Source organism: Loxodonta africana, chromosome Y (assembly GCF_030014295.1).
Source record: "Loxodonta africana isolate mLoxAfr1 chromosome Y, mLoxAfr1.hap2, whole genome shotgun sequence".
NCBI lineage: Eukaryota > Metazoa > Chordata > Mammalia > Proboscidea > Elephantidae > Loxodonta > Loxodonta africana.
Genome location: NC_087370.1, coordinates 25228105 through 25372283, shown reverse-complemented (window position 1 = coordinate 25372283; position 144179 = coordinate 25228105). Strand labels below are relative to the sequence as shown.

General features: G+C 47.5%; 1 protein-coding gene across 3 annotated transcripts; it reads right to left on the bottom strand.

The window, feature by feature from the left end:
* Positions 1–33070: 33070 nt before the first annotated feature.
* LOC135229054 (dehydrogenase/reductase SDR family member on chromosome X-like) lies at positions 33071–103603 on the bottom strand. 3 transcript variants are annotated; one of them, XR_010319863.1, is made up of 5 exons: positions 103029–103603; positions 96279–96486; positions 86844–87051; positions 57046–57331; positions 33071–40043 (listed from the first exon to the last, which is right to left on the bottom strand). XR_010319863.1 is itself a non-coding variant. In XM_064278822.1 (4 exons), the coding sequence occupies exons 1-4, from the start codon at positions 103099–103101 to the stop codon at positions 57248–57250; spliced, it is 573 nt and encodes a 190-aa protein (XP_064134892.1). In that variant the 5' UTR covers positions 103102–103603; the 3' UTR covers positions 56998–57247. The 3 variants fall into 3 exon arrangements, 2 of the variants coding, with proteins under 2 accessions (XP_064134892.1, XP_064134891.1); XM_064278822.1 differs by lacking the exon at positions 33071–40043 and having other exon boundaries at positions 56998–57331; XM_064278821.1 differs by lacking the exons at positions 33071–40043; positions 57046–57331 and adding an exon at positions 72160–79581 and having other exon boundaries at positions 103029–103574.
* Between the last annotated feature and the right edge of the window lie 40576 nt (positions 103604–144179).

Here is a 144179-nt window from a genome sequence, read left to right as displayed (position 1 = left end):
TCATAGCCAAGAAAACCTTACGGGGTACCCAGTTCTCCTCCGTCACAGACGGGGTTGCCACGTGTAGATGGTAAGGGGTTTTGTTTTGTTTTTTTATTGAGATCATATTTCTCTCCTCCTTTAAGCTGTTAATATAGCGGGCTGTATTAATTGATTAAAAAAAAAAATCTTTAGGCCACTTTGCATTCCTGAGATAAACCCAATTTATTCCTGATGTTTAACTTTTTTATATAGAGCTAAAATTTTTGCACACTTTATACACAGCGATTGATAAATGTGGGGGAGATACTTAGAGGCTATGCAAATACCTTGCTTTTCCTTAAAGTTTCGCTGGTTAATTTTAGCACGCAGTTAAGGGACCTCGTTGACAAATGTTTTTACTCTGGTGTTCTAATACTGGTGTCCTATTTTCCTCATTTCTTTTACTGTATTACTTGGCATCGTCCTGTGAGAAAAGTTTGCCTCTTCCCTGCAATTTATTTATTCCATCATTTATTTATATCAGTATGGACTCCTAAGTATTTATTTTATTCTTTTTGGGGGGAGGTTATAATCCAATACGTGACCAGCTGCCGCGGAGTCGACCCAACCGGTATTAACCCCACGTGTGTCAGAGTCGAGCTGTGCTTCGTAGGATTTTCAGGGGCTGATTTTTCAGAAGCAGGTTGCCAGGCCTTTCTTCTGAGGCATCTCTGGACAAATGCACACCTCCAACCTTTTAGTTAGCAGCTGGGCGTGTTCACCATTTGCACCCACCTAAGACAAAAACCAAACCCGCTGCCGTCGACAGAGTGGATCCGCCCCGCAGGGTTTCCAAGAAGCTGCTGGTGGGTTCGAACTGCCGATCTTTTGGTTAGCAGCCGAGCACTTAACCACTGTGCCACCAACACTCCATTTTGCCCACCAGGGATTCCAAATTCAATACGATCGTTATTTATTCTGTGGCTCAAATCGTCGCAGTTTTGCGTGTTGGGAACAACTTCAGGGAACGTGCTCCCATTTTTAATTTTATCTTCTTTTTAAAGACTTTTCCACTTTCTGGCCCTACAAGAAGCTCCAGGCTTATCCTGAATATTCCCTACCATAATCCTACTGTCAGCCTTTTTTCTAAGCAGCCCTGGTTTCTTTTATGGAGGACATTCGTTGAGATTTCCTGGAAATTATTAAATCTTCTTCTACCCATTTTGTAACTTTCAATTTTGAAAATAATCCTAGATTCCCAGTAAGTTGAAGCTATCACAGAGAGATACTATAGACATTCTTCACCTAGTTTTCCCCAAAGGGTAAATATTACCTACGACTAATCTTTTTTTTTTTTTCCTATCGATTTTAATTTTTTACATTGCTGCTTCTTGCTTTAGTTTCTTATCCCCCAGTGTTTTATATTAAACTTAAGCGTTATTTCTTTCTACATGAAACCTATTCATTTTATGGCCTGGGTCTGGAATTCCAGTACATGAAGCTGTGGTGGGTTTTGTTATATTGCCTTGTTTCTTATTCTTTTTCATTTTTTTTTTTTTTTTGCTTCTTTTCTGTCATAGTAATTTGCTTCCCGTATTTTTTTTTTTTTTAATGAGCTGCTTAATTTCTTTCTGGTTTGAGTTTTGGGAAATGTTGGATGTTTGGGATAAAGGCAGGCATCTCTGAAAGTCTGGGGGCCCTTTAAATTCAATGTTAGGCTTGAAAATCTCCAGACCACGCGAGAGTAGGAATCAGACCACCAACTGTTGTGGAGGCTGGTTTGTGGCTCCTCGGGCTAAGCCATGATCTCGCGTGGCTTTCTTTGTTGGCAGACGTGCCTGGGTGTCACAAACGAACTGCTCACGGTGACAAACCTGAAGACTGGTGGTTCGAACCCACCCAGTGGCACCCCGAGAGAAAGACCTGGTGATCTGCTACCATAAAGACCACAGCCAAGAAAACCCTGTGGAGCAGTTTTACACCGTAACACACGGCGTGGCCGTTTCTCAAAGGCCTGGTTGACACATCAGCTAACATAGTCAGCTAATAACTGAAACGTTGGAGGTTCCAGTCCACCCAGAGGCACGCTGGAAGAAAGGCCTGGCAATCTATTTCTGAAAGTCATACAGTGAAAACACTGTGGAGCACAGGTCTACTCTGATACACGTGAGCCCACCGTGAGTTCGAGTCTACTCAGTGGCAATTAAGTCTTAATCAATGTACTCTCTTAGTCCTCGTGGCTCCCCCTTTCAGGATCTTCCTTGATTTTCTGCTAGATGGTTTTATACTGACCCAGGCTTTGTAGTTGTTTCAGCAGGAGGTCGAATCCAGGCAGAACCATCCAAGGATCCTTCTACAGATAAACCCTTGCACCAAGTTGTTCTCGGGGTTTCTCGTCTTTCTCCCACATGGAACACAGAACACACACCCTTGACCCTTTTGCCCCTAAATAAGTTCACTGTCCTCATGAGGCCTCCTAAGACTGTTTGGAGTTGCTTTATTTCCAGTAAAGAAGGAAGGCAGGGCTGGGGAAAAAGACTGTGGTTCTTATCCATCTCTCTCTCCGCATTCAGTCACACCCTGTAGAAAAGTTTCGGCTCCACACAGGGCTAAAAGCAAAGATGTCACTTCCAGGACAAAGATGTCACTTCCAGGACAAAGATGTCATTTCCAGGACAAAGATGTCACTTCCAGGGCTAAGCTGCCTCATATGCACGTGAAAGCTGGACGATGAATAAGGAAGACCAAAGAAGAATTGACGCCTTTGAGTTACGGTGTTGCTAAGAACATTGACTATACCATGGACGGTCTGAAAAACAAACAAATCGGTCTTGGAATAAGTACAGCCAGAGTGCCCCTTAGAAGCGAGAATGGTGAGACTCTGCCTCACATAGTTTGGACATGTCATCCCATAAATATTACAGCCTAGGAGCCCTGGTGGTACAGTGGTTTAGAATTTGGCTGCTAATCAAAAGGTCAGGAGTTCGAATCCACTAGCCTGTTTCGAAACCCTACAGGGCACTTCTGCTCTGTCCAATAGGGTCTCTATCAGTTGGAATCGACTTGATGGCGACAGGTTTTTTTTTTTTCTTTTAGGAGACCCTATGGGGCAGTTCCATTCTCGTCGCATGTGGTCGGTATGAGTTGGAATAGACCCGACAGCACACAACGACAATATGTGTGAAGGTCCCTGGTGCGAAATTGGTTTGCACTCAGCTGGTAACTGAAGGGTTGGCGGTTTGACCCGTCACCGAGCAGCTCCGTGGAAGAAAGGACCTGGCAATCTGCTCCCGTGAAGATTACAGCCTAGAAAACCCTACGGGGCAGTTCTACTCTGTCACATGGGGTCTCTATGAGTCAGAACCGACTCTATGCCAACAAACCACAACAAATATGTGTGTGTGTGTGTGTATAATGAAGCCCTAGTGGCACAGTGATTAAGCGCTCAGCTGCTAACCAAAAGGTCTGTGGTTCAAACCCACCAATGGCTCTAAGGGAGAAAGATGTGGCAGTCTGCTTCCCTAAAGATCACAGCGTTGGAAACCCTACGAGGCAGTTCTACTCTGTCCTACAGGGTCACTATAAATCAGAATTGATTCTACAGCAATGGGCTTTGTATTGATGTCTGCATGTTTATGTATATGCACACGTACATGCATGCGTCTAAGTATACGTACGTGCGTGTGTACATGTGTATCACCGGGTCTGAATGGTTTATGCTTGATTTTTAGCCTAAAAGTCGTCGGTTTGCTCTGACAGGGATCACAACAGAGGGTCCCGGACAAAGCTGGAGAAAAATGTAGAACAAAATTCTAAATCACAAAAAAAGACCAGACTGGCTGGCCTGACAGAGACTGGAGAAACCCTGAGAGTATGGCCCCTGGACATCCTTATAGCTCAGTAATGAAGTCACTCCTGGGGTTCACCCTTCAGCCAAAGAGTAGACAGGCCCATAAAACAAAAGGAGACTAAAGGGACACACCAGCCCGGGGGCAGGGACGAGAAGGCAGGAGGGAACAGGAAAGCTGGTAATGGGGAACCCAGAGTTGAGAAGGGAGTGTTGACATGTCGTGGGGTTGGCAACCAATGTCATACAACAATGTGCGTACTGTTTAATGAGAATCTGGCTTGTCCTGTAAAACCTTCATCTAAAGTTCAATAAAAATAAATAAATAAAAGCTGTCAGTTCAAAGCCACCTAGTGGTGCCATGGAAGAAAGGCCTGGCAGTCTGCTTCTGCAAAGACGCAGCCCAGAACGCCCTGCAGAGCAGTTGTACTCTGTAATGCACAGGGCCTCCATGAGTCAGAACAGACTCGATGGCAATGGGTTGGCTTTGGTTTGGTTTTTATCACTGGTTCTGTTTCTCCAGAGAACCCCAACTAAGACACAGTTAAAGTAGTGGACAAGGGGACAACTTCTCCCGGCCTCCTAGGAGAGCAGAAGACAGAGGTTCAGAAAGTAGGACGGATGCAAATTATACAGGAAAGACACACGGCCGCCACCTCCCCCTAGACAACCTCCACGCGAGTCCAACGATCTGAAGTCACCTGGATTTTGACTCTGCAACTTTGCCACATTTTGTCTGTTAGCAAATGCCAATTACATCTTGTGCAGCAGAAAAACGAGACGGAAAAGCAGTGAGCGGGTGTTTAAAGTAAGGACATGTGTGCGCCAAGGACACCAGAGGACATTTCCTCCCGTCACTGGGCAATTGCCGTGGAGCAGGATGAGAACCGTGGGAGCGGGCACGAAGGACCAGGGGAAGCTCAGGCAGCAGGGAGCGGGAAGGGATCCCCCAGTGGTGCCATCACGGCCCTGGCTTGCCAGCGCAGTGGTCGTCTTCCTGGGCTTGGCTGCCATTTTTGCTAGTATCAATCATTTTGAATAATTTCTGAGCTTGTGTGGAGGAATAATTATAAATCGGCAGCAGTTTCTGCCCTCAATAAATGTTAGGTTTTGAAGGCCAGTAGGGGAGGGAAGATGAAGAAAACTCACACGTTATTAAGAATGAGACAGGAAAATTGCAAGGCAGAGAGACCTATCCTCACTTCAGCTCCTTTTTATAAAAGTTAATTTTGCCTTATCTTACTCAGGAGTCCCCGGGCAGTGCAAATGGTGAACACACTCGGCCGCTAACTGAAACGTCAGACTGAAATAGGCTAGGAAGAAAGGCCTGGCCATCTACTTCTGAAAGTCAGCCACTGAAAACCCTATGGATCCCAATGGTCTGATCCGAAACTGACCACAGAGATGGTGCAGGACCAGGCAGCGTTTTGTCCCTGTGTGCCTGGGGTGGCCGTGACTCGGGGGCCAACTCGAGAACAGACAGCTCTCTTCTAGATTGCCACACTGTCGGGGCTTGCGTGTGGCTGGGATGCTGGACGCTAGGCCACGAGTATTTCAAACACCAGCAGGGTCACCCCTGGTGGATAGGTTTCAGGTAAGTTTCCAGACTGAGACAGACTAGGAAGAAAGGCCTGGCAATCTACTTCTAATAATCAGCCAATGAAAACCCTACAGATCACAACAGAACATTGTCCGATATAGTACCAGAAGATGAGTCCCCAGGAGGGAAGGCACTCGAAACACACAGCGGCTGCGACAATGGACTCGAGCGTACCAACGACCCCGAAGATGGCGCAGGGCCAGGCGCTGTTTCACTCCTTTGTGCGTGGGGTCACCGTGAGCCAGGGCCAAATGGGGGGCAGCTAACAACAACAACCCTTCCCAAACTGCAGGCAGCATGAACCAGAGTGCTCCCCAGGAATGGTGACAACCGGGGCAAACACTGTCAACAGATAAACGAGTTCCAGGCCCTCAGGTGGCTACTGGCTCCCTGGTACATGGATCCCCTCCAGCAGCCTCAATGCCTCGCATCTTTCTCTCTATCCCACTGCTCATGCGGATTTATTACGGTTTCCAGCCGATCTGCTTGGCTGCTTCGGACCATCTGGAAGCAGTCAGAACACAAGGATGGAATCGTTAGTAAAGCCAGCGGGGCCATTACTCATGACTGGGGCTTTGAAGCTCCACATGGTTTATGCGTACGAGGCCGTAAATGCTATAGGCGAGCAGACCCAGGGTTTGCTAAGGGAGGCACGGGTGGGGGGCAGAGATGATGACAATGGTGGTGATCTCACCCAGCCTGGGCAGAGCTGCAAAGGGTGCGGCATTCATCCTTGTGCCTCAAGACTTCGACCACATAACCCCTTGTTCCTGGTGCCTTCTCGGCCCCCAGGATCCTCAGGAGGTGGTTGTTGCTGCTAGCTGTCACCGAGTCAACTCTGACTCATGACAAATCCATGTGTGTCCGAGTAGAACCGAGCTCCGTAGGGTTTTCAAGGCTGTGATTGTTACAGAAGAAGATTGCCAGGGCTTTCTTGCAAGGCTCCTCTGGGTGGGTTCCAACCACCAACCTTTCGGATTGAATTGTGTCCCTTCAAAATGTGTGTCAACTTGGCTAGGCCATGAGTGCCAGTAGTGTGTGGTGGTCCACCATTTTGTCATCTGGTGTGATTATCCTACGTGTTGTGAATCCTAAGGTCTATGATGTTAATGAGGCAGGATTAGAGGCACTTAGGTTAATGAGGCAGAACTCAATTTACAGGCTTAGGTTGTATCTTGAGTCAATCTCTTTTGAGATATAAAAGAGAGAAGGGAGCAGAGAGGAGAGGGGACCTCATACCACCAAAAAAACAGAGCTGAGGGTGGAGTGTGTCCTTTGGACCCAGGGTTCCTGTGCTGAGAAGCTCCTAGGCCAGGGGGAGACTGTTGACAAGGACCTTCCTCCAGAGCTGAAAGCCATTGCCATCAAGTTGATTCCCACTCATGGCGACGCCATATGACAGAGTAGAACAGACCCATATGGTTTCCTTTTTTAATCTTTATGCTTAATCTTTGTGTAATCTTTATTGCAGCACCAGGGCTCTCCTGGAAGAAAAAAACCCACGTGCTCACATGTACACACACACACATACATGTGTCTGTATGGTAGCCTTCCCTTATCCCAGGGTATACATCCCAAGGACCCCTGTGGATGCCTGAAACCACGAATCATACCAAACCCTGTATATACTATGATTTGTTCTGTACACATGTACCTATGATAAGGTTTAATTTCTAAATTAGGCACAGTAAGAGATTACCAACAATAACTAATTTTTAAGAGATGACCAACAATAACTAATAATAAAATAGAACTGTTATAACAACACATTGTAATAAAAATTACGTAAACGACGGAGCTGCGGGCGGGATCATTCTGTGTACTTATTTAACACTTTCAAACCGTGGTTGACCGCGAGTAACTGAAACTCTGGAAAGCGAAACCACAGATAAGGGGCGGGAGGGGGGGCTACTGTAAACATATCCAAGCAATCAACCACCGGCCATCTAATCTATTCCAACTCATGGTGACCATAGGATTTCCAAGTCTGCAAACTTCATGCAAAGAGATCTCCAGGCCTTTCTTCTGAGGCACATGTATGTGGACTTGAACCCCCAGCCTTTTGGTTAGCAGCTCCATTTGTGCCACCAAGAGGCTCCATATATATATATATACACACACACACAGAGTCTCTGTATTTTTGTTGTATGTTTGCATTGAAATTATTCATTCGTTAAATGTACCCCTAACATGTGGCCGTTTGAGAACTTCCCTGGGAAGTCGGTGATGGGTAACGAGCATCTCCAATGTGGCAAGACTCAAACTCCACGAGTTTTCTTCCATCTGCCGTTGTTTATGTCTTTGTGTTTTTCTAATTAATAGTGTGAGTTCTCAAAACATGCTATTTTCTCCACAAAAGTTAGTAGGTTTATTTTCACTTTTATAACAAGCCTGTAAGAAATAAATTTTATTTTTGTTGTTGTTGTTTTTGTCTGATTCATGGCGGCTTCACACACGACACAATGAAACCTTGCCCGGTCCTGCGCTGTCGTCACGATCGTTGGTCTGCTCGAGTCCATGGTTGTGGCCGCTGTGTGTTTTGAGCGTCTTCCAACCTAGGGGCTCATCTTTCAGCTCTATATCAGACACTGCTCTTTTTTCTTTTTTCAGTTGTACTTTAGATGAAGGTTTGCAGAACAAACTAGCTTCTCATTAAACAGTTAGTACACATATTGTTTTATGACATTAGTTAACATCCCCCTGACATGTCAACACTCTCTCTTCTCCACCTTGGGTTCCCCATTACCAGCTTTCCTGTCCCCTCCAGCCTTCTCATCCTCGCCCCCGGGCTGGTGTGCCCCTTTAGTCTCGTTTTGTTCCATGGGCCTGTCTAACCTTTGACTGAAGAGTGAACCTCAGGAGTGACTTCATTACTGAGCTAAAAGGGTGTCCAGGGGCCATACTCTCAGGGTTTCTCCAGTCTCTGTCAGGCCAGTAAGTCTGGTCTCTTTTTGTGAGTTAGAATTTTGTCTATACTGGACAATGTTCTGTTGTGATCTATAGAGTTTTCATTGGCTGATTTTCAGTAGCTCACCAGGCCTTTCTTCCTAGTCTGTCTTAGTCTGGAAGCTCTGCTGAAACCTGTCCACCATGGGTGACCCTGCTAGTGTTGGAAATACCAGTGGCCTAGCTTCCAGCATCACAGCAACACGCAAGCCACCACAGTACAACAGACTGACAGATGGGTGGTGGGGGTCTCCATTTGCTTTATCCATAGAACAAAGAAGTTGGACTAGCTTGGTTCTGTCCAGATCAGACATTCTAGCTTCCTTCTCTCCCCGCCCCCACCTATATTTTCTCCTTTATTCCTAAATAACAGCACTATGTTCCTGTTACGTACTTGATATCTGGGCTTCCCAAGTGTGATGGTGTAAAGATTGTGTGTTAGCTTGGCTGAGCCCTGATTCTCAGTGGTTTGGCAGTTCTGTAATGACGTAGTTGGACAGTGATGTAATGAAGTAGTTTGGCAGTTATATACTGATGTAATTGGGCGGTTCTGTAGGGATGTAGTCATCCTCCATGATGTGATTTGATGTGATCTGCCAATCAATTATAAGGGGAGTTTCCTCGAGGGTGTGGACTGCATCCAACACATATATGGACATTCTGGCAAAGTTCATTTGCTTCTTCTGGATCCTGCATCCAGCTCATCGTCATCTGACCTCCGGTTCTTGGGACTTGAGCCAGTGGCCTGCCATATTGCCTGACCATCTTGGATTCGTTGGCCTCCACAGCCTGTGAGCCAGGAGCCTGCCATCTGAAAAGCCGATCTTGGGGTTGTCAGCCCCTGCAGCTAAGTGAGTCAGGTGAAGCCTCCAGCCTGATGCCTGACCCGCGGATTCGGGACTTGCCAGCCTTCGCAACTGCCTGAGCCATTTCCTTGCAGTAAATCTGTCTCTCTCTGTGTCCATCTGTCTGTCTCTCTCTTTCTATTTATATGTATACCCTTCATTGGTTTTGGAAACCCTGGTGGCGTAGTGGTTAAGAGCTATGGCTGCTAACCAAAAAGGATGGCAGTTCAAATCCACCAGGCTCTCCTTGGAAACCCTATGGGGCAGTTCTACTCTGTCCTATAGGGTTGCTATGGTTGGAATCCACTTGACAGCAATGGATTTTCATTGGTTTTGCTTCTCTAGGGAATGCAGCCTAAGACACCAAGTTTGAAAGTACATATGAATCAGCTAGAAATATTCTGAGAACGTGAACTCTGATTAAATCAGGGTTTGTTTTTGCTGGTGGCCGTCAAATTGGCTCCAACTCCATGTACAATGGAACACAATGCTGCCCGGTCCCGCGCCATCTTCTCGGTCGTAGGCGTGTGTGAGTCCATTGTTGTGGTCGTAGCATCAGTCCAACTCATGGAGGGTCTCCGTGGTTTTCTCTGCCTTCTCAAAACTTCTGAAATGATGAGGATATGGTTAACCTGAGGCTCCCGTTTTGAGGAGCAAGGTGACAGGTACAAGGCTAGATTCGTGCATGTGCGTGAGTGTGGGTATGAAGAAAAATAAATTCTGAATGCTGAAATACACTTACGTGGTATTCACATGGTACAGAACTCCAACTACCAAAACCAGGCGATAATATTATGATCATGTATAGAAGGGAAAGATGAGTGCAAAGGACTAAGGGACCACATCTACCACGGCTTCCACTGGACTGAGTCCAGTACAAGTAGGTGGTGCCCAGATACCACCACCGACTGCTCTGACAGGGATCACAACAGAGGGTCCCGGACAGAGCTGGAGAAAAATGTAGAACAAAATTCTAACAAAAAAAAAGACCAGACTCGCTGGCCTGACAGAGACTGGAGAAATCCTGAGAGTATGGCCCCGGCACTCCCTTTTAGCTCAGTACTGAAGTCACTCCCGAGGTTCACCCTTCAGGCAAAGATTAGACAGGCCCATAAAACAAAACGAGACTAAAGGGGCACAACAGCCCAGGGGCAAGAATGAGAAGGCGGGAGGGGACAGGAACGCTGGTGATAGGGAGCTCAAGGTTGAGAAGGGAGGGTGTCAACATGTCGTGGGGTTGTTAACCAATGTCATAAAACAATATGCATACTGTTTAATGAAAAATGAGCTTGTTCTGTAAATCTTCGTCTAAAGTACAATAAAACAAAATAAAGATTAACTACTGACAGAAAAAAATTGTGATCACGTCAAGGGAGATGCTGTAAAAGTCACAGATGGGCTTTCACTTGACAAATCCTGGATTGTGTAAATATTCCTGAGCATGGATAAAATGTAGGTCACGCCTCATCTCAGCGAACTCCCAAGCGTGAGTCAGCTTCTTTGCTGCTTGTGAACTGACGGAAATATGTAAGGCTCAGAATTCTTGGCGGTAAGTGTTTTTACGCACGGTCCTTGATCTCCACTAGAAGTGTCTTGACTGTTATGAAGTGTCTTTTTCTTTTTCCCCTCTAAGTTCATGATACGCAACTTTGACTCCACCTGGAAATCTCCTGGGGGAGCTTAACAAGATATTGCTGACTGGACTTCACTGACACAGGTTGTCGTTTAACTGGTTAGTGGTCGGGACCTGGGCATCCGAATTTATGAAAGCATTCTAGGTAATTCTAATCTGCAGCTTGTCTGAGGATGGATGCTGGATAAGGGCGAAATGAAAAACTAAAAGTCTCTCCTTGGTGACCACTGGGTAGAAACCACAGCCTAGAATTTTCTTTAAAAAAGTTTTTTTTTTTTTTTAATTCTATTTTTGTTTTTGTTGAAACTAGACACAGCAGAACATACACTGATTCAACAATTTCTACGTGTACAATTTAGGGACACTGATTACACTCTTCGAGCTATGCAATCATTGCCACCCTCCTTTTCCAAATTTTTCCACCCTCGTTAAAATAAATTCACTGCCCCCTGAGGATCCTATCTAACCTTTCGAGCTCCTGTTGTTGATTTGATCCCATATAAATAGTTCTTTAAAACAGCACAATGCTCAAGGCAGACATTTTTTACTACTTAAACTATTACGTGGTTTTAAGGCTTCGGGGGATATTTTTGGCTTAAAGATTATCTCAGGGCAAGAGTTTTAGGGGTTCATTCAGCCTCCATGGCTTCAGAAAATCTGGATTCTGTGAGAATTTACAGTTCTGTGTTGCATTTTCCCCCTTTTGATTAGGACTCTGCTATAGGCTCTTTGATGAATATATTCAGTCATGGCCACTGGGCACCATCTAGTTCTTCTGGTCTCATGGCAAAGGAGGCAACTAACCTTGTCTTCCATTTCTACGTCCTATTCCTGACTGTCGTTCTTCCTCTATTGCTCCAGGTGAATACAGTTCAATAGTTGTACCTTAGGTGGTCACTTGTAAGCTTTTAAGACCCTTGGTACTACACAACAAACTAGGAGGTAGAACAGAAGAACTAAAAGCAATATTAAGGCAATTGACTGGGATGTCCCATGAAACCAGGACCCTGAACCTCCAAACCAAGGAACCAAATCCCATGAGGTACTTGGTTGTGCACAAGCAGCCTTCGCAACTCCAGTGCTCAGAATTTTCTTTTTGAAAGAGAGAGAACAGGTAGTCCCTGACTTAGGGCATACTCGAGTTACAACGCACAGCACTTATGACCATCCATGTTTTGTTTTTTTTTTTTTGTACATCTTATCGTTAGTCGTAGGTATTATATACGGTGTTGCAGTATGTAATTTGCTGATGATATCATAAAAAAAAATCATTCTTAGATGTTCACTCACAGACGTTCAATTTTATGATTTACTGTTTAAAACACTGCCCTATAGACTTAGTTTTCTAAGCTAAATCGGGGGCTTCAGCTGTGTAAAACATGGACCCAAACGCTGATCGCTTGGCTAAAGCCGATAGGCAGATTCGGGAAGCAGTGAGACGTTACTGCGAAATAGATGGGAAAAAAGGACCATTTGGACAACTGTCACTAATTTTCTGACTGGAAACGCCATCTCCATTTCTGGGAACAACCCAGATGACCCAGAGCCATCCATAAGTGGGGTTATTATCCCAACTGACAAAATACCAATGTCGTCCAACTCTTCTTCATCGTCAGAGTCAATTGGGATGATTTCTGTATTTTTTAATGGATGTATGTATGCATTAAATTATATCTGTAACTTTACACGTAATGTTTCCAACCCCCAAAGACAAATAAAAATCACATTTATGAAGATACTGGGAATAAGAGGCAATAATAGGGAAAGCTAAAAAAAAAAAAAACGAGGTGTTCAGCTTATGTCAGAGTTGATTTATGAAGGAGTCAGAATGGAACCCCGCCATAAATCATGGACTACCTATATTCCTCTATTCGGAAGCAAGAATGAGCATAATCAGCCAATCTTGTCTGCACTGGAGTCCCCGGGTGACGAAAACAGCTCACTCAGCTGCTTACCGAAAGGTTGGAGGTTCGAGTCTACCCAGAGGCACCTCGGAAGAAAAGCCTGGCGATCTACTTTCGAAAAATCATCCATTGAAAACTCTATGGGACGCGGTTCTACTCTGACCTATATGGGGTCGCTGTGAGTGGAAGTCGACTTGGCAGCAACTAACGTTATCAGAACATCCCCTCAGCTTCACTCAGGATGTCAGATTTATTACGTCAGCAAACGTACCAGCCATCAGCTACTGTGTTTCACCTGGCCCCCTAGAAGTTTTGCGAAAACGCTTGAGCAAGATCCCATCATTTATTGTCTGCCAGTCTTACTTTTTGATACCAAAACCAAACCCGTTGCCGTCCAGTCAATTCCAGCTTGTAGCAACCCTATAAAACAGAGTAGAACTGCCCCAGAGGGTTTCCAAGGAGGGGCTGGTAGATTCGAACAGCTTAAGTTTTGGTTAGCAGCCAAGTTCTTAACCACCGCATCACCAGCTGTTGCCCTTTCCTTTCGCCTGCCCAGTTTTATTACGAGCCTGTGGTCAGGGACTCGTGGTTCGGTGTCATTTTATACCAGAATCCTCTGCCTTCCTCACTGTGTTCCTTTGTCATCCTCTCCTGGGGTAGCAGGAATGTTTTCTAAACAGTCCGAACGAGGTCTGTTTGGTAGGAGGCTCTCTGTTAGTCACTTCCAAACCATGGGCTTCTGGGGTCCCAAATGCTGGTGATGGCCAAGCAGGTCAGACTCACCCTCCATTGTCATGACATCCCGTTGGGTGTGGAGCTGACAGGAGCTCTAGGTCTGGTTCTGTTCTGGTCAGTGTGTCCTGAGAAAGCATGTCCTCTGTAAGCTGCTCTTGTTGATGTTAGCTGCCATCAAGTCGGCTCTGACTCATGGTGACCTCACGTATAACAGAAGGAAACATTGCCCGGTCCTGTGCCATCTTCACGATTGTTGGTGTGTTTGAGTCCCTTGTTGTGGTCACTGGGTATTTTGACTGTTTTCCAACCTTGGGGGCTCATCTTTCAGCACTACATCAGGCAGTGTTCTGTTGTGATCTACAGGGTTTTCACTGGCTGATTTCCAGACATAGGTCACCAGGCCTTTCTTCCTGGTCTGTCTAAGTCTGCAAGCTCTGCTGAACCCTGCCCACCATGGGTGACCCTGCTGGTATTTAAAATGCCAATGGCATTTTGGTATATTACACAGATGATGTTGTTGTTATTGTCCTCAAGCTGACTTCGACTCAGGGGGACCCTGTGTACAAGAGAACACTGCCCAGTCCTGTGCAGTCTTCATGATTCGTGGTGTGTGTGAGTCCACTGTTGTGACCCATGTGTGGTGAAATCAGTCACTTTTCTTGCAATTCAGGTGGGTTTACAATTTTTCTACCGCTGAGTACGTTAAACCTTCCAGACTACTGCTGAAGCCACTCCTGAGGCTCACCCTTCAGCCAAAGACTGAACAGGCCCGTAAAACAAAATGAGACTACAGGGGCACACCAGCCCTGGGACAAGGACAAAAAGGCAGGAGGGGAGCAGAAAGCTGGCAATGCGGAAACCAAGGTCCAGAAGGGAGGGTGTTGCCACGTTGTGGGGTTGGCAACCAATGTCACAAAACAATATGTGTATTAACTGTTTAATGAGAAACTAGCTTGTTCTGTAAACCTTTATCTAAAGCACAATTTAAAAAAAAAAAAAGCCAAAAACCTCCCACACTATTCCCAGAATTGGGCGTCCACCCTGACTACTTTGACAAGGATCACAATAGAGGGTCCTGGACAGAGCTGGAGAAAAATGTAGAACAAAATTCTAACTCACAATAAAAAGACCAGCCTTGCTGGCCTGACAGAGACTGGAGAAACCCTGGGAATATGGCCCCCAGACACCGTTCTAGCTCACGTGGGTTGGCTGTGAGCTGTAATCCGCTCAAGGGAATCTGATTTGGTTTAGTTTTTTAGGGGTGTAAATGGTTAAGCACCCCACTACAAGCCACAATGTTGAGAATTAGAACCCACCCAGAAGTGCCTCGGAAGAAAGGCCTGGCAATCTAATTCTCAATAATTAGCCATTGAAAACTCCGTGGAGTGCAGTTCTACCCCGACACACAATGGGGAGCCATGAGTCCTGTGGATACCTTCTGTATGTCGCTTTCTTAACATTTTTCTCCAGGCTGTGTCTTTTTTCCTCGGGAGGGAATTCAGAAGCAGAAGGTTTATGCTGACATCACCAAAGGTCTTCTCTCTTTCTTTGGCAGTTCTAGTCATTTCTCAAAAAGTTAAACACAGACTAAACAGTAGTTTAGCTTCGCTAGTAAAGAATGTCTGCCTTGAGCATTGTGCTCTTTTAAGATCTATCTATCTTTTTAGATTTTTTATCTATATGGGATCAAATTGATGACGGCAACTCGAAAGACTAGATGGGCGCACTGAGTTTATGTTAACGGAGGAGGAACAATTTGGAAAAGGAAGGTGAGAATGGTTGCACAACTTGAACAATGTTATCCATGTCACTGAATTGTACACACAGAAACCATTGAATTCATGTATGTTTTGCTGTGTATATTCTTATCGACAATAAAAATAAAATGAATTATATATAAACAAAAGTGAGTGTGATTTTAAAATTAAAAAGAGAAACAAGTTACCCAACACCGCCACCCACCTGTCAGTCTGTTGTACTGTGGTGGCTTGCGGGTTCCTGCGATGCTGGGAGCTAGGCCACCAGTATTTTAAATACGAGCAGGGTCACCCGTGGTGGACAGGTTTCAATGCAACGTCCAGACTAAGAGAGACTAGGCAAAAAGGCCTGGAGATCTGCTTCCAGTGGGTGATTAAAAAAAAAGAAAAAAAAAATTTTTATAGGCAGAAAAGCCTGGTGACCTGCTTCCAGTGGGTGATAAACCTGTTGTTAATTTTCTGTGGTCATTGACACACCCAAATCCCGTGTTAGAGTGGTGGGATGTAATCAATGTCCCTGAACTATACATGGAGAAATGGTTGAATGGGTGCATATTCTGGTGCGTATATTCTCAACCTCAACAAAATAAAATGGATTATTAAAAAAAAGAAAACAAACAACAAACAAGTACCGAAACAAGTAATATCAAGAAGGAGTCATTTTCTATCTCCTTGGAATCAAATTATGGAGAAAATATGGAATCAAATTGACAGCAGCAACTCGCAAGGTAGATAGGAGACTTAGGGGGCAGTGAGTTTACGTTCCTGGCGGGGGGACAACTCAGAAAAGGAGGGTGAGAATGGCTGCACAGCTCGAAGCGTGTAATCAGCGTCACTAAACGATACGTGTAGAAAACTGTTGAATTGGTCCATGTTCTGCTGTGTATATTAACCACAAAATACATAAAATAAAAAAAAGGTTAAAGATAGAATTACCGTAGGATGCAGCAATTCTACGCCTAGGTATATACCCAAAAGAATTGAAAACAGGTACTGAAATGGTTGCATATTTGAAGAACGTAACCAATGTCACTGAATTGTACAAGTAGAAATTGTGGACTTGGGGTATGTTCTGTTGTTTATATTCTCAACAACAGCCAAATAAAATAGATGGTTAAAAAAAAACAAAAACAAGGACGTACATGCACGTACATTGCACGACTGTTTGGCTATTCACAATGGCCAAGAGGTGGAAACAGCCCGGATGTCCATCAGCAAATGAACGGATAAACACGATGTGGTCCGTGCATACAACCGAAAACTATTCGGCCATAAAGAGAAATGAGTCCTGATACATGCTATGACATGGATGTATTTCTAAAATGTGATGCTAAGGGAAAGAAGGCAGACACGAATTTGATTCCATTTATATGAAGTGTCCAGGCTAGACAAATCCAGAGAGCCAGAGGGTAGACTGGTGGCTGCCATGGAGCTGGGGGGAGGGAGATGGGGGTGAATGCTAATGGGACCGAGTTTCCTTTTGGGGTGCAAAAATGTTCTAGAACTCAATAGAAGGGGCAGTTGACAACGTTGTGAATTGTTCATTTTACAATAGTTAATTTAATGTGTAGATTTCACCTCAATAAATCTTTTTTTTTAAGTTGTATTTTTTTCCCCGCCCATTTTCAGAGGGTCTTTATTTCCAGCAAAAAGAATTGGTGTGGAAAATGTCTTCCCTTCTGCACGCTTCACCGGAGACATGTCAAAGCCTGCACTGACATTTCTGTCTCTAGCCAAGTTTCCAAGGAAAGGGGTAATGGATCGTTCTTTTCAAGGACAGGAAGCCATAAACCACAAAACTGGCAGCCTCAGTGAGACAAAGGAAATGAGTGTTTCCCTGTATCAGACAGACAGATAGAGAGAGAGAGAGAGAGAGAAATGGATGGATGGATGGATGGATGGATGGATGGATGGATGGATGGATGGATGGATGGATGGATGGATGGATGGATGGATGGATGGATGGATGGACGGATGGACGGATGGATGGATGGGTAGGTGGGTGGGTGGATGGGTGGGTGGGTGGGTGGGTGGATGGGTGGGTGGGTGGGTAGGTGGATGGATGTATGGATAGGTAGATAGGTATATGTATAGATAGGTAGGTAGGTATAAAGGTAGATAGACAGGTAGCTGATGGATATGGACGGATGGACAGGTGGACGGACGGATGGATGGACGGAAGGATGGGTGGGTGGGTGGGTGGACGGATGGATGGATGGACGGATGGATGGATGGAGGTAGATAGATGTTGAGACAGAAATGATAGGGATAGATAGACAGATAGATGCTGTCAAGTCAACTCTGACTCATGACAACCCCATATACAACAGAACGAAACGCTACCTTGTCCTGAGCCATCCTCCCAGTCATTGGCATGTTTGACTCCATCGTTGTGGCCATTGTGCCAAACCATCGCACCGAGGGTCTCCCCCTCCCTCGCTGGCCTTCTATTTCACCAAACACGATGTCCTGGGTTAGAACTTTCTCTTTTCTGAAATCATAGATACAGGAAAACCCACTTGTTCCAATCGCGTCATACATAAAGTCACAGACCAGTGACAAGAGAAAATAAAGGAAGTAGCGGTTGGATGCTGTGTTCCCAGGACAGCTTGCTGTCCGTGTCTGGATGGAAGACGGTCTGACAATTGGGCAGAGACAACCATTTCTTGTTTGTTTGTTTGTTTTTCTCTTTTTCCTGTCTACCGGCAGTGGAAGGATCGTGCCCTATTCTTGTTTAAATTCGCATTCCCTTGATGACCAGTGAGGCAGAGAGCATCTTCATGGTTATTGATCACTTCTGCTTCCATGTCTTTTTCGCATTGCTTCATATCCTTTGTCCCTTTTCCTACTGAATTGTTACTCTTTCCTTAATTGATTTATAGCAGGGTTTCTTAACAGTGGGTTTGGTTTTGGTTTGGGTCTTTGCAGGTATTATCAGTTAATATGAGATCATACTGGAGTAAACCAAAAGAACCTAACCTGTTGCCATTGAATCAATTCCAACTCATAGTCACTATAGGGCAGAACAGAACTGCCCCATAGGGTTTCCAAGGAGCAGCTGCTGGATTCAAACTGCCGACCTTTTTGGTTAGCAGCCTTAGCTCTTAACCCCTGTGCCACCAGGGCTCCACCACAGGTATAAGGGTTAGAATTTACAGCATGTATTTTTGGGGGACACAGTGCAGTCTGTAGCAATGGCAGAATGCTCAAACAAGGCCATATTCCACCAAAAGACAAGACCATCCAGGGACTGGAAAGATTCCATTAGATTAGTGGCTTCAAGGTTATTTGCAACTTGTTCTAGAATGGTTTCTGCTGAAGAGTGAAGGGACGGGGAGATTTTGAAGGGTCATCTATCAGTGGAGGAGGCCTTGGGTGGTGCGAAGAGTTACGCACTCAGCTGCTAACCGAGTGCTTAACCATTGAACCACAGGGGCTCCTGCTTTAGGTTTAGGTTAGTAGCCAAGAGCAAACCATCCGACCTTTTGGTTAGCAGCCGAGCTCTTTATCACTGCGCCACCAGGGCTCCACTGGAGTAGGGTGGGTCCTAATTCCATCTGAGTGGCGTCCTTGTAAATGAGAAGAGACACAGAGGGAAGACCGTCCTGTGAAGACAGAGCAGAGACGGAGCCCAGGAACGCCTGGAGACACCAGAAGCTGGGAGAGACAAGGAAGGATCTTCCCCCAGGGCCCCTGCCCACGCCTTGGTCTCAGCCTTCTGGCCTCCAGAACCTTGAGACCGTAAATCTCCATGGTCTTAAACCACCGGTTTTATGGTAATTTGATTTGGCAGACTGGAAAACTCATACAAGGTCAAGCATCTCCTTCCTGCAAGCCATTTATGGGTGATGAAAAATATTCTTGGTGCATAATCAGAGCAGTTCCAACAGGGCCAAGCTCCCAGCCAGGGCTCAAACGAGACTTCCATGGGGCTTGGTAAATCCGGGGGACGCCTCTCTGGACCACATCCAAGAGCTGGCTCCGTGTCACTCTCTGATGACGCTTGAGTCACACGTTGGCTGCGTCTCCTCCCCTGTTAAGTGCTCATCGCGCTGTAAGCTCCCTGGGAGGCTGGGGCCACAGCTGAGTTGCAAGCTGCGTGTGGTGAGAACAGAGCGATTGCCCAGATCTGCAGCTACCGTGGTGTTGGGTCCGGAACTGGAGCTCTGTGCTCAAAGCCTTCAGAGGGTATCCGTCTTCTTTACAGACCTGGAAAGAATGTGCTCAGATAGGTGCAGAGGAGTTCTCTGACTTCCTCAGACTCAGGCTTGGGGATTGGGCAGAGGGGCAAGGGGGCCGGGGGGCAGGTCTATGTTGGAGGAGCCATTGTGTCAGGTTCCTACAGACTTCCCTGTGAGATGACCCACCCACACCTTGAATACGGGGTTATTGGTGTTGTTGTTAGGTGCTGTCCATTTGGCTCCAACTCACAGCAACCTTACGTATAACACAAGGAAACACTGCCAGGTCCTGCACCATCTTCGTGATCGTTGGTGTGTTTGAGTCCACTGTTGTGGCTATCATGTGAATCCATCTCGTGGAGGGTTTCCCTGGTTTTCACTGACCCTCTACCTTACAAAACATGATGTCCTTTTCTATCAATTAGTCCCCCCGATGACATGTCCAAAGTAAGGAGAAGGTACGGGGAAGAAGCTAGGTCCCAGGGGAAAAGCCACTAAAAAAATTAAGGCCAGGGAATATTTTTGGTTTAAGGTTTGAAGATTATCCCAGGGCAATCGTTTCAGAGATCCATCCAGCCTCAGTAGCTCCAGCAAGTCTAGATTCTAGGAGAATTTGAAATTCTGTTCTGCGTTTCCCCCCTCTTGTTCAGAATTCCGCTATAGATATTTGATCAAAGTGCTCAGCAATGGCAGCCGGGCGCCATCCCATCTTCTGGTCTCATGACCAAGGAGGCAGCTGTTCGTGGAGGCAGTTAGCCACACCTTCCATAGCCTCCTCCTATTCCTGACTCTCCTTCGTCCTCTATTGCTCCAGGTGAATAGAGACCAATTGTTTAGTTAGCAAAGAATGTCTGCCTTGAGCATTGTGCTCTTTTAAAGAACTATCTATATGGGATCGGACTGACAACAACAACTTGAAAGCTTAGATAGGAACCTTAGGGGGCAGTGAGTTGATGTTGATGGGGGAGAAACAACTCAGAAAAGGAGGGTGAGAATGGCTGCACAACTTAAAGAATGTAATCAATGTCACTGGACTGTACCTGGGGAAACTGATGAAGTGGTGTATATTCTGCTGTGTGTATTTTCAACAACAACAAAAATAGATAAAATAAGTTATTTTTAAAAAATTAAGGTCAGGCCCTTAATGTCCACGATATGTTTTGTGAAAGAAGACATCACGTGATTTGGGCATTGTGAGAACACCATATTATATACCGCTGCTGCCTACGAGTCGAAGCAAGCACTGTTATACGTTCAAATTTTTATTTGTAAGTAGGGAAAGTTCCCATTAAAATAATAATGGTAGGAAGTGAAGTACACACATAAGACAGTAACGCAGGCGTTTATCATGACTATCAAAGCATACGTGTTATAGGTTCTGTGTGTGTTATACCAGTACACACCCCGCAGCACAGTCGTTTTGTATACAGGAGACATGAGATAAACGTGTTGTCGTGTGCGAGAAGCCGTTGCGTTCACTGGGTCTGGTTACGGCTGCTACGTCCCATTCTTCAGTCAGGATTTCTGACCTCTGTCATAACCTTATGGGACCACGGACATCTATACGGTCCGGCGCTGCCTGAGCAGACGTTTTGTGGTCCATGACTATGGTGTGCAGACAATTTTATAACCTTTTTCTTGAGTCTGTGACTAGTCACAGGAAGTAGAGAAACCGGAAGACGGAGGAACCCATTGGTCCGTGTATGTGTGAAACTGAGAGAAGGAAAAGGAGAGAGGCAGAGAAGGAGAAGGTGGTGGAGGAGGGAACGGGGGGAGCTGAAGGAAATTTCTCAAGCAGTTGCAACGCTTCTCCCCACCCCTAGCCCCTCGCATCCGGTCTTGCCATTAGAGAATTAATAAAACCAGCAAAGCCAGGCCTTCTCTGAAAAGTCACCAAAGTTTAAGATCTCTGGTGGTGCAAACGGTGAACACTGTCAGCTGCTAACTGAAAGGTCGGAGGTCAAGTCCACCCAGAGGTGCCTTGGAAGAAAGGCCTGGCAATCTCCTTCTGAAAAATCAGCCGCTGAAAACCCTGTGGAGCACCATCCTGCCCCGACATGCATGAGGGCACCGTAGGTTGGAGTCAACTTGATGGCAGCTTGTTTTTCAATTATTATTTAATTTTTTTTTCTGACTAAAAGAGAGGTAGCAGACCCCAAGGATCCCCGGGTGGTGAAAACGGTTAACGTGTTCTGCTGCTTACAGAGAGGCTGGAGGTTGGAGTCCGCCCCGCGGTGCCTCAGAAGAAAGGCCTGGTGACCTGCTTCTGTAAAGATCGTCGTTGTTGTTGGTTTTAGTAGCTACGGAGTTGGTTCCGACTCACAGCAATCCCACGCGTGTCAGAGGAGAACTGTGCTCCACAGGGTTTTCAAGGCCGTGATCTTTTAGTAGATCACGAGGCCTTTCTTCCAAGGTGCCTTGGGTGTGTTTGAACCGCCAACCTTTCGGCTAGTAGTCAAGAGTTTAATCGTACCTATGACAAAGAAAACCCAGTGGACCGCCATTCTGCCCCGTAGCACATGGGGTTGCCATGCGTTCGAATCGGGCTTGGGTTGTTTGGGTTCAAGTGATATCAACAAAAATCAAGTGAAGGGATATATTTAAGAGATGAAACTAGTAAACCACGTCTTATATGACCAGAGTGGTAAGAGAAAAAGGAGACTGCAGAGAAAAAACCCAAAAACCAAACCCAGTGCCCTCGAGTTGATTCCGACTCATAGCGACCCTATAGGACAGAGTAGAACTGTCCCCACAGAGTTTCCAAGGAGCGCCGGGCGGATTCAAACTGCTGACCCTTTGGTTAGCAGCCATAGCACTTAACCACTACGCCACCAGGGTTTCCAAGCTTACACAGAGGTGCGATTTCTGTAACAAGTCGTGCATTGAACAGCGGGCGTCTGGGATAGGTTTTTATCAGGACCCCTGTTTGCACGCACTTCCTTGGGATAAAGGCAGTGCTCAGCACCAGGCACCTTCAGTCTCTAAGCTCCTGTAAATGAGGAGAGTAATCTTGGAAACGGCTCTCGCTGCCAGGAGGGCTGGGATGACAGCTGAAATGACTGGTTTTAGCAACCTCCGTGTTGCGCCTTATTTTTGCTTCTCGGAAACAAGAAATAGGCGTGCATAAATTAATCCCAAGACGTACTGCAGACAGTAATTAGTTACTCTTGCAGGGAAAAACGTGGGGTTGGTGACTCCTGTCACGGCATATGCAATTTCCTCCGGAAAATGCACCTAGCATTCAGACTGACCCAACAGCGTCGTGCGGATCATAACGACAGCCCAAATCTGCAAACAACAAAAGCAGGAGTTGCATCTGATTAGAAACCAAGACGAGACCACGTTTTCGAATCAACACCCTGCCCTGACTTCCTGGGAAAGCTGGTGATGCGGAATCGATGTTGTTGCTGTTAGTTGCCGTTGGGTTGGTCCCCGACTCACGGCGGCCCCACACACAACGCAGTGCAAGAAACGTTGCCTGGTCCTGCACCATCCCCCTGATGGGTTGTGGATCGGACAGTTGCGATTTATAGGGTTTGCACTGGCTGATTTTTGGAAGCAGGCCACCAGGCCTTCCTTCCTAGTCTTAGTCTGAAGGTCTGTTGAAACCTGTTCAGCATCACAGCAACACGCAAGCCTCCACGGACAGATGGGGGTGGCTGCGTGTGAGATGCATTGGCCAGGAATTGAACCCGGGTCTCGTACACAGAAGGTGGGAATTCTACCACTGAGCAGCCAGCGTGCAGTTCGAGCTGGTTATTCCCAATTGTCTCTGATATGACGGGTGATCTGAAGTAACGGCAAACGTTTATCTCACCTGTGTCGGAGCCAGACGGTTCTCAGAAACACTTTAAACCTGTCGTCCTAAATATAGATTTCACTTAAAATCAATAATATGTCAGAAACAAAAATTAAAAGTTCACAAAGCTGAAGGATATGAGTTTTATACTTTCTTCATATGTTCCTTCCCTCCTTTCCTTCCCTCCTTCCTTCCTTCCTTCCTTCCTTCCTTCCTTCCTTCCTTCCTTCCTTCCTTCCTTCCTTCCTTCCTTCCTTCCTTCCTTCCTTCCTTCCTTCCTTCCTTCCTTCCTCCCGCCCTCCCGCCCTCCCTCCCTCCATCTCCCTTTTTTCTTCCTTTCCCTCCTTCCTTTTTCCTCTACCCTCCCTCCCTCATGCCTTCCTTCCTTCTTTCCTCCCTTCTCTCTCTTCATTCCTTCTTTCCATCTGTCCTCCCTTCTTTCCATCCATCCTCCCTTCCTTCCGTCCATCCTCCCTTCCTTCCTCTCTCTCTCCCTTTTTGGAAGAGCTGATGTATTAGTTTCTGAGGTCTACCATAACAAAGCACCACAAGTGGGATGGCTTTGAACATCGGGGTTTGTTGTCTGGTAGGTCTTTCGGCCAGAAGTGCAGAATCAACATGTTACCAGGGCCGTGTTCCCCAAAGTCTAGGGGAAGGCCCCGTCGCTCCGGCTTCTGGAAGCCCCAGGCGGCCCTTGACTGGTAGCCGCAGCCTCACGAGGCGTCTTGCCTCTGCCTGTGTTTCTCCTTTTTCACAAGGACACCATCATATTGGATTGCACCCACCCTGCTCCAGTAGGGCCTTATGTTAACTGATAACATCTCCAAAGACCCTATGTCCAAACGAGGTCAGGCTTAGGACTTTCACTTGAACTTTGGGGGACACAACTCAACCCATAACAGGGGCTATCAGGATCTCACACACACACACACACGCGTGCACCACACATACGTATACCATACCATACACACCATACACATATACATCACACATCTCAAATTGAGTACAAGAGGGAATAGGACAAACGGTTCAAGGCGGGGACCCCATCTACCCTATCTTTGGTAGTGCAGTGGGTAAACCTCTGCCGCTAACCAAAAGGTCGGCAGTGTGAACCCTCCAGTTGCTCCTTGGAAACCCGCGGGGTCCCCTCACCCAGCCCTCCTTACTCTGCAGATGTGGTTCTCAGATACGGAGAAGCGAACCTCCCCTGAGGTCACATCAGAGCCAGCTCCAGGGAGGACTCGGTTCCCGGGAGGTGCTGACTGTTAAAATACCACACCCGCCCCCATTGTTCAAAGCTGATTCACATTTTCCTGGAAGAGTACCATTTCCACTTAAATCCTCAAGCCCATTCGCATACGCTTTACAATTTTAACTGGTTTACGGAGATGAGACGCTCCAGTTTCATGTTCAAGTTCGTGAGTACTTTGTAACTTCAATTGGATTCAATAATTGTAAATAGAATGCACACTTATAGTAAAAAAGAAAAAGAAACCAAACAACAGGAAATACACAAAGTACGGGGCAAAGTAGCTCTTTCTTTGTGCCAACACTTCTCAAAAGCAGCCATCTCTTTGACGATCACTGTCATTATAGAGCGGAGCCCTGGTGGCGTAGTGGTTAAGTGCTACCTAGGGCTGCTAACCACAAGGTTGGCAGTTTGAATCTCCCAAGTGCTCCTTGGAAACTTGGAAACCCCATGGGGCAGTTCTGCTCTGTCCTACAGGGTCTCTAGGAGTCAGAATTGACTCGATGGCAACTAGTTTGTGTTTTTTTTTTTTTAAATCATAGCAGAGCCCTGGTAGTGCAGTGGTTAAAAGCTTGGCTGCTAGCCAAAAGCCAACAGTTCAAATCCTCAAACCGCTCCTTGGAAACCCGATAGGCAGTTCTGCTCTGTTCTATGCGGTCGCTATGAGTTGGAATCGACTCGTTGGCAGCTGTTTTTTCTTTTTTTTAATTGTTACAGAAGGAGCCCCCCGTGGCACAAGCAGTTAAGCAACCGACTACTAGCTGAAAGGCTGGAGGTTTGATTCCACCCACAGGTGCCTCAGAAGAAAGGTTTGGAGATTTACTGCCAAAGAGTCAGTCAGTGAACAGCCCAGTGGAGCCCAGTTCTATCCTGACACGCATCAGGGCGCCACGAGCTGGAGTCGACTGAACAACAACATCACTACAGAGGGAGCCCTGGGTGGTATAGACAGGTAAATGGTCTATGACGACACTAACTGAAAGGTTGGAAGTTCGAGCCCACCCAGGGGTACCTCAGAAGAAAGGCCTGGCAATCTACTTTTGAAAAATCAACCATTGAAAATCCCATGGAGCACAGTTCTACTCTGACCCACCTGGGGTCACCATGAGTCGGAATCAACTCCATGGCAACTGATTGGTTTATCTTCTAGATAGCTATTAATCGTTCCTTTATATTTTGGCCTAGTAATGTGGTGAATTATCTTAGCCATATTTTAATTCTCTCATGCGGAAATTCCTAAAATTGACCTCATTTTTTCGTGTGTATTATTCCTTTGATATAATGAATGATGGTGTTTGCTTAATCAATTTTTATTTTATTTACAATGATATTCATATCTGTTCAGAGTCATCAATTTTTGTGCTTTTTAAAATCAAATTCTAGAGTGGTTTTTTATAAACCCTTAACAAACCCATTGCCGTGGAGTTGATTCCGGCTCATAGCGACCCTATAGGACAGAAAAGAACTGCCCCATAGGATTTTCAAGGCTGTAAACCTTCACAGGAGCAGACTGCCTCATCTCTGTCCCATGGAGCGGACGGCGGGTTCAAACTACTGACCTTTTCGTTAGCAGTGAGCACTTAAGCTGTACCACCAGGGTTCCTTGATTTTTATAAAAACCAAAAAAACCCAAACCCATTGCCATAGTCGATTCTGACTCAGAGCGGCCTATAGGACAGAGCAGGACTGCCCCATACAGTTTCCAAAGAGCGGCTAGTGGATTCGAACTGCCAACCTTTCGGTAGCTGCCATAACTTTTGAACACTGCACCACCAGGGCTCAAGTATTCCTTCTTATTCTAAACTCTAAATAACATAAATACCATGAGAATACCTTAGAGGTCTCAGAGAACTTTAACGGATTCTGTGAGTGTGCACATTTTTCGGAAAGAAGACCCAATTCTTCGTGGAAACCCATGTACTGACATTTTCTCGGTTTTCCTAGAATCACCTCTCTTACTCTGCTTTTCAAATATATTTGCGTAAATCATTGCAAATTTTGTGGTTAGCGTACTACGTTCACGTCAAATTTTGTGTATTTGCACTTAATTTCTTTTTTTTATTTCACTTTCCAGCGGTTCGTGTGATTTTTTTTTTCCCCAAAGAGCTCGTTCTCTGGTCTATTTTACTCTCTTATTAAACATATTTACTGAGCGACTGTTTTGTACTGTGCCCTCTTGAAGAAATTAAGCGTCTTAGTTCTCTAATGCTGCTGTAACAGAAATACCACAAGGCGGTGGCTTTGAAGAACAGAAATTTATTCCCTCACAGTTCAGAAGGCTAGAAGTCCAAACTCAGGGTGCTGGCTCTAAGGGAAGGCTCTCTCTGTCGGCTCTCAGGGAAGGTCTTTGTCTCTTTTCAGCTTCTGTTCCTGGGTTCCTTGGAGATCTCCACGTGCCATCTACCTTCCCCCAATTTGTGCTTGCTTGTCTCTGGGTCTAATCTGCTCTCTTTACCCCACCCAGTGCCATCGAGTCGATTCCGACTCATAGCGACCCTACAGGACAGAGTAGAACTACCCCATAGAGTTTCCAAGGAGCGCCTGGCGGATTCCAACTGCCGACCCTTTGGTTAGCAGCCGTAGCACTTAACCACTACGCCACCAGGGTTTCCAATATATATATATATATATATATATATATATATATATGGAATGCTTCATGAATTTGCATGTCATCGGTTGTTGCCAGGTGCCGTCTAGTCAACCCTGACTCACAGAGACCCCCATAGAGTTTCCTAGGCTGTCATCTTTATGGGGGTGGGAGTTCTGGGGGTGCAGCGGTTAAGTGCTCAGCTGCTGACCAAAAGGTCGGGGGTTCGAATCCACCAGCTGCTCTGCAGGAGAAAGATGTGGCAGTCGGCTTCCACAGAGATCACAGCCTTGGGAGCCCTATGGGGCAGCCCTACTCTGTCCTGTAGGGTCCTAGGAGTCAGGTTCAGCTCAAATGCAGTGAGTTTGGTTTTGAAATGTTTATGAGTACAGATCGCCAGGTCTCTCTCCCGTGGAACCAATGGTGGGTGGGGTCAAATTACCGGCCTTTCTGTTAGCAGCTGAGCACTTTAACCACTGCGCCACCAGGGGTCCTTTCCACAGGTCTATAGCCCAAATGGCGCAGTGGTTAAGAGCTACAGTGAGCTACAGGGCCTAACCAAAAGGTCGGCAGTTCAAATCCACCAAGCGCCCCTTGGAAACCCTGTGGGGCAGTTCTACTCTGTCCTATAGGGTCGGTATGAGTCGGGATCAACTCAACGGCAACGGGTTTGGGTTTTTCTTATTTTAAGGGTGAGGACTCCAACAAGTGTTTTGAGGGGACACAAGTCAATCCCTAACAGGAGGCATAAACCAGTGAACACAATAGGTAAACCCCTTCTTCATGGAGCCTGTGCAGTGAATGTGTGGGCGCGCCTGTGGACGTGTTGGTGACCTTGAGAGAGTGTGTGTGTGTGTGTGTGTGCACGCCTATGGACGTGTTGGTGACCTTGAGAGTGGGTGTGTGTGTGTGCACGCCTGTGGACGTGTTGGTGACCTTGAGAGTGGGTGTGTGTGTGTGTGCGCACGCCTGTGGACGTGTTGGTGACCTTGAGAGTGGGTGTGTGTGTGTGTGCGTGCCTGTGGACGTGTTGGTGACCTTGAGAATGGGTGTGCGTGCATGTGTGTGTATGTGTGCGTGCGCACCTGTGGACGTGTTGGTGACCTTGAGAATGGGGGTGCGTGTGCGTGTGTGTGTGTGTATGTGTGCGTGAAAAGGCAGTGACGAAAACCAGAGAGAAGATGCTTTGGATGACAAGGAGGACAGGAAGGTAAGACAGCAGAGCCAAGGGCAACAGCTAGGGGAACGTCACACCATGTATGCACACACACACACACCAGACACACACACACCAGACACACACACAACCCACACATACACACCACGCGTACACACACACACACCCTCCTCCTGCTGACTTGTTAAACCCAGTGTACTTCCCGTCCTTTGAGACTGTGGATCATCGCCAAGATGACCAGGCTGCTGTATATGACAAAGTGGGACGGTGCTTGCCGAAGATCAAACACGGAAAATGATCGAGCGGATCCCACCTGTCAGATCAGACAATTTTACACAACAAGTTGTCTCTTTTTTCTTTCCTTTATTTTGCTTTAGGTGAAAGTTTACAGAGCAAATTAGTTTCTCATTCAGAAATGTATACACAAATTGTTTTGTGACATTGGTTGCAATCCTGCAATGTGTCAGCACTCTTCCCCTTTCCCTTTACACCCTGGGTTCCCCGTGTCCATCAGTCCGGTTCTCCTGTCCCTTCCTGCCTTCTCCTCTTTGCTTTGGGGCAGATGTTGCCCATTTGGTCTCGTAGACTTGACTGAACTACGAAGCCCGTTCCTCACGTGTGTATTGTTTGTTTTCTAGGCCTGTCTGATCTTTGTCTAAAAGGTGGACTTCGGGGTGGCTTCAGTCCTGACTTAGGGTGTCTGGGGAGGTTCTCATCCCATGAATCTTACTTTGTGTGACTAAAACGTTCCATTCCAAGTACTGGCTCTATTAGCTCCCTCTCTGTTTGCTTATTTAAAGGATTAAGACAAAGTTGTTGATAGCACCGTTCCTTTCATTGACGCCAGGCCCATGGCTCAATTATTTAAGTCTACAATGCTTTCTTTTGTTTTGTTTTGTTTTTTTAACTTGGGTAAGACAGCACGAAGGTCCAACCTCCCTCCACGACGTCGGCTTGGCACGACTCGCTTTGCTGCAGGCACACGGAGGGAACACATCACCCCGTTTCACAACAACAGGGACGCTCGGACACGTTTAAACCCAGCCCCCATTCTCAATGCACCTGAAGGAGACTCAGGAAAGCAGTTTTGTACATTCCTTGAGCCATGGCTAATCACCCAGGACAACTGTTTCTGGGGAGAAGAAAAACCTTCCATGTCCTCCTTCAAGAAGGTAATTTTAAGGGGCATTCGAGGTTTCCTTGAAGAAGTCGTTTCTCCACAGAGATCTGTACCCCAGTGGGGAGGAAGCTCTGTTCCCCGGAGTGGTCTTTCACAGAGATTTACGTGATCCCGTTTAGCTCAGCCTGGTATCTTCCTGGACAAATCTTTGGGAAAATAATATGAACTGATGGGAAGATACGTAAAATGTGGATTCAACCTGAGTTAATTAATTCCCTCCCTCCTCTTGGAAAAAATAATAGAAACATTATCACCGTTTTATTGATTCAACAAATATTTGTTGGATGCTTGCACTATGTCCATCAAGAAGGTATCACTTGAGCAGAATGGAAAGGTAAGTAATTCCTAGACCCTTTTCTGAAGGAGGAATCCCTGGGTGGCAGAAATGACCAAGTCCTCAACTACTAACTGAATGGTTGGTGACTGGAACCCACCCATAGGTGCCTTGGAAGAAGGACCTGGTGACCCACTTGTGAAAAGTCAGCATTGAAAACCCTGTGAAGCACAGATCTATGCTGACACCCATGAGGCACCTCTGGGTGGGCTCAGACCTCCAAACTTTGGGTTAGTAGCTAAAGAACTAACTGTGCCCCTCAGGGAGACCCTAAGAGAGTATAACCCATGGACGTCGAGTCCATTCTGACTCATAACGACCCTGTAGGACAGAGGAGAACTGCCCTGTAGGGTTTCCAAGTCTGTAAATCTTTTTTTTTTTTTTTAATAAATTTTATTGTGCTTTAAATGAAAGTTTACAAATCAAGTCAGTCTCTCACACAAAAACCCATATACACCTTGCTACACACTCCCAATTACTCTCCCCCTAATGAGACAGCCCGCTCCCTCCTTCCACTCTCTCTTTTCGTGTCCATTTCCCCAGCTTCTAACCCCCTCCGCCCTCTAATCTCCCCTCCAGGCAGGAGATGCCAACATGTCTCAAGTGCTCACCTGATCCAAGACGCTCACTCCTCACCAGCATCCCTCTCCAACCCATTGTCCAGTCCAATCCATGTCTGAAGAGTTGGCTTCAGAAATGGTTCCTGTCCTGGGGCAACAGAAGGCCTAGGGGCCATGACCACTGGGGTCCTTCTAGTCTGAGTCAGACCATTAAGTCTGGTCTTTTTATGAGAATTTGGGGTCTGAATCCCACTGTTCTCCTGCTCCCTCAGGGGTTCTCTGTTGTGTTCCCTGTCAGGGCAGTCATCCAGTTCTTCTGGTCTCAGGATGATGTAGTCTCTGGTTCATGTGGCCCTTTCTGTCTCTTGGACTCATAATCACCTTTTGCCCTTGGTGTTCTTCATTCTCCTTTGATCCAGGTGGGTTGAGACCAATTGATGCCTCTTAGATGGCTGCTTGCTAGTGTTTAAGACCCCAGACGCCACTCTTCAAAGTGGGATGCAGAATGTTTTGTTAATAGATTTTATTATGCCAGTTGACTTAGATGTCCCCTGAAACCATGGTCCCCAGACCCCTGCCGCTGCTACGCTGGCCTTCGAAGCATTCAGTTTATTCAGGAAACTTCTTTGCTTTTGGTTTAGTCCAATTGTGCTGACCTCCCCTGTACTGTGTGCTGTCTTTCCCTTCACCTAAAGTAGTTCGTATTTACTATCTAATTAGTGAATGCCCCTCTCCCACCTCCCCTCCCTCCCTGCTCTTGTAGCCACAAAAGAATGTTTTCTTCTCAGTTTAAACTATTTTTTAGTTATCTAGTTTTTCTTCTGCGTTCTTTATAATGTTTTGTATACTGTTTATGCCATGTATTAGGGATCCTAACGTTGTCCCTATTTTTTCTTCCATGATCTTTATCTTTTGAGATTTTATATTTAGGTCTTTGATCCATTTTGAGCTTGTTTCTGTGCGTGGAGTGAGGTATGGGTCTTGTTTCATTTTTTGCAGATGGTTATCCAGTTATGCCAGCACCATTTGTTAAAAAGACTGTCTTTTCCCCATTTAACTGTTTTGGCGCCTTTGTCAAACATCGACTGCTTGGATGTGGAAGGATTTATGTCTGGATTCTCAATTTCTGTAAATCTATGGAAGCAGACTGCCACATCTTCCTCCTGTGGCGTGGCTGGTGGGTTTGAACTGCTGACATTTCAGTTAGCAGCCGAGCGCTTTAGCCACTGCACCGCCAGGGCTCCTTCCGATAGAGGCTAGAGCACTCTTGAACCCTTGGTTTAAGTATCTCTGAGTCAAACCATGCTTAAATATTAATTTGTGTGCCTGTGTGTATGGTGTGTGCATGTATGTGGGGTGTGTGTGTGGTGTGTGTGTGGTATGAGTGTGAGTGGTGTGCATGTGTGTGTGTGGTGAGTAGTGTATGGGCGTGGTGTGTACATGTAAGGGTGTGTGTGTGTGACATGTGATATGTGTATGTGTGGTGGGTGTAGTGTGTGTTTGTGGTGTGTGAGTGTGTGTGGTGTGATGTGATGTGTAAGACAGTCACCTGGCTGATACTTTCTTTGGGGTTCTGGTCCAGAAAGACTAAAATGACGCTCCAGGCTCGTGGAGAAGCAGCATCTAAGTGGTTTTGTGATAAATCGGCCTGGCTCGAGCCTCCTAAGTGACTTCTACAGCAGAGTCGTTTCTTCTGTATTACGTTTTGTCTGTCAATCTTTGGTTTCCTGGGATCAAATTAAGGAAAACTGAACTGGATATATTGTGTTTTCCTTGCCTTTCTCTTCCTCTCAACAAGTATTGGTTCCTCTCTGGGAAAACTCGTCATCCTGAACAAGCGTTGACATAGAAATGTTCGTTTCTGTTCCTTCGCCCTCAGGGAGAAACAACAGAAGTAATGAAAAGCCATCTCTAGCCATGCGGATTCTAAAATCCTCGCTTGGCTCCCTCCACTAATCCTGAAATAGTGCCTTAGATGTGTGGTGTGTCTCTGAAATGGAACTCAAAGGTGAGTTAGGGAAGACAGCTAATAAAGCCGTACAGATACACCAGGAAATAAAGCTAGATGAGAACATTAAAAACAACGGCATTTATTTAGATTAGACACGGTGATATCCGACTGGATCAAAGACACAAGTCTGGTATGGACCACAGCTGATGCCACGCCTGGGTCCCACGGAGAAGCAACACAACACCAGAGGTGCCAGGTTTGTCAACCCAGTTCTGAGCCACCGTGGTTGATGGATGCATTTTACCCCTCGGGAAGCCCAAGCAGTGAGCCCTCAGCAAAGTTAGAACTTGGGGCACAAAACTTAGTAAGTCTAGGAAGAGGTACAAGCTGACAGCTGTGATTCAACCAGACAAGCCAGGGCTGCCACAGGCTCAAATACTTATTCAAGCAGATCAATGCCACCAGGATACCAAAGTGAGGTGGCAAGGTGTCTGTCCAGATGGATGGAGCCTGGTGAGGGAAAGCTATGCAGGAAGACCTTGGAAACCCAGGCAAGGAGGCTTCTGCTTTGTGAGTAAGATAGCCACCCATCTACCCACCAACCCTTCTATCCATCCATCCATCCATCTATCCCCATATACATACATAAATACATCCATCCATCCATCCACATATCCATCCACCCATTCACCCACCCACCCACCCACCCATCCATCCATCCATCCACCCATCCCCCCGTCCGTCAGTCCGTCCATCTGTCCATCCATCCACCCACCCGTCTGTCCGTCCATCCATCCATCCACCCACCCACCCATCCATACGTCCATCCATCCATCCAGTCAATACGCATACATGATGTGTCAGGAAATGCCTTGACCTTGGGATCCCAAGAACATAACATTGCCCATCCAACAGAACCCCAGGCTCCAAGTCAGCGCCAGGGCTCCAAGAGAAAATAACTTGAGCACACAAGGAGCAGGTAGGAGCCTGGACTCAGTAACTCAGATGTAAGAATCCACCACTTAGGAAGACAAAAGGCAGGGTGGACTCAGATGTAGGGCTCAACTCAGCACTCAGTTATCAGCACCAAGGCACCTTCTCAGAGAGCCTAGTTGGAGCAGGGGCATAATTCTGCGCTTTCCAGGAAGGGACTGGTACACAGAGGGCTTGCTCTGTGGTCAGCTTAAATGTACCCTTGTCCAAGTGTGGATCAATGTAGTTCAATCTAACTGGCATGGAAATGTGCCTCTTAGTGGAGATGCAGGGAATGAGCAGTGAAGAGACAAAGGAAATAAAACCCGAAGGAGAAAGTTACAGATAAGATGCAGAGGTGAGGTGGAACGTGAGTGGAAGCTGGAATGAGTGTAGTATACCATGTCACAGGTGGAGGTCAGGAGGAAGCTTATCCAAGGCAGAGGAGACATGTGAGCCAAAGGCATGAGTTAGTCCTGAGGGTCTTGTTCAAGAGACAATATGGGCTCCAGGGCAGCTGCAGGACACATGGCAGGACATGGTGGACAGGTGATCTGGGGGGACCTGAGGATTTGGAGCCTCAGTTTCTATTGGCTGGAACATATCTTTATGTCCATGTGTCTCCAAGGGCAGGGCAGAGTCTGACACACCATGTATGCACAATGAATGCATGGATGGATGGTTGGAGGGATGGATGGATGGATGAGTGGATGGATGAATGAATGGATGGATGGTTGGATGGATGGACGGATGCACGGGTGGACGGACGGACGGATGGATGGGTGGATGGATGGATGAGTGGATAGATGGATGAGTGGATGGTGGATGGCTGGATGGATGGCTGGATGAATGGATGGGTAGATGATGGATGGAAGGATGGCTCACTCAGATGTCTGCCATGGGCTTGGGCTTGTAGGTGAAGAGAGACCAACGAGGCATGGGGAGAAGTGTATCACTTCGTTAGGTCACCTGGATTCCAGCAGGGAGAGGCTGGAAGCTGAGAAGCCAGTTGGGAGACTGTTGCTGTAACTGAACTTTGGAAAGAACTCCACGTAGTAGAAGGGTGATGAGGAGTCACAGAGGTGCAAGAGGGGTTTTGGAAGAGCGTGAGCTAGGAAAGGGAATGTTCACAAAAGGTTCAAAGTCATTCCCTCTTATGGTGAGAAGTGCACCATTATCATTTTTTTCCCTCTGAAGAAATTTCTGTGTTCATAAGATAGTAGAAACTGATAGAAAATGGAGGCAGCAGAGGGAGGGCTCAGCATCATAATGAAAGATTATGAGAAGAATAAGAGATTACGAGGAGAGAGGATTTACTGGGAAAAGGAGACACATCCATGAAGATGTGTTTGAGGGAAATTCAGACTTTTAAAGGAAAGTGAGCTCCACAAATCGGCTCCACGGACCATGACAAAACCTGCATTTGGGCTACCAAAAGCAGTCCGCCATTTTGTTTTCCTGTCATTTTTTTTTTTTTTTCAGATATAAGCACATATTACTATTTGCCCAAAATGTAATCTTATCTTATATCCTTTTTTTAACAACCTAACAGGGGGCGCAACGGTTAAGCACTTGGCTGCTAATGGAAAGGTTGGTGGTTGAAACTCACCAGGGGCTCTGCAGGAGAAAAGACCTGAAGATCTGATCCTGTGAAGACTTCACCCTTGGAAACTCTATGGGGTGGTTCTACTCTGTCCTATAGGGTCGCTGTGAGTTGAATTGACTCGATGGTACACAATAAACCACCCCTCCTTTTTTTTCTTATTGGATTTTGGACTTTTTTTTTCCATATTAATACCTTATTTGTTGTCATTAGGTGCTGTTGAGTGGACTCCAACTCATGGTGACCTTATGCAGAACAGAAGGAAACACTGCCTAGTCCTGCACCATCCTCACAATCATTGCTATGCTTGAGCCCATTGTTGCAGCCACTGTGTCAGTCCATTTAGTTGAGGGTCTTCCTCTTTTTTGCTGACCCTCTACTTTACCAAGCATGATGTCCTTCTCCAGGGACTGATCCCTCCTGATGACCAAAGTGTGCAAAATAAGCAAGACAGTCTCACCATTCTCACTTCTAAGGAGCATACCTTATTTAGGTCTGCCTTATTTTTTTTAATAATAAAAAAATATGCCGTTTTAAGTGTACGATTCAGTGCGATTAGTTACATTCACCTCTGTGCAACCATCACCACTATTTCTCAGAGTTTTAATCACTCCAAATAGAATCTGAGAACCACGTAAGCAACAGCGCTCCGTTCCCTCCTCCCTACAGCCCCTGATAACCACCGATCTACTTTTCTGTCTCTCTATATTTGCCAATATTGAATATTTCATATAAGTGGAGTCATACAATATTTGTCCTCTTGTGTCTGACTTATTTCGCTCAGTATCATGTGTTCAAGGTTCGCCCACGCTGTGGCACACATCAGGACTTCATTTCTCTTTATGGCTGAATAATGTCCCATTGGACGGAAGGACCACACTTTGTTTGTCCACCATCTATTGATGGGCACTTGGGCTGTTCCTACCTTTTGTCTACTGTGAGCACTGCTGCTGTGAACATCGGTGTGCACGTGTCTACCTGAGTCCCTGCTCTCAGTTCACTTGGGTATGCACCCAGCAGCGGAATTGCCAAGTCATTCCATCATGTTTGAAGCCTAGTTTCAATATACTTCTGGGGCAAAAAAGGGAAGTGACTCTCCAGTACAACGTCTTCAAGTGTGAGGCAGACTCAACCAGCAGAGGAAGCTGTGGGCTACTGTGCAGACTGTGGGGAACATTTATAGAGTTAGCGTGCGATGACTTGTTTCCAAACAGAGTTTCTGACTTGTCTTGAGGGACCAGCCACCTGACATTAGGAAGCTGAGCTGGTAGAAGGCAATCTCCAAAATTTAACACGCCCTGGATTAGCAGAGTAAAAAACGACTCTCAAACTTGAGTTACCCATGGTGGTACCTTAGCTTCCAGGTTAAGACAGACAGGAAGAAAGGCCTGGAGAGCTGTTGTGTTGTTATTAGGTGCCATTGAGTCGGTTCCGACTCATAGCGACCCTATGCACAACAGAACAAAACATTGCCCAGTCCTGAGCCATCCTCACAATCATTGTTATGCTTGACCTCACTGTTGCAGCCACTGTGTCAATCCACCTCGTTGAGGGTCTTCCTCTTTTCCACTGACCCTGTACTCTGCCAAGCATGATGTCCTTCTCCAGGGATTGATCCCTCCTGACAACATGTCCAAAGTGTGTAAGACCCAGTCTCGCCATCCTTGCCTTTAACTAAGGAGCATTTTGGTTGTACTTCTTCTAAGACAGATTTGTTCGTTCTTTTGGCAGTCCATGGTATATTCAATATTCTTGGCCAACACCACAATTCGAAGGTGTCAATTCTTTGGTCTTCCTTATTCACTGTCCAGCTTTCACATGTATATGATGTGATTGAAAATACCATGGCTTGGGTCAGGCGCACCTTAGTCTTCAAGGTGACATCTTTGCTCTTCAACACCCTGAAGAGGTCCTTTGCAGCAGATTTGCCCAATGCAATGTGTCTTTTGATTTCTTGACTGCTGCTTCCATGGCTGTTGATTGTGGATCCCAGTAAAATGAAAGCCTTGACAACTTCAATCTTTTCTCCATTTATCATGGTGTTGATCATTGGTCCAGTTGTGAGGATTTTTGTTTTCTTTATGTTGAGGTGCAATCCATACTGAAGGCTGTGGTCTATGATCTTCATTAGTAAGTGCTTTGTCCTCTTCACTTTCAGCAAGCAAGGTTGTGTCATCTGCATAACGCAGGTTGTTAATGAGTCTTCCTCCAATCCTGATGCCTTGTTCTTCTTCATATAGTCCAGTTGCTCGTATTATTTGTTCGGCATACAGATTGAATAGGTATGGTGAAAGAATACAAGCCTGAAGCACACCTTTCGTGACTTTAAACCAATCAGTATCCCCTCTTTCTGTCCGAACAACTGCCTCTTGATCTATGTAAAGGTTCCTCATGAGCACAATTAAGTGTTCTGGAATTCCCATTCTTCGCAGTGTTGTCCATAATTTGTTATGATCCACACAGTCAAATGCCTTTGCATAGTCAATAAAACTCAGGTAAACATCCTTCTGGTATTCTCTGCTTTCAGCCAGGATCCATCTGACATCAGCTAATACTTCTCAGAAGTAGACTACCGGGTCCTTCTTCCTAGTCTGTCTTAGTCTGGAAGCTCAGCTGAAACCTGTCCTCTATGGGAGACCCTGCTGGTATCTGAGTAACGGTGGCATAGCTTCCAGCATCACAGCAACACGCAAGCCCCCACAGTATGACAAATTGACAGACACATGGGGGCCTGGAGAGCTACTTCCAAAAATTAGTCCTTGCAAACCCTGTGGATTGCACAGAACATTGTCCAATATAGTAACGGAATATGAGCCCCTAGGTTGGAAGGCACTCAGAATACACAGCGGCCTCAACAGTGGACTCAAGCACAACAATGATTGAGAAGATTCATAATTCCAACTGTTGGAGATGGAAGCTAGAGCCATGGTGCTTGGCTTTCTTTGCCCGTAAATGGTTAAGTAAACAAGGAAGGTGAGCTGGTTCTTCCAGAATAGTGGGAATGTGGGAAGATGTTTTTGAGTCTCAGAAGAGATGATAGAAAAATAGCTTCTACCATCTGCTCAAGATTACGGTTCGGATGGAGACATCTGTGCAGCGTTTTCCTGTGAGAACTTGATGGTACAAGAAATAAGCCCGCCCTGGGTGTTAAACGAGGCAATCCCACACTTACATCTTATTGAATGGAAGCAACGAGCCATCTGTTGAACACAAACCAAGAGACTGTCCATAACTGTTTAAGGAAGGATTGGGGAACACCTAACACTCCAGTTAAGGTGACCTGACTCTGATCTCCTGTGGGCAGGTGGGAGTGTGCTCGTGATCTAAAAAGTGGGAATTCAGGTAATTGCATCATTCCGAGTGTGGGGATAGGCTGAGAATCGGTCATCCTAAATCATCTTCCATAATGTTCAATGGAACAAAGAAACATTCACACAGCAGGATATTAATAAGTTGTACTTTATGTTAATTATATTAATTAATTGTATTAATAAGTTGTGTAATAGCTGAACATGCTACAGTGATTATATATGTGTGTGTGTATACATAGTATATATATACCTGATGTCGTCTAGTCAATTCCAACTCATAGACCGAGTAGAACTGCCCCACAGCATTTCCCAGGAGCGGCTGGTGAATTTGAACTGCTGGCCTTTTGATTAGCAGCCGAGCTCTTAACCACTGCGCCTCCAGGGCTTATCATATACTATTGTTGTTGTTACTTGTCATCAAGTTGGCTCCAACTCATGGAGACCCCATGCACGAAAGAACGAAATGCTACCTGGTTTTGGGTCACCTTCATGATTGTTGGTTATGTTTGAGTCCATAGTTGTGGCCACTGTACATCTTCAGTGTCTTCCAACCTAGGGGGCTCACCTTCCAGCACTATATCAGACAATGTTCTGTTGTGATCCATAGGGTTCTCACTGGTTGATTTTCAGAATTAGGTCACCAGTCCTTTCTTCCTAGTCTGTCTTAGTCTGGAAGCTCCACTGAAACCTGTCCACCATGGGTGACCCTGCTGGTGTTTGAAATACTGGTGACATAGCTTTCAGGATCACAGCAACACACAAGTCACCACAGTGCAACAGACTGTGGATAACGGGTATTAGAGAGAGAGAGAGAGAGAGCGCCCTGGCTGTGCAATGGCTAAGCACCCAACTGCTAACCCAACAGTTGACCGTTCGAACCCACTCCTCACCTCCATGGGAGAAAAGACCTGGTGATCTGCTCCCATAAAGATTATAATTATGTATATCATTGTTGAGGAGCCCTGGTGGAACAGTGGTTAAAGCGCTTTGCTGCTAACTGAAAGGTCAGCGGTTCAAACCCACCAGAGGGTCCTCGGGGGAAAGACATGACCGTCTGCTGTAGTAAAGATTACAGCCTTGGAAACCCTGTGGGGCAGTTCATATCATCCTTTTCTTCCAGAGATTAATTCTTCTTAAGTTATGTGCTCTTAATTCTGACTTCTAGACACATATGTGAGTACTGTTATGGAATGAAATGAGTCCTCCAAAAATGTATGTTCAAGTCCTGACCCCTGGTACCTGGGAACATGACCTTGTTCGGAAATTGGGTCTTTGTAGTTGTAATTAATCAAGGTAACATGAAGGTCATACTGGAGTGTCCTTGTTAGGTGCTGTTGAGTCAGTTCCAACTCACAGCAACCCCGTGTACAACAGAACGAAACACTGCCTGGTCTGATGCCATCCTTACAATCGTTATGCTTGAGCCCACGGTTGCAGCCACTGTGTCAATCCATCTCTTTGAGGGTCTTCCTCTTTTTCGTTGACCCTCTACTTTACCAAGCATGATGTCCTTCTCCAGGGACTGGTCCCTCCTGATGACAAGTCCAAAGTGTGTGAGACAAAGTCTCACCATCCTTGCTTCCAAGGAGCACTCTGGATGTACTTCCTCCAAACAGATTTGTTCGTTCTTCTGGCAGTCCATGGTATATTCAGTATTCTTCGCCAACACCACAATTCAAAGGCGTCAGCTCTTCTTCACCCTTCTTTATTCATCGGCCAGCTTTCACATGCGTGTGAGTATTCATCCTGGTGTAGAGTGGTCTTAATCCAACATGAGTGGCGTCCTCATAAGAAGAGACGCAGACACACAGAGGGGAGACGGCCATGTGAAGACGGACCAGAGATTGGAGTGATGCGGCCCCAAGCCCAGGAACACCTGGAGCCACCAGAAGCTAATTCGCGAGGAACCTAAAAAACAACATTGTGAACAAATTTCATCATTCTCAAGCCCCCACCAGAAACAATTAAGGCTACATAAAGCAATTTGTCCCTGGGAACAATTCTCTTTGGTTTCCCTTAAGAAAAAGTAATGATGTTGCATGCTTATATTAAAGAACGGGTTTTTCCAGTCTTCTCTGTCTCACTCCTGTAGTGTGTGTGTATATAAACACACACACACAGAAACAGAGACAGAGGGACAGACAGACAGCGAGAAAGAGAGAGAGGGGAACAGAGAAAGGTACAGAGAGAGACAGGTACAGAGAGAGGGAGACAGAGAGAGGGAGACAGATTGAGAGAGAGACAGATACAGAGATACATAGAGAGACAGAGATATATATAGACAGAGAGAGACACCAGAGAGGGACAGAGACAGGGAGAGAAAGAGAGAGAGAGAAATGGGGGAAAGAGAAAGATGGGGAGAGACACAGCGAGAGACAGGTAATTGGGAAGCTGTGTAGATACCTTCACAAACATCTGCTCGGGAGTCTGGTGGAGCAGTGGTCAAATCCAGGCTCACAAAACATAAATATTTTAAATGTTTACTTGTGGTACTTGCTCTACATGGTGAACGTATTAATGCCACTGAATGGTACACGTACAAAATGGTTCAAATAGGACCCTGCCAAGTGCTACCCCTGGACCACCTTCCAGGCCACCCCTGCCCTGGCCTGTCTCTGGCCACCATCTGTCTCTCTCACTGTCTCCCTCTCCTCTATATCTCTGACTCTCTGTCTTTCTGTCTTTTTCTCCTCTATGTCTCTGACTCTGTCATTCTTTCTCTCTCTCCTCTATATCTCTGACTCTCTGTCTCTCTGGCTCTCTCTCATCTATATATCTGACTCTCTGTCTCTTTGTCTCTCCTCTATATCTCTGACCCTCTGTCTTTCTGTATCTCTCCTCTATATTTCTGACTGTCTCTCTCTCTCCTCTATATCTGTCTCTCCTCTATATCTCTGACTCTGTCTCTTTGTCTTTCCTCTATATCTGACTCTCTGTATCTCTCTCCTCTATATATCTGACTCTGTCTCACTCTCCTCTATGTCTCTGACTCTCTGTCTCTCTCTCCTCTATATCTCTGTCTGTCTGTCTCTCTCATCAAGTCAGTCTGCAATAAGCCTCCCTCACCTGGTGACAACCTGTTTTAATAAAAGACTCTCGTTATGCATGAATGCTACGGATCTGGGCTTAAAATCCTGTTCTACGCTTTGTGGAGAGGATAAGATAAACCTATTTATTTTCAACCAAATAGCCAGAAAGGAATGAGCCTCTCGGGAATTTCAATAAGCAGAAGCTGACTAGGTAGCTGTTTTCCTTTCAGTGAGGGCCATAATGGTTATGGTTATGTTTCCAAAGATAGAAGCAAGTGCTTATCTTAAGAAAACAGTGTTTCCAAGGAGCGGCTGGTGAATTTGAACCGCCAGCCTTCTGATTAGCAGCCAAGCTCTTAACCACTGCGCCTCCAGGGCTTATCATATACTATTGTTGTTGTTAGCTGCCATCAAGTTGGCTCCAACTCATGGAGACCCCATGCACGAAAGAACGAAATGCTACCTGGTTTTGGGTCACCTTCATGATCGTTGGTATGTTTGAGTCCATAGTTGTGGCCACTGTACGTCTTCAGTGTCTTCCAACCTAGGGGGCTCACCTTCCAGCACTATATCAGACAATGTTCTGTGGCTGGTCTTTGGAATTAGATCACCAGTCCTTTCTTCCTAGTCTGTCTTAGTCTGGAAGCTCTGCTGAAACCTGTCGGCCATGCATGACTCTCCTGGTGTTTGAAATACCGGTGGCATAGCTTTCAGGATCACAGCAACACACAAGACACCACAGTGCAACAGACTGTGGATAACGGGTATCGTATATATATATAGAGAGAGAGCCCTGGTTGTGCAATGGCTAAGCACTCAACTGCTAACCAAGGGTGACCATTCGAACTCACTCATCACCTCCATGGGAGAAAAGACCTGGTGATCTGCTCCCATAAAGATTACAATTATGTATATCACTGTTGAGGAGCCCTGGTGGAGCAGTGGTTAAAGCGCTTGGCTGCTAACTGAACGGTTGGCAGTTGAAACCCACCAGAGGGTCCTCGGGAGAAAGACATGACCGTCAGCTGTAGTAAAGATTACAGCCTTGGAAACCCTGTGGGGCAATTCTACTCTCTGATCTATACGGTTGCTATGGGTCGATATCAACTTCACAGCAATGGGTTTGGTTTGTTACGTAATTGTTATATGCATATGTTGAGGTGTCATGCCCATCTCATGATGTGTTTTATACATGTATGTTTGTGTGTATATATGTGGTTCTGGAGCTGAGTCAGTTTAGTCAACACTCAAGGTTCAAGGGTATATGTCATAGTTCTAGCGCCCTCATGGGCACCATGAACCCCCAGGTAAGAACAGATCTAGTAGGAAATGTTTCTCCGACATTTGAACGTGAGTCCTTTTGTATTTGCTGGACATCTGTCTGAGCTAATGTTTTGTGGAGCACGTCCTGGGAATATCTGATCTAGAACACAGTCAGCAGACATTGAAGGAACCATCCTTGGTGGTGCCACCCATTCCTGACCTGGGACAAAGGATGACCAGCCCTTGGCAAAGACAGTCCCATCCTCCCCTCCCCTTATAGATAGTGGGAGCCTAGGTAGACACAGCGCTGTCTAAAATACAGCTCACTGACTATCCACTCTTGAAACGGTGCGACTGGAAGTCAGTTCTGATCCATGCTATTAGGTTGTAGGTGCCGTTGAGTCAGTTTCAACTCATAGTGAGACCCTATGTAAAACAGAACAAAACACTGCCCAGTCCTGCGCCATCCTCACAATCGTTGTTACGCTCGAGCCCATTGCTGCAGCCACTGTGTCAATCCACCTCGTTGAGGGTCTTCCTCTTTTCCGCTGACCCTCTACATTACCAAGCATGATGTCCTTCTCCAGAGACTGATCCCTCCTGATAACATGTCCAAAGTATATGAGACAAAGTCTTCTCATCCTCGTTTCCAAGAAGCATTCTGGCCATACTTCTTCCAAGACAGATTTGTTCATTCTTCTGGCAGTTCACGGTATATTCATTATTCTTCGTCAATACCATGCGTTGGTGCTTTTCTATAAATGCCAACTGGGTTTGATAGTGTCGCCTCAAATTCAACAGGTGCTAGTCTATGTTTACTTATTTGTTTTCTTTTTTGGCTTGTCTTCCAGGTTTCCAGATATGGTCAGGAATACCACTGTTCTTATTCATAAGTTCATCTGACTCAAACCTCATGGACATGAAATAGAAAATCTGTAAGCTCAAAAGCACTCACACAGAACTCATCAAATACGTTCTATAAAATCTCCCGTGCTCTCCAGCCAAGAAGCCTGTACAAAGTAACATTTACCTGGGTAAACTCATCAGAGATCAGGGTCTGGTCCTCAGTTTGGGGCCAGTTTACCACAATAAAAAATTAAAAAAAAATAAGTCTACATTAATGTTCTGACTGAGACTGGAAGAATCCCGGCGGTCATAGTCCCCAAACCTTCTGTTGGCCTAGGACAGGAACCATTCCCGAAGACAACTCATCAGACATGGAAGGGACTGGACAATGGGTTGGAGAGAGATGCTGACAAAGAGTGAGCTACTTGTATCAGGTGGACACTTGAGACTGTGTTGGCATCTCCTGTCTGGAGGGGGGATGGGAGGGTAGAGAGGGTTAGAAACTGGCAAAACAGTCACGAAAGGAGAGACTGGAAGGAGGGAGCCGGCTGACTCATTAGGGGGAGAGTAAATGGGAGTATGTAGTAAGGTGTATATAAGTTTATATGTGACAGACTGACTTGATTTGTAAACTTTCACTTAAAGCACAATAAAAATTATTGAAAAAAAAAAATAAGTCTACATTATTCTCCTGGCCAGGAGGGAGAGAATGACCAAGGTCTGGAGGAATCTTGACCTTCAAATGAAGGAAAGAAAAAGAGTAGGAAAGTAGACATCAATGGATCAGAAGCCCAAGAAGAAGAATCCATGAGCCCGAAAAGAAGAGATCATGAGCCTAAGAAGAAGAGACCATGAGCCTGAGTGGAAGAGACCGTGAGTCCAAGAAGAAGAATCCATGAGCCCGAGAAGAAAAGACCATGAGTTCAAGAAGAAACCATGAGCCTGAGAAGAAGAGATGGTGAATCAAAGAAGAGACTGTGATCCCAACAAGAAGAGACTGTGATCCCAACAAGAAGAGACTGTGATCCCAACAAGAAGAGACTGTGATCCAAACAAGGAGAGACTGTGATCCCAAGAAGAAGAGACTGTGTTCCCAAAAAGAAGAGACTGTGAGCCCAAGAAGAAGTAACCATGAGCCCAAGAAGAGACTGTGACCTCGAGAAGAAGAAACCATGAGCCTGAGAAGAAGAAGAGAACATGAGTCCAAGAAGAAGAAACCTGAGTCCAAGAAGAAACCATAAGCTCGAGAAGAAGAGACTGTAATCCCAACAAGAAGAGACTGTGATCCCAAGAAAAAGAGAGCAGGAGCTAGAGAAGGAGGAGGCGCATTGGGCAAAGTCATGGAAGCCCAGGTGAGGAGCCTGGAGAGGAGGGAAAGCCAATGGATAGGATGCCAAAAGCAGCTGGAGTGATGCCCTGGCGTTGGCAGCAAGCATGTCACACACCACTGGGACATTTGTGTTCACAAGTAGAGTTTGCCAAAGGCAAGTGGCAATGGACTGAGCAAGGGTTGGAAATGGAAATGTAGCCAATGGGCTTTGCACAGTAAAGAGTGCTCTTTGCTTTGGGTGCAAAGCTGCAATTGTAGATTCAATTTCAGTTTAGAGATTAAGAAGGAATTCTGGCTCATTAGAATTATTATCGGGGCATAGTATGTACTCCCGTGATTTGAAGCACTTACTGATGAAGGTCAAAGACGCCAGCTTTCAGTATGGATTACGTCTGAACGTGAAGAAAATGAAAACCTTCACGACTGGTCTGAAAAGCAACATCATGACTAACAAGAAAAGACCGAAGTTGTCATGGATATCATTCTGCTTGGATCGACAATCAGCACCCATGGAAGCAGCAGTCAAGAAGTCAAACAGCACATTGCATTGGTCGTGTTTGCTGCAAAAGGTTTCTTGGATGTGTTCAAAAGCAGAGATGTCACTTTGAGGACTAAGGTGCACGTGGCCCAAGCCATGGTGTTTTCATCACCTCATATGCATGCGAAAGCCGGACAATGAATAAGGAAGACTGAAGAAGAATCGATGGCTTTGAATTACGGTGTTGGTGAAGAATATTGAATATACCATGGACTGCCCAAAGAATAAACAAATCGGTCTTAGAAGAAATACAGCCAGAATGCTCCTTAAAAGTGAGGATGGCGAGACTTTGTCTCACATACTTTGGACATGTCCTCAGGAAAGACCAAGCTATAGAAAAGGACATTATGTTTTATGGTTGGTAAGATAGAGGGTCAGTGAAAACGAAGGAAACCCACAATGAGGTGGACTGACACGGTGGCTGGAACAACGGGCTCAAGCATAACAATGCTTATGAGGATGACGCAGGGCCTGGCAGTGTTTCATCTTGTTGTACAAAGGGTGGCTATGAGTCGGAACCAACTGGACAGCACCTAACAACAACAAGGTATTTTTAACGATAATCGGAACCCACTCGAGGGCAACTAACAACAGCGTGAACTTCCAACAGAGGCCTCGGGTTTCTTCCTCTGGAAGCCTTGTTGTTTTTAAACAGTTAAATATTTTCTTCCAGCTGTATCCGATGCCACGCTGAGATGCAGCCGCGGGGGGCCCACGCACAGCAGCTATATTTTAGCTTCTTACAGAAATGAGTGGCAGAAGGTGAAGTTCCTCTGAGCTGCCAAGGATCTGACAAACGGCTCACTGTCAATCGTTCCTTGCGAGTTTCTGGTTGCTTTGCGAAGACTTATTTTAGCTCTCAGGAGAAAATCTACTTATCCTAAAATAAACCAGGGCAGCAGGCTGCCGTAAGGGGAATCGTAGGCTCAGGGACCAACGGAGGGGTGTGTGTGAGTCTGGGGCTCAGCAGGCTGCGTGTGAGCAGGTTTCCCAAATCACTTTACAAAATACCGAAGGGATCACAATAGAGGGTCCCAGACAGAGCGGGAGAAAAATGTAGAACAAAATTCTAACTCACAAAAAATGACCAGACTTACTGCTCTGACAGAGGCTGGAGGAACCTCTGAGACTATGGCCTCCGGACACCCTGCTAACTCAGAACTGAAGCCAATCCCAAAGCCCACTTTTCAGACAAACGTTAGGCTGGTAAAACAAACAGTTACAAATGTGAGGAACGCGGTCCTTAGTTCAATCAAGTATGTGAGACGAAATGGGCAACATTGCCCAAAAGCAAAGATGAGAAGGCAGGAAGGGACAGAAAAACTGGACAGATGGACATAGGGAACCCAGGGTGGAAACGGGGGGGAGTGCTGACATTTTATGGGTATTGCAAACAATGTCACAAAACAATTTGTGCATAAGTTTTCAAACGAGAAACTAATTTGCACTGTAAACTTTCACCTAAAGCACAACAAAATAAAAAAAAAAAGAAACAAAGGTGCTAAACTAGGATGGCCTTTAACATACACACACCACACACACACATATCACACACACACACACGTATGCATGCTGCTGAAGAGAAAAATTAATCACAGACATCTTACTTTGAATTTAAGGTTCTTCTTATCCACAAAACCACATTAACCTACAAAGCCTGACCCAAACTATAAAGGCACTAATTCGACTTCCACTGGAAGCCACTCTACAGCAATGTAAATTTGTCTTTTCTTGCTACAAAAACGAGCCCTGGTGGCACAGTGGTTAAGCGCTCGGCTGCTAGCCTAAATAACATATTGGTGCACAAAATATCGGTTATATCCTTTACATATCCTTGTGTGTCAGTCTGTTATCTCACTAAAAGGTGACTCAGGGGCTACTTTTGGTTCACGGTTTAAAGAGTATCTCAGGGCGACAGTCTTGGGGAGTCCCCTAGTGTCAACCGGTCTGGTGTCTGGAGTTTTTAAGAATTTGAGTTCTGGTCCACATTTTTCTCCCATTCTATCAAGGTACATCTACTGTGGCCTGATTAGAATGGTCGGCAGTTGTAGCTGGGCACCATCTAGTTTCTTCTGGTCTCAGGGTAGATGGGGTTGTGGCTCACATAGACCATTAGTCCTGTAGACTAGTTTCTTCTCTGAGACTTTGGTTTCCTTCTTTTTCTTTTGCTCCAGATGAGTACAAGCCAGTATTTTTTTTTTCTTCTGCTGTCAGGGTTTAAAATAATCTTGAAAACATAGTTTAAACCCTATTATCTGGTTTCCAAACTAGAGACACTTCGAGATCCACCCACACGTCAGCTTCTCCCTTTGTTTAGCTTCTTCGTTCTTGCCTGTCTACCACCTCACTTCCATCAAGTCTTCTGGTAAGTTGAACCAATGGCGATAGAGCCAAGATTGACGATACCTATATTCTGCAAGGCCTGAAGACTGGCGTGATGTTATCTGAGGGAAGTGAATGGCTCCAGGGGTTCTGAAGTACCTGGGCAAAAATATTTTATGGGAAGACCAGGATTAGAGGTAGAAAGTGGCAGAGGAGAAGTGGAGACACCTGCAAAGGAACCCATTTCAACACCTAAGAAGGACAAATGTCCAGATGGAAGTCCACCTGCATGTGCCCTGCCTTTAAGGGATTCGGCCTGAACATAGACGAGGTCTGGAGGGAGGAGAAGAGAGGAGATGGGAGGAGAAAAATAGTCAGCTGAGCAGAGAAATAAATGCTAACACGCAGAGAACCAGCAAGTGACGACAACCCCGTTCCCTCTCCAAACACGGAGGAAGCCAAAGACAGAAGGGAGACCTGCCCCCGATGCGAAGGACTCAGAGATTTTTATGAAGAAAGGAAGCTAAACAGACATACACGCATGCACACACACACAGGCACACAACACCAAAGAAAAAAAAACAAGTCTTCCCAGTTAAGGAACGAAGGAGTCTTGGTGGCACAGTGGTTAAAGCGCTCGACTGCTAATCGAAAGGCCGGCGGTTCGAAACCACCAGCGACTCTGAGGGAGGAAGACATGGCAGGCTGCTTCCGTAGAGATGTACAGCCTTGGAAACCCTATGGGGCTGCTATGGGTCGGAATCGACTCGATGGCGGTGGCTTAGTTAAAGGATGAGGGAAGATAACTCAAGAAACCACAGCATCAAAGGGCTTGTGATAAGCATTTTATTAAAAAAAAAAAAAAAAACTATGTCCATCAAGTGGATTTCAACTCCCGTCGACTCCGTGTGACAGAGTAGAACCGTATTCCATAGGGTTTTCTTGGCTGTAATCTTTACGGGAGCAGATCGGCAGAGCTCCCTTCTGCAGAGCGGCTGGGTGGACTGGGACTCCCGGCTTCTCCTTTAGCAGCTGGACACGGTAACCATCCGTATCATTCAGGGACTCCATGGACTCCCGGCTTCTCCTTTAGCAGCTGGACACGGTAACCATCCGTATCATTCAGGGACTCCATGGACTCCCGGCTTCTCCTTTAGCAGCTGGACACAGTAACCATCCGTATCATTCAGGGACTCCATGGACTCCCGGCTTCTCATTTAGCAGCTGGACACGGTAACCATCCGTATCATTCAGGGACTCCATGGACTCCCGGCTTCTCCTTTAGCAGCTGGACACGGTAACCATCCGTATCATTCAGGGACTCCATGGACTCCCGGCTTCTCCTTTAGCAGCTGGACACGGTAACCATCCGTATCATTCAGGGACTCCATGGACTCCCGGCTTCTCCTTTAGCAGCTGGACACGGTAACCATCCGTATCATTCAGGGACTCCATGGACTCCCGGCTTCTCCTTTAGCAGCTGGACACGGTAACCATCCGTATCATTCAGGGACTCCGTAGATGCATAGATATATAAGCTGTAGATATTCAGAGAAACAAAAACCACCTGCCATCAGTCAACTTTGACTCACGGCAACGCCACGTGTGTCAGAGTAGAGCTGCGCTCCGTTGAGTCTCTTTGTTTTTCTTTTTTTCTTCCAATAATATTTTATTGTGTTTTCACAGTCAATGGTAACCCAGCAGTTTAGGTTCCCATTCGACAATTTCTACAGAAGTTATTCAGTGACACCGATGACATTCTTCACAGCACATGAACATTCTAGATATTTCCATTCTGGTTGTTTCGTTTCCCAGTGGCTGATTTTTCAGAAGTCGGTCGCCACGCTTTTCTTCCGAGGCACCGCTGGGTGGACTCGAACCTCCAGTCTTTCGGTGAGCAGCCATGCATGCTCACTGTTTGCACCAGCCAGGGGACTTCTGTGATAAACATTACCAAAAACTAAACCATACTCATAGCGACCCCATAGGGTTTCCAAGGCTGTAAATCTCTGTGGCAGCGGACTGCCAGATCTTTCTCCCACAGGGCCGCTGGTGGTTTTAAACCACTGACCTTTGGGTTAGCAGTCAAGCACTTGAACCCCTGCACCACCAGGGCTTCTGGTGATAAACATTTGTTGTTAGTAGGTACCACTGAGTCAGTTCTGACTCATACCCACTCCATGTACAAACACCAGCAGGGTCATCCACGGTGGATAGCTTTTAGCGGAGATTCCAGACTAAGACAGACTAGGAAAAGAAGCCTGGTGATCTAGTTCCTAAAATCAGCAAGTGAAAACCCTGTGTGTGGACCACCACAGAACACGGTCCAACTCACTTGCTTTGGACACGTCATCAGGAGGGACCCATTGCTGCAGGAAGACATCGTGTTAGGTGAAGCAGAGGGCCAGCGAGGGAGGCCCTCAGTGAGACAGATTGGCACGGTGGCCGCAACAATGGACTCAAACATACCAGCAATCATGAAGATGGTGCAGGACTAGGCAACATTTTGTTCTGTTATCCTTAAGGTCGCCATGAGTTGGAGCGGGTTTGACGACACCTAACAATGACAACAACACTAGAGAAGAAATTCCATGTGTACCTCAGACTTCTGGTCAACCCATCTGGTAACCGTCAGAGAGCTGAGGTTTCCTGTTCTTGGGGGAATTTACACAGAGAAAACCATGGTGTGCAAAAACCGCCCCTCAGAGACTCCCTTCCAGAAGCCAGACCGAGCCAACAGCCTGTGTGCACCTTCTTTCTTCTGTTCTTCATGAAAATATTTGCTCCTCTCCCACGTTATGGGACCATCTGCGGGCTCTGGTTTCTGAAGGAACACAGATGGCATCGCTGGGATCCTATTTTCCATCCCCACACGTTCCCTGGGGAGATGAGCTAGCTGCACAAACAGGGGACTTGGAATTTCTCACAGCTCGTCTTGCCAGCTCCCGCCATTAACAGACCAAGGCCCTAGAGCTGCAGTGGTGGTTCAGTGGTAGGATGCTCGCCTTCCACACGGGAGACCCAGGTTCGATTCCCGGCCAGTGCACCTCAAGCGCAGGCACCACCCGTCTGTCAGTGGAGGCTCGTGTGTTACTGTGACGCTGAACAGGTTTCGGCAGAGCTTCCAGAGTAAGAATAGGAAGAAAGGCCTGGCAATCTGCTTCTGAAAATCAGCCAATGATAACCTTATGGGTTACAGGGTCTGATACATAACCGATCACGGGGACGGTGCAGGACCGGGCAGTGTTTTGTTCCGTTGTGCACAGGGTCACCACGAGTCAGGGGCCGACTCAAGGGCAGCTAACAAGGCATGAAAGCTCCCCTCCAACAGTTAGCCCCAGCTCAGCCTGTGAGACTGCAAGGAGAGTGGACAACCAGCAGGAGGAGATGCTCGTTCTTTCTGCCCCGAGCGTGGCAGTCCTTCACCCAGGTCTGAAATGACTTCGGGGCTCTGAGACCAAACAAAACACCAAACCTGTTGCTGTCGAGTCGATTCCAAATGACCCTATAGGACAGAGCAGAACTGCACCATCGGGTTTCCTAGGTTGTAATGCTTATGAGAAGGAACCCCGGTGGGGCAGTGATTGAGAGCTAGGGCTGCTAACCAATAGGCCGGCAGTTGGAATCCACCAACTGCTCCTTGGAAACCCTATGGGGCAGTACTACTGTCATATAGGGTTGCTATGGGTCAGAATCAACTCAATGGCAACAGGTTTGGGTGTTTTTTTTTGGCTTATATATATATAAACCAAACCAAACCACATAGGGTTTCCAAGGAGAGGCTGATAGGCCCTAACTGGTTAGCAGCCAAGCTCTCAACCACTGGGCCACCAGGGCTCCATGTATACGTGTGTGAGTCTTAGCTATCCATGATGTAACTTCTTTTCAAAATCAGTAACTTCTTTTTAAACTCAACTATAACCTTAAAAAAAAAATTTTTTTTTTTTTATAATCTTAGCAATTAAACGCAAAAGTGGAATGTGGCATTTTAGTGGAATGAGATGAACTGGATTATAAAATTTTTAGCATATGCCACATTTTCTAAAAAAAGGGTATTTCACTGTGGTGCTCACTTTTCCTCGTGTCCTGTCCACTTGGCATCTATGGGTCTTTGTTCGGACAGCTGGTGCCCTTTGATGATGCCCTAAGCACGTGCTTACCCTGCTTCTTGGGTCATCCGGCCCTGCCTAAATCAACACCACCTGGGATGAAGCCCGAAACTGGTACAGTTTTCAGACGGGGGTTTCTCTCCTTCCATCATCCTTCAAACCGTCATCCCCTACGGATCTGCCGATGAAGACCTAGGGGTATTCCAATGGCAAGCCCTCCAAAGACCTGTCCAAACTCTCTTTCTGCTCCTTATAAGTAAGGAGGCCTGGTGGCACAACAGTTAAGCACTGGAAGGGTTGGTCATTTGAACCCACCCAGTGACTCCACAGGAGAAAGACCTGGCCACCTGCTCCTGTAAAGATGGACAGAGTGGGAGAAAAATGTAGAACAAAATTTAAATTCACACACACACACAAAGATTTACTGGTCTGACAGAGACTAGAGGAACTCCTGAGACTATGGCCTCTGGACACCCTGCTAACTCAGAACCAAATTCACTCCCGAGGTCCAACTCTCAGCCCAAGGTTCCTGGCCTATGAAACAAACAATGACACACGTGAGGAACGTGCTTCTTAGTTCAGTCATGTATAAGAGACCAAATGGGCAACTCCTGCCCAAAAGCAAAGACGAGAAGGCAGGAAAGGACAGGAAAAGTGGGCAAAGGGACACAGGGAACCCGGGGTGGAAAGGGGGAGAGTGTTGACACATTGCAGGGATTGCAACCAATATCACAAAACGATTTGTGTATAAATTGTTGAATGAGCAACCAATTTGCTCTATAAATGTTCACCTAAAGCACACACACAAACACACACACACACAAAATGATTGCAGCTTAGGAAACCCTATGGGGGCAGTTCTACTCTGTCACATGGGGTCGCTGTGAGCCGGGATCAAATCCATAATAATAAGTAATTCTCCGTATTGGAGCAGATACACACGTGGACCTGCCGGACGTCTCTCACATCTGTCTGACTTCTGCTTTCGGGTCTCTCTCCTCTCCATTTGTGTGTCAAGAAGCAAAGTCTCGGAGCTGCTGACCTGAGGCTTCCATGGCAACCACAAACGGCTGGATTCACTCGGCAACCTGGAGGGCAGCGTTTTTACCTCTTCATCATCCTCAGGACTTCGCCTCAGCCCCAAGCCACAAGCCCATTCTTCGCTTGATTTCCCTGTTGCTGGAGGCGATGGTTAAAACCTGGTTGGTGCTGTCACTGCGTCTGGGATCACGATTTCCCCAATCTCTCTTCTTCTTACGGGACCCTGGCTGTCGCTTGTCTGTCTGCCTTCTCCTGGGATTCGTCCTGTACTTTTTTTTTTTTTTAACTTATTTTATTTGTTGCTGAGAATGTACACAGCAGAACGGGCACCAATTCATGTTTCTACGTGTACAACTCAGAGATATCGAGTCCATTCTTCGGGTTGTACAAACATCCTCACCCTCTTTTTCCGAACCGTTCCTCCCCCATTCACGTAAGCTCTCATCACGGGCTTTTATACTTAGCTCATTACAGAGCAGCCTGAGCCCTGATGGGTATTTTAAAAAATATTTATCTCCACCTTTGTCCGCATTTGAGAGTCAGAATGACATAGCTGTCCCTTTTCAGAGTACTCTGCCCTGCAAACATAACAAAACAAAAGCAAGCTGCCGTGGCGAGGACTCCGATTCATGGCACCCCCATGTGTGTCAGAGTAGAGCTGGGCTCCACAGGATTTTCAATGGCTGGTTTTTCAGCAGTAGATCTCCAGGCCTTTCTCCCAAGGCACCTCTGGGTAGATCTGGACCACCAACCTCTCAGTTAGCAGCCGAGTGCTTAACCCTTTGCACAGCCCAGGGACTCCACACAGGGACTCCTCTTGGGAATATACCTAGTTTTTTCTTGAGAATTTAATAACATAATTGCTTTTCCCATCTCAGTATGTCTAGCCTTCTGTGTCAGGTTATCATACACTTTGAATCTCACGGACACATTTTCTCCAGGTATACACTAAAAAAAAAACCCGACTCATAGCGACTCTACAGGACAGAGTAGAATTGCCCTGAAGGGTTTCCAAGGAGTGGCTGGTGGATTTGAACTGCCGACCGTTTGGTTAGCAGCCGTAGCTCTTAACCACTGCACCACCAGGGCTCCAGCTGCATACCACCACTCTTAACTCCATGAGATGGACCGACACAGTGACGGAAACAATGGACTTCAACGTACCAACAGTCACGAAGATGGTGTAGGACCAGGCAAAGTTTCATTCCGTTATATCTGGGGTCACCATGAGTCGGAGCTGACTCCCTCCATAGCAGCTAACAATCACAACACGTTACTGAGGTCCTAAGCCACTGGGGCCAGGATAACCCCATGACATAAGGAAACGGGCATTGAGTGCCAGCCTGGTCTCTCTCTTCATCGATCATGGCGGCCAGACCGGGACGATTCCTGGGAAGTCTGTGAGGCGGGTGAGTATGGCTAAGCCTGCCATGAGGCAAACTCACTCTGGCGGCTTTCACATTCTATCAGCCAGCATCCTGACACCAAGGGAACCACAGAAAGTTTCCGAGGACATAGAGCTCCCTCCTTTTTTCCAAGACCACGGTATTTTTCAAGAAAGGCAGAGAATGTAGAGTGTTATTCCAGCTTTCAAATGAGCATCTCAAACTCAACCATGTGGGGCAGTATTTATAGTTAGTGTTGCTGTTGTTAGGTGTCATTGAGTCGGTTCCAACTCATAGTGACACTGTGTGACAGAGTAGAAATGCCCCATAGGTTTTGTTGTTGAGAATATACACAGCAAAACATATACCAATTCGACTGGTTTCTATATGTACAATTCAGTGACATCCTTCAAGCTATACAGCCATTCTCACCCTCCTTTCCTAAGTTGTTCCTCCCTCATTAACATAAACTCACTGCCCCTAAGGTTCTCATCTAACCTTTCGAGTTGCTATTGTCAATCTGATCCCATATAGATAGTTCTTAAAACAGCACAGGGCTCAAGGCAGACATTCTTTACTAGTTAAGCTAACCTACTGTTTGGCTTTAAGATTTCAGGGGATAAATTTGGTTAAAGATTTAAAGATAATCTCAGGGCAATAGTTTCAAGGGTTCATCTAATCTTCATGGCTCCAGAGAGTCTGGAAAATTTGAAATTCTGTTCTGCATTTCCCCCCTCTTGATCAGGATTCTTCTATACAATCTTTGACCAAAACGTTCAGTCATGGTACTGGGTGGACACCATCTAGTTCTGGTCTCACCGCAAAGGAGGCAGTTGTTCATGGAGGCAATTAGCCACGTTCCATATCCTCCTCCCATTCCTGACTCTCCTTCTTCCTCTGTTGCTCCAGGTGAAGAAAGACCAATTGTTGTGTCTCCCCAGAGGGTTTTCTCGACTGTGATCTTTATGGCAGCAGATTGCCAGGTCTTTCTACTGCAGAACTGCTGGGTGGGTTCGAACTGCTGACCTTTCAGTTAGCAGCAAAGTGCTTAAGAGTTGTGCCACCAATGCTAGCTGTCTGAATATAAGTGGGGAACTTCTGTTACCTTCTCCCTTATTCTTTTTGACTTGCGCATTTATGCATCTCTCTTCCCCCATCCACGTATTGTAGAGGCAAAGTGTCTGAGCTGGTAAAGTGCAGGTCGCCCGTGGCAATCACAAAGTGTTGGGTCACTTAGCATGATCCTATAATCCCAGGCGAGGGTGATCAATATCCATCGGTCGCACAGCTCAGCTGCTGAGGGTGGTTAATGGACTGGAGGTGCCAGGGCCCACGTAGCCACGTCCCAGCAGGAGCCAGAGAGCAGAATCCACAGGCAAATGTCAAAGCCGGCAGCACACAGCCGAGGACGCTAACATTAACCTTGGGCCATTCAGAGAGAGAACTAATTGTTTGTGACTGCTAGGTTCCTGCCAATATAAGAGATTCATTCTGCTCAGAACAAACCATGCTCTGAACATCTGCCAAGTCATTCCCCCAAAAGGGCATTTATTTAGTGGTTTCTACGTATGTGAGGCACCAGGGGCCCTGGTGGTGCAGTGGGTAAGCACTCAGCTGCTAACCAAAAGGTCAGGAGTTTGAACCCACCAGCTGCTCCGCAGGAGAAGGGTGTGGCAGTCTGCTTCTATAAGGTTTGTTGTTGTTGTTGTTAGGTGCCGTTGACTTGGTTGCAACTCACAGTGACCCCTGTGTGCAATAGGACAAAACACTGCCCTGTCCTGAGCCATCCTCACAATCATTGCTATGTTTGAGCCCATTGTTGCAGCCACTGTGTCAACCCATCTCATTGAGGGTCTTCCTCTTTTTCGCTGACCCTGTACTTTACCAAGCATGATGTCCTTCTCCAGGGACTGGTCCCTCCTGATAACATGGCCAAAGTATGTGAGATGAAGTCTCACCATCCTTGCTTCCAAGGAGCATTCTGGCTGTACTTCTTCCAAGACAGATTTGTTTGTTCTTCTGGCAGTCTGTGCTATATTCAATATTCTTCACCAGCACCATAATTCAAAACTGTCAGTTCTTCTTCTTTCTTACTTATTCACTGTCAAGTTTTTGCATGCATATGAGGGGACTGAAAATACCACGGCTTGGGTCAGGCGCACCTTAGTCTTCAATTCTGTAAGTGAGTTGATTGCTACCTTGTAGAAAAGTCCCCATATGTTAACCATGTGTACCATAACCATGGTACACATGGGTAACACGTTCAGCTGCTAACTGGAACGCTGGACGTTGGAGTCCACCCAGAGGCACCTCAGAAAAAAGGCCTAGTGATCTACCTCTGAAAAGTCAGCCACTGAAAACCCTGTGGAGCGCAGTTCTACTCTGACACACATGGGGGCGCCAGGAGTGGAAGTCAGCTCGACGGCAACTGGTTTACTCCAGCCCAGATGGACTCTGCTCCCGACAGGGTTCCTGCCTGTGTTGTTTTCGTTTCCGCGTCTCTGTAACGGGCAGCAGGCACGCAGGTGACTGACTGGAGCCTTTGATGGGACCAAATTGAGACTCATCAGAAGGTCTCAACCCTACACGAGAATTTCCCCAGGAACCCTACTCAGAAAGGAAGCTGAACAAGGGGAACGAATGAGCATCTCACGATGCCGTTGTCGGCCTGCTGATTTCATTTCTGAAATGTAAGCCGAGGAGTGATGATTTGCGTTCCGTTACATATCAAATTCCAGTTTTCATACCAGAATATCAAATGTTATTGATCCAAGAAAACCAAAGGTGAAGATAAAGTATTTCAGTTACTTTACCCAAAAAAACCCAAACCCGTTGCTGTCGAGTCGATTCCAACTCCTAGCGACCCTATAGGACAGAGCAGAACTGCCCCATAGGGTTTCCAAGGAGTAGCTAGTGGATTTGAACCACCGACTTTTGGTTAGCAGCCAAATTTTTGACCACTGGGTGACAAGGGCTCCTCAGTAACTTCAGGACACTATGAATTGACTGAGTGGGGGGCAGAGGTGGCTCGCTGGTAGAATTCTCACCTTCCATGCTGGAGACCTGGGTTCCATTCCCGGCAGGTGGACTTCATGCACAGCCCCCGCCCGTCTGCCAGCGGAGGCTTGTGTGTTGCTGTGATGCTGGACAGGCTTCAGGAGATCTTCCAGATGAAGGCAGAGTAGGAACAAAGGCCTGGTGATCTATTTCCAAAGATCAGTCCATGAAAACCTCACGATCACAGTGGTCTCATCCAAAACCCATCATGGGGAAGGTGCAGGACCGTGCCATTGTGCATGGGGGTGTTGTGAGTCGGGGCTGGCTCGGTGGCACCTAACAACAACAGAACAGTTACAAAGGAATAAAATTACAGTTTTCCCACGAGAATATAAAACGTTATTTGTCTAAGAAAACCAAGGTTGAAGATAAGTTCAGTCATTTTAAGGCCCTAGGAACTGAGTAAAGAGCCCTGGTGGTGCAACTGTTGAGCGCTGGGCTGCGAGCCAGAAGGTCAGCAGTTCAAAGGTCAGTGAAAGGTCGCTGGTTCGAACTCATCAGCCGCTCCGAGGGAGGAAGATGTGGCAGTCCGCTTCCATAAAGCTTATCTTGGAAACCCTGTGGGGCCGTTCGACTCTGTCCCATGGGGTCGCCACGAGTCAGAGTTAACTCAATGTCAACGGGTATGAACTGAGTGAAGAAAAAACACGTCTGTTCAGAGAATTCTGTTTACTTCGTTTCGTCATAGAAACGAAGGCCTCTCCTTGGAAACAGTGACCGGCAGCAGACTCCACTGTAGGGTCCACAGCTGCCAGCGTATTGATTGGATTTCTGTGGCTGCCGAAATAGCAGCACCTCACCCGATGTATTTTCAAAAGCTTCTAAGGCTCTCTTGGCACAACTGGATGCATCTATTTTCTTTCAATAGGATTTTATATGATTTTCTGGGAAATGTGTAATGTAAGGCAACAGTGAAAATGTTTAAAAGTTTTTTTGTTGTTGTTTTGTTTTGCTTTTAATTTGAAAATAAAAACAAGGAAAGGGCAAGCCTTCACTCAGAGTCACAACCAGCTTCAGAGAGTCACTTTTTAAATCTCTTCTCAAGTAACTACAGCGAACAGAGAGGAATTTATTTTTAAAAATCAAACAAAACACCCAAGGTACCAACCCTAACCTCCTGGGATACGAGCTGAGTTTGGTGGCCGCCTGGAGCCTATCCCTCAGTCCTGGGAGCGAAGAGGACAAAATGTTAAAATGTTAAAGAAGCAATGCTCTGTGCTCTGTGTGAAAGTCAACTGCCATTTAGAAAAATAATGGGAGCTGTCTTAGCCTCCTAGCACTGCTGTAACAGAAATACCACACGTGGGTGGCTTTTAAGAACAGAAATTTATTTTGCTCACAGTTCAGGAGGCTAGAAGTCCGAATTCAGGATGCTGGCTCTAGAGGAGGGCTGTCTGTCTTTGTCTCTGTCTGGTCTGGAGGAAGGTCCTTGTCTCACCTCAGCTTCTGTTTCTTGGTTCCTTGGAGATCTTCCTGTCGCATCTATCGTCCCCTATCTGGGTTTGCATGCCTCTGTGCCTAATCTGCTCTTTATATCTCAAAGGTGATTAGGTTTAAGACACACCTTCCACTGATATGGCCTCAGTAACACAACAAGGAAAATCCTATTCCCAAATGGGATCCATTCATAGGTATGCTGTTGTGTGCCCTTGAGTTGATCCCATGGCACAGAGTAGACTGCCCCCTAAGGTTTCCTAGGCTGTAATCTTTATGGAAGCTGACTGCTAGGTCCTTCTCCTTCACAGCCACTGGACAGCACAAGATGGAGGATGGAAGGTGGAGACAAGATGGAGGGTGGAGAGAGTTGGAGGGTGAGTATAGAGTGGAGGGTGTACGCCCATTCCTCACTTATCCACATGGTCAGGTTCCAAAGACCAGCCCACTGTGTGAAAATTGGCATTATGTGAAAACGGAGGATGCCCACATCGGATCATAAGATGGAGGATGACTATATCATTACATAACTGCCAAATTACATTGTCACATAACTGTCAAACCACTGAGCATCATAGCCCAGCCAAGTTGACACACAACCTTAACCAACACAGCCAGTGTTACTCTTGCCTCCCACCTCTGTGTTCATTACTGCCAGACATACACTGTTAATGTACAAAATAGTCAGATGGTAGATTTTTTACTACTGGTACAAATGTGAAATATCAGATAATGAGATAGTCGGTAAGTGAGGAGTAAGCATATACAAAATGGAGGATGGGGAGGATACAAGATGGAGGATGGAGGGTGGAGACAAGGCAGAGGATAAGGGGTAGAGACAAGATGGAGGGTGGATACAAGATGGAGGATGGATATAAAATGGAGGACGAGGAGACAGAAGATGGAGGACAGGAAGTGGATACAAGATGGAGGACAGAGATGGCAACAAGATGGAGGGTGGATACAAGACGGAGGACTGGGGTGGATACAAGGTGGGGGATGGGGATGGCTACAAAATGGAGGACTGGGGTGGAGACAAGATGGAGGATGGGGTGGAGACAAGATGGAGGATGGGGTGAAGACAAGATGGAGGACAGGGAGTTATCATGAGGAAGAGTCTTACAGACTACTTTACACTATCTCTGTCTTTCCACAATGTCTTTATTAAATAGTTTACTTTAAGATCTTACATTAATTTCATCAATTCCTTAAGGACAAACACACATTACCAGGTTCTTGGCTTTTCCGGATGCCAGAGATCTCAGATCACCAAAGCAGGGAGAAATGAAGGAGACAGGGCAAGCTTATGGCAAGCGAGGACAGCAATTCAATGGTGCAGTTCAATGATGCCATTCGATGGTTGGTGATGATCTTCAGTCTCAGCGGTTAGCGATGGTCTCTAAATCATGCATCATTCCTGGTGGGCTCGTGAGCCTGGTAGCAGGAAGGTCTACGAGTAAACCCAGGACGAGCTGCTGCTGCCCGCTGCTTCGTGACCGTTCCCTTCAACATCTCTTAAACTTAAGAGAAAGCCCAGGCTAGCTGCTGCTGCCCACTGCTTCTTAAGTTCTCAATGTATGACCAAGTGGCTCTGGGAAGGCTCTGAGCCCCATTGTTTCCTTCTCCTGCTTCTTTTATACTCCTTGGAGCTCTTTCAGCTCATCTGGTTGATGTTGATAAAGTCAGATGATGTTATGTTGGTTTCTTCTAGATAAAGTCTGTCAGTCTCTCTGGTTGTCCTGATATAACTATCTTCCTCAGTCCAGCCCACTATGTCTTTTTATCTCTTGGGCCTGCTCCCCACACATTATAAACTGAAGATGATAGCCACATTTGTCTCTACATGTCCCAACATGTCTCTTGACCTGCTCTCCACAGGAGTGGAGACAAGATGGAGTGTGGAGACAAGATAGAAGGTGGAGAGTGGATACAAGATGGAGGATGGGGGGTGGGGACAAGATGGAGGGTGGAGACAAGATGGAGGATGGAGAGTGAAGACAAGATGGAGGATGGGGGTGGAGACAAGATGGAGGCCAGAGAGTGGAGAAAAGATGGAGGATGGGGGTGGATACAAGGAGGATGGGGTAGATACAAGATGAAGGATGGGGCAGAGACAAGATGTAGGATGGGAGGTAGATACAAGATGGAGGATAAAGATTGGAGACAAGATGGAAGATGGAGGGTGGATACGAGATGCAGAATGGAGGGTAGAGACGAGACGGAGGATAAGAAGTGGGTACAGGATAGAGGATGGGGGTGAATACAAGATGGAGGATGGGGGCAGAAACAAGATGGAGGATGGAGGGGGGTACAAGATGGGGGTGGAGACAAGGTAGAGGGTGGAGAGTGTATCAAGATGGAGAATGGTGGCTCTGGGGTGGACTGGAACCTCCAACCTTTCAGTTAGCAGCTAAGTGTGTTGACCGTTTGGACCACCCAATGCCCCCTGTCTGAGAAGAGTCAAAAGCCCTTGTCATTCGTTACAGTGTAGGGCTTCCTGGGGCCGGTGGTCTTAGCTGCAGGGCTCCGTGCACTTAGACCAGGGCAGATGCAAGCTGGACATGGTAGACTTGGCAGGTGGGGCTTTGGGAGGGCCACATCTGAGTTAACAGGTGGGCTTGGGGACTGCGGGAATTGCCCATCTGAGCCATGGGGATGTGACTGACCATCCCAGGGTGGGTAGGGCCACCGTGACGCGCCACCCAGATCCCCCAGTCAGTGGGGGGGGGGGGTGAGGGGTGGGGCCTGCTCTCTGGACAACTGTCAGACCCCTGGGTGGGCAACTTGTCTCCCTGGAAGAACCCCCCTCATCAAAATAAGGCCTCTTCCAACATGCATGGGGTGGGGACAGAGTGACTGGTCCCCTGGCTCCAACTCGGGGCCACTCTGCAGGGTCCTGCCACTCACAACTTGGCCCCTGCTCAGCTTCACTTCCCTCCGTCCACTGCCTTGGGGAGTATAAACCCGGTTAACCTGGAGCCCTCTTCTGTCATCTCGGGATCTGTTTCCACGATCTGCAACAGGGCTACCAGCTCTGAGGGCCGGTGAAGATGAGGGGCAGTGAAGGAGACTCAAAAATAATAATGTGGGAGGTGGTGGATAAATGGGCCCCCTTGGTATTCATGTTTGCTGCGGTTACTTCTTATTTTCAGTAGTGCCATGTCAGCAAATGAAGGTCCCGAAAGCTTGACTCCATCCACGTCATGAAGGTCAACTCTACTTTGAGGAGGCAGCTCTTCCCCAGTCATATTTTGACTGCCTTCCAACCTGGGGGGCTCATCTTCCAGCAGTATCTAGAACAATGTTCTGCTGTGGTCCATAGGGTTTTCATTGGCTGACTTTCAGAAATAGATTGCCAGGCCTTTCTTCCTAGTCTGTCTTAGTCTGGAAGCTCTGATGAAACCTGTCCATCATGGACATGTAAATTTAAATGATTACATCTTAGCAGACCCCTTTTCCAAACAAGGTCATGTCCACATGTGTCAGGATTACAGCTCCAAACATATCTGTTTGGGGGGACACAGTCAATCCATAAAACTCCCTATTTCCTTAGACCATTCTGTGTTGCTCTTTTCCGGAACCTTCCACTCACCACAAGAAGCCGTGGCTAAACAGCCCTTTATTGCCTACTTTCTCTGGTAAGCACACTCCACATGCTCTCACCCTGGGCATGGATGGAACTGTGTTCTACTCTGAGACCACGGGGCACCGAGAGCTCTGGGGTGAGCCGACTCCAGACCCAGGAGGAGAAAAAAAAAAAAAAAAAGCAGCACTCAAATTTATCCATGATTCCAATATCGCCCTGCCTCTGATCGACCCTGTGGGGTGAGACAACCACAAAACTTTGCCTGTGGTTGCAGCCCTGACTGGCATCGCTGTGCACAGCTAATCCATCTGGGGGCGCAGCCTCCGCTCTCAGTGGAGGGGACTTGGACACCCCCAAATCTCAATGATCGTTTCCTGTAAGCACGGGTACCTGGGTGCCTGATTCCCATGAGGCTGCCCGATGCTGGTGGTTTGTTCCCTCCATAGTGAACTGCAGGCTCAGAATCAAGCCCCTTTGGGCAGTCAGTCCTCTGTGGCAGGGCAGGAAGGGCGCACAGTGCCTGCTGGGACATGACAGGGATGGGCAAGGAACACTGATCTGAACAAGGCACAGAGATGGGGTCAGCTCCGTAAACAGGGGTGTGTGTGTGTGTGTGTGTGTGTGTGTAAAGGTGGAGGGTATGTGTATGGTATGTGTTTGGTGTGGTGTGTGTCTGTCTTATCTATCAATCTTACCTATCTCTCTATCATCTGTCTCTGTTATCTATCTACCTATCTATTTATCGTCTGTCTCCATCTATCCACCCACCCACCCACCCACCCATCCACCCATCCATCATCTCTCTCTCAATCATCTATCTATCTACGGCAGTGGTTCTCAACCAGGGGTGATTTTGCCCCCAGGGGACACTTGGCCATGTCTGGGGACATTTTTCGTTTTCACAACTGGGGAGGGGGGAGCTAGTGGCATCCAGTTGGTGGAGACTAGGGGTGCTGCTCAACACCCTACAGCGCACAGGACGGCCCCCACCACAGAGGGTGGTCCAGATCTAAGTGTCAATAGCACTGAAGCTGAGAAACCTGGTCTAAAAGATTGGATTTTTAACATTAAAAACGGCAGACTTGGCAACATTCCCCTGACGGTTCAGGCTGGAGCCCCACATAGTCCCTGAGTCAGCCTCTGAGTCTCCGAAGCTGAAGGTGGACTCACATGCCCTTGGGCCCCCACCCCCCAGTCTGTTTCAGGGCAATGTGGCCCCACCAGGATTTCCCATGCTGTAGCCCTGGTGACACAGTGGTTAACTGCTCAGCTCAGCAGTGGGAACCCACCAGCGGCTCCACGGGAAGAAAGACCTGGCAATCTGCTTCCGTGAAGGTTACTGCCTAGGAAACCTTATGGGCCGGTTCTACTCTGTCCTATAGGGTCCCTATGGGTCAAAATTGACTTGACGGCACCCAGCCCCCAGTAGTTCTTACAGAGCCTCAACTTTTTACAAAACAGAGCTCCAGAAGGCATCAGAACACACAAGGCCTCCGCTCTGCCAGCTTTAGGAAAGGAAGGGCAGCCGGGGATACCTGAGACCCCACCCCACCCAGGTCCCCTTGTAAATGAGACCCCGTGCGTAGAATCCAGCTCATGAGGGCACGGGGGCTGGTTCAGGGGCTGTTACCCTCACAGGCGCGCCCTGCTCCACTTGGATTTTATTTTTCAGGCTTGTTGGTGTCAGCCAGTTTGGATGATTTTATTTCGGGTCAGCCCGCTCACCTGCCTCCACCCCCCTTCTTCCCCGTCCCCCCATCTCCTTCCACCTCACTGGCACGCACAAACATCTCTGCTTTCACGCATATTTTAATCTGCCTGACTTACTGTTACGGACTGACCTGTGTCCTGCAAAAAGGTGTTGGAATCCTAACCACTATACCTGAGGATGTGACCCCATTTGGGATTGGGGCTTTGTTACGTTAATGAGGTCATATCGGTGTAGAACCAAAAACCCGTTGCCTTAAAGTGGATTCCAACTCAGCAACCCTATAGGACAGAGTAGAACTGCTCCATAGGGTTTCCAAGGAGCAGCTGATAGATTCGAACTCCTGACCTTTGGGTTGGCAGCCAAGCTGTTAACCACTGCTCCAAAAACAATCATTTTTAAGATACAAAAAGAGCAGATTCGGCACAGAAGAAGCAAGCAAGCAGAGAGATGGGGGAAGACAGATGCCACGTGGAGATCTCCAAGGAGCAGAAGCTGAAAAGAGACAAGGACCTTCCCCCAGAGCCGACAGAGAGAGAGCCTTCCCCCAGAGCCAGCGCCCGGAGTTTAGACTTCTAGCCTCCTGGACTGTGAGGAAATAAATTTCTGTTCGTTAAAGCCACCCCCTTGTGGTATTTGTTACAGCGGCGCTAGGAGACGCAGACACTTATTTAGATTTTCAACTTAAATAAGTTTAAATTTTTACATCTCCTGTTCATTTTGCTCCCCACATAATCAAAATAGATTTTTTAAAATGCCTTGTTTTACCTTTCTGTCTGCCTTTGATTTTCTCTGTAAACTCTGGGTTTGGGGAAGCATTTCCTAGTTTTACTAAAACCGTGATGCCTGGTTCTCCAATCTTTCCAAAAGCCAAATAAACCCTGTGGATTTAATTTTCACTCATTCAGCACTGTCTTTTAACAACTCCTTCACGGAGACCCGTCTCGAACGAAATCACACCGTTTTATTGGGCCTTCAAGGAAGGTGGTTTATTCGGTTCTTTTTTTCTGCTCTACTTTATCATTCGTCCTGACAGACACCAGGCCGACAGTGACTTGCAGAATTTCCAAAGGACGGAGGCGAAGGAGGCGTCTGAGGCATCAATTACTAACGTGTCTTCAACCTCTGGGGCCCTGGCTGTGGCTGGCTCAGCTGCAGTGTCCTTGGCTGGAGGCGAAAGCCCAGCACCGGCTCTTTGAAGTCAGGAATACTATCTCCGTGTGGAAGCAGCTAAATTAATTTCCAAGGGATGGCCAGGAATCTCGGGGCAGCCGATATTAAACTGGTGGGACTTTGGCAGAGAAGGAAGAGGAGAAGCGAAGGCCGAGAGGAGAAGCGGTGAGCCAATCACCCAGAACAGAAGGAGGGGAAGGGGTGGCCAGGGGCTGGTACCAACATCCCCTGTAGGGCGCTTTGCTGGTTCTGATCACAGGAGAACGCGCTTACGTTTTGTGTCCTGATCGACTCCAGTACTGTAATATGTTAAGAAGAAGCACTGATGATACTGTGATTAAGAGCTTGGCTGCTAACAAAAGTTTGGCAGTTTGAACCCACCCAGTGGCTCCGCAGACGAAAGACTTGGCCATCAGCTCCTGTAAAGATTACAGCCAAGAACACCCTATGGGCAGTTCTATACTGTCATATGGGGTTGCTATGAGTCCGAATTGACTCAACACCTAATAACAACATGTATCTATGGAGCCCTGGTGGCACAGTAGTTAAGAGATTGGCTGCTAACCAAAAGGTGGGCAATTTGAATCCACCCGCAGCTCCTTGGAAACCCTATGGGGCAGTTCTACTCTGTCCTATAGTGTTGCTATGAGTCAGAATTGACTCCATGGCAACGGGTTTGGCTTCTTTTCCTTTGTATCACTTTGGTTAAAGTGATTGACTGTTAACCAAAAGGTTGGCAGTTCAAAACCACCAGCGGCCCTGAGTGAGAAAGATGGGGCAGTCAGCTTCTGTAGAGATTTACAGCCTTGGAAACCCTGTGGGGTAGCTGTGAGTCAGAACTGACTCAACAGCAGTGGGTTTTCTTTAAATAGTCTACATACCTATGGAGCCCCTGGGTGGTGCAAGCAGGTAATGCGCTCAGCTGCTAATCAAAAGGTTGGAGGTTTGAGTCCACCCAGAGGCACCTGGGAAGAAAGGCCGGGCAATCGACTTTGCAATATCAGCCAATGAAAACCCCATGGAGCACAGTTCTATTCTGACACCTATGAGTCAGAATCAACTTGATGGCAAAATTTTTTTTCCTTTTTTAAATCTTCTATACTCTATATGGGAAACCCTGGTGGCGTAGTGATTAAGTGCTCTAGCTGTTAACCAAAGGGTTGGCGGTTTGAATCCGCAGGCGCTCCTTGGAAACTCTATGGGGCAGTTCTACTCCGTCCTATAGGGTCGCTATGAGTCGGAATCGACGCGATGGCACTGGGTTTGGTTTTTTGGTTTATACTCTATATATCTACATTATCTGTGGGGTCCCTGGCTGAAAGGTTGGAGATTGGAGTCCACCCAGAAGTACCTTGGAAGAAAGGCCTGGCAAGCTACTTCTGACCAGTCAGCCACTGAAAACCCCGTGGGGCACAGGGCTTCTCTAACACGCTTGAGGTCATTGTGAGTCGTTGTCCACTCGACAGAAGCTAGGTAGCTGGGCTCGCAGGGGTGTGTACAAAACTGACAGCCAGCAGGTGCAGAAAAACAGGCCAGTGTCTCTCCCTCCCTCCCTCCTCCCACTGAGCCGAGACTGGGACCGAGAAATCAGGACCGGAGCAAGGCTGAGCGTGTAATTGTCCCCAGGTTGTGACAAAGGCCTCACACGGACCCCTTAAATCCCTCAATCAGCTTCCTAAGGTAGGGGTGGTATCAGCTCCACACAGACAAGAGACCGCGCTTTCTGGTGGGGAAGTGCAGGGTCCCAGTTAGCCTGAGCTCAGGTGCAGGGGCACGCCAGCAGCCCAGGCTCAGCGGGGATGAGCTGGATCCGGGGCCTCAGACCCTGAGGAGGGTTTGCAAACAGAGGACGCAGGCAGGGAAGCTCTCTGCAGGAAATGACACTGCAGTGGACGTCAGGGGCTTTGTTTTTGATTCGGAGCTGATGATAACCCACACGGAATTTTAACGTTCTCTCCAGCACTGCAATTACAAAAGCTAGCGCGTATAGTTATAGCGATTTCGAACAATGCAGTACTGGGAGCAGCCCAGTGGTTGATGGATGATGGATGATGGATGATGGATGATGCTTGTCCCCTCCCCAGGGGACACTTGGCACTGTCTGTGGTCATTTTTGATTGTCACAACTAGGGAGGATGTTACTGGGATCTGGCGGCTGGAGACCAGGGATGCTGCTCAGCACCATACAGTGCACAGGACGGCCCCACCACAGAGAATGACTAGGAGGTGGAGACCAGGGATGCTGCTCAACACCCTACAGTGCATAGGACGGCCCCACCACAGAGAATGACTAGGGGGTGGAGACCAGGGATGCTGCCCAACACACTACAGTGCACAGGACAGCCCCCACCACAGAGGATGACTAGGGGGTGGAGACCAGGGATGCTGCTCAACACCCTACAGTGCACAGGACGGCCCCACCACAGAGGATGACTAGGGGGTGGAGACCAGGGATGCTGCTAACACCCTACAGTGCACAGAACGGCCCCACCACAGGGAATGACTAGGGGATGGAGACCAGGGGTGCTGCTCAACACCCTACAGTGTACAGGATGGCCTCCACCACAGAGGATGACTAGGGGGTGGAGAACAGGGATGCTGCTCAACACCCTACAGGTCATAGGATGGCCCCACCACAGAGGATGACTAGGGGGTGGAGAACAGGGATGCTGCTCAACACCCTACAGGTCATAGGATGGCCCCACCACAGAGGATGACTAGGGGGTGGAGACCAGGGATGCTGCTCAACACCCTACAGGGCACAGGACGGCCCCAAGCACAGAGAATGACTAGGGGGTGGAGACCAGGGATGCTGCTCAACACCCTACAGTGCACAGGACGGCCCCACCACAGAGAATGACTAGTGGGTGGAGACCAGGGATGCTGCTCAACACCCTACAGTGCACAGGACGGCCCCACCACAGAGAATGACTAGGGGGTGGAGACCAGGGATCCTGCTCAACACCCTACAGGGCACAGGACGGCCCCACCACAGAGGATGACTAGGGGGTGGAGACCAGGGATGCTGCTCAACAGCCTACAGGGCACAGGATGGCCCCACCAGAGAGAATGACTAGGGGGTGGAGACCAGGGATGCTGCTCAACACCCTACAGTGCACAGGACGGCCCCACCACAGACAATGATGGAGCCCCAAATGTCCACAATGCTGAGGCTGAGAAACTCAAGAGTATTCAGTAACATTATCCCAGAAAAGTCCCACACTTTTACACACTCATGAGAAGTGGGATCCAGGTATGGGCCTCTGGTGCCTTGCTCCTATGTTGTCTTCTGTTGTGACCATGTGTTGGTTATTATGGACAGCTGGGCTCGGCCACTCCATCCTTTGGCTCATCGGTGCTTCACAGGCTGTTTTTTAAGCGTATTACAACCGCCCGGCAGTACGTTCGGTCCTTTTTCCAGGGAAGTGATTGCACATATATAATTGAACCACGAGCCACATTTCCTAACACCCAGGCACATCCTGAAAGCATCTGGGTGCCCCTGGCAGCCACACGAGCCCCTAAGTCACAGGGACAGGTTTATAACTGACTCCAGTCACAGACCTGGTACACCACAGTCTATGCCGCCACCCTGAAGCTCTTATCACGGACAGAATTGTGTCCCCCAAAAACCCTGGTGGCGTGGTGGTTTAGCACTCGGCTGCTAACTGAAAGGTCGGTGGTTAGAACCCACTAGCCGCTCTGAGGGAGAGAGATGTGGCAGTCTGCTTCCGTAAAGATCACGGCCTTGGAAACCCTACGGGGCAGTTCTACTCTCTCCTGTAGGGTTGCTATGAATCGGAATCGACTTGATGGCAACGGGTTTGATTTTTGGTTAATTATCATGGAAGCAGAAACCCTGGTGGTGTAGTGGTTAAGTGCTACGGCTGATAACCAAAGGGTTGGCACTTTGAATCCGCCAGGTGCTCCTTGGAAACTCTGTGGGGCAGTTCTGCTGTGTCCTATAGGGTCGCTATCAGTCAGAATCGACTCAACGTCCCTGGGTTTGGTTTGGGTTTGGTATTACGGAAGCAGGCTGCCATATTTTTTTCCTGCAGGATGGCTGGTAGATTCGAACCACAGACCTTTGGGTTAGCAGCCAAGCATGTAACAATTACACCACCAGGGCTCCTTTGAATATGTTAGTGTAAGAAGAAATACGATTTAAAAACAAGAGGTTTTAATTCTCTTTGTTGAAAATAAGGGCATGATAACAACGAAACTGTCTATGGTCTTAAAAGCCTGTGAGTGGCCATCTAGGATACACCACTGGTCTCACCTCTTTGGGAGCAAGGAAGAAAGAAGAAAACTAAAGACACAAGGGAATGATTAGTCCAGTGGACCACAACTACCACGGCCTCCACCAGACCGAGTCCAGCACAACTAGATGGTGCCCGGCTACCACCACTGACGGCTCTGACAGGGATCACAATAGAGGGTCCCGGACAGAGCTGGAGAAAATGTAAAACAAAATTCTAACTCACAAAAAAAGACCAGACTTGCTGGCCTGACAGAGACTGGAGAAACCCTGAGAGTATGGCCCCTGGACACTCAGCTCAGTAATGAGGTCACTGCTGGGGTTCACCCTTCAGCCAAAGGTTGAACAGGCGGGGCTCACCCGCCCTGGGGCAGGCACTGGAAGGCAGGAGGGGACAGGAAAGCTGGTAATAGGGAACCCAGGGTTGAGAAGGGAGAGTGTTGACATGTCGTGGGGTTGGCAACCAATGGCATACAACAATGTGTGTACGATGTTTGACGAGAAACTAGTTTTTTCTGTAAACCTTCATCTAAAGTACAATAAAAGAGAAAAAAAGAAAAAGGGCATGACAACAATGAGGAAATTGATAAAATTATTTAAATAATCAGACGTCACTTTAGATAACTTGTCATTCCAAGTTCCTTCCCTGTTCCTTTGAAAAGTATACACATCTAGGTGGCCTCCCCCCAAAGATGTGGCGGCTCCACCTTTGAAATGTGACTTCAGGTGAGCCTCCCCACCTTCCTGTGTCCTGGAAGATTGACAGTGACCTCAAATACCCTGCCATAAAGATACCGGGAAATTAGCAATTTTCTCTTCAACATGACTGTAATGAGGCGTGCCCACTCAGTTATATAAAGGATAAGACTCCTTTCTGTCCCGGCCAATCTCTTTAGTGGATCGCCCGCGTTGAACAGGAAAACGAATAGCAGTCATCTTTCTTTGATTTGAAGGTTTTCCTTTTTTTTAATCCACAAAACCAAATATTAACCATAAAAAGCCCGACCCAAATTGCAAAAGCCAGCTAGAAGCTGCTCTATAGCAATGTCAGTTTGTCTTGTCTGGCTACAAAAGGGAAGTTGTCAAACCATTACCTTCTAATTTAAATTTCAAAAAGCCTCCTGGCTGCAGAGGGGTGAAGGGCCAAATTATTGGCAGCCAGAAGTAACCTGATAGCGATGGATCTCAGTGAAGGGGGAGGCTGAGCTCAATCAGCCATGTTAACATTACCCAGCGGTTGTTTGTCTATATTTCTCATGCTTGGAAGACAGGCAGAGAAAAAGAGGAAGACCCTCGATGAGATGGATTGACACAGTGGCTGCAACCATGGGGTCAAGCGTAACAGTGATCATGAGGATGGTGTAGGACCGGGCAGTGTTTTGTTCTGTTGTACATGGGGTCGCTATGTACAACTGGACAGCACCTAACAACTTCGCTTTATACGCCAAGCACTTAACCACGGCATCACCAGGGCTCCTTGAGAGTCCCTATAGGGTGGCTATGAGTCAGAATCGAGTTGATGGCAATGGGTTTTGGGATCACCTATAGACAAATTTGATAATATCCACATAACATCTATCAATGTAATTTATCATCGTAAAATAATATGCATTTCCACACACCAGTGCTAGAACCCCTGACCCCAGGAGATGATGACACAGTCAGACGGCTGCCTATGTACCCTGAGTCCTGAGAAGGTGTCGGCTACAAATGGAGGCTGTTACAAGTGTGTGGTCACAGGTCTGTGTGCCGACTGCAGTGGGATTTCCCCAAAGAGTGAACAACCAAGTCCAACCTGCTCTCTACTGAGGCGGTGTTGTTGTCTGGAAAACCCAAACCTTTGAGCTTATATGTAAACAGAGTTAAGGTCTAGGCTCTGTGGAATTGTAAACAGGTTCCTCACCTGCTTGGAGACCTGGCCAGACATGCAAACACAGCCATGTGGGAGGTGAGAACATTGGAGACTGGGTAGACTTGTCTTGTGTTTTGCAACATGTCTAACACCCAGGGTTCCCCCTACTAAATTAAATGCCAGCGGGGGCCTTCATCGATGTGACAACCAACACCCCATCCTGGGCTCCCCATGCAGTCCACAGAGAGCACCCCAGTATCACCACTGAAACCTATGGGGCTGTTGGGAAGTGTTACGGTTTGAATCATGTCCCCCCAAAATATATGCTGTAAATCCTAACCCCTATAAAAAAAAACAAAAAACAAAAACAAAACCCTATACCTGTGGTTATAATCTCATTTGGGAATGGGTGGTCTTTGTTAGGTGAATGAGGCAGAATTGGTGTAGGGTGTTATCTTGAGTCAATCTCTTCTGAGATACAAAAGAGATGAAACAAGCAAGCCAGAGAAGCAGAGATGGGGGAAGAGAGATACCAAGCCACAGGAAGGTCGCCCAGGAGCAGAAGCTCAGAAGAGACAAGGACCTTCCCCCAGAGCCTACATAGACAGAAAGCCTTCTCCTAGAGCTGGCACCCTGAATTCGGACTTCTAGCCTCCTCAGCTGTGAGAATAAATTTCTGTTGGTTAAAGCCACCCACTTGTGGTATTTCTGTTATAGCAACGCCAGGTATCTAAGACAGGGAGAAAGCCACAAGATCAGGCTTCCTCATTTGAACCAAACACCAACCACAGCAGACTCACAAAGAAAGGTTCTTGGAAGCTTTTAAAAACCTTCAGCCCCACCCACTCATTTGAGCACAGTCACCATGGAAAGCCCCATAGGACAGGTAAGCAGGCCTGGGCTCCTGGAGGTTAACCCCTTACCCACCCCTTGTCCTCCTCTTTGTACTTTTTAAATTTGTTTTAATTGTCATTAAGCTGAGTATCTCCCCTTCCTTGTGGAGCTCAGAAACACCTTGTCAAATTGATCGTATTAGGATTTTGGTAGGCAGTGCATCACATCAAGTTTTCAGATTAATTGGCAACAGATTAAATTTTTTTTTTTTTTTTTTTAGACCAGATTTACTAGTCTGACAGAGACTGGAGAAACCCCAAAAGTATGGCCCCCAGACACCCTTTTAGCTGAGTAATGAAGTCACTCCTGAGGTTCACCCTTCAGCTAGAGATTAGACAGGCCCATAAAACGAGACTAAAGGGGCACACCAGGCCTGGGGTAAGGACTAGAAGACAGGAGGGGACAGAAAGCTGGTAATGAGGAACCCAAGGTCGAGAAGGGAGAGTGTTGACATGTCGTGGGGTTGGCAACCAGTGTCATAAAACAATATGTGTACTAACTGTTTAGTGAGAAGCTAGTTTGCTCTGTAAACCTTCGTCTAAAGTACAATAAAAATTTTTTAATCTTTTTATTTTATTTTTAAATCTTTATAATCTCCAGTTGTCTTAGTTATCTAGCACTGCTGTATCAGAAATACCACAAGTGTGTAGCTTTAACAAACAGAAAACTATTTTCTTATATTTTAGGAGGCTGGAAATTTGAATTCAGGGCGCCAGCTCTAGCAGAAGGCTTTCTCTCTCTGCCTGCTCTGGGGGAAGGTCCTTCTCTCTTCTGACCTTCTGCTCCTGGGTGATCTTCAAGTGGCTTGGTATCTCTCTTCCCCCATCTCTGCTTCTGTGGCTTCCTTGTTTAATCTCTTTTATATCTCAAAAGAGATTGATTCGAAACACACCCTATACTAATCCTGCCTCATTCACATAACAAAGACAACCCGTTCCCAAATGGGACTATAACCACAGGTATAAACCCAGCCCCGTTGCCATCAAGTCATTCCAACTCTGCAACGCTATGGGACAGAGTAGAACTGCCCCGTAGAGTTTCCAAGGAGCACCTGGTGAATTCAAACTGCTGACCTTTTGGTTAGCAGCTATAGCACTTAACCACTACGCCACCAGAGTTTACCACAGGTATAGAGGTAAGGATTTACAACACATTTTTGGGGCACATAATTCAAAACACTTTCCAACAGCCCAGTGGGTTTCTGTGGTGTTGCTGGGACGCTCTGTGTGGACTGCATGAGGAGCCCAGGATAGGGTGCTGGTTGTCAAATCGAACGAGGCCCCCACTGGTATTTAATTTAGTAGGGGGGAACCCCGGGTGTTAGACATGTTGCAAAACACAAGACAAGTCTACCCAGTCTCCAACGTTCTCACCTCCCACATGGCTGTTTTTGCATGTCTGGCCAGGCCTCCAAGCAGGTGAGGAACCTGTTTACAATTCCACAGAGCCTAGACCTTAACTCTGTTTACATATAAGCTCAAAGATTTGGGTTTTCCAGGCAACAATGCCGCCTCAATAGAGAGCAGGTTGGACTTGGCTTGGTTGTTCATTCTTTGGGGAAATCCCACTGCAGTCGGCACACAGACCTGTGACCACACACTTGTAACAGCCTCCATTTGTAGCTGCCACCTTCTCGGGACTCAGCGTATAGAGACAGCCATCTGATCGCGTCATCATCTCCTGGGGTCAGGGGTTCGAGCACTGGAGTATTAGAAATGCATATTATTTTACGATGATAAATTACATTGTGTGGATGTTTTTAACTTTGTAGGTGATAGTATCTGATTTCATTTTAGGACGGTAAAACCCATTGCTCTTTGGTTCTTATCCATGAATAAACTATGTCTCCATTTATGTGCTATGTTTTATATCTTAATGAAACAGGTTTCCCATGGTTTTTATTGAGCCTGTTCATAGCCATTTTTTTTTAGCTCTTGTGGATTTTGCACAAAGTTTCTTCTTTTCCTACTATATTCGTGATTGATTAGACCTCCTTGTGTACATGCACGCAAAAGCTGGACAACAAATAAGAAAGATAAAAGAAGAACTGATGCCTCTGAATGGTGGTGTTGGCGAAGAATACTGAATAGACCATAGACTGACAGAAGAACGAACAAATCTGTCTTGGAAGAAGTACAGCCAGAATGCTCCTTAGGAGCAAGGATGGCAAGACTTTGTCTCAAGTACTTTGGACATGTTATCAGGAGGGATCAGTCCCTGGAGAAGGACATCATGCTTGGTAAAGTAGAAGGTCAGCGAGAAAGAGGAAGACCCTCAATGAGATGGATTGACACAGCAGCTCCAACAATGGACTCATGCATAACAACGATTGTGAGGATGGCGCAGGACCAGGCAACGTTTTGTTCTGTCGTACATGGGGTCGCCACGAGTCTGAACCAACTCAATGGCAACTAAGACAATTCACTAAAAGAAGGATACTAAATATACCACAGACTGCCAAAAGAACAAACAAATCAGTCTTAGAAGAAACACAACCAGAAAACTCCTTAGAAGTGACGATGGAGAGACTTCAGCTTGCTTGCTTTGGGTACACCGCAAGAGAGCGGGTGATGTTTCATTCTGTGGTACATGTGGCCACCATGAGTCAGAGTCAACAGCAACTGACAACAACATAATTCGAGTCAGCTTTGGTGTGCATGGCCCTGGTTGTTCATAATTATTTAGTTTGGGATGTGTCTCAACCTTGGTCCCATGTAGGAAGAGAACTTCAGATTCACGTTCATCTGGGCTCCAGGGCTCAGCAGGAACGTCTGAGCCGTGGTAACGTTTGGAGCAACTGTGGATAGATAGAGGTGTTGGGATGAGGGCTGGAGGCTTCAGCTGGTCCATCTCCCTTCTCACTGCCCCAGTGGGTGACTTGGGGAGCTTAAAGTCAACACCGATGAACAGATGGAGGAACCTGGGAACCCTGGAGGGAAGCCCAGCCTCGGTCATCTTCAGAGGCTCCCCCACCAAGCAGACAAGAACCATGAGCCCTACTGGACCCTTGGGGAAATCCTGATGCCAGTGACAGCCCAGCCACAGTGATGGTTTCCCAGGTTGGTGAGTGGGGTGCCCCCAAGGTGGCTGACTTGCTCCCTGTTATGGACTGAATTGTGTCTCTCCAAAATACGTGTCGGAATCCTAACCACTCTACCTGTGGATGTGATCCCATTTGGAAATAGGGTTCTCTTTATTATGCTAACAAGGTTGTATCAGTGTAGGGTATGTCTTAAGCCAATCACTTAAAAAAAATTTTTTTAATTGTATTTTACAATGGAGAAAGCCTTTTCCTGGAGCCGATACCCCGAATTTGGACTTTTAGCCTCCTAGACTGAGAGAGAATAAATTTGTTTGTTAAAGCCCCAAAAAAAAAAAATTTTTTTTTTTTTTTTACTGTGCTTTACGTGAACGATCACAGCAAAAATTAGTTTCTCATTCAAAAATTTATACAGAAATTGTTTTGTGACGTTGGTTGCAATCCTGCAATGTGTCAGCACTCTCCCCCTTTCCCTTTCCACTCTGGGTTCCCCGTGTCTACTTATCCAGTTTTCCTGTCCCTTCCTGCCTTCTTGTCTAGCTTTTGGTCAGGGGTTGCCCATTTGGTCTCAGATACTAGACTGAACTAAGAAGCACGTTCCTCACACGTGTGTTATTGTTTTATAGGCCTGTCTGATGTTTGAAAGGTGGACTTCGGTTCTGAGTTAGCAGGGTGTCTGGGGCCATAGTCTCAGGTGTTCCTTCAGTCTCTGTCAGACCAGTATGTCTATCAAGCCCATCAATACTGACATATAAAAGGGGCAGATGAGAAAAAGAAGCAAGGGAAGACAGATGTCATGTAGAGATGGCCAAGGAACTGAGGAACAGAAGCCGAAAAGAGACAAGGACCTCCCCCCAGAGCTGACAGAGAGAGAAAGCTTCCCCTAGAGCCAGTGCCCTGAATTCGGGCTTCTAGCCTCCTGAACTGTGAGAAAATAAATGTCTGTTCATGTAAGCCCCCCCTTTATGGTATTTATGTTACAGCAGCACTAGATAACTGAGACAGCCAGTGCGCAGACAAGAACCACGAGACCAACTGACCTCTTGCGGAAATTCTGACCGCCAACAACAGGCACAACCCCAGCGATGGTTTCACAGGAGGTGTGCTGGTGACTACGGCTCCTCCAAGGCACTGACTTCCTCCCCTTTTTGTGGAGGGAGGGGCGTGACCAAGACTGGCTACAGATTTTGTGGGGTCCACTGCAAAATGAAAAAGTGGGCGCTGATGAAGCTTCGTGAAGAATTCTAAGATGGCGGCTGCACAGTCAAGTGGAGAACCTTCTGTGGCTCGTCAGGTCACCAAAAGTGGCTTGGATGTTTCCTTTGGCCCCGTGAAATCGGGCTCATTTGGCATGGATAGCATTCCTCCCACCCCCAAGAGATCTGTCCACATCCTAATCCCCAGTACCTGTGAAATAGGGTCTTTGCAGATGGAATTAAGTGAAGAATCTTGAGATGGGGTTATCCTGAGTATAAAAACAAAAACCCGTTGCCGTCGAGTCAATTCTGACTCATAGTGACCCTACAGGAGAGAGCAGAACTGCCCCATAGAGTTTCCAAGGAGCGGCTGATGGACCCCAACTGCTGACCTTTTGGTTAGCAGCCATATCGCTTAACCACTATGCCACCGGGGCTCCATTTTGGATATGGAGGGGGGGCAAATTCAATTGACAGGGGCCCTTGTAAGAGAGAGGCAGAGGGAATTTTGAAGGATGCAGAGAGAAGACGGAGCAGAGCTTGGAATGATGTGGCCACAAGCCAAGGAACGCCTGGGGCCGCCATAAGCTGGAAGAGACGAGGAAGGGTCTTCCCCTACGGCCTCCAGAGGGAGCACCGCCCTGCCCAGACCTTGATCTCAGACTTGTGGTCTCTAGAACTGAGAGAGAGTCACTTCTTGTTTGAAGCTGCCCAGTGTGTGGTACTTTGTTATGGTGGCCCTAGGGAACTGATACAGCCTTACTAAATCACTAAAGGCGGCTCCATTCCAGGCAATGGCTGATTACACAATTGTTCAACAGAGCCACTTCACCCCTTGTTCTGGATTGAATCGTGTCCCCCCAAAATGTGTGTCTACTTGGCTAGGCTATGATGCTCAGTATTGTGTGGTTGTCCACCATTTTGTCATCTGATATGATTTTCTTACGTGTTGTAAATCCTAACCTCTGTGATGTTAATGAGGCAGGACTCAATTTACAAGATTGAGTTGTATCTTGACTCAATCTCTTTTGAGATATAAAAGAGAGACGTGAGGAGAGAGGAGGGGGACCTCATGCCACCAAGCAAGAAGCGCCAGGAGTGGAGCCCATCCTTTGGACCTGGGGTTCCTGCATTGAGAAGCTCCTAGACCAGGAGAAGATTGATGACAAGGACCTTCCTCCAGAGCTGACAGAGAGAGAATGCCTTCCCCTGCAGCTGATGCCCTGAATTTGGCCTTTTCGCCTACTTTACTGTGAGGAAATAAACTTTTCTTAATTAAGGCCATCCACTTGTGGTATTTCTGTTATAGCAGCAGCACTAGATGACTAAGACACCATCTTAGAACCACCAAGCAGTAGATAAAATTGCTCACACCTCATGTTCTGATTTGAACCCCACCTGGACGCATTGCTGACTGTGATTACAAGGCAGGTATGTGCCAGCAGGGATCCACACCCTCGGAGTGTTCTGTCCACCAAGAAGATGGACCGTGAGCTGACCCAGGGTCACCAGTCTCCCAGCTCAGTGTGCGCGCAGCAGATCCCGTAAGGCCCTTCTGAGAGCATCTCAGGTGGTTCGTCTCTCTCTCTGTGGGACTTTGGAAACCCAGGGAAGCTTCTGAGACAGGATGGAGCCATCCTTGCCTGAATGGTGGGTGAGGGAGGTTGGGTCCCAATGCCAAGCAACTAGGCCAGCTGCCCTTGAGTCTGAGCAGACTCACGGCGCCCCCATGTGCATCAGAGTAGAACTGTGCTCCACTGGGTTTTCACTGGCTGATTTTCTCAAGGTAGATCACCAGGCCTTTCTTCCGAGGCACACCTGGGTGGACTCGAACGTCCGACCTTTCTGTTAGCAGCCGAGCGTGTTGACTCTTTGCACCACCCAGGAACTCCTTTACATGCCGTCGCCGTTATTGTTAGTTGCTCTGAAGTCAGCCCTGGCTATGGTGCCCCTACGTGTGTCAGAGTAAAACTGTACTCCATAGGGTTTTCAATGGTTCCTTTTTCAGAAGTACATATAGCCAGGCCTGTCTTCTGAGGTGCCTCTGGAGGACTCAAACCTCCAGCCTTTCCGTCAGTGGGTAGGTATGGTAACCATTTATACCTTTGTGCCACCGAGGACTCCTTTTGGCCCCCGTTGTTAGGTGCTGTTGAGGCGACTTTAACTCATGGCGACCCCATTTGACAGAGGAAAACTGCCCCATAGGGTTTCCTAGGCTGTAACCTTTACAGAAGGAGCCCCGGTGGTGCAGTGGTTAAGTGCTCAGCTGCTAACCGACAGGTTGATGGTTTGCATTCACCCAACGGCACAGCAGAAAAAACACCTGGCCATCTGAGTGGGCCAGAACCTCCAATCTTTTGGTTTGTGGTTGAGCGTTTAACTCTTTGCACCACCAGGGATCCCTTTTTTTTTTAATAAAAGTTTGTTAATCAAATTAAAATATATGTATAGTCTCATTATCACTGCCAATTCTGTGGTTCCCGTTTTATTCACAAGCAACTAACTCCAGGGGACCTGGCTTAGCGCTTCCACCTGTGACCTCATTGATATCTAAGATCAACCATGCTCGTTGGGCCTCGCCCCCTTTGTCGCAAAGCACAAAGGTCCTTTGTACCCCAACCCTCCACTCACTCACTGTGGCGTAAAGATTACAGCCTTGGAAACCCTGTGGGGCAGTTCTCCTCTGTCCTTTAGGGCCACTATGGGTCGGAATGGATTCGGTGACAAGGGTAATCTTTAAGGAAGCAGACTGCCAAATCTTTTTCTGGAGGCTTTAACTACAGCGCCACCAGGACTCCTTGAGCAGAATGAGGTCCCCCAAGAAGCACGCTCATCTTAGCTTGCACGTTTTGACCCACATCTCCTGGTCCCCCTGTGCCGTGCAAAGAAGACTCCACGCTCGGGTGCAACGGTTTAATGGTGTGTGGCACCTGAGACCACACAGGAGGAATTTGGCACGCTGCGGTCCCAAGGTTTATCCCTCGGTCCACATTCTCCTGGTTCTGCCCAACATTCCTTTTGCTGGTTTTTTAAAAAATTGTCTAAGATGTCCTGAGCAGCACGGGGCCACCAACGCTGGATATTCAGACACAGCTCCGGAGGCCACCGGGCATGAGACATGGAAGTCCCAGGGGCTTTGAGAGCAGCCTGCTGGATACAAAGGCTTCCCCTGCTGCAGCAGCTAACCCGCGAGGCCGTCCTGGGTGACATCCAGGACCCCGGTCATCTCACAGCTCCGGGCCCACAGCTGCCGCTGCAGCTTTTTGTCGTACGTGATCTGGAGGGACTGGGTTGCTTCCTCGTTGTAAAGGTAGCGCCCGCCAACTCCTTCCAGCTCCGGGGCCACGGCCGCATAGATGGAGGTCCGAGCCCCTTCGTCGGGAGTCTGAGGGGATGAGAAGAGAAGGCCAGGGTGGGTCAGCGTTCAGTGGGGGCACTGTCAGGGAATGAACTGTGTGCCCCTAAATATGTGTTGGAATCCTAACCCCATAAAATCAAAACCAACCAGCTGACGTAGAGCTGACTCCGACTCACGGCAACCCTGTGTGTGTCAGAGTGGAACTGCGCACCATGGGGTTTTCAGTGGCTGTTTCTTCAGAAGGAGATTGCCAGGCCTTTCTTCTTAGGCACCTCTGGGTGGACTCAAACCCCTCGACCTTTTGGTTAGCAGCTGAGTGCCTAACTGTTTGCACCACCCAGGGATTCTGCCTAGCCCTATACCTGTGGATGTCATCTGGTTTGGAAAAAAGGTTTCTTTGTCATGTTACTGCGATCATATCAGTGTAGGGTGGGTCCCAAAACTAATCACTTCTGAGTTATAAAAAAGAGCAAAATAGATACACACAGACGGACACACATACATACACAGACACAGGCACACACCAGAGCAGACAGATGCCAAATAAGGATGGCTTAAAAGCAAAGGAACCAAGTCACGCCCAGGATTGCTGACCAGGAAGAAATCAACAGAACCGACACCCTGCCTCCCAAATTGTGGGAAAACAAATCTCTGTTCTTAGAGTCACCCACTTGTGGTATTTGTGTTACGGTGGCGACAGGGAACTTGGACAAGCACGTGTAATTCTCGGCGCTCCCACAGATGCCGTTGGGTAAGAGGTAACACGTGCATCTCCAGGGTTTACAAACACATGCAGAAGGCAGCCGCAGACGAAGCCTTCCAGCCAGAACCCCACTGCTGTGCGTTTTCTTCAACAGGCACCGAGAGGAACACACGTCCAAGTGGTTTGGTTCTTAACGGTCGGCTAATGCATTTCAAGAAATGAATGGGTTTTCAAATCCAAGATGTAACATATATATTTGCCACAATTAAAAAAAAAAAAAAAAGCATGGTGCTGTTATAGATTGAATTGTGTCACCCAAAAAAGGGTGTCAACTTGGCAAGGCCATGATTCCCAGTACTGTGTGGTTGTCCTCTAGTTTGTGATCTGATGTGATTATCTTTGGTGCTGTAAATCCTAAACTCTGTGAAGCAGGATTAGAGGCACTTATGTTCATGAGGCAGGACTCAATCTACAGGATTAGGTTGTACCTTGAGTCAATCTCTTCTGAGATATAAAAGAGAGAAGTGAGCAGAGAGGAGAGGGACCTCATACCACCAAGAAACAAGAGCCAGGAGAATAGCATGCCCTTTGGACCCAGGGCCTCTGTGCTGAGAAGCTCCTAGATTAGGGGAATATTGCTGACAAGGACCTTCCCCAAGAGCTGACAGAGAAAGAAAGCCTTCCCCTGGAGCTGGTACCCTAAATTCGGACTTCTAACCTCCTAGACTGTGAGAGAATAAACTTCTATTTATTGAAGACGTCCACTTGTGGTATTTCTGTTATAGCAGCACTAGATGACTAAGACACTTGCCAAACCCAAGAATTGAGTGTGTCAGTTTTCCATCTACGAAGGCCCCGCTGCCTGCTGGGGGACCAGAGCAGAGAGCGTGGTGTTTTCACAGCTAACATTTTCCCCTGCATGAAGCCTCTCTGCCTGTAGAGATTTTCAGAGCTGAAAGCGAAGGAGGCCGGCCATTCCAGTTTAATTCAGCACAACGATTTAGTAAACAAAGCAATTTACTAAACTGCTCACTTGTGTGTGTGTCATTGGCTCTTGGGGTAAAGGGGGACCATTTTTAAGTACCCTATTCCCTCCTGGGGCTGATAGAAGACAGCGGCGGTGGGTGGGTGGTTCATCACAAGTGCACAAAGGAAAAAAAAATGAAATGAAAAAACGAAGTGAATAGAAAAGAGGCTAGCATCACAGCGAGCTGATGGGGCCGCATACAGCATACAGCTGGAAGCAGGCATGAATGCTGCATAATTACAAAATTATAGGGGGTTTTACAGTTTGGGAAATGCTTCGACAGATATTATGTCAGTAATTTGGACAACAAGCCCATGAGACTGTTATTATTATGCAGAATTAACGAAATAGAAAAGTGAAGGGGATTGAGGGGAGGAGACAGAGGCAGAGCGCCTGGGATGGGTGGACTTCGGCTTGTAGGGGCCCCAACCCCACCATCTTCCTCCTCCCTCCGTCCCGTACTATGGGGCCACAGCACACGTGCCCACGGCTCATGTGGCCACCTTCCGTGCCTTCACCTTTGAAACGAGAATCTTCTGCCCTGGTCTCCTCTAAGCTACAGACACGCGTGGCAAGTGGGCCCCTTGTACCTCCAGGGAAGGTCTCTACACAGGTACACACGCCAAGTTTGTTGTTAGTTACCATTCAGGTAGCTCCGACTCGTGGCGGCGATCCCATGCGCAAAAGAACGAAACAGTGCCCAGTCCTGTGCCACCTTCAGCCTCACCGGTATGTTCATCGTTGTGGCTGTGGGGCCAATCCGTCTCACCAAGGGTCTCCTTCACGCTCTGCTGGCCCTCTGCTTCACCAAACACAACGTCTTCCTCCAGTGGCGGGTCCCTCCTGATGACATGTCCAAAGCAAGCGAGTCAGACAGTGTTCTGTTGGGGTCCATAGGGTTTTCACTGGACGATTTTCAGAAGTAGGTTGCCAGGTCTTTCTTCCTAGTCTGTCTTAGTCTGGAAGCTCTGCTGAAACCTGTCCACCATGGGTGACCCTGCTGGTATCTGAAATGCTGGTGGCATAGCTTCCAGCATCCCAGCAACACACAAGCCACCACAGTACGACAGACAGACAGGAGGTGGATACACAAGTATGTAGCAGAGAACACTGCCTGGCCCTGTACCATCTTCACAACCGTTGGTCTGCTCGAGTCTGTTGTTGCAGCCCCTGTGTACGCTGAGTGCCTTCCAACCTAGGGGGCTTATCTGCCAGGACTACATTGGACAATATTCTGTTGTGATCCATAGGGTTTTCACTGGCTGATTTCTGGAAGTGGATTGCCAGGCCTTTCTTCCTAGTCTGTCTTAGTCTGGAAGCTCCCCTGAAACCTGTCTACCATGGGTCACCCTGCTGGTATTTGAAACACCAGTGGTGTAGCTTCCAGTATCATGTAAGCCATCGCAGTAAGACAGATGGACAGACAGGGGTGGACGTCAAGGTTCAGTTCCCCAGTTCCCCAGCTGGGCGTTTTCTCATGTCCTTTTCATCACCTGCACAGGTGCCACCATGCCCCCAGGTGCCTGAATCTGAAACTCCGGCACTATTCTTGAGTTCTTCTTCTTTCACTTGCCCTAGCTAACCCGCCAACCAGTAAATGCTGGCACAGAGAGTTCGCCAAGGAGAAACCGCTGTTGGTAGGTGGTATTTGGGCGCAGACCTGAATGAAGGAAGAGGGGAAAATGGAGGTTTCTGAGGGAAGTGAAGCCAGCCAGTGCACGGGGGAACACACAGAGAACCTCTGCCACTGGATGTGAGGACGTGGATGGCATCGGTGGGCCTGCCAAGGGCATTTTCAGGGGAGAGCTGGGGACAGACGGGGCAGCAGTGGTTCAGCAGTAGAATCCTCGCCTTTCAAGCGGGAGACCCAGGTTCGGTTCCCGGTCAACGCACTTTGTGAGCAGCCCCCACCCGTCTGTCAGTGGAGGCTTGCGTGTTGCTGTGATGCTGAACGGGTTTCCGTGGAGCTCCCAAGCCAAGACGGACTAGGAAGAAAGGCCTGGAGATCCACTTCTGAAAATCAGCCAGTGAAAGCCGTATGGAGCACGACGGTCTGATCTCATTGTGCACGGGGCTGCCACGAATCGAGGGCTGGCTTGACGGCAGCAGCTAAGAGCAACATATGATTTAGGGTTCCCATAATTTTCTCCCTTACATATAAAACTGTCACAGCTCAGACAATGTCCTGGGTTATTTTTAATCCAAACGTGGAGACGTTGGTCAAAGGATTAAAAAATAATTTCTGCTGTTGAACTTCTACCTTAACCCTTGAATACCGTTGTTGTCAGGTGCTGCCGAGTGAGTTCCGACTCGTAGCGACCCTATATGCACAACAGGACGAAACGGTGCCTGGTCCCGTGCCATCCTCACAGTCGCTGTTATATTTGAGCCCATTGTTGCAGCCACGGTGTCAATCCACCTTATTGAAGGTCTTCCTCTTTTTCGCTGACACTCTGCCTTACCAAGCATGATGTCCTTCTCCAGGGACTGGTCTCTCCCGATCATATGTCCAAAGTATGTGAGACGAGGTCCCGCCATCCTTGCTTCTAAGGAGCACTCTGGTTGTACTTCTTCCAAGACAGGTTTGTTCATTCTTCTGGCCGTCCATGGTCTATTCAATGTTCTCCGCCAACACCACAATTCAAAGGCGTCAATTCTTCTTTGGTCTTCCTTATTCATCTGAATACTGAAGGGAAAAAATCCCTGTAAATGCTGTTTTGGTATGATGAAGCCGTGGATAGGCACTCGTGAGAGATACTGATGGAACAGATACACGTGTTGGTATTTCTCTGGTCAAAGAACTTAAAATTTGAAAGGAAAAAAAAGATTTTGAAATTCCTCCGCTTAAGGAATTGGAGAATACAAGATGACCAGACTTAAAAGTAAGGGTCTAATTACATTCTGAAAAGGGTCCCGGGGGGAAGAGCGGATTTCTGTGCAGACTTTCAGATGTGAGTGTAAAGCGAGCGGTAACCATCCTAATTAATTCCAAAAACCTGATGAAGCAGACAATTACCTAAGGGGGAAACTGTCAAAACTGACTCAAGAAGAGGGAGAAAGCTCAAAAACGCAACAAACCTGAAAGGGAATCTGAAGGCTCACTCAGAATTCTTCTTCCGAAAATTACCAAACCCAGAGGGTTTTCAAAGGCAAGTCGTTCCAATTTAAAAAACAAACAAACAAACAAAAAACAGATAGTTTTCACGATACTGGCACTATTGTGGAACATGAAGCAGGAAAACAGAGAAAGAAAAGCTTCCCAATTCTTTTTTTTTTTTAAGCAAATGATGAAAATGTTAGCACTTAAACTTGACAAAGATGGCACAGAAAGGAAAGCCACAGCTCCCTGGTAAATATTAACACAAAGTCCTCGATAAAATGGCTGGTAAATACCCTCCTGTGAATTAAAGAGTAAAGCACCACGACGGCCTTCTGAGCCTCCGTTGACGTAATAAATCGATCCGTCTTTATGGTCCAGAAAAGGTCCCTGGGTGGCGAAAATGACGACTGACCTAAAGGCTGGGGATCTGAACCAGTGGTGCCTCGAGAGAAAAGCCTGGCAATCTGGTTCCTTAAAGACCGTTGTTGTTATTGTTGCTAGGTGCCGTAGAGTCGGTTCCAACTCATAGCAACCCTGTGCACAACAGAAGGAAACACTGCCCAGCCCTGCATCAGCCTCATCTCATTGTTATATTTGAGCCCACTGTTGCAGCCACTGTGTCAATCCACCTCGTTGAGGGTCTTCCTCTATTTTGCTGACCCTCTACTTTACCAAGCATGATGTCCTTCTCCAGGGACTGATCCCTCCTGATAACATGTCCAAAGTACATGAAATGGAGTCTCGCCATCCTTGCTGCTAAGGAGCATTCTGGCTGCACTTCTTCCAAGACAGATGTGTTGGTTCTTCTGACAGTCCATGGTATATTCAATATTCTTCGCCAGCACCACAATTCAAGGGCGTCAACTCTTCTTCGGTCTTCCTTATTCATTGTCCAGCTTTCAAATGCATATGATGTGATTGAAAATACCATGGCTTGGGTCAGGCGCACCTTAGTCTTCAGGGTAACATCTTTGCTCTTCAACACTTTAAAGAGGTCCTTTGCAGCAGATTTACCCAATGCAATGTGTCGTCTGATTTCTTGACTGCTGCTTCCATGGGTGTTGATTTTGGATCCAAGTAAAATGAAATCCTTGACAACTTCCATCTTTTCTCTGTTTACCATGATGCAATCACGATTACAGCCAAGATAAAAACCCTATGGAGCAGTTGTACTCTGTCACATGGGGTTGTCATGAGTTGGAACTAACTCAGTGGCAACAGGTTTGTTCAGGTTTGCTTTATGGTCCTGAAATGGTACCCCGTTTGGTTTCTAAATGGCTAGTAGAAGTCCATCAGAGGGGTCAGCTGTCCTCCCACAGGGCAGGAGCCAAGGCAGCTGCAGACCACAGCGTCACCCAGGCTTCTGTAGCTCTCAGGAGGTTTCATCTTTGGCTCGCTCATAAATCCACGCAGACTCACCCATCAGGTCAGGACATTTGTTGCGTAAGGGCGAGGACGCTGAGTCACACATCTAAGTTGTTACAACAAGCACTGTGGAGGTGGCCCGGATGTAGCTGCAGGTGTGGGCAGTGGATCCGAGAAGCGGAAATCCTAAACGATCAAGCCATCTGGCACCCACCTGGAACAACAGGCGTCCCTGGGTGGTACAAACAATTAAAGTGCTCGGCTGCTAACCAAAAGGCTGGAGTTTCAAATCCAACCAGAGGCACCTTGGAAGAAAGGGCTAGTGATCTACTTCTGAAAAATTAGCTAAGAAAACCCTACAGAGCACAGTTTTACTCTGACACACATGGGGTCGCCATGAGTTGGGGTCAACTCAATGGCAACTGGTTTGCTTTTGGAGTCCCTGGGTGGTGCAAACAGTGAACACGCCCAGCTGCCAACCAAGAGGTTGGAGTTTTGAGTCTCTCCAAAGACTCCTCAGAAGGAAGGCCTGGCAATCTGCTTATGAAAAATCAGCTAAGAAAACCCCCTGGAGCCCAGTTCTACCGTGACACACGTGGGTGCCCCAGAGTTAGAGTCTTTCCCACAGCAACTGGCCTTTTTGTTTTGGTTTGTTTTGCTTTTTAGCAGCCTCAGTGTGCAGTTAACGTGCCCAGTTGCTAGCCGAAAGGTTGGGGGCTTGAGTCCACCCAGAGGTGCCTCAGAAGACAGGCTTGGTCATCTAATTTCGAAAAATCACCCATTAAAAACCCAACAGAGCACAGCTCTACTCTGACACATGCTGGGTCACCGTGATTGGGGTTAAGTCAACGACAACTGGTTGGATTTTGGAATCCCTCGGTGGAACAAATGGTTAAGCACTGGGCTGTTCACTGAAAGGCTGGAGGTTGGAGTCCACCCAGAGGTAGCTCGGAAGAAAGGCTTGGTGATCTGCTTCTGAAAAAGGAGCCACGGAAAGCCTTTTAGAGCACAGTTCTGCTGTGACACACACGGGGTCGCCACGAGTCGGGGTCAAATGGACGGCAAGTTGGTTTTTAATGTTTTTTCTTTTTTACCTTGAACAGCAGCCAGCCGAGGAGCCTCTTGACAAGCCGCGTGCCCCAGAAGACGTGCCGATAGAGGTCCGTGTTGACCACCCCAGGGTCCACCGCGTTGGCAGTCACGTGGCTCCCCGAAGAGGCCAGGAGGCTCTGGAGGTGGTAGGTGAACAGGACCAGGGCAAGCTTGCTCTGGGCGTAGGCTCCAGGCGGCGAGTAGCCACAGCTGCCGAGGGAAAGATGGGGACGGTGAGAGAGGGCAGAATCCAGACCCCGATTCCTCCTCGCCCCGCCCCCGTCGGTGACCCTCGCCACACTCCTTTGTAGGATCCGCCCGTCCAAACGCTGCCCCAGCCGAGTGGTGGATGCTGGCTAACGTGAAACTCGACCGGTGCTAGGGTGAAGGGGTTTGTTTTGAGTCTTGAGCCTGGGTCAGTCTGGGCCAGCCTCAGTCAGTTAGCTACCCCCAGTGTTCTGGGTTGAACTGTGTCCCTCAAAAGGTTATGCTGATGGTGTTGGGGACAGCCGGGTCAACTGGCATGGCATAGTTTGTAAAGAAAATGTTCTACACCCTACTTTGGGTAGTAGCGTCTGGGGTCTGAAAAGCTTTCCAGTGGCCATCTAAGATACATCTACTGGTCCCATCCCATCTGGAGCAAAGGAGAATGAAGAAAGCAAAAGACACGAGGCAAATATGAGTGCAGAGGACTAAAGGACCACATGTACCACAGCCTCTGCCAGCCTGGGCCCAGGACAACCTCCAACCTTTCGGCTAGCAACTGGGCACGTTAACTGCACACTGAGGGTGCTAAAAAGCAAAACAAACCAAAACAAAAAAGCCAGCTGCTGTGGAAAAGACTCTCACTCTGGGGAACCCACGTGTGTCACGGTAGAACTGGGCTCCGGGGGGTTTTCTTAGCTGATTTTTCATAAGTAGATTGCCAGGCCTTCCTTCTGAGGAGTCTTTGGAGAGACTCAAAACTCCAACCTTTTGGTTAGCAGCTGGGCGTGTTCACTGTTTGCACCACCCAGGGACTCCAAAAGCAAACCAGTTGCCATTGAGTTGACCCCAACTCATGGCGACCCCATGTGTGTCAGAGTAAAACTGTGCTCTGTAGGGTTTTCTTGGCTAATTTTTCAGAAGTAGATCACTAGGCCTTTCTTCCAAGGTGCCTCTTTCTCCCTCTTTTGGCTCTGGGGGAAGGTCCTTGTCATCAATCTTCTCCTGGTCTAGGAGCTTTTCCACGCAGGAACCCCGGGTCCAAAGAACATGCTCTGCCCCGGTGTTTCTTTTTTGGTGGTATGAGGTCCCCACTCTCTGCTTGCTTCCAGTTTCCTTTCAACTCTTGTAAGATAAAAGGTGGTGCAGGCGACACCCCAGGGAAACTCCCTTTACATTGGATCAGGAATGTGACTTAGTAAGGGTGTGACAATCCCACCCTGATCCTCCTTAACATAAAATTACAACCACAAAATGGAGGACAACCACACAATACTGGGAATCATGGCCTAACGAAGCTGACACATATTTTTTGGGGGCATAGTTCAGTGATAGGGCCACAGAAGGAATCAACGTGGCCGATACCCTGATTTGGACTTTTAGCCCCCAGAACTTTGAGAGAATAAATTCCTGTTCTTTAAAGCCATCCACTTGTGGTATTTTTTTTTGTCCCAGTGGCCACAGGGAACTAAGACATTTGCCAAGACCTAAGGGTCACCCGGCTCAGCTCAGCACGGCCCCAGATGTGTGGGCTGAAGTACACACTTATGCTAGACGCCACTGTTGTTGTTGTTGTCTGCCCTTAAGAAGACCCCTGACTCACGGCGACCCCGCATACAACAGACCAAAACACTGCCCAGTCCTGTGCCGCCCCCATGACGGGTTGCAGATCGGACCCTTGTGATCCATACGGTTTTCATGGCTGGTTTTTGGATGGAGACAGCCAGGCCTTTCTTCCTAGTCTGTCTTAGTCTGGAACCTGTTCGGCATCACAGTAACTCCCAAGTCTTTACCGAGAGACGGGTGGTGGCTGCACATGACGTGCACTGGCCGGGAATCGAACCCAGGTCTCCCGCGTAGAAGACAAAGATTCTACCAGAGCTACTCCTGCCTCCAGGCATAATATAGAAAATGGAGGAATTAAAGAAAATAGATACCACAGTTAGGAGCTCCAATTCCCTCCCCTGATCCAAGACATGACTGAACTCCTCAATCACCGCCGAGATACCTTCTTATGGCAAATTGATCCTGTCTTCACCCTCAGGAGGTTCCTGGGTTGTATGAGTGGTTTGTGATAGGCTGCTAACCTAAAGGTTGGTGGTTCGAATCCACCCAGAGGCTCCACAGAAGGAATTCCTGGCAATCTGCTTCCGTGAAGATTCCACCCAAGAAAACCCTATGGGGCAGATCTTCTCTGTCACACGTGGGGTCGCCTTGAGTTGGAATCGGCTCGAGGCGACGTGTGTTCTTCTCCCTCAGGGTGAGCAAGAAGCTCCTGGAAAAAGGGAGCTACTAAGCGGAGGCAGGTAGCAGGGGAGAAAGGACTGAACTTTCATCTTGGCATTGGGGTCGTTTAAAAATGACGTACGGCCCTTGGTTCTGAGTTATCAGGGCTGACTGGGGAAGCTGTGATCTATTACTTTAAAAAGAAGATTGTGTCTGTTAGCTGCCTTCGAGTCGGGCCCAGACTCATGGCGTTCCAATGTGTGTCAGAACAGAACTGTGCTCTGTTGGGTTTTCTTGGCTGGGTTTTCAGAAATAGGTTGCCAAGCCTTACTTCTGAGGTACCTCTGGGTGGACTCCAACCTCCGACCTTTCAGTTAGCAGCTGATGGCAAACTGCTTACACCACCCAGGGTCCTTTAAAAAGAACAGGGCAAATGGACCACATCTACCACGGCCTCCACTGGACTGAGTCTAGCACCCGGCTACCACTGACTGCTCTGACAGGGATCACAATAAAGGGTCCCGGACAGAGCTGGCGAAAAATGTACAACAAAATTCTAACTCAAAAAGACAGACCAGACTGGCTGGCCTGACAGAGACTGGGGAAACCCTGAGAGCATGGCCCCCGGACGTACTTTCAGCTCAGTAATGAGGCCACTCCTGAGGTTCACCCTGCAGCCAAAGAGTAGACAGGCCCATAAAACAAAACGAGACTAAAGGGGCACACCAGCCCAGGGGCAAGGACTGGAAGGCAGGAGGGGACAGGAAAGCTGGTGATAGGGAACCCAACATTGAGAAGGGAGAGTGTTGACGTGTTGTGGGGTTGTTAACCAATGTCATAAAATAATACGTGTACTAACTGTTTAATGAGAAACTAGTTTGTTCTGTAAACTTTCATCTAAAGTTCAATAAAAAAACAAACAAAATGAATAGAACAAACCATAAACATGCAGATTTCTCAAGAGTAAATGGATCAATGTTATATTATGATTTTATATGGTACCATGAAGGAGCCCTTGTGGCATGGTGGTTCAAGCACTTGGCTACTAATCGAAAGGTCCGTGGTTCGAACCCACCAGCTGCTCCACGGGAGAGAGACGTGGTGGTCTGCTCCTGTAGAGATTACAGGCTTGGAAACGCTATGGGGCAGTTCTACCCTGTCCTATAGGGTTGCTAGGAGTCAGAATTGGCTCAGTGGTAACAGGTTTGGGTTTTTCTGTGGGTTCTGGTACCATGGAGAAAAGAGAACAAAAATTCTTTAAAACTGCTAGGTAGGGAAAAAGTCAATCTATTTCTCTATGGGAGGAAAAAATAAGTCCAAGAGTACAAGTAATTTCAGGCAGGGATCTCCCATGGATTTACAGACAAAGAAATATCCTCTGTGGAAACGGGAAAGAATGAAGGCAAATAAATAGGACAGGGTCCCTGTCAAGCTTTGAAAATAAAGCTGAGGACAGTCAAAGGCACTTGGCATTGAAAACAACCCAGGGATTGCTCCAAGGTTAACAGAGAGGCGGAGACCCAAAGAAAGGCTCAGTCTACAAACCGAGACAGACGCCAAAGAAACTCCTGAAGGGTGTACACAGCCCGTTTCTCAAAACAAGAGTTTTCAATACATTGTTTTTGTAATAAATGGTGGCAAGCGGTGAGACTAAAACCATAAAAATGTATTTTTGTTTTCACTGAGTAATAACTTATGGACATAACTACTTGAACACGAATTTGAAGCTACTCTAAAACAAGGGGTCCCGGGTGGTGCAAATGGGTAATGCGCTCAGCTGCTAAAAGGTTGGAGGTTCGAGTCCACCCAGAGGCACCTCGAAAGAAAGGCCTGGCAATCTGCTCCCAAAAAATAAGCCACTGAAAACCCAATGGAGCAAAGTTCTACTCTGGCACCAATGAGTTATCATGACTCGGAGTTGACTTGACAACAAGTAATTTTCGGAGTCCCCGGGTACTACAAACAGTTAATAAACTCAGCTGCTAAAACGTTGGAGGTTCGAGTACACCCAGAGGCACCTCAGAAGAAAGGCCTGGTGACTGACTTGTGAAAATTCAGCCACTGAAAGCCCCGTGGAGCACAGTCCTACCCTGACACACATGGGGTCACCATAAGTCGAGGTCAACTGGACGGCAACTGGTTCGGTTTAAAGGGAAACAAAAGTAGAGAGGCCTATTGTCATTGATGTTAGGTCCTGTCCAGTTGGTTCTGACTCATAGCGACCATGTGTACCACAGAACGAAACACTGCCCAGTCCAGTGCCATCCTCACAGTCGTTGTTATGCTTGAGCTCATTGTTGCAGCCACTGCGTCAATCCACCTCATTGAGGGTCTTCCTCTTTTCCGCTGACCCTGTACTCTACCAAGCATGATGTCCTTCTCCAGGGACTGATCCCTCCTGACAACATGTCCAAAGTATGTAAGACGCAGTCTCGCCATCCTTCCCTCTAAGGAGCGTTCTGGTTGTACTTCTTCCAAGACAGATTTCTTCGTTCTTTTCGGAGTCCGTGGTATATTCAATACTCTTCGCCAACACCGCAATTCAAAGGCGTCAACTCTTGTTTGGTCTTCCTTACTCATTGTCCAGCTTTCACATGCATATGATGCGATTGGAAATACCATGGCCTGGGTCAGGTCCACCTTAGTCTTCAGGGTGACATCTTTGCTCTTTAACACTTTGAAGAGGTCCTTTGCAGCAGATGTGCCCAATGCAATGCGTCTTTTGATTTCTTAACTGCTGCTTCCATGGCTGTTGATTGTGGGTCCAAGTAAAATGAAATCCTTGACAACTTCAGTTTTTTCTCCATTTATCATCATGTTGCTTATTGGTCCAGTTGTGAGGATTTTTGTTTTCTTTATGTTGAGGTGTAATCCATGCTGAAAGCTGTGGTCTTTGATCTTCATCAGTAGGTACTTCAAGTTCTTTTCACGTTCAGCAAACAACGTTGTGTCCTCTGCATAATGTAGATTGTTAATGAGTCTTCCTCCAATTCGGATACCCCATTTTTCTTCACATAGTCCAGCTTCTCAGATTATTTGCTCAGCATACAGATTGAATAAGTATGGTGAAAGGATACAACCCTGACGCACACCTTTCCTGACTTTCTCTATTCACCTGGAGGACAAGTCAGGAAAGGTATGTTCCAGGTGAACAGAGAACAATTGCTGTGTGTGGGATGACTGCTTGTAAGCTTTTAAGACCTCAGACCCTACACGTTGAAATAGGACGCAGAACAGAAGCACTAAACATGTTAGTCAGCCAGCTGACTGGGATGTCCCATGAAACCATGACCCTAAACCGCCAAACCAAGGAACCAAATCTCATGCGGTGTTTGGTTGTACATAAGCAGCCTTAGTAGCTCCTCTTTCTGTTGTTATTATAAGCAGCCTGAAGATTTGATCTGGGGCTGCTTTTGAGGACAGTCACTATTTAGTCTCCTGGAAGGAGAACAAAGATAGTTATAAAAAAGATGATAAATTTTTGTTTTTGTCAGTTACTGTCAAGTCGGCTCCAGCTCATGGTGGCTCCACGTACGACAGAATGAAAACGGTGCCCGGTCCTGCGCCATCTTCACGATCGTTGGTATGTTTGTGTCCATTGTTGAGACCATTGCATCAATCCATCTCATGTAGGGTTTCCCTCATTTTTGCTGACTCTCTACTTTACCAAGCATGATGTCCTTTTCTAGAGATTGGTCTTTCCTGACGGCATGTCCAAAGTAAGTGAGCTGAAGTCTCACCATCTTTACTTCTAAGAAGCATTCTGGTTGCATCTCTTCTAAGGCTGATTTGCTTGTTCTCCTGGCAGCCCATGGTGTATTCAATATTCTTCGGCAACACCACAGTTCCAAGGCATCAGTTTTCATTGACTTCCCATCCACCTCTGGGAGAAAGATATGGCAGACTGCTTCCACAAAGATTACAGCCTTGGAAGCCCTATGGGGCAGTTCTACTCTGTCCTATAGGGTCGCTATGAATCAGAATCGACTTGACACCAAGGGGTTTCCCACCCGTCGCAGCACACCAGGCTCAGGACCTTTGCTGTCGACAGGGCACGTGGGACACTGGGTTTTCCTCTGATACTATACAACCTTCCAAACATCAAGGCCAACCATTCAGACGTGGACTCTTCTTTCATTAAAGGACATCACACAGGTTGTAGCTTTTCTCATCTTACCTGCAATGACCAACAGGAAAATGCATTATATTAAAAAAAAAAAAAAAACTGTTGTCGCGGAGTTGATTCCAATTCATAGTGACTCTATAGGACAGAGCAGAACTGCCCCATAGGGTTTCCAAGGAACGGCTGGTGGATTCGAACTGCCCACTTTTTGGTTAGCAGCTAAGCCCTTAAGCACTGTGTCACCAGGGCTGTGTTGTATAGTGTAAAAAGAAAAAAAACAAAACCCGCTGCCATTGAATCTATTCCAAGTTATAGCGACTCTGTAGGACAGAGTAGAACTGCCCCGTAGGGTTTCCAAGGAGTGGCTGGTTGATTCCACGTGCCGACCTTTTGGTTAGCAGCCGTAGCTCTTCAGCACTACGCCACCAGGGTTTCTGTTGTAAAGCTCAGCAAAATATAAATAATTAAACTTACATAAATAATGAATAGCTTCCCTCCCCTGCCAAATAAAGATAACATTTTATAACTAAGCCGGCTGTTTCTTGCCAAGGCAGTTCCATTCATTACATAGGATTGTCAACAGATTCTGGCCACCCTTCCTTGGAAGCATTTTACCAGGCGAACGCTGGGGTGTAGCCTCGCCAGAGGAGACAAGCCCTGTTGTCGCCAGCGACCCGCTTGTATTTTGTGACACTTGACGATGTTGTGATTTATGCCTTTATGAGAACGGCGATTTTCAAAGCAAGTAAATCCATCCCGGTATTTAACATTCGTTGCTGGTGGGGCTTACATCAGGGAAAGCTCAGAAACATCTCTCTTATGGACAAAAGCAGTCTCTTCCCAGCCCAAGTGTTCTCAAACGTTACCCTGCGTCAGAGTCGCTTGGGTGACTTGTTCAAACACAGATGCTGGCCTGCACCTCCAGCGTTTTGATTCTCCGGGTCTGGGGTTGTTGTTGTGGTCAGCTGCTGTCCGGCTGCCCCGGTCAAGGCAGCCCCAGGCACAAGGCAACAAAACACTCCCTGGTCCTGTGCCATCTGTATGATCGGCTGCAGATTGGACCGCTGTGATCCATCGGGTTTTCACTGGCTCATTTGCAGCGGTAGACGGCCAGGCCTTTCTTCCTGGTCTGTCTTAGTCTAGAAGCTTTGCTGAAACCTGTCCACTAGCCTAGCAACCCACAAGCCCCCAATGACAGACGGGTGGTAGCTGTGCATGAGGCCCTCTGGCGGGGAATTGAACCCAGGTCCCTGTAGGGAAGGTGAGAATTCTACCACTGAACTGCCACTGGCCGTAGGGCTAAGTCAACAAGGAGACCAGTAACCCATATCTGCTCATATATATGGGCGACTCTTTAAACCTGGTGTTTAAATGAAATACATGGACTTCTCTTTAAACCTAATATTTTGAACCAAATATGTGGACTTCTCTTTACACCTAATGATAAAGCCACTTTATAAAAAAAAAAAAGAAAATTTACTTTGGCCAGGTGGTTTTGTAGAAATTTAAGGTTACCAAGATAATGACATAGTAACTTGCAATTTCTGCCTTTTTCGCAGTTGGACTCACGTGGCCAATCGCACGCACAATCCATTTGGGTAATTCCGCTCCCTTGGAGTTTTCAAGATCACACCACGTAGGCTTGTTTCTCTCACGTGCACAAGTGTCCGGGTAAATGCAAAAAGGCCTTGCTTCCTCCTACTGTGATCTCAGTCAACACGGATTTGCAGAGCGTCTGCCGTATGTAAGACACCAGGCGCCACGAGGAAGAGAACACCGAGAAAGACGTAGATGCTGGGCTCCTGGAAGCTGCTGTCATCGGTTGGCCAGTGTCTGCAGCGTGGGGAAGCAGGAGAATGTGTCACGTAATTTCACGTGTGCGGGACTGTCCGGTCTTCCATGACTGGCTGGTGAATTCTATGTGTTCGCCTGGCTGGGCTGCAGTGCCCACGTGTATGGACAGACACATGGAGCAGTCATGTGGAATTAAATCATTGACCTCAAATAAAGTACGTCATTGCATTGGGAAAATCAGCTACAGAAGACCTCTTTAAAGCGTTGAAGAGCAAAGATGTCACTCTGAGGACTAAAGTGAGCCTGACCCAAGCCACGGTGTTTTCAATCGCCTCATATGCATGCAAAAGCTAGACAATGAGTAACGAACTGAACTGTGAATTGTGGTGTTGGCAGAGAATACTATTCACACCATGGACTGCCAAGAGAATGAACAAATCTGTCTTGGAAGAAGTACAGCCAGAATGCTCCCTAGAAGCAAGGATGGCAGGACTTTGTCTCACATACTTTAGACATGTTGTCAGGAGGGATCAGTCCCTGGAGAAGGACATGATGCTTGGTAAAGTGGGGGGTCAGCGGAAAAGAGGAAGACCCTCAATGAGATGGACTGACACAGTGGCTGCAACAATGAGCTCAAGCATACAACTGTGAGGATGGCGCAGGACCAGGCAGTGTTTCGTTCTGTCGTGCACAGGGTCGCTATCCGTCTGAACACACTCGACAGCACCTAACAACAACGACAACATACAAACTCACAAACACCACCACAGACACACACTCACACACACACAAACTCAAACACCATCACAGACACTCACGCACACATACAAACTCAAACACTGTCACACACACATACAACTCAAACGGCATTGCACACACTCCAACATGCGAATAAACACCGTCACATGCACACTCACACACCCACACGACTCAGTCCACAACCCTGAGGTCCTCAGCCTTCATCCGACACCCAGCACCGTGCCCAGCCGCTCGGGGTGCCCAGCGAACATGGCAGGCAAGGTGAGTGAGCTCCCGTGGGCCATCTATCTTGCTGGCCGCTGCAACCACTGGGTCACGAGGGCCCCCTTACCTGCTCTGCAGGTCCTCCATGTTGAGCTCGCCGACGTAGTGTGTGGCCGAGGACACCGTGACCACCCTCGCGCAGCAGCCGGGGGACCCCGACTCTTTCAGCGTGTCCAGGAGCAGGTTGGTCAGCAGGAAGTGCCCCAGGTAATTCACGCCAAAGTGCTCCTCGAAGCCATCCCTGGTGGTCCGCTGCGGGACCATCATGACCCCAGCTGGGGGGGAGTTTCAGGAGAGTGAGGTTAGATGGGACAGTGGGCTCCAGGGCGCGGATCCGTCCCAGGGGCCAGGAGGGTGGGGTCTAGTCCTGGCCGGCATCTTGCCTCTCTGGGGCTCAGTTTCCCCCTGTGGACCTGGGGGTGCAGCTAAGAGATGGCCACGTCCCCTTCTTGCTCTGAGGCTCTGCCATCCTGTGCTTTGATTGCGTAAAATAACAGCAGCCGTGCCAAAGTGGCAGAACTCGCAGGCAGAGAGAAAATTCTAGATCACCAAAACGCGTCCCTCACAAAGTTCTTTCCACTGAGCCCCGACCTCACAGGTGACTTGTCCCAGAAACCTGCCTGCACATCTTGTCCTGTCTTTAGAGCAGGCCAGCTGGCTTCTCGCTGCTGCTGTTGACCCTGACTCATGGTGGCCCCGTGTGTGCAGAGCACAACTCCCCCCGAGGGTTTTCAACACTCTAACCGTTCGGAAACTGATCATCACGGCTTTATCCCGAGGCACCTATGGGTGGGTTCAAACTGGCAACCTTGTGGCTAACGATCAAGTGCTTAACCATTTGCCCTACTGCCAGCTTGACTGGATATATGCACACACATACATACACATGTATACATTAAAAAACACAAATGCACTGCCGTCGAAGTCAATTCCGACTCACAGGGACCCCACTGGGTTCCAGGGCTATAAATTTCTATGGAAGCAGGCTGCCACACCTTTCTCCCAAGGAGCCACTAGTGGTTTCGAATTGCCAACCTTTGGGTTAGCAGTCAGTCGCTTTAACCACTGGGCTACCAGGGCTCCAATGTGTATACGTATATATACGACCAAAAGGTCAGCAGTTTGAATCCACCAGGTGCTCCTTGGAAACCCTATGGGACAGTTCTACTCTGTCCTATAGGGTTGCTATGAGTTGAAATCGACTCTCGGGCAATGGGTGGTTTTATTGTTGTTGGTTAGCAGCCGAGCCCTTAACCACTAGGCCACCAGGGCTCCATATATATACAGATGTTTGTATCTGTGCAGTTGTCTACATTTGTGCGTGCGTGTGCGTGTGTACGTAAATGGATTTGTATACATATGTGTGCGAAAGTATGCATTTGTGTGGCGTGTGTACATATTTCTACACGTGTGTACGTACGTATGCATTTGTGTGGTGTGTATATATAAACGTATGTGTATATATACACATTCGTGTGCACACATGTACACGCGGGGGTCCCTAGGTGACGTGAATGATCTGCGCTCAACTGCTAGCCTAAAGGTTGGCGGTTCAAACCCACCCAGAGTCACTGCAGAAGGAAAGTCCTGACAGTCTGCTTCCATGAAGACCACAGCCAAGAATACCCTATGGGTCAGTTCTACTCTGTAACAGACGAGGTCGACATGAGTTGGAATCAATTCAATGGCCACCACCACGACCAACAATGTATATGTGTATATTTGTTTATGCGTGTGTAATGTGCGTGTCTGCATGTGTTTATGTGGACATGTATACATGTGTGTATCTGCACATGGTTCATCTCTGGGTTTGCATGTATGCAGGTATATGCATAATTTATGTTTTGTATGTATATGGGTATGGTATTTGTATTTGTGTATGGCATATGTATTTGGGTACATATACGGGTATGTGTACGGTGCATGTATTTGGATATGTATACAGGTATGTGTGAGAGCCCTGGTGGTGCAGTGGTTAAGAACTATAGCGACTTATAGCTGCTAACCAAAAGGTCAGCAGTTTGAATCCAGCAGCCACTCCTTGGAAAACCTATAGGCAGTTCTACTCTGTCCTACAGGGTTTCTATGAGTCAGAACCGACTCGACAGCACACCTAACAACAACAGTGGGTATGTGTACGGTACACGTATCTGGGAACTTATATGTAGATGTGTACGGTACACATATTTGAGTATCTATGCAGGTATTTGTACGGTATATGTATTTGTGTATTACTTGCATGCATACTTATAAAAACCAAACCCACTGCCGTCAAGTCAATTCCGACTTACAGCAACCCTATAGGACAGAGTAGAACTGCCCCATAGAGTTTCCAAGGAGCACCTGGTGGATTTGAACTGCCGACCTCTTGGTTAACAGCTGTAGTACTTAACCACTACGCCACCAGGGTTTCCATACTTACATACACATTTGCATTTTTATATCTGTGTCTAAACATCTACCTGCAAGAGATGAAGGCAAGGTCCCTGACTACAGAGTTCCCGGGATGGGCGTGTTGGTCTGTATTGTTAGTGTCCAAGAGGACAGTTAGGTGCCTGCAGAGTTTCCAAAATTATTTGCCCAGGGCTCCCAACCCCCACCCCCAAATCCAACTAACAAATTACAGAAAACCACCTGGGCACCAATCAATATCTGCATAGTTATTTGTACAAGAGCAGGTATTTACATATGCACGTGAACGTGTCTATGCATTCACGTGTGTTGATATTCATTAATTCACTTGCATACGTATTTACGTATGCTGGCACCTGTATATGTGTTTCCATATGCTTGCATTTGTGTATGGGAAACCCTGGTGGTATAGTGGTTAAGAGCTATGCTGGTTCGAATCCACCAGGCGCTCCTTGGAAACTCTATGGGGCAGTTCTGCTCTGTCCTGTAGGGTCACTATGAGTCAGAATCGACTTGACCGCAACAGGTTTTGCATCTGTGTATAACCTGTGTTTGTACATGTATTTGACGTGTGTGTGGTTGCGTTTGTACATTGTATGATTAACCTATGCTTGGGACTATGCGTGTGTCTAGATTTGCATATCTGTGCATGTATGTACGTGCATGTGTACACGTGTTTACATGTGTATTCATTTTATATGCATATATTCTGTGTCTGTATTGCATTTCTATGTGCAATTGTATTTATCATGTGAACCTATACGTGCTTCTGTATACAACTGTGTTTATATACATGTATGTATACATGTTTGTATATGTTTCTACATGCAGTTATATTTATATGTGTGTATGTATATGTATTTGTATATGTTGTCGTTTGTGTGGTTAGCTGGCATCGAGTCGGCTCCGGCTCATAGCGCCCTTATGTATAACAGAAGGGAACGATACTCTTTTTCACACGTAGGGGTCTCCCGAGTCCTCCATGCCAACTGGTGAATGAATAAATGGATGAAGAAGTAGACTAGAAACTAGGTCAGGATGTTCCTGGCCAGGCAGCTCAGGGTTAGCTGTGATTTTTTTTTTTTGTAGGTTGCTGTCATTGGTGGGTGCCATCAAGCTGACTGCGACCCATGGCGACCCCACGTGGCAGAGTAGAACTGCCCCAGAGGGTGTCCTAGGCTGTAATCTTTACAGGAGCAGATTGCCAGGACTTGTCTCCCATGGAGCCACTGGGTGAGTTCAAACCGCCAACTTTTAGGTTAGCAGCTGAGTACTTAACCGTTGTGCCACAAGGGCTCCTTATCCCCAAGCATATTGTGTTGTTGTTGTGTGCTGTCGAGTCCATTTTAACTCATATGACAGAGGAGAACTGCCCCATAGGGTGCCCCAGGCTGTAGTCTTTATGGGAGCAAATCGCCAGGTCTCTCTCCTGCGGAGCTGCTGGGTGGGTTCGAACTGCCAACCTTTTAGTTAGCAGCTGAGTGCTTAACCACTGTTCCACCAGGGTTCTTTAAAATGTGGGTAACATGAGACAATACCAGGAGACTTTCTGTTATTTGATTCAAAGCGGCATTCTCATACATGGTTTCATTTTCTTTAGCAAAATGCACGGGAACAATGAAGAGAAGACGTTCAGGAATTGGGGTAACGCAGCTTGAAAAGCGTGAAAGCGAGGTGAATAGTTTAGTAATGGATTTCATAGCAGGATTATTACGGGTTTCATAGCCATGTTGTTGTTGGGTACTGTCATTCTGACTCACAGCGACCTCATGGGGCAGAGCAGAACTGCCCCATGGGGGTTTCTAGGCTGTCATCTTTTTGGGAACAGACTGCCACATCTTTCTCCCCCAGAGCCGCTGGTGGATTTGAACCGCCGAGCTTTCAGTGAGCAGTCGAGCACTTAACCGCTGCGCTGCAAGGGTTCCAATTTTAGTAACTCTTTATCTTCTGAGGAAATCCGCCCACTAGAATTAGGAGACGTCCCGCCAGGATAAGCCATAAATCCTGTGTGGTTATTAACGACCCATCAATTCTCAGGAGCGGAGAAGGGAAACAAGGGAAATGGAATTTTGACAGGAATCCGCTATAAATACTGAGCCAGCTCTCCAGGAGGTCGACTGTCGATTTCCCTTGTGTTCCATGAATCACTGGCTTTGCTCCTGATCTTTTCACAATGGCCAGGAAAAGGCAGACTGTTTCTATTTTTTTAAATCACGCTAGCAAATGCAAAAACATTTCAGGTCTGAAATAACGCTTCCAAAGCCTTGAGAGCTCTGTAATTATACAAAGAAAAGCAGAAAGTCTAAGAGCTTCTGATGGTCCTTGGAGGTTGCCCATGAGGACTGAAGCCTGGGCTGTTTTCGTAGGATCTGGGGGTGGAAGAAGGGAGTCCTGGGCAGATACCTTTGGAAACTCTACAGGCATGTACTGTCCTCTTGGACACTGATACACGCTGACACATCCATCCTGAGGAATCCTGGAGTCAGGAAGCTTGTTTGCACCTCTAGACTTTGTTGTTGTTGCTGTTGGCTGGCACCGAGTCAGCTTCGCCTCATGGCTACCCCGTGCACAACAAACACAACGAAACAACCGCCCTGTCCTGTGCTGTCTTCATGATCGGTTGTGGATGGGACCATGGTGGTCCATAGACTTTTCACTGGTTTCAACAGAGCTTCCAGACTAAGAAGGACCAGAAGAAAGGCCTGATAACCTACTTCCAAACATCAGCCAGCAAAAACCCCATGGATCACAATGGTCCGATCCCGTTGTGCATGGGGTCGCCATGGGTCGGGGGTCGACTCCTTGGCAGCTAATGACGACATCAATACAACGAATGACCAACCACTCAACAGCAGTCAAAGCGAAACACTCAAGCCAACTATGTGAAGGAGGAAAGAGAAATTCATCAATGGATCGAAGCAGGGTATTCCTGAAGGTCCGTGGGAATCTTGCTTTCCTGAAACACTTCTGTCATAAATTGTGTCCCCCAAAAATATGTGTATCCATTTGGCTAGATCATGATTCCCAGTATTGTGTGATTGTCCACCATTCTGTCACCTGATGGGATTTTCTATCTGTTGTAAAATCCTATCCATACGATGTTAATGAGATGGGATTAGCGGCAGTTATATTAATGAAGCAGGACTCAATCTACAAGATTGGATTGTGTCTTGAGCCAATCTCTTCTGAGATATGAAAGGGAGAAGCAAGCAGAGAGACATGGGGACCTCATATCACCAAGAAACAAGAGCCAGGAGAAGAGCCAGTCCTTTGGACCTGGGGTCCCTGCGCTAAGAAGCTCCTCAACCAGGGAAGACTGATGACAAGGACCTTCCCCCAGAGCCAACAGAGAGAGAAAGCCTTCCCCTGGAGCTGGTGCCCTGAATTTGGACTTGTAGCCTTCTAGACTCTGAGAGAACAAACTTCTCTTTGTTAAAGCCATCCACTTGTGGTATTTCTGTTGTAGCAGCACTAGGTGACTGAGACACCATCCACTGTGGTATTTCTGTTACAGCAGCACTAGGTGACTGAGACACCATCCCCTGTGGTATTTCTGTCATAGCAGCACTAGGTGACTGAGACGCCATCCACTGTGGTATTTCTGTTACAGCAGCACTAGGTGACTGAGACACCATCCACTGTGGTATTTCTGTTACAGCAGCACTAGGTGACTGAGACATCATCCACTGTGGTATTTCTGTCATAGCAGCACTAGGTGACTGAGACACCATCCACTTGTGGTATTTCTGTTGTAGCAGCACTAGGTGACTGAGACACCATCCACTGTGGTATTTCTGTTATAGCAGCACTAGGTGACTAAGACACCATCCACTGTGGTATTTCTGTCATAGCAGCACTAGGTGACTGAGACACCATCCACTGTGGCATTTCTGTTACAGCAGCACTAGGTGACTGAGACACCATCCACTGTGGTATTTCTGTTACAGCAGCACTAGGTGACTGAGACACCATCCACTGTGGTATTTCTGTTATAGCAGCACTAGGTGACTAAGACACCATCCACTGTGGTATTTCTGTCATAGCAGCACTAGGTGACTAAGACACCATCCAGTGTGGTATTTCTGTTATAGCAGCACGAGACGACCAAGGCAACTTCTTTCACTTGAACTTGAGAGTTTAAGTTTGTGTCAGAGTAGGGCCGGGTTACCCAATGAGCCACGAGCCCAACAGTACACACAGGCCCAGTTGTGCCTTCCCACCAATCTGCAGCGCACAATTTCACCTGTCCCTCACCACGTCAAAGGTGTGGTGAAACCTGTGTGAAACTGCTCACCACAGATGAGCAAGTACCTGACTCAACACAAGCCGGTGTGTACCGTGCCTACTGGTTAGTCTGCCCCTGGTCAGAGTTGACCCCAGCTTGAGGGATTTTTCCAGAACTCACCGTTGTTGACCAGGACGTGGAGAGGAATGTTCTTTGCCTTGAACTGCCGTACAAAGTGCCGGATGGAGCTCATGGAAGCCAGGTCACAGTACAAGAATTCCACTGGAAAGGGACAAACAGGCCTGGTTATCGTCCAAGCAAAGCCTGTACTTCAGATGCTAAGACCACTTCTTAACAGGTCACCTTCTAGTCTAGCTAGAAAGCAGCACTGGATTAGAAAAGTGAGAAAGCAGCAATGTGGGAGACACACCCCACGCTGACCCCCAGTGAGTCACATCTTGCAGGGTCCCCTCCACTTGACTTGCTTGAAGTGACTTCCTTCTCACTGTATTGTGGTTGTTGTTGTTGGGTGCCGTTGAGTCAATTCCAACTCATGGCGGCCCCATGTGACAGAGGAGAACTGCCCCATAAGGTTTCCTAAGCTGTGATCTTTACGGGAACAGATCGCCAGGTCTTCCTCCCCAAGAGCTGTATTACCCACTGCCACCAAGTCTGTTGTGACTCATAGAGGCCCTATAGGACAGAGTAGAACTGCCCCGTATGGTTTCCAAGGAGCAGCTAGGGGATCTGAACTGCCAACCTTTTGGTTAGCAGCCTATCTCTTAATCTCTGTGGCGCCAGAGCTCCTCACCTAGGGGCTGTAAAATGAGCAGCAAAATGTCCCCAGCCCCCAGCATGGTGCCTACGCCATACCTGCTGAGGTGAGAGCCCCTGAAGCCCCTTCTACCTCCACGATTCGTCACCAAAAACCCCCTTTAGTGACAGTCACCAAAAACCCAAGGCTCTGAGTCCTTTCTTATCAAGAACTTGATATTTTTATAATGGTGGGACCGTCACTGACTCGTAATGGACTCACACAACAGCCTAATCTATGGGCTCAAACACACCAACGATCGTGACGATGGCGCAGGACCGGGCAACATTTCGTTCTGTTACATACATATAAGGTCGCCATGAGCAGGAGCCAACTCAACAGCAACTAACAATGATCACAACTCGCTTCCCCAAGGCAAGTCGGACATAGAAATTTCCGGAACAAACACTGACTAGGAGGTGGAGATAATGCTGTGTCTAAGATCCTTGAGTTTTGGCTGTAAGGCAGAATATGTCGGCTTTGATGCTCTGGGCAATTTCCTGGCTTGGAGGTGTTTAATCACCGGCTGCTCCCTTCTTTACGACATACACACAACCTATGAGATGGTAAACCAGAGTGGTGGAGAGACTTTTGATGGAGAACTCTAGGTCACTGTTGTTTCCACAGGCGTTCAGAGGGCAAAGGTCTCTGGGAGGCAGCACGGTGGCCAGAAGAATCCCGTCTGACAAGCTTGTGATCTTAGGCTACCTAGGCTCCCCAACTTTCAGTGCCCGCTTCATGGGTTTGATGACCCAGTTGTCATCGAGTCAACCCCGACTCATGGGCACTCCATGTTCAACTCAACCAAATACTGCCCGGTCCTGCACCATCCCCATGATCCCTTATGGACTGGACCATCGTGATTCATAGGGTTTTCATCAGCTCATTTTCAGAAGTCGATCACCAGGTCTCTGTTCCTAGTCTGTCTTAGTCTGGAAATTCCTCAGAAACCTGTTCAGCATCACAGCAACACGCAAGCCTCCATGGACAGAAGGGTGGTGGCTGCATACGAGCTGCATTGGCCGGGAATCGAACCCAGGTCCCCCACATAGAAGGCGAGAATTCTACCACTGAACCACCACGGTCCCCACTTGGGAGGAGGAGGTGTGGAATTTGGAACGTTTTAACACTTACTTGGATAATTTACTCTGCTCAGCTTCTTCAGGGAGGAGAATGGAGCCCGTGTGTTCCAGGCCACATGGCCACAGAGAAGAAGAAATTGTGCGTTTTGGATATTTGTCATGAAAATTATGATGGGGAGGGCTCTTATATCAATGCCCTCTAAGCGTGGGCTACAGACGGGAGCCATTCCATTAATTTTTTGTAACTCGTCTGCAATGAGATATATTCAGCAATTCAGACGAAGTACTTACGCTTAAAAAAATTTTTTTTGACGGAGTTCTTATGTCTGTTGAATCCAATGGTTTAAAAAAAAAGAGAGAGGCTTTCCATCTGAGATACAACTATTGGTCTCCACTCATCCAGAGCAAAACAGAAAGAAGGAAACCAAAGACTCAAAGAAGAAACTAGTCTACATGACTAACAGTCTACACGAGCCATGGCTCATCTACTCTGAGACCGGAAGAACTAGATGGTGCCCAGCCAGCACTACTGACCCTGCTGATTAGGAACACAGTAGATGAGCCTTGATAGGGAGAAAAAATGTGAAACAGAATTTAAATTTCCAAAAAAAAAAAAAAATCTGCCCTGCTGGAGTGATAGAGACTGGAGGACTCCCCGAGACTACTGCCCTGAGATACTTTTGAAACCTTGAGCCAAAAGTAATCCCTGAGGTCACCTTGTGGCTAAACAACAAATTGGCTCAAAAAGTAATGACTATCACGCATAAGTACTGTGCTCCTTTAAAAAAATTGTCTATATGAGACCAAACGACCAACAATGACTTTAAAACAAAGATGAGAAGGTAAGGGGGCAGGGAAACGAGAAGAATGGAAACAGAACCACCAGAACGGAAACAATGAGAACGTTCACACGTTGTGAAGAACATAACCAAGGTCACTGAACAACTTGTACAGAAATTGTTGAACGGGAACCTAAACTGCTGTGTAACTTTGCACTGAAAACACAATAAAATATTATTTTAAAAAAATAGGGGATTTTATTTTGCATGCTTTTTAAATTAATTTTTCTGGGAATTCATTTTTTATTTCATTTACAAAAGCGTCTGTCTGCGAGAGGTTGAGGGAAAAGGAATTGTGATCAGGGGGAATGTGGAGCAGTGTTCTAGAACATGGAAACCCTGGTGGCGTAATGGTTAAGAGCTACGGCTGCTAACCAAAAGGTCGGCAGCTCGAATCCACTAGGCACTTGCTGGAAACTCTATGGGACAGTTCTACTCTGTCCTATGGGGTCGCTATGAGTCGGAATCGACTCGATGGTAATGGATTTTTCGGCTCTAGGACTCCTGACACGCCGTCTTAATTTTCCCTCAAAGACCCACGAGGATGTGGAAAATAAGAGGAAATCCCACGTGACTGCTGGTAACTAGAACCAACAGCAGTGCTGGAACCGGTGGGTGTGAATGTTCAGCCTTCAGAAACGGGACAACGTTACTGGTTTAGGAAACAATGACGGAAGATGCCTCCTTCCCGCTCCTTGTGGGAAACGAGGGTTCAGAGGAACCAGAACGGTGGCCGCCGTGGCTCCAAGGGAGGCCTCTGCTTTGAGAGGCAAACCACGGGTTTTTCTGGTCTTCTTTCTGCCCACTCCCCACCACCAGCCTCTGCTTCCACATCCATACAGGGGATGCCCTCTCTTCATTCCAGAGCTGCTGGAACTTGTCCAGGGGCACAGAGTTAGCGCTCTCTCTCTCTCTCTGTCACGTTTTCATACATTTCTTGATTTAGACAAAATAAAGGCAAAACATTGCCATCTCTTAGCTACTAGGAACGTACTGGGTGGCTCCATCGAGACTTGCCATCCTCTTCACTTCCTCTGACACAGACATGAGCCCGGCCCTAAAACCAGCTAAGGAAGGGGACGGAATAAACAAAACAAACAAAACAAAAGAAAACAAAACAAAAAACAACCCATTGCTGTCAAGTGGATTCTGACTCATAGTGACCCTACAGGACAGAGCAGAGCTTCCCCATGGGGTTTCCAAGGAGTGGCTGGTGAATTCAAAGTGCTGACCTATACAGACATCACACGTACTACACACAGCACACACACATACTCACACACACCCATTACATACACACCCCATACACACACCACACACATAACACACTCACACACCATATACACACTCAAAAACACGCTCAACACACACACCACACACACACCTCCCACATATACTATACACACACACACCAGGAACACACACACACAACACCACACACGGCAACAACAACATCAAGAGGTAAGCAAGGAGTTATTAGGCTTTGGGAATCACTTCTCTCTCCATTCGTGAAACTTTCAAATTACGGATTACCCGAAGTATTACCATCCCCAAGGATACTAAGCAAACACAATCAAAACAGAGCGCACTTGATCTACCACGAGACAACTCACAGCACTTGAACAGTTAACAACAACGCCTTCCACCTCCCTTAGGAGCCAGCCACTTGGAAAGTCACCACTGTGCAGCTGTGGAAACAGGTACTTCTCCGAGGCTACAAGACAATTCCTTCTCCGAGGAGGTAAGTGGTCCCGCGGGATCTCATTCACATTATCCATCCACACAGCTGTGCAGAAAGTCCACGCCAGCCCAGTCCCAAGGATCACTCGCTCCTAATTAGAGTACTTTCAGTGTCAATGCTCAGTGTTGTTTGTGTATTAACCCAGTACCATCGAGTCGATTCCGACTCATAGCTACCCTATACGACAGAGTAGAACTACCCCATAGAGTTTCCAAGGAGCAGCTGGTGGATTTGAACAGCTGACCCTTTGGTTAGCAGCCGCAGCACTTAACCACTACGCCACCAGGGTTTCCGTTTGTGTATCAGGAGATCAAAAAGAGGTTCTCGAGGGTCGACCTGCCTGGGAGTCTATGCTGCTTGCCATAACTGTAGCGTTGAGTCTACTTCAACTCCTAGAGACCCGTTTGACAGAGAACTGCCCCACAGGGTTTCTAGGCTGTAATCTTTACGGATGCATGTGAAAGCCAGGCTGTGAATAAGGAAAACCGAAGCACTGAACCCTCTGAATTATGGTGGGGGTGAAGAATATTGGATATACCATGGAGCGCCAGAAAAATGAACAAGTCTGTCTTGGAAGAAGGACAGCCAGAATGCTCCTTAGAAGCAAGAATGGTGAGGCTTCGTCTCACGCAGTTTGGACATGTCATCAGGAGAAACCAGTCCCTGGAGAAGGACATCACGCTTGGTAAAGTAGAGAGACAGAAAAAAGAGGAAGATCCTCAACGAGACGGATTGACACGATGGCTTCAACAATGGACTCAGACATTGTGAGGATGGTGTAGGACCTGGCAGTGTTTCTTCCTGTGGTACGTGGGGTCACTATGAGTCAGAACCGACTCCATGGCACCTAACAACAACAACAACCTGCCGTCCAGTCCTTGTCCCTAGGCTGTTGTGCCCCGTAGTCTCGTTTGGTTTTATGGACCTTCGACAGGTGTGTTTATTGATGACCTCACAGTTTCACCTGTCAGGAGTCTGATGCCGCATGCTGCATGACTAGGTCCCCTGCTCAGGCCTCACAGGCTGCAATCAACGTGTCATCTGGGCCTGGGGTCTCATCTGGACCTCGTGGTCATCTCCCAGGCTCATTCAGGTTGTTGGCAGAATCTGCTTCCCGGCAGCTGCAGGACTACAGTTTCTGTTTTCTTTCTGCCTGTCACCAGGGGGCACTCTCAGCTCCTGGAGGCGCCCGCAGCTCCTGGAGGCGCCCGCAGCTCCTGGAGGCGCCCGCTGCTCCTGGAGGCGCCCGCAGCTCCTTGCCACGTGGCCCCCTTACAACACAGAAGTTTGCTTCTTCAAAGCCTGCTTTCATTAACCCAGATGACCTGCAGCCTCCCCCAATGGGGACAGTTTCTATTTTTTCTACAACCTAATTATTATGCATTGAATTGTGTCCCTTAAAAATATGTGTGGCAAATCCTAACACCTATACCTACAGATGAAGCCCTGGTGGTGCACTGCTTAAAGCATGTGACGAAAGGTCAGTGGCTGGAAACCACCAGTGGCTCCTTGGGGGAAAGATGTGGCATCTGCTTCCGTAGAGATTTACAGCCTGGAAGCCCTATGGGGTCACTATGAGTCAGAATCGACTTGACAGCAGTGGGTTTGGTATCTTCTTCATACCTGTGGATGGAGCCCTCAGCTGCTAACCAAAAGGTCAGCAGTTTGAATCCACCAGCCGCTCTTTGGGAACCCTATGGAGCAGTTCTACTCCATCCTATAAGGTCGTTATGAGTCAGAATGGGTTCTGGCAATGGGTTTGGTTTTTTTTTTTTTTTGGTTATACCTATGAATGCCACCCCATTTGGGCATAGGGTTTTCTTTGTTATGTTAATTGAGGTGATATTGGTGTAGGGTATATCTTAAGCCAATCGTTTTTGAGATGTAAAAACAGCAGATGAGGCACAGAGTGAAGAAACCACAGAAGGCGGAAGATTGATGCCACGTGGAGATCACCAAGGAACCAGCGAACAGAAGCTGAAAAGAGACAAGGACCTTCCCCCAGAGCCGAAAGAGAGAGAAAGCCTTCCCCTAGAGCCGACAGCCTGAATTTGGACGTCTAGCCTCCTAAACAAACAGAATAAATTTCTGTTTGTTTAAGCCATCCACTTGCGCTATTTCTGTTCCAGCAGTGCTGGAAAACTAAGACGGTATTCTTACCTACCCGGTGGAAACCCCAGGTTCTTGCTCAGCATGACTCATATTGGCCAATACAGGAGAGACCGAGGTGAGAAGGCAGGAAAGGCACCTTTATTTCGTTGCGCAAGGGAAGGAGTCAGTTGGAGCTGCTGCTGCCGAGACTGGTCCCCGAGGGCGAGCGCGAGGGGAAAAGTTCCTTTTCAGGGGTTTGCAAGTAGGGAAATCATACAAGTTACGTCAGCAACATTCTTAATCGCACTACGCAGGTGCAGTGGGGTTTACATATAACTTCCAAACAGAGAAAGCTGATACTGATACAAAGCTGTGGGGGAGGAAGCCAAGGAAACAGGATTTTTTGTTTTTTACTGCAAAAGCTGCCGGGCGAGCGAAGCAATGAAAGAAGGATTCTGATGCAAAACTTCTTGAGATGATGGAATTTTCCACAGCCTGGGGAATCTGTCTTAGCATTCTACAGTTTTCTCCTCGATAACATTTTCCTTCCATTTGCCCGCTATCTCCAGGCACCCTACCAGCCCTGCTTTCTTTCCCTCAGAAAGGCAGGGCAGCTGTCCCACCCTTTCTGAAAGTTCGCCTTATGCTACTTCGCTTTTTCAAAAGACCTTCACTAGTACCTGTTCTTGCTAGCCTAAAGATGCCTGAAGAAGAGTTTGGCTTTTATGAAAAAAGGAGAAAAGCGGAAACAGCGTTCAGCGTTTGATTTGCAGGGAGCCGTTAAAGAGGCTGCGTGCACCCTGAGCCTCGAGAGTGTTTTATTATGTCATTTCTACTTTTACTATATGTTAAGTGTTATTTTAGGTCTTATCTGTCATTTTGCATGACTTGGTAGGTTATTTTGGGGGTCTAGGAACGCTGAAAATTTTTTCACATACAAATTAATGATAATTGCTTCTTCACTTCACTGTATTTCAGCTTACGAAAGGTTTCACAGGGACGGTCTACTTTCAGATAGCAGGGAAAACCCGTATCCACATTCTAAATGAAGTTCACCCTTTCAACCAAATATTTGACGGGTCTATAAAACAATAACACACATGAGAAACATGCTTCTTAGTTCAGCCATGTATACGAGACCAAATGGGCAGCTCCCACCCAAAAGCAATGACAAGAAGGCAGGAAGGGACAGGAAAAATGGATGGAGACAGGGAACCCGGGGTGCAGAAGGGGAGAGTACTAACACATTGCGGGGATTGCAACCAATGTCACAAAACAATTTGTGTATGAATCATTGACTCAGAGACTAATTTGTTCTGAAAACTTTCGCCTAAAGCACACACACACAAAAAGCTTCAAATGGCTCAGCTCTCCAAGAAGAATGAGAGCAGAATACAGATAAAAACATTAGAGAAATGTTGCAACAATATACTGAACACAGTTGCTTGAGTTCGCACTGTATAAATCAAACAGTCCTTCCCTTAGGCTTCCTTTTAACTGGGTAAACAGACAAGGAGCTCTTTAAGTCCAATCTTGTAAAATCTATTCCTTATGTCCCTGGAGAAACTACAGTTAAGACTTTCAGCAAATGGAAAACTACCCAATAGAACAGCTTCCAAAGAGGGGCCTGAGTGCTGACTTCCTTGGATAAATACTGCTTTCCAAGGATGGAGTCCTTAGCACTCCCCCTCTCACCCCCACCTCCCCTGCAGCCTGTGTAAATGGTTAATTTTATGTGTCAGCTTGGCCAGTTTGTAGTTCCCAGAGGTTTTGTCTCATGATGTAATCGAATGCAATGTGATGTAATTACATTCCATAATGTTATCTGTCAGTTGAAAGGGGAGTTCCTAGGGGTGTGGTCTGCCTCCAGACTGTAAACAGACATTCTGGCAGAGTTCACTCTTTCTTTTCCCATGGCCCGACTTACAGAGCCCGCCAAAGTTTCCTGCCTACTGCTTGACCTATGGGTTTTAGACTTGGAGCCCCTACAACTGTGTGGGCAAACGCCTCGAAGTAAATCTCTCCCTCTCCAGATGGTAAAATGGTTGAATGGATAGGCGGATGGGCAGATGGACAGATAGATGATAGAGAGACGAGACAGATTAGCTAAATTAGGTGATAGATTAGCTGATTAGATAGACAGATAGACAGACATCTCACTGGTTTTGTTTCTCCAGAGAGCCCTGAATAAGACCCCTGTACATTGCAGGCTGGACCTGCAGACCCCTCCCTCTCTGTCCACAGCTGAGACCCCTCCCTCTCTGTGCACAGATAACACCCCCTGCCTCTCTGTCCACAGTTGAGACCCTTCCCTCTCTGTCCACAGCTGAGACCCCTCCCTCTCTGTCCACAGCTGAGACCCTTCCCTCTCTGTCCACAGCTGAGACCCTTCCCTCTCTGTCCACAGCTGAGACCCTTCCCTCTCTGTCCACAGCTGAGACCCTTCCCTCTCTGTCCACAGCTGAGACCCTTCACTCTCTGTCCACAGCTGAGACCCTTCCCTCTCTGTCCACAGCTGAGACGACTGTCTCCCTGTCTACACCTGAGACCCCTGTCTCTGTCCACAGCTGACACCCCCTGCCTCTCTGTCCACAGCTGAGACCTGTCTCTCTGTCCACCGCTGACACCCCTGTCTCTCTGTCCACCACTGATACCTCTGTCTCTCTGTCCACCGCTGACACCCCGTCTCTCTGTCCACCGCTGACACCCGTCTCTCTGTCCACCACTGAGACCCCTGTCTCTCTGTCCACGGCTGAGACCCCTGCCTCTCTGTCCACGGCTGAGACCCCTGTCTCTCTGTCCACGGCTGAGACCCCTGCCTCTCTGTCCACGGCTGAGACCCCTGCCTCTCTGTCCACGGCTGAGACCCCTGTCTCTCTGTCCACGGCTGAGACCCTCCCTCTCTGTCCACGGCTGAGACCCCTCCCTCTCTGTCCACGGCTGAGACCCCTCCCTCTCTGTCCATGGCTGGACACGCAGCTGTTATTGGAACATGGCTCTTGGCTGCATCATCAAAGTTCAGGATATTAGCGGATTTCCAGATATTTCCATGTCCATTTGCCCCAGACAGGTAGGACTGAGAACGCACACGAAGTTTTCTGTGGTACAGATTCTTCCTCCTGCTGCTTTCCCTAAAAGTCCCCAGTGGGTTGACCAGTTCTTTCCTTGCCCTGCTGCTCACACTGTTCTGTCTAAATAGGATGAGGGTATCCTAACCATTCCACCTTCACTTCCCCTGCTAATGACTCTGTGACAGGACCCATCCTAGCTGGGACTGCCCGGTGCCTATGGGAGCACTATCCCAATCCATTCAATGACCCGTACTGCCCAGTGCATATGGGAGCACTGTCCCAATCCATTCAATGCCCTGTACTGCCCAGTGCATATGGAGGCACTATCCCAATCCATTCAATGCCCTGTACTGCCCAGTGCATATGGAGGCACTATCCCAATCCATTCAATGACCTGTACTGCCCAGTGCATATGGGGACACTATCCCAATCCATTCAATGACCCGTACTGCCCAGTGCATATGGGGACACTATCCCAATCCATGCAATGACCTGTACTGCCCAGTGCGTATGGGGGCACTACCCCAAATCCATGCAACGACGACACACACACACACTCACACACACACACAGTAGGCCACACACACAGAGACATATACACCACATAGACACTCACCACACACAGAGACATACACACACAACACACCATACACACACCCACTCACCACACATACACACACACACAGTATACCACACACACAGAGACATAGACACCACATACACACTCACCGCACACAGAGACATACACACACATAACACACCATACACACACGGCACACACCCACTCACCACACATACCACATATAAACACCACACATGTATTCACACATCCTGCACACCATATACACAGACGTACACACACCACACACATACCACGTACACCACACGTACACACGCATTCACATACCACACACACCATGTACAAACAGATGGACATACCACATATACCAGACAGGAACACCACACCACATACACACCAGATACACAGACATAAGACACACCACATAGAACACACCAGACACACACATCAGACACACTACACATTCACGTATCACACACATACCACACACGCCACACAATGGCACTGGGGTTGTGGGTTTAATATTTCTGGAGTCCCAAGCTAGGGGTTTTTCTATGCAGATCATGGGGACATGACAATTTCCTGAAATATTTTGATGTTTTAAGTATTCATAAAAGTAGAGAAATAATATAGTGTTTTTCAAATGCATTGTTCTGCTGTGCACAGGGTCGCCATGAATCTAAGCCAAAAATAAGAACACACACACACACACACGCTGTTAGCACCCCAAGTCAAAAGCATACCCTCACTGCCCCTACCTAGGCATTCTCATACAAGTAGGAGAGTTGAAGGTCCTGGGTGGTGCAAGGCTTAAGTACTCGGCTGCTAACTGCCTAACAGTTGGTGGTCTGAACCCACCGAGTAGCACCTCAGAAGAAAGGCCTGGAGATCTGCTCCCGTAAAGATCACCACCTAAAAAACCCTATGGGGCTGTACTATTCCGTAACACATGGGGTCACCTAAGTCACAAAGTGACAATAAAAACAAAATCATCAACAACAACAAAAAGAGAACTGTTGTTAGGTGTCGCCGAGTGAGTTCCGACTCATAGCGACCCTGTGCACAACAGAACAAAACACTGCCCGGTCCTGCGCCTTTCTCACAATCGTTGCTATGCTTGAGCCCACTGTTGCAGCCACTGTGTCAACCCACCTCGTTGAGGGTCTTCCTCTTTTTCGCTCACCCTCTACTTTACCAAGCATGATGTCCTTCTCCAAGGACTGACCCTCCTGACAACGTGTGCAAAGTACATGAGACGAAGTCTCGCCATCCTTGCTTCTAAGGAGCGTTCTGGCTGTACTTCTTCCAGGACAGATTTGTTCATTCTTCTGGCTGTCCATGGTATAGTCAATATTCTTCGACAACACCAGAATTCAAAGGCATCAATTCTTCTTCATTTTCTAGAAGGACTTGCCTGTGGTCTTGACTCCCCAAAAGAAGGAAAAGCGATAGGGCCGCCTGTTAGGAGACTGCCCTGTGACTATCAAACAACAGGTTCAACTAGGAATGAAAAAGAATTCAAACTTCGAGCACTGGATATAACACAGCAGTCCGCGACCTGGGTTAGCCTAAGTGTCACTTGGGTTCCGGAAGCCAAACCAAACCCGTTGCCGTCAAGTCGATTCTGACTCCTAGCGACCCTCTAGGACAGAGCAGAACTGCCCCATAGGGCTCCCAGGGCTGTCATCTTTATAGAAGCAGACTGTCCCATCTTTCTCCCGAGGAGCGGCTGGTGGGTTCCAGCTGCCGACTTTGGGTTGGCAGCCAAGCGTGTAAACAACGCGGCACCTTGGAAGGACAATTTTTCCACCAGCTTTGGTCTGAGCTGACATACAGCCTGGTTATGTACAGACTGACTTTCCGGGAAGGGCAGGGGAGAAATGAAATGCAGAGAGAAGGTGAGGGCTGGGTCCTCCCTGCCTCTTCGCTGCTAACAGAGGTTTGCATCCCTACCCCCGGCTCTCTCTGCTGTTTATTTACAAGTAAGCAAAGGTGGAACCCGGCTGTCTCTTCCTTGATGCCAGCTCTAAACAGCCAACAACCATGCAATATATTTGAGGAAACACGATCACTTTTAAGGAGAAAAAAATATATATATATATATTTTTTTGGGGGGGAACAGATTTCAAACAAGTCCTTATTTTCTAAGGATCTGCCAATTTTTGGTGTGCAATTATCATGTTTTCATTTGTCATAATATTTGGGTCAGCCCACTCAGCTTTCTCATGAGTCTGTTCTTCCTGCCTCCTGCGCACCTGAATTGCCTTACTCTTCCCAACTTTAAGGCATTCAAGGAGCGGTAACAACCATCACGGCTGTCAGAGTGACAATGTTCCCTCGGGAAAAGAAAGACGCTGCTGTGCATCGCCTGTGGGCTGTGAGACGCAGGTTACCTGTGCTGAAAGCCAATCACCTGTGGGCTGTGAGATGCAGGTTACCTGTGCTGAAGGTGAATCACCTGTGGACTGTGAGATGCAGGCTACCTGTGCTGAAAGCCGATCACCTGTGGACTGTGAGATGCAGGTTACCTGTGCTGAAAGCCAATCACCTGTGGGCTGTGAGATGCAGGCTACCTGTGCTGAAAGCCGATCACCTGTGGGCTATGAGATGCGGGTTACCTGTGCTGAAAGCTAATCACCTGTGGACTGTGAGATGTGGGTTACCTGTGCTGAAAGCCAATCACCTGTGCACTGTGAAATGCCAGTTGCCTGTGCTGAAGGTTAATCACCTGTGGACTGTGAGATGAGGGTTACCTGCGCTGAAGGTGAATCACCTGTGGATTCACCTGTACAGCATCTGTGGACTGTGAGATGCAAGCTACCTGTGCTGAAGGCCAATCACCTGTGGACTGTACTTAAGGTTACCTGTGCTTAAGATGGATCACCTGTGGGTTCACCTGTGCATCACCTGTGGCCTGTGAGATGCGGGTGACCTATGCTGAAGGTGAATCACCTGTGGGTTCACCTGTGCATCACCTGTGGCCTGTGAGATGCAGGTGACCTGTGCTGAAGGTCAATCACCTGTGGACTGTGAGATGCAGGCTACCTGTGCTGAAAGCCAATCACCTGTGGACTGTGAGATGCAGGTTACCTGTGCTGAAAGCCAATCACCTGTGGGCTGTGAGATGCAGGCTACCTGTGCTGAAAGCCAATCACCTGTGGGCTGTGAGATGCAGGTTACCTGTGCTGAAGGTCAATCACCTGTGGACTGTGAGATGCAGGCTACCTGTGCTGAAAGCCGATCACCTGTGGACTGTGAGATGCAGGTTACCTGTGCTGAAAGCCAATCACCTGTGGGCTGTGAGATGCAGGCTACCTGTGCTGAAAGCCGATCACCTGTGGGCTATGAGATGCGGGTTACCTGTGCTGAAAGCTAATCACCTGTGGACTGTGAGATGTGGGTTACCTGTGCTGAAAGCCAATCACCTGTGCACTGTGAAATGCCAGTTGCCTGTGCTGAAGGTTAATCACCTGTGGACTGTGAGATGAGGGTTACCTGCGCTGAAGGTGAATCACCTGTGGATTCACCTGTACAGCATCTGTGGACTGTGAGATGCAAGCTACCTGTGCTGAAGGCCAATCACCTGTGGACTGTACTTAAGGTTACCTGTGCTTAAGATGGATCACCTGTGGGTTCACCTGTGCATCACCTGTGGCCTGTGAGATGCGGGTGACCTATGCTGAAGGTGAATCACCTGTGGGTTCACCTGTGCATCACCTGTGGCCTGTGAGATGCAGGTGACCTGTGCTGAAGGTCAATCACCTGTGGACTGTGAGATGCAGGCTACCTGTGCTGAAAGCCAATCACCTGTGGACTGTGAGATGCAGGTTACCTGTGCTGAAAGCCAATCACCTGTGGGCTGTGAGATGCAGGCTACCTGTGCTGAAAGCCAATCACCTGTGGGCTGTGAGATGCAGGTTACCTGTGCTGAAGGTCAATCACCTGTGGACTGTGAGATGCAGGCTACCTGTGCTGAAAGCCAATCACCTGTGGGCTGTGAGATGTGGGTTACCTGTGCTGAAGGTGAATCACCTGTGGGCTGTGAGATGCAGGCTACCTGTGCTGAAAGCCGATCACCTGTGGGCTATGAGATGCGGGTTACCTGTGCTGAAAGCTAATCACCTGTGGACTGTGAGATGTGGGTTACCTGTGCTGAAAGCCAATCACCTGTGCACTGTGAAATGCCAGTTGCCTGTGCTGAAGGTTAATCACCTGTGGACTGTGAGATGAGGGTTACCTGTGCTGAAGGTGAATCACCTGTGGATTCACCTGTACAGCATCTGTGGACTGTGAGATGCAAGCTACCTGTGCTGAAGGCCAATCACCTGTGGACTGTACTTAAGGTTACCTGTGCTTAAGGTGGATCACCTGTGGGTTCACCTGTGCATCACCTGTGGCCTGTGAGATGCGGGTGACCTATGCTGAAGGTGAATCACCTGTGGGTTCACCTGTGCATCACCTGTGGCCTGTGAGATGCAGGTGACCTGTGCTGAAGGCCAATCACCTGTGGACTATGAGATGTGGGTTACCTGTGCTTAAGGTGGATCAGTTGTGGGTTCACCTGTGGCCTGTGAGATGCAGGTTACCTATGCTGAAGGTGAATTGCCTATGGATTCACCTGTACAGCACCTGTGAACTGTGAGATGTGGGTCACCTATGCTGAAGGTAGTCTGCCTGGCCTGTTCTAAGCAGATGTTTTGGCTTGATCCACCCTGTGGCCAGTGGCAGGCACTAAGAGGACTTCTGGGCAGAGTGCGTGGCCTTAGAACAGGGTAACACTACCTGGACCTCACGGGCCACCATTGTGGCTTTGCCAGCACCTGGCTGGAACCATGCTAGACACCCACCACCGGCCTCCCTCAACCACACAGGTTTTTATTTTACCGTGGTCCATATACAGGTCTAACAGGAGCCTAGGTGTGGCAACGGTTAGGTGCTCAGCTGCTGACAGAAAGGTTGGCAGTTCGAACCCACCCAGCAGCTCTGTGGCAGAAAGATGTGGCAGTCTGCTTCGGGAAAGATTACAGCCTAGAAAACCCTACGGGGCCGTTGTGCTCTGTCACATTGGGTCACTAGGAGTCACAGCTGGCTTGATGACACCTAACAACAACAACAAACAACACTGAGACAAGGCAGCATTTGCTGTGTCTACAGTCTTCACGGGGGGAGTTCAGCGACATTAATTACACTCACCGTGTAGTTCACCCATCACCATTAACGACTCCCAGGCTTCTACACCACCCTTAACAGGAGCACACAAGCTGTTTTCTAAATTCCTAAACGACCGTTACCAAGAAGTGAGCGCTCTATCCTTCCCCTTAAAAAACAAAACAACCGTTGCCGTTGAGTTGACTCCGACTCTCGGCACCCGCATGTGTGTCAGAGCAGAACCGTCCTCCACAGGGTTTTAAATGGCTGACTTTTCAGAAGTAGATTGCCAGGACCTTCTTCCGAGGCACCTCCGAGCAGACTTGACCCCCAACCTTTTGCTTAGCAGCCGAGCGTGTTAATCATTTGCACCACCAGGAACTCCATTCTTTCTCTTCTTGTTGTTAGGTGCTGTTGAGTCGGCTCCAACTCATAGCGACCCCATGTACAACAGAAAGAAAAGCTGTCTGGTCCTGCGCCATCCTGACAATCCTTGTTAGGCGTGATCCCATTGTTGCAGCCACTGTGTCAATCCACCTCGTTGAGTGTCTTCCTCTTTTTCTCTGACCCTCTACCTTACCAAGCATGACGTCCTTCTCCAGGGGCTGGTCCCTCCTGATAACATGTCCAAAGTATGTGAGATGTACTCACACCATCCTTGCTTCTAAGGAGCATTCTGGCTGTACTTCCTCCAAGACAGATTTGTTCGGCTACCACCACAGACTGCTCTGACAGGGATCACAACAGAGAATCCCCGGACAGAGCTGGAGAAAAATATAGAACAAAATTCTAACTCACAAAAAAAGACCAGACTTGCTGGCCTGACAGAGACTAGAGAAACCCCAAGAGTATCACCCCCAGACACCCTTTAAGCTCAGTAATGAGGTCACTCCTGAGGTTCACCCTTCAGCCAAAGATGGAACACGCCCATGGAACAAAACAAGACTAAAGGGGCACACCAGGCCAGGGGCAAGGACTACAAGGCAGGAGGGGACAGGAAAGCTGGTAATGGGGAACCCAAGGTTGAGAAGGGAGAGTGTTGACATGTTGTTGGGTTGTTAACCAATGTCATAAAACGATACGTGTACTGTTTAATGAGAAGTTAGTTTGTTCTGTAAACCTTCATCTAAAGTGCAATAAAAAACAAACTATCCGCTGAAGTCTTCTTTGAACCAAACCAATCCTGCTGATTTCAACTCACAGTGACCCTAGAGGACAGAGTAGAACTGCCCCATAGGGTTTCCAAGGCTATAATCTTTACGGAACCAGACTGCCACCTCTTTCTCCTGCTGAGTAGCTGGTGGGTGAACCACAGACCTTTCAGTTAGCAGCCAAGTGCTTAACCATTGCACCACCAGGGTGCCTTTGAACTAAAAAATGGCTTATCTTAATCAGTAAAGTATGTCTGCCTTGAGCAGTGTGCTCTTTTAAAGAATTATCTGGAAACCCTGGTGGTGTAGTGGTTAAGAGCTCGGCTGCTAACCAAAAAGTGGGCACTTCGAATCCACCAGGCACTCCTTGGAAACCCTGTGGGGCAGTTCTACTCTGTCCTAATCTGGGTGAGATCAAATGGGCCGCGGCAACTCGAAAGGCTGGATGGGAAGCTTGCGGGCAGTGAGTTTAAGGTAACAGTGGGATAATTTGGAGAAGGTTAGCAAGAACAGTTGCACAACTCGAAGAATGTAATCAATGTCCTGAATTGTACACGTAAGAACGGTTGAAATGGCTGATCTTTGTCTGTGTATACTTTTACCAAAATTTAAAAAAAAATTTTTTTTTTTTGGAGTATAGCTCTACCCTGACACACATGGGGTCACAACCAGTTTATGTTCCAAATACTATAAAGTGCTGACGGTCGGTTGCTTGGCTTCTTGGATCAGGGATCTCCCAGACAGGGAGGCTGGGTGCTGACACGCCGTGGTGTGCCCCTTGGATTCACCCCGTTTACCGTCAGGACCTACGTCTGCGTCTGCACCTGCTCCTGGTTTGATGTCAATGATGAAGCACCAAGGGCTCTGTGGTGACAGGCTCTGATTACGAAGATCAGTGCCACCACCTACAAGCATGTCCTTGACGTCCACACGTACACTGGAAAACTCACAAGTCAGAAAAACACTGCCTCTTTTCTCCCAGTGATGGAGTCCCTGGGTGGTGTGAACGGCGAATGCACCTGGCTGCTAACCCAGAGGTTGGAGGTTCGAGTCCACCCAGAGATGCCTTGGAAGAAAGGCCTGGCAACCTAATTCTGACACACTGGCCACTGAAAACTCTGTGGAGCTCAGTTCTACCCTGACGTACACGGGGTTGCTACAAGTCAGAGTCAACTCAATACAGCAACAGGTTGGCTTTTTCGGTTTGGCCTACAAATAGTCAACTCCACCCAACGTACCAATTTGGAGCATGGTTGGGGTTGGCAAAAGGGAAGTGAGTGTGTGTGTTTGTGTATGTGTGTGTATGTGTGTGTGTGTGTGTCTCCCAACATAACAACTCCAGGAAATATAGAGGGGATGAGAAGTTCTGGAGAACAGTGGGCTGGAGTCCAGGCTCCTACACATGGAAGCTGTGTCCCTTCACCTGGAAAAACCTCGCTTTTCTCATCTGTGAAATGGGCCTAGGGATAGTCTCTACCACTGGGATGTCGTGTGGATAAGCCAAGAAAAGTTTTTAGCATAATACCTGACGTGCACTGTGTTCAACAATGATTTCATTAATATTGTGATTACTTTTTGGGGAGAAATAATATATTATTGTGTTTTCAGTGAAGGTTTACATAGTAGTTTAGGTTCCCATTCAACAACTTCTATACAAGTTGTTCAGCGACATTGGTTACATTCTTCACAATGCGTGAACAGTCTCGTTATTTCTGTCCTGGTTGTTCTGTTTCCATTCATCTAGTTTCCCTGTCCCCTTACATTCTCATCTTTGTTTTAAAGTCACTGTCAACCATTTGGTCTCTTACAGATTTTAAGTGTACTCACGAGTGATATTTATTTTGTGAGCCCATTTGTTATTTAGCTACGAGGTGACCTCAGGGGCTACTTTCAATTCAAGGTTTAAAGACTATCTCAGGGCGACAGTCTCAAGGAGTCCTCCCGGTCTCAACTGGTCCTGTAAGTTAGGTGTTTTTTTGTTTTGTTTGTTTTCCCTCAGGAATTTCAGGTTCTGTTCCACATTTTTCTCCCATTCTATCAGGCTCCAGCTCTTGTGGCCCTGGTCAGAACAGTCGGTAGTGGTAGCCGGGCACCATCTAGTTCTTCTTGGTCTCAGGGTAGACGAGGCTGTAGTTTGTGTAGACTATTAGTCCTGTGAACTAGTTTCTTCTTTGAGTCTTTGGTTTCCTTCTTTCTCTTTTGCTCCGGACGAGTAGAGACCAGTAGTTGTATCTCACATAGCCGCTCCCAAACTTCTAAGATCCTAGATGCTACTTACCAAACTAGGAAGTAGAACACAACTTTATGAACGATGTATGTTATGCCAACTGACCTAGTTGTCCCACTAAACTATGTTCCTGTGTTTTTATGACTTTGGAGGACGGTGGCCTGTCAGAAGAGCAGGAAAGAAGCTTCCTAGGAAGGATAGAAAGAAAAATGTTGCTGAGAGGCAGAGAAGAGAACAAAGATGGCGGGAGGGGACTGAACAGCCAGGATGGGTTGAGAAGTTCAAGAAGACATATGAATTGGGCAAAATTACCCCCGAGAAATAAATCATGAAGGGGAGGAACAAAGAAAAGCAGATCATTCATGCAGGTCCAAACTGGTGAGCCCATTTTGCGATAGGAACACAGTGCACGTCATCGATGTTCTCACGATGCTTTTAAAATTAGGCCGTTGATTGGCCAGGTTAGCCAGTGGGCTGGGAGGCACCCTGTGGTCATTAGCTGGCTTGTGTCGGCCGACCTTCTGCGTAAACAAATCACGCCACACACCTGGAGCGTCACGTGTGGGCAGAGAAGAAACACCTGCACCATTCATTTGAGGCATGGCTGATATCTTCTCTGACGCAGTGATGGTTCAGTGGTAGAATCCTGGCCTTCCATATGGGAGACCCAGGTTCGATTCCCAGCCAACGCACCTCATAACTAGCCACCACCTGCCTGTCAGTGGAGGCGTGAGTGCTGATGTGTCGCTGAACAGGTTTCAGTAGAGCTTCCAGAGTAAGACGGGTGAGGAGGAAAACCAGCCGAAGAAAACCCTACGGATCACAACAGCCCAATCCACAACCCCTTATGGGGATGGCGGAGGGCCGGGCAGCGGTTTGTTCTGTTGTGCATGGTGGTGCCAAGAGTTGGGGGTTCACTCACCAGCAGCTAACAACAACACAATGTCTCTACCCAGCCACCTCTTTCTCGGATGTGACCTCTTCCTCCACACTGGGCAATGGTCCATCTTTTTTTTTTTAATTTGTGCTTTAGATGAAAGTTTACACAGCATATTAGTTTGTCATTCGATAGTTTGTACATAAAGTGTTCCATGATATTGGTTCATTCCTCGTAACATATCAGCGCTCTCCCCGTTTCCGCCCAGGATTCCTGTAAAAATGACGTGGAGGAGGTGGTATCCGACCTCCTCTAACTTGACGAGGGGGAAGGAGAATCAAGATCAACAGCCCAAGGCTGATTCCTACAAGGCCAAGGTCAAACATGCCTTGTGACCCTCCAAAGTTTTTACCAATTCTGACACCAGCCGTCCCTCCCACGGCACTCTCTACTTCTCTGCTGGGTTTGATAACTCATTGCAATGGCCACACAGAACTCACAGACCATACTCATGATTATGGGGTTTGTTAGGGAAGAAACGGGTTACAATTCGGGTTCAGGAACGCTCAGGAGACAGTTCTTCCATCAAGACAGCCTCTTTTCAGGTGTGCTTGCAGGGACGCCTCTCCCTGGCCCTTGGCCTCCACCCAAAGGCACTCAGCTTTCTCTCTCCGTGGGCTGGGGAGCCCAACGCGCTGTCTCCTGCTGCTGAGTCTCTGCTGCCGGGTCTCCTCGGCCTCGAGGTTACAGCTTGCTCTCTGTCTCCTGGGTCCAGGAACTTCTCAGCACAGGCATACCGGGTCAAAGGACTCACTGGTTCCTGGCTGTTCTTCCTTGGTGGTGGTGGGAACTTCTTTTTTCCGCCCCTGGGGTGGCTCATTTCACACACCCCAGGATGGCAAAACTGACCAGTCCCCTTGGTGGGCCACAATTACCCTATCACACAGTCCTGCCCAAGCCCTTGGGTGGGAGTTACGAGACCATGGCTAGAAAGGTCACACAAAAGTGATCCATCTCACTAAAGTTCCCCATTTTCTTTTGCCCTGATTCTCTACCCCTTCCTGTCTTCTCATTTTATAATTGACTGTTCTAAGGAGCCCATTCTTCTGGGCTGTTACTGTTTATCATATGTGCCTGTCTGCTGTTTGGCTAGGAGGTGGTTTCTGGGAATGGCTTCAGTTCCAAGTCAGAAGGGTGTCTTAGGGCCATAGTCCTGGGTGTTCCTCCAGTCTCTGTCAGACCAGCAAGCCCGGTCTTTTTTTGTGAGTTTGATTTTTTGTTCTACCATTTTCTCCCACTCCGTCCAGTACCCTCTGTTGTGATGCCATTCAGAGCGGTTGGTAGTGGTAGCTGGGCACCATCTAGTTGTTCTGGTCTTGGGGTTGTGTGGGCCGTGGTTCATGTGGTCCATTAATCCTTTGGACTAATTGCTCCCTTGAGTCTTTGGACTCCTTCACTCTTCCACCAGATGTCAGAGACCAAGAGCTGTATCTTCGATGGCCGCTTGCAAGCTTTTAAGGCCACACACGCTACTCACCAAAGTAGGATGCAGAACGCTGACTTTACGTACAATGTCGTACCAATTGACGTAGATGTCCACAGTCCAACGTGACCCAGCCCCCGGTCACCTCAGCTGGGTCTTCAGAGCGTCTCAATTCTCCATATCCACGGACACAGGAAAATCATTTCTTGCGTCAGCAAAGACGCTCTGGTTTTCTTTCTTTGTGTTCTAGTAACAACATACAGTGCTGACATTTCTACCAGAAAACCAAACAGCTGTTTCAAGGATAGACATAGCTCGCAAAACGCATTCTCATCTGATCTGGCCAGGGTGATCACAGAAAGACATTTTCCTTTGACAATATCCTTTCGAGAGGGTGTTTAAGTTTATTGAGTGCGTACGCCGTAGCGTGCCACAAAATACAGCTCCCTTAGTGGCAAAAACTGGCATGAGGGAACTAGACCCAGGGTCTTTGTTCCGTTTTACATTGTAGGAAAATAGATAAACAGTGATTACCACACAGGACCAGGCACCAGAGCGTCTTCTATCAATTCATTCCGTCTTTTTGATGTTTATTTTCTACCTAAGGTATTGGTAGATAAAACAAACAAACAAAATCTTTAGGTTTCCTCTCAGCTTCAGCGTTTAAATTCACATTGGTCAAAAGGAGTAACAGTATTTGAAAAATACTATGCTGAAGTTTAAGACAATACCTATCTATGAGTAAAAATATAAAACAGTTGTCATTTGATTCTGACTCATGGCGACCCCACGAGTGTCAGAGTAGAACTGTGCTCCACAGGGTTTTCAATGGCTCATTTTTCAGAAGCAGATGGCCAGGTCTTTCTTCCGAGGTGCCCCTAGGTGGACTCGAACCTCCAACCTTTCGGTTAACAGCTGAGCATGTTAACCATTTGCACTACACAGAGAGAAATAAATTCTATGTTGTTAAACCACTCTTATTTTAGGCCTTGGTTATAACAGTCCTGCCTGTATTATAATTAGTAATAAAAAACCAAGGAAACCCTGGTGACATAGTGGTTCAGTGCTATGGCTGCTAACCAAGAGGTCAGCAGTTCAAATCCACCAGGCGCTCCTTGGAAACTCTATGGGGCAGTTCTACTCTCTTCTATAGGGTTGCTATGAGTCGGAATCGACTCGACGGCAGCGGGTTTTAATATAAAACCAAAACCCAAACCCACTGAAATGGAGTCGATTTCAACTCATAGTGACCCTGCAGGACAGAGCAGAACTGCCCCCGTAGGGTTTCCAAGGCTGTGATCTTTACAGAAGCAGGCTGCTACATCTCTCTCCCATGGAGTGGCTGGTGGATTTGAATTGCCAACCTCTTGGTGAGCAGCCGAGCACTTAACCACTGCACCACCAGAGCTCCTATTTATCAATATAACAGATAATAAAGGACAAACAGAACTGACAGACCAAGGGAGTGAGAACCAGTTCTGTCGCACTGCGTCCCTTGATCCAATCGTGCCTGAAGGTGGCTTACAAATGGACTTTTCAATTTGATTAACCACGAAACGCGAAAAATTTTTTCTTGCCAGTTTGCAAGCACCCCCAAACCTCCATCGATGTATCTTCATTATTATTATAGTTTCATTTTCATGTACTGAAGTGATGTTGGTAGAAGTCTCATTTACAGGTCTCTGCTACTAGCTCCTTGCACTTCTGAGCTATAGAGCACGAGGTTTTTAGAAATATTCTGCATTTTTTTTTTCACACAAAATTTTCCCTCACCATTCTGCTGCCACTGCTCTTGGCTTAGGCTTTTCTGTTGCTCAAACCAGTTCCCGTGCAGTTGACCCTGACTTCTGACGCCCCACGTATGTCAGAGTAGAACTGTGCTCCATAGGGTTTTCAGGGGTGGATTTTTCAGAAGCAGATCACCAGGCCTTTCTCCCAAGGCACCTCTGGGTGGACTCGAACCTCTAACCTTTCAGTTAGCAGCCAAGCACTTAACGGTTTGCACCACCCAGGGCCTTCCTATGCTAGTTAACAACCCACCATAAAAGTCATTAAAAAAATTCTTTAAAAACCAGTTATAGTAGAGCCAACCCCAACTCACAGTAACCCCACATGTGTCAGAGTAGAAGTGCGATCCGTAGGGTTTTCGGTGGCTAATTTTTCAGAAACAGATTGCCAGGCCTTTCTTCCAAGGCACTCTTGGTGGACTTGAACCTCCAACGTTTTGGTTAGCAGCCGAGAGCATTACCCGTTTACGCCACCTCCAATATACTATAAACATAATATCAACTAAAATAATAGATAATATAATGTAAGGCAGTGTAGTGTAATATAATATCATATCATGTATCATATACAAAAGCTAGCTGCCATCGACTCCAAGTCACGGCAACTCCATGTGTGTCAGAGTAGAACTGCCCTCCACAGGGTTTTCAGTGGCTGATTTTTCAGAAGCAGGTTGCCAGGCCTTTCTTCTGAGGTGCGTCTGGGTAGACTCGAACCTCCGACCTTTTGGTTAGCAGCTGAGCATGTCCACCACTTGCAATGCCCATGAAAGAAATTCTGTGGTGCAGTCTGAGGGTTTTTTCTGCAGGAAGACCAGGGACTTAACCTCCTCTCCTGTCCCTGAAGTCCCCTGTGGATTTTCTTTCTAGAAAGTGTTTCGTTATGGGTACCCCATCCTTGCAGACGTCCGTGAGGCCGTTCATCTACCAACGAGGCTAATTGCCTAGGAGAAAACAGACACGGGCTGCTCTGCCGGGGAAGGAGAATGCAGCTCCTGGGTGGTGCAAACAGTTAATGTGCTCAGCTGCCAGCGGGAAGGTTGGAGGTTTGAGTCCACCCCAAGGTGCCTCAAAAGAAAGGCCTGGCAACCTGCCTCTGAAGAATCAGCTATTGTTTTTTGGGCGGTTCACATGGCGAACTCACTTGGCTGCCAACGAAAGGTTGGCAGTTCAGACCAACCCAGCAGAAGCACAAAACAAAGGCCGGGAGACCTGTTTCTGTAAAGATTGCCTCCAAGAAAACCCTACAGAGCACAGTTCTCTGTCACGCAGTGGGTCGCCGTGAGTCAGAGCTGAGTCAGTGGCAACCAACAACAGCAACTTAGGGGTCACATTCTGCTCTTCTCATTGCTCTGACTTCTCCCTTCTTTATCACAAACCCTGCCACCACCCTCAAGTCACCTTTACCAGGGGCCGTCCCCGCCCTGGGCTGCCCTGGGTGTCCTGGGGTTAGTTCTATTTCTAACACTTGGGTGGCAGGGTGATCGCGTGTCCAGCAAACCCATCTGGCAGGCCCTCTTTGCCTTTAGGCACAGCCTGGCCTTTCTCCCAAGTCCCCAAGCACAAAAATAGCCACGCAATTGAGACATCAGCTGACATGCCCATGAGCCGTCTCTCTGCTCCTCCTAGGAGCTGGAGAAGGCCGGCCCGATGGGGATACGGAGCTGTGGGCCCTGGTGGAGATCCCCTCTTGTTCACGCATAGCTTGCATAACTCCCTTACACGAGCAGACAGAGACCGACAAGCCCCCCACACCCACCCTATTCCTCACAGCTGCGAAAAGCCGTCCTTCTGACTTGAAGCTTGGAAAACAGCTCTGGCTTCTCCCCCAGCCACCTCCCCGTCTCTCTCTCTCTCCTCCTCCTCCTCCCTTCCCTTTCTTTCTTTTTCGAGATGTAGAAATATATATAACCCAACATTCACCAACTCAACACTTTTCACACGCACAACTCAGTGACACCAACTACACTCGTCATGTTGTATAACCGCTGCCAGCATCCACGGCCAAATTTCCACCACCATTAACAGATAGGAACCTTGCTGGCTCAGTGGTTAGGCACCCAGCTGCTAGCCCGAAGGCTGGGGATTTGAGCCCACCCAGTGGCTCCAAGGGAGGATGACCTGGCATCTGCTCCAGTAAAGATTACCCATTGCAGGCCAATAGATTCCAACTCATAGCAGCCCTACAGGACAAAGTAGAATTGCCCCATAGGGTTTCCAAGGCTGTGAACTTAAAGCTTTTTAATTATGGCATTGGGGAAGAATATTGAATACACCATGGACTACCAAAAAACGAACAAATTTGTCTTGGAAGAAAGACAGCCAGAATGCTCCTGAAGCAAGGATGGCGAGACTACGTCTTACATACTTTGGACACGTTATCAGGAGGGACCAGTCCCTGGAGAAGGACGTCATGCTTAGTAAAGTAGAGGATAAGCAAAAAAGAGGAAGACTCTCAGAGAGATAGACTGAACCAGCGGCTGCAACAATGAGCTCAAGCGTAACAACGATTGAGAGGATGGAGCAGGACCCAGCAATGTTTCATTCTGTGGTACGTAGGGTTCTATGAGTCAGAACCGAATCGATGGCACCTAACAAAAACAACAACACTGTAAGGGAGCAGACTGCCAAGTCTTTCTCCCTCAGAGCTGCTGGGTGGGTTCCAACCACCTACCTTTCAGTTAACAGCCAGGTGCTTAATCATTACACCACCAGGGTGCCTTATTTTGTATATAAATAAGAGCTGGTGCCCTGTATTGGGACTTCGAGCCTCCTGAACTGTGAAAGAATAAATTTCTGTTCTTTAAAGCCACCCACGTGTGGTATTTCTGTTACACAGCGCCAGGAGCTGGAGACACCCTCCAACCCCAAGCTGTGATTTGCAAATACTCCAGTAAGCGCAGAGCCAGTAGGTGGCTGATGGAGTACAGTCAGAGAGGAGAGGCACCCGGGCTGGGAACCAAGTGGTCTCGCTGGAGTCCCTGATCACCTGGGGACATTACAAAGACAGTGACCCATCTCTGTGCTGCATATCCAAGCTCTCCAACCAAGCCCTTTAGATCCACAGGCTCACTCAAGATTTTTGTGTGATTTTTGGGAGTATTTTATTATTTTTAAAGAATTAGATAGTGTCTTAGTTATCCAGGGCTGCTGTAACAGAAATACCACAAGGGAGTGGCTTTAACGAGCAGAAATTTAGTCTCTCACAGTTCAGAAGGCTAGAAGTCCGAAGTCACGGTGCTGGTTGGAGGTGAAGGCTCACTCTCTGTTGGCTCTGAGGGAAGGTCCTTGTCTCTTTTCAGCTTCTGCTCCTCGGTAACTTGGTGGTCTCCACGCGGCATCTCTCTTCCCCTGTCTGTGTTTGCTTCTCTCTCTGTCTACTCTGCTCCTTTTATATCTCAAAAGTAATTAGCTTAAAACACAACCTACAACGATGTGACTTTAACATAACAAAGAAAACCCTACTCCCAAACGGGATTACATCCACAAGTATACGGGATTAGGATTATTGGGGGACACGATTCAACCCTAACAGATAAAAAACAGATAGTCAACCCAAAATTCAAAGAGCTGAAATGATTTTAAATAATCAAAATTGCTGAAAGGGAACCTATACTGCTGTGTAAACCTTCACTGAAAACACAATAAAATATTATTTAAAAAAAAGTCACAGAGCACAAGGGAAGAAAGACGGTCAGAAGCTAGCGTGATTGTTGCCCAAGTGCATGTCCTTCCAGGAAGCGTCTGTTCGCAGCACATGTTGAAGGGTTCATGGCTCTACAGCTGGTCCAGTATCTGCGATGGAGACCTGGGCTACACTGTCCATCAGCATTCTCAAACAAGGGTCACGCATCCCGGGGGGTCCACGAGGTCAAAACTGTTTTCGTAACTGTGGTTAATGTTGTGTGTCAACTTGGCTAGGCTGTGGTTTTCAGTAGTTTGGCAGACACTATACTGGGTGCTCTTCCATAATGCAATGTAATATAATGCAATTACCTCCCATAATGTAATGTAATCACCTTCCATAATGTAATAGAATATAATCACCTATCATAAATAATGTAAGGTAACATAATGTAATCATCTTCCATAATGTAATGTAATATAATAATCTCCCATAAAGTAATGTAAGGTAAGGTAATGTAATCAACTTCCATGATGTGATCTGATTTGAGCTGCCAATCAGTTGAAAGGGGAGTTTCCCTGGGGGTGTGGTTTTGCCTCCAGTAAATAAACAGCTGTTCTGGCAAAGCCAACACTCTCTCTCAACCCTGCACTCTTCTAGTTGCCCAAGAGCATGTCCTTCTAGGAAGTGTCTGTTCGCAGCACATGTTGAGGGGTTCATGGGTCTACACCTGGTCCAACATCTGTGATGTGCACCCAAACCTCACTGTTTATCAGATCAGCATTCCCAAAAAGGGGTCATGCATCTCAGGGGGGTCCATGAGGTCAAAACTATTTTCATAATTGTGATGGTTAGTATTATGTATCAGCTTGACTCATGTGTCTGTCACTTTGTCATACTGTGGGGGCTTGTGTGTTGCTGTGATGCTGGAAGCTATGCCACCGGGATTCAGATACCAGCAGGGTCACCCATGCAGGACAGACTGAGCTTCCAGACTAAGACAGACTAGGAAGAAGGACCTGGCAGTCTACTTCTGAAAAGCATTAGCCAGTGAAAACCTTATGAATAGCAGCAGAACATTGTCTGATACAGTGCTGAAGATGAGCCCCCCAGGTGGGAAGGCACTCAAAAGATGACAGGGGAAGAGCTGCCTCCTGAAAGTAGAGTCGACCTTAATGACATGGATGGAGTAAAGCTTTCGGGACCTTCATTTGCTGATGTTGCACGACTCAAAATGAGAAGAGACAGCTGCAAACATCCATTAATAATCAGAACGTGGAATGTACAAGGTATTAACCTAGGAAAATTGGAAATTGTCTAAAATGAAATAGAACGTGTAAACATCGATATCCTAGGCATTAGCGAGCTGAAATGGACTGGTATTGGCCATTTTGAATCGGACAGTCATAGAGTCTACTATGCCGGGAACGACAACTAGCAGAGGAATGGTGTTGCATTCATTGTCAAAAAGAACATTTCAAGATCTATCCTGAAGTACAATGCTGTCAGTGATAGGATAACATCCATACGCCTACAAGGAAGACCAGTTAATATGACTATCATTCAAATTTATGCACCAACCACTAGGGCCAAAGATGAAGAAATAGAAGATTTTTATCAGCTGCTGCAGTCTGAAATTGATCAAACATGCAATCAAGATGCATTGATTAATTACTGGCAATTTTAACGCAACAGCTGGAAACAAAGAAGAAGGATCAGTAGTTGGAAAATATGGCCTTGGTGATAGAAACAATGCTGGAGATCGAATGACAGAATTTTGCAAGACCAACGACTTCTTCATTGCAAATACCTTCTTTCACCAACATAAACGGCGACTATTTTTATATACATAGACCTCACCAGATGGAATACACAGAAATCAAACTGACTACATCTGTGGAAAGAGACAATGGAAAAGCTCAATATTATCGGTCAGAACAAGGCCGGGGCCGACTGTGGAACAGACCATCAGTTGCTCATATGCAAGTTCAAGCTGAAACTGAAGAAAATCAGAGCAAGTCCACGAGAGCCAAAATATGACCTTGAGTATATCCCACCTGAATTTAGAGACCATCTCAAGAATAGATTTGATGCACCGAACACTAGTGACCGAAGACCAGACGGGTTGTGGAATGACATCAAGTACATCATCCATGAATAAAAGCAAGAGGTCACCGAAAAGACAGGAAAGAGAAAAGACCAAGTTGGATGTCAGAGGAGACTCTGAAACTTGCTCTCGAATGTTGAGCAGCTGAAGCAAAAGGAAGAATTGATGAAGTAAAAGAACGGAACAGAAGATTTCAAAGGGTGTCTCGAGCAGACAAAGTAAAGTATTATAATGACATGTGCAAAGAGCTGGAGATGGAAAACCAAAAGGGAAGAACACACTCGGCGTTTCTCAAGCTGGAGGAACTGAAGAAAAAATTCAAGCCTCAAGTTGCAATAGTGAAGGATTCCATGGGGAAAATATTAAATGACACAGAAAGCATCAAAAGAAGATGGAAGGAATACACAGAGTCATTATACCAAAAAGAATTAGTCGATATTCAACCATTTCAAGAGGTGGCATATGATCAGGAACCGATGGCACTGAAGGAAGAAGTTCAAGCTGCTCTGAAGGCTTTGGCGAAAAATAAGGCTCCAGGAATTGATGGAATATCCACTGAGATGTTTCAACAAACAGATGCAATGCTGGAGGTGCTCCCTCGTCTATGCCAAGAAACATGGAAGACAGCTTCCTGGCCAACTGACTGGAAGAGATCCATATTTATGCCTATTCCCCAGAAAGGTGATCCAACCAAATGTGGAAATTATAGAACAATATCGTTAATATCACACGCAAGCAAAATTCTGCTGAAGATCATTCAAAAACAGCCACAGCAGTATATCGACAGGGAACTGCCAGAAATTCAGGCTGGTTTCAGAAGAGGACGTGGAACTAGGGATATCATTGCTGATGTCAGATGGATCCTGGCTGAAAGCAGAGAATACCAGAAGGATGTTTACCTGTGTTTTATTGACTATACAAAGGCATTCGACTGTGTGGATCATAACAAACTATGGATAACATTGCAAAGAATGGGAATTCCCGAACACTTAATTGTGCTCATGAGGAACCTTTACATAGATCAAGAGGCAGTTGTTCGGACAGAACAAGGGGATACTGATTGGTTTAAGGTCAGGAAAGGTGTGCGTCAGGGTTGTATTCTTTCACCATACCTATTTAATCTATATGCTGAACAAATAATACCAGAAGCTGGACTATATGAAGAAGAACAGGGCATTAGGATTGGAGGAAGACTCATTAACAACCTGCGTTATGCAGATGACACAACCTTGCTTCCTGAAAGTGAAGAGGACTTGAAGCACTTACTAATGAAGATCAGAGACCACAGCCTCTAGTATGGATTACACCTCAACATAAAGAAAACAAAAATCTTCACAACTGGACCAATGAGCAACATCATGATAAACGGAGAAAAGACTGAAGTTGTCAAGGATTTCATTTTACTTGGATCCACGATCAACATCCATGGAAGCAGCAGTCCAGAAATCAAAAGACGCATTGCACTGGGCAAATCTGCTGCAAAGGACCTCTTCGAAATGTTGAAGAGCAAAGATGTCACCCTGAAGACTAAGATGCGCCCGACCCAAGCCATGGTATTTTCAATCATATCATATGCATGTGAAAGCTGGACAATGAATAAGGAAGACCGAAGAAGAGTTGACGCCTTTGAATTGTGGTGTTGGCGAAGAAAGTGAATATACCATGGACTGACAGAAGAACGAACAAATGTGTCTTAGAAAAAGTACAACCAGAATGCTCCTTGGAAGCAAGGACGGTGAGACTGCGTCTTACATACTTTGGACATGTTGTCAGGAGGGATCAGTCTCTGGAGAAGGACATCATGCTTGGCAAAGTACAGAGTCAGCGGAAAAGAGGAAGACCCTCAATGAGATGGATTGACACAGTGGCTGCAACAATGGGCTCAAGTATAACAACAATTTTAAGGATGGTGCAGGACCGGGCAGTGTTTCGTTCTGTTGTGCACAGGGTTGCTATGAGTCGGAACCGACTCGACAGCACCTGCCATCAACAACATCAGCTTGACTAGGCTGTGGTTCTCAGTGGTTTGTAAGACACTGGACTGGGTGCTCTTCCATAATGCAATGTAATAAAGTATAATCACCTTCCATAATGTAATGTAAAGATCTTCCATAATGCAATGTAATATAATATAATGTAATCATCTTCTATAATGTAATGCAGTGTAATCTTCTTCCATAACGTAATGTAATCACCTTTCATAAAGTAATGTAATGTAACGTAAGGTAATATAATCACCTTCCATGATGTGATCAGATTGATGTGAGCAGCCAATCAGTTGAAAGGGCAGTGTCCTTGGGGGTGTGGTCTGCCTCCAGCATATAAATGGCTCTTCTGGCAAAGCTCACTCTCTCGATCCTGCCCTCTTCTCATTGCCTGACTTCCTGTTCTTGAGACACGAGCCTGCAGAAGTCTCCAGCCTGCCACCTGACCTGCAGATTTTGGATTCAGCAGCTCCTACCATTGTGTGAGCCATTTCCTTGAGGTAAATCTCTCTATGTATATTCATATATATGTTTTACAGGTTTTGCTCCTCCAGAGTACCCAGACTAAGACAATAAAAATACTAGCATATTTTTTTGCCTTTTACTGCATTGACGCTTGCACCGATGGTACAAAGGCAACACTGGGTAAAACCGCTGATGGCTTAGTTGTGAATCCAGCAGCGGCCCAACGGTGTTAGTCCTCACTACATTCAACACCGCCGAGCACTCATGGCAAAAACAATCCCGGTTTCACTTAAGAATGCCTTTGATGAAGCAATAAAAATGATTAATTCTGTTATTCTTTGACCCTTGGATGTATCTTGTTGTTGTTTTTTAATATCCTGAGTGATAAAATGAGAAGTATATATAAAGTACTTTTGGCACATACTGAAGTACAAGGGTCATCTGTCCATTGAAGTCGCAAGCTAAACTAGCCCCTTTTTTCAGGGAACGCCACTTTTACTTGAAAGAACAGCTGATAGACAAAGTACAGTTCTTCAGGCTTGGGTGTCTGCTGGACGTTTTCTCAAAAACGAAGAAAGTGAGCTTGTCATTTTGAGGACCAGAACTGAATGCATCTGTGGCCAATGGTAAACTCGAAGCTTTCAAGAGAAAATTAGAATTTTGGAAAACTTGTATCTACCACCATGAGGTTGATCGATTCCCAATACTTAACGACTTTATTGAGAAGATCAGTGGTTGTATCAACGTATCTGACTTTTCTTTTCATTTTGATGTATCACGAAATGTGTCCACATTTAGAAAACCAGACTCACTGCCGCTGAGTTGATTCTGACTCACAGCGACACTATAGGACAGAGTAGAACTGCCCCATAGGGTTTCCAAGGCTGTCATTGTCACAGACCGCCAGACCTACCTCCTGTGCAGCGGCTGGTGGGTTTGAACTGCTGACCTTTTGTTTAGCAGCTCTCCAGCTGAGCTCTTTAACCACTGAGCCACCAGGGCTAGTTGAGCATCCAGAAGACGTCTATTATTCAGCGAACCAACATTTTCCAGATGACCACTGGGTCAAATATACATTCCCAATGCTAAATAGGAAACCCTGGTGGCGTAGTAGTTAAGTGTTATGGCTGCTAACCAAAACGTCAGCAGTTGGAATCCACCAACCGCTCCTTGGAAACTCTATGGGGCAGTTGTCTCTGTCCTACAGCATTGCTATGAGTTGGAATCAACTCGACAGCAATGGGTTTGGTTTTTTTTTTTTTTTTTAATGCTAAATAGACCAATGGATTTTAATAGGACAACACAAGAAAATTTAATTGACTGTGACTCCAGATCCCACGCTGCGACTGGCCTTTAGGGAAGTACCACTTGTTCGGTCTCGGGGCTGCTGTTGTTGTGTGCCGTTGAATCATTTCTGACTCTTAAGGACCCTATATGACTGAGCAGAACTGCCCCCATGAGGTTTCCTAGGTTGATTTGGACTATGAATGAGGAAGACTGAAGAAAAATTGATGCCTTTGAATGATGCTGTTGGCGAAGAATATTGAATCCACCATGGACAGCCAGAAGAATGAACAAATCTGTCTTGGAAGAAGTACAACCAGAATGCTCCTTAGAAGCAAGGACGGTGAGACTGCATCTTATATATCTTGGACATGTTGTCAGGAGGGACCAGTCCCTGGAGAAGGACATCATGGTTGGCAGAGTACAGGGTCAGCGGAAAAGAGGAAGACCTGCAACGAGATGGACTGACACAGTGGTTCCAACAATGGGCTCAAGCACAACAACGATTGTGAGGATGGTGCGGGACCAGGCAGTGGTTTGTTTGGTTGTGAATGGGGTCACTATGAGTCGTTACTGGCTCGACAGCATCTAACTACAACAATAACAACAACAAGATCTTCACAGGGGCAGCTCACCAGGTCTTTTCTCCTGCAGAGCCACTGGGTGGGTTTGGACCGCTGACCTTTCGGTTAGCAGCCAAGCGCTTAGCCATTGCATGACCAGGGCTATATTCATCTACAGCTATCTGGAAAATGTATTAAAACAGTATTCCTTTTTCTGACTGCACATCGTATGAGGCTGAAGCTTTTGCTGAACAGAAACAACACCCGGCAACAGAGGGAACGCAGATGCGGATAAGGGAACCCAGCTGTCTTCTCTGAAAACACACATCAGAGACATTTGTAAAAATGAAATACAATGCAACGTCTCTCGCTCTGTCTTCTTTTTTGCTTTGATTTTTGTTTTCCTAAGAAATGCGGCATTTAGGCTCCTGTGATTTTTCGTGTACACGTTTGCTCTGTGGTGTGACACCAGACCAAATGTCACAGCCTCCATCACCTACGCAGAGGTTACGGTGCTGGAGGGCATCACCTGGAATCACCTTAAGTCGTAATTCCCTTCAAGATAAGCAGACGGAGATGTGGAGTCTGCTGGAGGACAAAACCTATAGCTGATTTATCTCCAGGCCAAATGGCACACAAAGTCATTGAATGCAGAAGCCGTGGCTGGTATAGCCCCAGGGAGCCTAGTTATCACAGGCGAGTGAGCTAGTGAAGGAAAGAGGAGAAGATGTCTGCTTCCTGCTGGATTTATCTCCGCCAGCGGCCGGCTCCCCGCCGGCTCCCTGTGAAAGTTACGAACGGCATCGCCACCTTCGCGGCTGCACATCAGGGAGCCGCCGACAAAACAGGCGCCAGACACCCGTCAACTGGGGTGTGTACCTGGAGCCCTTGGGTGGGACAAATGGTTAATGCAGTCACTGCTAACCAGAGGTTGGAGGGGCTTTTAGGAGGCCCTGGGTAGTGCAAGGAGCCCTGGTGGTACCGTGGTTAAGAGCTCGGCTGCTAACCAAAAGATCAGCAGTTTGAATCCACCAGTCGCTCCCTGGAAACCCTATGGGGCAGGTCTACTACGTCTTAGAAGAAGTACAGCCAGAATGCTCCTTAGAAGCAAGGATGGCGAGACTGCGTGTCACATTCTTTGGACGTGTGGTCAGAAGGGACCAGTCCCTGGAGAAGGTCATCATGCTTGGTAAAGTAGAGGGTCAGCGGAAAAGAGCAAGACCCTCAATGAGATGGACTGACTGACCCAGTGGCCGCAACAATGGGCTCAAACATGCCAACGATTGTGAAGTCGGTGAAGGGCCCGGCAGAGTTTTCGTTTTGTTGCACATAAGGTCGCCATGAGTCAGAGCTGACTTGGTGACAATTAACATCAGCTACAAAGCAGAGAAGGTGAAAAATGACACCTGAGACAACACACATCTAACTCCTTAGTCACTCAGTGTGCCAGACTGCCCAGCTAACCAGGATGAAGCCACAGGAGACTCTGCAACCAAGGTGTGAATAAAACTGTCTGCACAAGGGGGCTCACGGAGCCGGCATCATTGCGTAACTTCCGCACCTTCCCAGGATGCTGATCACAAGAATTCCTGGGACACCTACGTGCTCCAGACTGGGGGCTCTTCCATGCCAAGTGTCTTGAATGTGGCTGTTGCTACGTGCTGTCTGGTCGGCCCCTGACTCACGGCGACCCCAGGCACGATGGAACGAAATACTGCGCAATCCTGCGCCATTCCCATGATCGGTTGCGGATGTGACCCTGTGAACCACACGGTCTTCATGGGCTGATTTGTGGAAGCAGATCCAGGCCTTTCTTCCTAGCCCATCTTGGTCTAGGAGCTCCACTCAAAACCTGTTCAGCATCACAGCAACACCCAAGCCTCCACTCACAGATGGGTGGTGGCTGCACATGAGTGCACTGGGCGGGAATCGAACCCAGGTCTCTCCCACCAAAGATGAGGATTCTACCCTTGAAGCCCCCCTGCCCCCTACCGTGCTAGCGGCATTTATGAAATTACCATCTATTGGATTTTGGAGCCGCGTCTGAGATTATCCACAACTATTTGAAAACAGCTATTAAAATACTCCCCACTTTTCCAACTGCATGGAGCCCTGGTGATGCTGTGGTTAAGAGCTACGGTTACTAACCAAAAGTTCTGCAGTTCGAATCCACCAACCGCTCCTTGGAAACCCTATGGGGCAGCTCTACTCTGTCCTACAGGGTCACCGTGAGTCAGAACCGACTCGACAGCAATGGGTTTGGTTTTATTTGGAATTCCAACTGCATGTTGGAGCGAAGCTGGAGTTTCTTCAACAGAAATAACACATTGCAGCAGACTGAACGTAGATTTAGATATGAGAACCCAGCTGTCTTCTGTTAACGTTGAAGACATGGCTGACGTACGTAGTGAGTGCAGGTGGGAGTTTCAAGGATATGGAGAAACGAAACAGAAACAGGACCCCAGGGGAAAGACCACAGACGTGTCACGAGGCGATGCGGTGTAAAAAACGAAAACTAAACCTGTTGCCGTCGAGTCGATTCTGACTCACAGTTACCCTATAGGACAGAGTAGAACTGCCCTATAGGGTTTCCAAGGAGTGGCTGCTGGATTCCAACTGCCGACCTTTTGGTTAGCAGCCGAGCACTTAACCACTGCACCACCAGGGCTCTGATATAAACTTGAAGAAAATAGTCTCTGGGTGGTACGAACGTCCTTTGAACCCGGGATCCCTGCACCGAGAAGCTCCTGGACCCAGGAAACAGAAAGAGAGCTATAACCTTGAAGACACGAGGAGGAGCAGAGACCCGGCAGCAGGAGATGGAGTGGCGGGTGGGCTTCCCATCCCACGGAGAGAGAAAGCTGAGTGCCTTTGGGGAGAGACTGAAGGTCAGGGAGAGGCGTGCACAGCTGGAAAGAGGCTGTCCTGATGGAAGACCTGTATCCTGAGTGTTCTTGAGCCCAAATCCCCACAATCCTGAGCACGGTCTGTGAGTCCTGTGTGGCCACTGCAATGAATTATCGAACCCTGCAGAGAAGCAGAGAGTGCCGTGGGAGGGACGGCTGGTGTCAGAATTGGTAAAGATGCCCGAGAGAGGAGGCATGTCTGACCTCCGCCTCACAGGAATCAGCCTTGCCCTGCTGGTCTTGGTTCTCCTTCCCCCTTGTGGAGTTGCAGGAGGTCAGAGAACGCCCCCACACTGTTTTTACACACCCAGAGGTGCCGTGGAAGAAAAGCCTGGTGATTTCCAAAAACTCAGCCATTGAAAACCCTGTGGAGCACAGTTCTACTCTGACACACACGGGGGTGCCGTGAGTCGGGGTCAACTCACCTGCAACTGGTTTGGGTTTGGTTTTCCTTTCATCCTTCCCTGCTTCCTCTGTACGTCCAAACGTTCATGCTAAGAGCCTGTTCAACATCACGGAGCCCCCGATATGCAACCTTCCAGCCACCCTGCTTCAGAGAATCCCTGAATCCTCCAGGCTCTGGACTTGCTGGGTGGAACAAACGGTTAAATGCTCGACTACTCGCCGAAAGGGTGGCTTTTCGAACCCATCCAGAGGCACCTCAGGAGAAAGGCTTGGCAATCCGCTTCCAAAAAGTCACAGCCTTTTCAAGGTTTTCAACCTATTGAGCACAGTTCTACTTTGCACACACGGGGTCGCCATGAGTCGGAGCTGGCAGCAACTGGTTTGGGTTTTTTTGTTTTTTGCTTTTCCACGCTTTGGCGATGGAGCTGGGATTTTCCCAAAATTAGTTGAGAAGGGCCAATCTCAAAGCACACTGGCTCTGCAACCCGAAGCGGCTGCAGGAAGCCTGGGGTCCCAGGACTACGGACCAGTGCAGGTGGTCACCAGCTGGGGTGCAAAGAGGCAGCCAGGCTCTTGGTGACATCATTCTCCGGGGCCTGGTGGTCCCCCACCCCTGTGCCTGCAGCGAATGCTGTCGTCACACAGACCCCCACCCGCGTCTGCCTTGCCTGCATGGGGAGTCCTTCATCCCCACCTCATTATCATAAATCCTCTTGTCGACCCTTGGGACATGGAGGAGGCAACCAGCACCCCACTACTGCCGACTTCTTGTGAGCTGCCGTGTAGCCGACTGTGACTCCTGGCGTCCCTGTGTTACTGCCGACTTCTTGTCAGCTGCCGTGTAGCCGACTGTGACTCCTGGCGCCCCTGTGTGTGTCAGAGCACAGCTGTGCTCCATAGGGTTGTCAACGGCTGGTCTTCTGGAGGGAGGCTGACAGGCCTTTCTTCCAAGGTGCCTCCGGGTGGACTCGAACCTCCAAACTTTCAGTTAGTAGGCGAGCACTTAACCGTTCATGCCACCCAGCGCTCCTTCTCTAGGCTTGTTGTTGTTGTTCATTGTCCTCAAGTTGATTCCGACTCATGGCGACCCTACATGTGCAAAGCGGAGCAGCTCCATAGGGTGACCTTTTGGAAGCAGATTGCCAGGTCGTTCTGCGATGCACCTCTGGGTGGGTTCAGGAACCTCTGTATCCAACTACAGAGCAGAAAACATTAATTCTTAAACATGGTCAAGATAATCCTACCAAATTTTATCTGTATCACCCAAGAGGAGATTCAAGTTACTGGCAATCTATGGCTGAGTTAGGGAATTAAATAAAAGGATTGTGGGGTCCTTTTCCCAAGTCCTGGGTCATTTTTTTTTGCCATATTCTAAACCCTCTGCAGCAGAGTCTAACCCCATTCTCAGAGTCGGCTGTGAGGTCCAGTTAAAAAGCACATCACCGATTTCAGGTCCCAGTGTGGTCATTCCATGAGCCCCAGCCACTGTCCAGGCTTCCAGGAAAGGCACCCGGTCAAGAAATTGATAGAGCTCGCCTCAAAGGCGGGTCCGAAACTGCCAAAACCGCCATCCACGTTTTCCCAGCAGAAATGTATTCAGCAGATGAGAGAGAGGGAGATACTGTTTCCTTAGATAACTGGCTTTAAACTGAAGCACGATTTGGGAACGGAAAAGAACAAGAAAAATGCATCTTTCTATTCTGGCCAATGAATAAACAGAGGACAAACAACACTTACCCACGCAAAGCCGGGTTTCAAATCTCTCTTATTGACCTAGTTATATAGTCACTTTTAATGTAATAACGAAGCAATTAGAAAGGGTTACACAGGAGAGCAGTGCCGTCTGGCATGAATTATTTCATAATTACACTCACACACATCGCCAACCACTCATGCTCACGCCACAGACACACACACAACACACACATCACCCACAACACATACACAAATACACACAACACACTCACGCACAAAACCAAAACCCACTGTCGTCGAGTCGATTCCAACTCATAGAGGCCCTATAAGACAGAGCAGAACTGCCCTGTACAGTTTCCGAGGAGCGCGTGGCGGGTTTGAACTGCACGTCCACAAATACACACACAACACACACCCCTCACGACACACACAACACACACCACACCCACATACACACACGGACCACCTACACAAAACACACATACCTGCTCACACACCTACATACAGACCACAAACACACATACAACACACCCACAGACATACAGACCACACACACCAAACACACACACAACACACACACACACACACAACACACACACAACACACACACTAAATACATTCACACCTAGAGCTCATTTAGCAAAATGTTGAGATTTGATAAAACTGGGTGTTAGGTACACAAGCGTTCTTTATATTCTATTTCTCAAGGTGCATAAAATATTTTAGAATAAAAAATTTAAAAGTACATTAAAAATGGAAAAGATCATTTATTTTGATCAAGTGCTTATATGCATTTGCTCTCCAAGAGTATTTTTAGAATACACGTTGCCGTGATGTGAAGTAGAGACCCGTGACGTCTGCCCAGCTCCCCGGGGCCTGCCTCTGAGTCACGCAGACGTAATACATCCGGGGCCCCTGGGTGCCTCGCCCAGCTGGGTGGGATGCACCATACAGCCCACAGGCCCTAGGAGGACGCAGATGGTGCAGGGACAGGGACACTGAGGATGGGCCCGACTCCGGCCAGGAGCCCAGGAGGGGTCAGAGAGGCTGGAAATAAAGGGGCGGGGGGAGGCCGAGGCTGAGAAAACCCAGACACAACAGCGCTGGAGTCGTTGTTGGGTGCCCTCAAATCAATTCCGATTCAGCGATCCCACATGACAGAGTAGAGCTGCTCCGTAGGGTTTCCTGGCTGTAATATTTTTGGTGGAGCCCTGGTGGTGCAGTGGTTAAGAGCTCTGACTGTTAACCAAAAAGTCAGCAGTTGAAATCCACCAGGTGCTCCCTGGAAATCCTATGGGGCAGTTCTACTCTGTCCTATAGGGTCGCTATGAGTCCGAACCGACTCTATGGCAACAGGTTTGGTTTTTAATCTTTTTGGGAGCAGATCGCCAGGTCTCTCTCCCTCCAAGCCGCAGGCTGGGTTCAAACCACCAACCTTTCGATTAGCAACCAAGTGCTTAACCAGTCCACCACAATAACCCCATTGATTTGGGGACGGGGAGGGGGTGTCTTAGTCTCCTAGTGTTTCTATAACAGAAACACCACAAGTGGGTGGCTTTGATGAATAGAAATTTACTCTGACAGTTCAGGAGGCTAGAAGTCAAATTCAGGGCTCCGGCTCTAGGCGAAAGCTCTCTCTGTCTGTCAGCTCTGTGGGAAGGTCCTTGTCTCTTTCAGCTGCTGTTCCTGGGTTCCTTGGAGATCTCCCTATGGGATCCCCCGTCTCTGCCTGCTTGTGTGTCTAATCTGCCCTTTTTGTATCTCAAAAGTGATTGGCTTTAAGACACACCCTACAGTAACAGAGTCTTATTAATGTGACAAAAAAACCCCTATGCTAAAGGAGATTGCATCCACAGGTATGTTGTTGTTTGCTGCCTTCCCTGGACTCAATTGTGACTCATAGCCGCCCCACAGGAAGAGTAAAACTGACCCATAGGGTTTCCTAGGCTGTAAGGACTCAGCTGATGACCAAAAAAAAGGTTGGTGGTTCGAACCCAACAGCCGCTCCAAAGGAGAAAGATGTGGCAGTCTGCTTCTGTAAGATACAGCCTTGGAAACCCTATGGGGCAGTTCTACTCTGCCCTATAGGGTCACTATGAGTCGGAATCGACTCGACGGCTATGGATTTTTTTTTACGGGTAATCTTTACAGGAGCAGATTGCCAGGTCTTTCTCCCGAGAAGCCTCTGGATGGGTTCAAACCACCAACCTTTCAGTTTGCTGCCGAGCACTTCACCATTCGACCCCCAGAGCTCCTTAGCATCCACAGATATAAGGGAGCGATGGTTAAGGTTGTGTGTCAACTTTGCTGGGCCATGATTCTCGGTGGTTTGTCGATTGTATGATGATGTGATCATGTCCATGATGAGATCTGATATTATGTCATCACCTCCATGATGGGATCTGCTGTGAGTAGCCAATCAGTTGAAAGGGATTTTCCTTGGGGGCGTGGCCTGCATCTAATATAGGTAGACTTTCTGGCAAGGCTCATGGGCTTTTGCTCACTCTGGATCCTGCAGCTGGCTCCTGCTCGTCTGACCTCCAGTTCTTGGGACCTGAACTAGCAGCTTACCTGCCCTCTTACTTGCCAATCTTCAGATCTGTTGGCCTCTGCAGCCTGTAAGCCAGAGGTCTGCTTGGGTTCCCCAACCCCTGTGACTACATGAATCAGGAAAAGCCTCCAACCTGACCCACGGACTTGGGACATTCCAACCTCTACAACCACGTGAGCCGTTTCCCTGTTATAAATCTCTCCTTATATACATTTATATGCTTTACTGAATTTGCTTCTCTAGAGAACCCAGCCTAAGACAAAGGGTTAGGATTCCAATACATATTTTGGGGGGACATAATTCAATTCATAACACAAGGGCACACAGGTAGAAAGTGTGAAGAATGCTGGGAGAAGAAGTATTGGGGTAAAGGGCCACTGAGGAAGGGGGGCAGTCCACATCCTTGTCCCAAGAGGTTTCTGTCTGGTATATGAAGCCGAGCAAGTCTGAGAGACGGCCAGAGAGCGAGAGGAGGAAGAGGACCGTCCTTGTGACCGCGTGGTCCCCTGCCTCCTCCTCTCATCTTTCCAGTCAGGTGAGGGCCCCAGATACCCCCAGGTGAGTTGCCTTCTTGATGTAGCCTCTGGCTCTGAAACACCAACAGCGGGCTTCATTTAAAAATAAACAGAGTCTCCTAAAAACAGACCACGACATCTGCATTCTTTGAAAGATGCTGACCAAGCGCAGCCGTTGACCTCGAGGCCATGGGGAACCTTCAGCTGGGCAGAAAGGGGGTCCTTCCCATGTAGAAAGGTCAGATCCAGGCTGGAACACAGTGTCCCGGCTGCTGGCTGTGGTCTCAACATGCCCTGTCTTTGCGAGTGGGTGGTTTTAAATAACAGAAACTTACGGTCTCA

Coding starts and splice junctions, on each gene's coding strand:
- LOC135229054 (XM_064278821.1), bottom strand. CDS start 103,101: ATGAGCTCCATCCGGCACTTTGTACGGCAGTTCAAGGCAAAGAACATT. Junction 87,052..96,278: donor ATGGAGGACCTGCAGAGCAG/GTAAGGGGGCCC, acceptor TTCCCTCGGCAG/CTGTGGCTACTCGCCGCCTG. Junction 79,582..86,843: donor TCGGCTGGCTGCTGTTCAAG/GTAAAAAAGAAA, acceptor TCATCCCCTCAG/ACTCCCGACGAAGGGGCTCG.